The sequence below is a fragment of the Sparus aurata genome, chromosome 12 (assembly GCF_900880675.1).
Source record: "Sparus aurata chromosome 12, fSpaAur1.1, whole genome shotgun sequence".
Taxonomy (NCBI): domain Eukaryota; kingdom Metazoa; phylum Chordata; class Actinopteri; order Spariformes; family Sparidae; genus Sparus; species Sparus aurata.
Genome location: NC_044198.1, coordinates 16,281,192 through 16,403,087, shown reverse-complemented (window position 1 = coordinate 16,403,087; position 121,896 = coordinate 16,281,192). Strand labels below are relative to the sequence as shown.

The following is a 121,896-nucleotide window of genomic DNA, read 5'->3' as shown; positions in this document are numbered from 1 at the left end:
ATGAAGGAAAAACCCCACAAAATGAGCAATTACCATTTAGATCAAGAAAGGGAAATAATTCTGAAGTATGATCCCATTCATCAGAGTACAGTATCAACCGCCAGCAGTTTGGTGAAAATAATTCATGAGGTGAGAACACCTGCAAAATCTAAAATAAATCTTACAATGTGCATCTTTAATGGGCTCAGCAGGATTTTATTACACATCTTCTATTTAAAAAGCTATAATTAGTTGGCTTAATGTCAGAGAGCTGTGATTAACATCTCTGTAAATTAATTTGTGGGTGGGAGTGGAATGCTCTGCTTGACCACTTTAGATATTCATTCAATGCTGCAGACATTAGCATCACTCAGTATAATTGGTCTTTATGGCGTCATAAATTCTGTCATATACAGGACAAAAGAGAAAGGAAGCCTTTATTTTTTTTTCTGGAATCCAAATATTTAATACGTACATATCAAGTATTATTATGACATGTATAAAATTTCAGATCACAATATGAAGCAATGAAACTCCTCAGACTGGCGTTATTCTGCGAATGTTTGAGGTTGCCACATAAAAATGACTAATGATTAAAATAGAAGAGAAGCAACTAAAATGGTAGAAAGATGGCGTACTGACATAGATCATAGTAAGCATTCTAGGAAAAATTAAGAGCGACTTTTCAAACTTTTTTCTTCAAGAGTGCAATAAAAAAAAAACGAAAAGGAACAAACAAACAAAACACATCACTGAAGCTAAGCGTCCACAAGACGTCTAAAAACTGTTAGTACTGTAGGTTCACGGAGGGCAGGAGACAGCGGAGAGAGAGAGAGAGAGAGAGAGGAGAGGGCGCCAAAGTCACAGCAGAGAAAGAAATGAGAGTTATAATTAGCTTGCCAGTCAATGCAAGGAAGAAAATAATCTTTGAACAAGATTAAGCGACAGTGGAAGTAATGCACATCACAGTTAGCTTTAAAGACCATAGTAGCATTTGTACTTGCATGTTGTTGAAAAAAAATAATAAAATCCTGAATGATTGAACAGAAACAAGGACATCACCACAAACAAACAAACAGCCGGCCAATGAGAGGGGAGGAAGTGACAGTAACGGCCGCGGTGACGGGTCGGACAGACGCTTTTTTTTTTTTCACTTCTGACCTGAAACAGAGCAGTAAGAAACTAAGGTGTGGAGCAGCTCAGCTCTACACCTAACATGGCTGTGCGCAGAAGGCTGTCACAGGCGAACGTGATGCTGTCGGTGAACGAGGGGCTACATTTTTTCCAACGAAACCAAACTCGGATACGTGATCTGAAATTCAGCGCACTCCAGGTCCAGATTACAGATCAGTGCAGAGACTGTGCTGCTGCTCTCCATGACATGTTTTTTGTTTTGTAGGTCCTATCAGACCTGCCAACCCTGGACATTTTAAAGTACCATATCAGCACCGGATAAGAAGCAATTGTATGGAAGCCTACTTCTGCTAGATAAAGAAAAAAATAAAAGATAAATACTGAGCTTGATGAAAAAATATATTCCCACGGTAAGTCATTACTAGTTAAGGCATAATGAGATAAAAAGTTTACATTTATTTCATAAATTTATTTCTCTTTTTATCTCATTATTTCGACTTTTTGAATCTCGTAATTATGACTTACCATGGGGGGTTTTGTTTTAAATCGAGGCACAGTTTTCATAAATGTTTTTTAACTGGCAGAAATGGGCTTCCATACAACTACAAACCTGCTTTTTTTTTTTACTTTCAGAAAATACACTTGCCTGGACGTTACTGTATCTGTGACGGTATTTCAGGAACACATATATGGGTGCGGCATATGTTTTTATATTGTAACAATACTAAAAATCACATCAAGAAAGGTTAAAGATTGTCAAACTATTCAGGGGACTATATACAACAAAGATTCTGTAAAAAAAATGTAAAGAATAAATGACATGTAATCTTTTTCTGTAAGATTATAACAGTTATTGGTCTTCCTTCTTGTGGAGGTATTCTTACAAGGTACTAATTTATGTGAGGCTGAACCAACTGGATAGTAAAATATTAGAAAAGGTTTGCATACAAAAGTAAAAGTTACCTGTTGTAAGAGAATAAAGAAGTTGCTGCATCTAAGGAGATGTGTTACACAAATACATGTGTGTATTTTTGCATTGTGTTTAGATCTAACACACCGTTGAACAGGAGATATAATGATCTCAAAGAGTTCCTCATGCTTCTGTTTTGTTTTGAGGTTACACACTAAACCCACACAGACCTGCTGTCTCAAACTGACCGGTAAATGGTACGTGAAAACATTCACGTAACTGAATGCAACTAATGTACCCAGAAAACTTGTGAAAACCGTGAACAAAGCGTCACCATTCCAGACCTATGCTCACTGCATTACAAGATACTACTCTTGGAAGTCACACTTTGCTCCTGATCCATATAAACATGTACTATTATCCATCACATCCAAAACAAATTAACTAGTTTCCTCTCACGTCTTTTAAAACCTCCAGTCTGTGTCAAGAAATCTGTTTCTGTATTTACGTATTTAAGTTCTACAGACATCAGACCTGATCAGTAACTGTCATAACACTTCTGCTTGCTGTCTTTACCATTCCCGTCATTCATTTTTTATGACTCGCCTTTGTGTTTTTGTCTACTGTGGTGTCACCTCAGACTTCTCTCTCTCAAATACAAACATAAACTGTGCGTAAGGTTGAAAATCCTGGTGGGTCCTTTGCCTCATGTGTTCTAAGTGCTGCTGTTAAATGATTAACCTACATCTGTTTCACTCCTCTACTTTTGCAACTCACACTTCACCATGTACATGCAAACATTTTTCAAATGAATATTCAATGTCATGTTGTATGCCAAGTGTACTGAAACATGACCTATTGAAATATTCAATAGTCTTAAAATGACTCAACTCTCACATACGCACTCTCGAAAACCTACTAACACTGAACTAAACAACTTTGATTTTGAGGAATATCAGCTTATTTCTACAACAATTGTGTTAAGTGTCTTAACTGAAGCAGCCATTTGAGAAGTTTGCCTCAATTAAACGGTCTAAAACTAACATTTTAAATCAGTAAGTTTAAGGTAAAATTTCTTATTAAAGAGAACAAGATAACAATATCAGGAAGCTGACCAGGGCATCAAATGCCAACTTTCAGTACTTAACAGTTTTTATGTCCTACAAGGCACTCTTATCCATCTCCTGCTGGTCTGAACTAGTGAATACGTGACAATATCATACTAGTGACTCAGTGCATTTCAATCTAGCTTATGTACTGTATATTGAGAAACAATGCACATTTTGATGGTTATGTGGATTCGCACCACCAGAGGCTGAGGGACACTATAATGTTGATTAGAAAAGCTCTTTGTCAGAAAAGAGAAGACACCTGCCTACTTTTTTCCAGCTCACTGAGACAGATGCGTCTCAATTTTCTGGATTAATGTGACAACAAATAACTAGCACATTAAACTGCTTTTCTACAATGAAGGAAAACCAAATTACCCAGAGCTCTGCAGTGAAAATTTTATGTAAGTCTAACAAAAACCGACAGAACAATAGGTTGAATGAATATCTGCTGAGCACAATAAATGCTAACCATCTTTGTGTGAAGTCCTGCTTGATTGTGGTTGCTTAGTAACACCAGGGACAACCACAGCGTGCCCTTCTATGCCAGCAGCGCACCTCACGCTTTTTAAGCATGTCAGGGCGCTGCATGAAAATCCTTCATTTTTCCACTGCATCATGACAGTCTTTATCTGGGAGACAAATAAAAGGGAAAAATCAGAGTACTCTTCTAGAGTACAGTCTAGTTCATCTGATTAAAGAAACATGAATGAGCGATGGAACCTCAACTTATAGGAGAGATTAACAACTGGCAGCACACGTTTGTTTATCTTGGAATTTATTTTTAGGTGCTTGGATTGAAACAAAAAGTACCTTGCTAAAAGATGATATATTGGTGCAGTCCAGTTTTATACTTCTCAAGTATATAATGCATCTTATTTTTTAGGCGTGATTCCTCACAAGAAATTGCATTTTTTAAAGCAGATTTCTGATGTGTATTTGTCCTTAACCTGCTCTAAAGCCTCTTGTCTTTGGTATGTTTATAAAGTAAATGCCTTTTTTTCTTTTGATTCCACATAAAATCTAAGGAGAGAGTTGTGTTCACCAAAAGGCTGCTGCTCAGATGTCTCCTGACACTCCAGAAAAAACAAAAACAACAAACACAGCTGCCAAAATTTCTCTACAAGTGTACTTAAAGTTAACTCTCTTAGCTACTTGTCTTAGCTCAAGGCTAACAGGCATTATTCCAAGTGAGGTGAGCAGCTAGCAGGATGCTAGCACATGGTCCTGATTAACCTACAAAATAAGTCTGCCGCACATGTCATTGATAAAGTGCTTCAAGGGCATAAAGCGTTTTGTGTGTGCTTCATTTCCATTTATAAATACATGTTAATTCTTGACTTTTCTAATTTTACCTCGCTGCAACAAGCCAACTCTGTGGGTGCCTTAATGTTATGCAGGAGGTGTTATCTCATCTGTGTGTCTACAGTAACCTTGTGAAAATGCCAGTCCCGCTGTGCCTACATTGTATTAAACTAGCACCTTTATTTGCCAGCTGAGTAAAATACTAACTGCACATGTATGAAGCAGCTCGGCTCAGTGGTTTGGTGTAAAACTGAGAACATGGTACACAAAATGCGTACAGGTTGGCAGGAGTCTAACGGATGATTTTGTGATATTGCCGGTGAGGAATTTGCACTCAAATGATGTGCCGTGTGTCAATTTGTGGAACCAGTGGACAACACAGTGAAGGGGGGCAAACGAAAAAATGAGCTAATATCTTGAGGTGGCTCGTGGATATGAATTGGGGCTCCTTTTGTGCGTTTATCTTTGTGTGGCAGGAGTAGGGAGGTTAAAAAATGTCCTTGGTTTTGAATTTCAGGCTGGTGATGTTAATGGAGACAGTCCAAGTTCAGCAGATGAGGTCAGTCCCTACTGAGGTTGTTTGTGTATGAATGATTGTATACATAAATGGCTGTATATGCAATATACATTTGCCCGTGGGTAAGTACAGTATGTGTGCGCAATGCGTTTTTAAAGTGGAGCTCTAGGTACTTGACAGTATACGTGGGTGCACAGAATGGATGCTTATGTGCGTGTATGTACGTATTCTACTTATAAACGTGATTTCGACCTCCTCATCGGCCCTTGCTGTAGCCGGGAAAGAACTGGTCGAGCAGCATCTGAAGCGTCACGTTCTGGGTCATCATGTAGTCTTTGCCCAGGTCGTGGCGGCAGGCTGGGCAGGTGTACACCTGCGCTCGGAACGACCGCTGGAGACACGTCTGGGGAGAGAGGACGGTAGGAGAGATTCACACACAGATGCAAGGACAGGGGTTTTGAGTAGTGATGATTACAAACGAAGGTGCTCGGTACACACCTTGCAAACATTGTGTGAGCAGACGGTGGTGATGGGTTGGAAGGCCAGCTCCTGGCAGCACACACACATGAAGATCTGCTCCATCTTGCGCAGAAAATTCTTTTTATAGATGTAGACAGACACACAAGAAAAATGTGCACGTTAACTGTAGAAATAGTTGAAAAATGATCTGCTTTCAGACATTCTGATCTACCTTTTTTTTGTTTTTAACAATATAAAACTATTAACAATACATTTTAAAAAACATCATTATTCTAGACTGCAAAAAGGGATGACTAAATGTGATTTCAGTTGGACTCTAAGAGGCGCTGTGTGAGGGACTTTGTCGACACTGCATGTCAGCGTATATTTGGATTCATACCGGTCCCTCTTTAAGGTTTCCCATGGCTTCATCCCAGAGTTTCTTGTTGGCTGTGTCCTCTCGGATCAGCTGCTGCTGCTGCTCTGACAGCTGGAAGGTCTCCTCTATCTTCACCCGTTTGGAGGGAGGCTCTGCCACTGGTGAAGACTCTGGTAGAGACACACACATTAGACTGAAACAAAAAAAGCAGCAAACTGCTCTTGGATAATAAAAGACAGTGACAGCAGTGCATGCTTAAAGAAAATGTGACGCTGGTGGATATTAAACATTTACAAGCTATCTTGAAAAAGACTGGTGACACTGTTCTCACCTGTCTTCTTCTCACAACACCTTGTCTGACCTGCTTTGAGCTTCATCTGTAAAAGCACCCAACACTACCTCTGGTTGTCTTCTGCTCTCCATTACTCTGTGGCTCCTCTTCATCCACGCTGGCCATCAGATGCTCCTCCTCCTCGTCCTCCTCGTCATTCTCCTCCTTCACCTTGATCTTGCGTCTCCGTGGCCTCCCCCTCCCGGGATAGTGCTTACTCCGGCCGCCACGACCCGGTCTGGCGCAGGCCTCCTTCTTTGTTTTGTTAGCCATCGCTGCCAAGTAGCCTGGCGGGTACTGCTGACACAGCAGGAATGGAGAAGAGAGTGTCAAATGGACTGCTTTATTAAGAACAATCTGAGCTACAGCTACTTTCCTGGAGATCGTATGCAACATGCTGAAAGTCTAACCTGAACAGCAAGGCCCAGTTTTTTGATCCTCTCCACTCCTTCAGGTGTCCACGGTGCTGGTTCCATATCGTCCCTTCTCAACAGGTACCGCCACACAAGGTAACCACACTTTCCGATCTCTGGCCAGTACTTTACCACCTTAAATCACACGCAACCAGAATCACATTAAAGGCATCAAATTCAGAGCCATATCTAGATGTTATGGGTCAAGTCCAAGTCTATTAAAGATGTTTGCTAGCAAATTACTTAATTCATTATCAAAAAAAGGAGATCATGTTATGTATCTGCACTCCCCCACTGTCCAATTTAAAGGGATAATGTCGAACATTATGACGACAGATATTTGAAGCTTCATTCAAGAGAAGCTTTGAATGTGAAATGACATGAACAACATCCTTATATGTTACAATAACAATGTTACTGGGCTAATTTCTGTATTAGCGGCTTCGTATGTTAACCAGCTTCACTTCAAGTCAGCGTCAAGTCAACTAAATGGCGTTTGTACCTTGTAAATACCATCGTAGCGGTTTCCCTCCTCAGGAGCGTATTTGCTGATGCGTCGGCCTTTGGAGCTTCGCACCACTCTCACCGGCTTTCCTGCCCGCCAGTTCTTTGACTCTGCTCCGTCTTTGTCATTCAGAGGTGCGTCGCAGTTTAAGGCCAACGCCCTACAGGAATCGGGATCATAGGATTAAAGACAAGAAAGAGAGATGATTATCAAGTCTGAGTAAGGATTAGGGATGTAAATTAATAATCAGTTATTGATTGCTGCAAAGAAATCTATTGCTCTTGAATTTATTTAAAAAATATGTGATCTTTCCAAATGGTTCATATCTCTTTTTACTGCTCTGGGACATAATGGTTTAACTGACGAACAGATAAAAGATAAAAACACATGAAAAGTACAAGTAAACTAACAGAAGAAAATTCAGCCTGAACTGAGGCGGTTCAGAAGGAGCCATCTACTTTGACTTCAAACTTCTTATACTATGGTAGCACAGATGTCGTACCTGTTCATGTGTGTCAGGGTCTGGTCAAAAGAGTGCTCTCCGATCCGTTTGTTTCCTGAGAGGTCACGACCCCCGCTGCCTGTGTAGGTGAACTCATCCCCCCGGTCCTACAGCAAAGTCATAGCAACCATGACAAAGTGAGGAAAAAAGCCCTGCTTCATGCGATGCTTTAATACCTGCTTTATCTGCTCAAGTAAAATAATGTAAATACAAATTAATAAACATGTAGTTAAAAAAATACAAATAACCCACCACTTCATCCTCAAAGCCACCAGCCAACACCAGCGAATAGGAGCCGTCGTTACTGCGCCCGTGGATCCCACCGACATGCGGCCTGTGAACACCTGCCTCACTCACCTGTAGTATAGGTGATATTTAATTCATGAGAACAGACACATATGTGAGATGACTACAATAGAATAAGGAGGGAAGTTTATCAATGCACAGTATAAGACAGCTAACCTGAACTCTGAATTTCCAGGTGGTTCCAACAGGGACACCAGGTATGGGTCCATAGTGGTTTGAAGGAACAATCGTGCACTCCTTAGTACGCCCCACACAGGCCATACCCTGCAACCACATCAACAGACAACGCAATGACGAACTCTGAAGAAGCCTCATCAGACAAAGAACGTTTAAGGAGAACAGATATTCACGAAAAACGTTGATATAGCAACGGGAAATGGTCTGTGTTAAAGCACTTAGACTAGAAATGCAAGCATTAAGTTATCGGCTAATGAGAACATACATAACCCCCTGTTAAGCTCAGTAAGATGTCCCCTAACATCCCAGATTCTTGTGTGAAATGTTCAGATGAAAAGGGAAAGGCTGTCACATTGTATTTTGGGAATGCTTACAGATTCAATCATTTTTGGGAGAAAATAATCCGTCACAGATTGTCATTAAGAATCTCCTGCACAGTGCCAAACTTTGTAAACCTAAAATCCACCCAGAAGACTTTTTCAATAACAGGGAACGAAACACTTTTAATCGACTTTGGGACAGAAAACTAACTGTGCCATGCTGCCAGAATCCAACTCCTCCATCATTAAAACAGATGGATAAGAAAAGTTGCCTTGATCTGGAGAAACAGACATATATTACTCAAAAGGAAACAGAAAGACTTTACACATAGCTGGACCCCTTTCATGGATTTGTTGGAAAGAAAGAAAGTGAAAATACTATTTGAAGTGGTGGATGGTAATGAAGGAATGGATGTTATTCAAATTGTTGCACAGCGCAACTCTGCCTTTTTCTTATTTTATTTTAGCTTAGTAATTAATTTTTCTACTTTTAGTTTATCTTTCATTTCAAACAGTGAAAATAATAAATAGAGATTTATGGAGGAAAAAAGCAAAAAAAAAATTACTTTAAATCACATTTTTCTAATTACAAGTATCTACGGAGAATGATTGAGAACACTACACAGGTTTTCAAAAGTGAGAAGACAATGAAAAGTATTTTATTTTAATGGTTATAAAATCACAATTATGTGAAATCCAAGCATAAATGCTATGTGACTCACAGCACTTAAATCTGCCCAAACACACAGGGCCAGGCTGTTTTCAATTAGTCCTCAGAGAAAGGGAGCATTCTGGTAAAGAAATGAGTTATTTTCCGTTGGCAGTTCCAGGAAAGTGGCTAAGTCATGCTTAATGGCATTGTTCACATTACACCATGGAGCAGAGCGTCAGGGATACAGCCGGGCCAGGATGGAAACGAGCCACACAATATCTCAAAGTGTTGCCATGAGAAGACTCTGAGGAGATTTTGAGGAAAATATTCAACAGTATGCTTAAAACAGATGCTCCTTTAAAAAACTATTTAAAATACATGTCAGCTGTGTTCCTGTATCTCATTTTCTGCCTTAACAGCTACCGTGAGATAATCTCAGTTCAGTTACAAATTCTTAACGTAATTTTGCCATCACATGAAAAAGCAGGTAATGCAGTATTAAGTATTTGTGTTTTGATTGACAATCAATAACAAATATTTATACAAATGTTGGCATTTGCAAATAATTATTAAACCAACATTATGCATGGACCCAGGGAGCCTGATCTATCATTATGCAGATCTTAAGTATTACTGACTGAATCAAATAATGTCTGATCTGATCATCTGATGTGAGGGACAAAGCTGTGGTGTTCTCAGGAAATGTTTGACAGAGCTTCAAAGAGGTACACACAAACTCTCTGCATAAAACAACCCCTTTTTAGATCTGATCAAGCACAACACAAAACAGAGCAGACAATTACATACACAAAATATCAAACACAAAAGATAAACCAGTTTGCAGGGTCTAAATGGCTGCAATTTTGTGTGTTTTATTTCCATCAGGGCTGTTATTAGGTGACAAAATTCTACCTTTGTCAGATTTACTTACGGGGTCTGGGGTACGGATGTCTCATTTAAAGGTAAATTTAAACATAGAATAGTTGACTAGGCTACTAGTTGACAACAACTCAATTAATAAAAGCTAACAAATATAAATGTATTGAAAACAAAATTCAACTTAAAGGGGCTCTGTGTAACAATTTGTAGCAGTTTACATGTATTAATGACTTTTTTTATTTGCCATATGTGAGCAGATTGTAAGGTGACGCGAAAAATGAGACCTTCCCTGTCTCTCTCAGTCGCCTCTACAAGCCTGTGGATGATTTGTTTGAGTAGCTTAATGCTGCTGGACTGTGGAATTCTTTGTGACGGACTCAGGTCAGATTTTTCTGCGACATTCCGCATATTTTCCACAGTTAAGGTATTATTAACATTAACAACAAAGCAACATTTGACAAGGAAGACCTGACATTTCAGCGCAAATTACATCAATATGTAATTTAAATGTTAGCAGTAATGAACTAGTTAATCACAGACATCACTAGTCTGGAGGATCGGAAGAAACTTTTGCCTATAAATATAATAATTCAACTACAAAACGCAATGAATTTAAACATCAACTTTGACATGAACTGCTTTTTCCTATCAACTACATAGCCTTGCTCCTTCTAGAAACCAAAGAACTCCCCTCTGGCCTATTGTTAAAATGTACTTCAAACACATTCACACACAGCAGCTGTCAGTCCACCTGGTGTATGTGTGTGTAACTTGGTGCACTTGAGTCTCACCTTTCCCCAGTCCCTTTGACTCTCTGTTGTTGCCGAAGGCATCTTGGCTTTCTTCTTGCTGGCTTTGAGCTTCTCTCCTGCCTTAACAACCTCGCTGGTGTCGTTCTTGCAGGTGGGACAGTACCTGGCAGAATGAGAGGAAATTGTTTCTGTGGATGGAGGCAGCGGAAGTGTGTGTGTGTTTGTGTGTTTAACAACAAAAGCTCTACATAAAGAGATGAACTGACCATGTTCAAGCAAACACAAGTAACTAAATTAGGATAAATGCTTTCCCATATTAGCCAGCAAGCAAAGACACTGAGATTTATTCGAAGTACTCTAAAAAGAGATGTTGCACCAACTTAAACATTTAAAAGTAATATACACCAGAAAGTTGCAACAAACGTTGGTTGCGTGATGTTGTGAATCATTTTTAGGTTTAGCTTTTTGTTGTTTCAGCACCATCAACAGATACATGCAAAACACAGAAACTAATCACACCCTCATTACTGTTTGGCAGAGACATTTGAAAGCACAGCGTTAGATAAACTCACACCTGTGAGTGCATTATGTCCTCATTTTATATTGATTTTAACCTCAATCGCAGCCCTAATTACCACTTAAATGCACTTCAGCTCACACCAAACACTACTAATCAACTATCTCAAACTGACTGTGAAGCGCAGGATGTTGTGGCTAATTACTGAGCTACCCTCTCTCTCTCCCTCTCTTCTCTCTCTTACCAGTCTTCGTCATCCGGGATGGTGGCCAACGGCGGGTTGAGGCAGTAGATGTGGAACGCCATGTTACACTCGTCGCACAGCAGCTGCATGTGAGCGTCCTGCTTCCCCCCACACACGCAGCAAGAGCAGAAGCGACACTCGGTGTCGGGGTCAGCCTTGCAGTGCTTACACTCCGGCCCACTCTTCCCTGGATCCAAGAACGAGAAGGAAACAATTCATTCACACATAAACACTTGATCTATACGTATAAGTTTAGCCATGATTTTCGCTGTGGGTCGATGAGCTTTGGCATACGTTTAAATTGTCCATCTGCAGCTGAGAGTGCACGAGCTCCTGGCTTCTCCACCTGGTAGATTTCATCGAGAAACTGAACTTTACAATCTCCGATTATATCTCCAGGACCCCTGGAGGGAGGGTGAGAGATAAGAGAGAGAAAGGGGGGGAGAGAGATCAAGGAACAAGAACAGACAACCAGAGAGGAAGATGAAAAGATGTGTTATTGAAGGAGATATGAAGGAAGTCACACAGAGGACGGTTACACCTTTGTAAGAAACAAAAACAAAATTGTCAAAGCAGATATTCTAATGAAGACAACCAAACAGAAAATATCCCCCTATGCCCAATACATCACCTTCCACCTTTGGAAAGAAGATCCTTACCCCAGGAGAATCTTCACTCGGAGCTCCTTGTTGGTGCGGGAGGTTTGGTTGATGTTCTGAACCTCAGCATCAAACCAGAAGCCCCTCTCATCTGGCGTCTCCATGTTGTAGTTGACCAACACCTGCATGCCCACCTGGAGCTGGTCCCACCGCAGCAGGGTCCTGGCACGTGGCCGCACATCCACCGGCCGCATCTCCACCACACCATTCTCTGGGTAACTGGGGGCAGAAAGAAGAAGAGAGAGAAGGAAAGGGGTTAAGGGTGCACTATGCAGTTATCAGGACGCAATTTTAATCAGAAGAGAAAGCTCTTTTTCAATGTCTGAACAAACTAAATAAACAAACTCCCTTCATTTTCATGACTGAATAAACAGATTGACCTTGAAGAATAACACAATTATTCTTCAAGGTCAGATACCAGCTTGTTTCTTTGGTTATGGAAAGGTTTAATAGTACTGAGTTTGTTTTATTACCTCATTAATATTGTAAATATACAAAATTTGCGTTTGAAACTCGTCACCAAAACTACAAAGTGCCCCTTCAAGGTCTATGTAGTCTTTATGCCTGATTATCACACTGCTGTCTACTAAGATAATGATCGAGCTTAAACTGAGCACTTGACATAAATTGTATCCAAATGGTTGGAAGAGTAAAATCGTATTTAAAAATCCTCAGCAAAAAAGCAGCTATTTCAGAGCAGCGTCTTCTGTAAGAACTGATGGATGTGAGCCATTTCCCTGCACCATTGATGAGCAGTATAAGCCTCTCTGTGCGGGAACATGCAAGTCTGCACAAGTCTGCAGAAGCCCACACAAGCACAGAGGGGCAAAAACTGTAATACAAGTGGATTTTGCAAAGAAAGCTAAACACCGTTTATGAGAAACTGGCAGTGGGACACAGAATAACTTAAACAAGTTGAAATTCTGGTTGAGATGGTTCAACCTACTGCTCTCAGAATTCGGTCCAAAAGAAATATGGCTAACATCAGAGAATATCCTTTTTGTTTTCAACTGAATTTGCAACAAGGTTTAAGCACAGGCCCACTTAAAGAAAAGGCCAGAAGAAACATACAAAAAACATAAATGTGACTTGACTCCACTTTCTTCTAATAAGCACAATCCATTCTCAGTGACTTCATGGCCTCTACATGCCACGAGATATCTGCACTCAGCAACTTTCTGACTGGGTTAAGGGAGTGAAGGATTATGGTGGATTTTCACTATTTTGGCATCCCTCCACCTCCCCATTACACGACGCAGAAAACGAACGTAATAAGGCAACATTAACGTCATTGGCAAAACACTATTCATGCTAGTTAAAGCAATTCAAGTCTTTGAACTGCATTATGACTCTGACTCTACAGTCTTGTTTCTTTTAAAGCTTCTCTATTTTAGCCTACTTGTTTTGATGTTTGTCTCTTAATGTTGTTGTGTTCTTAAAATGCTATTTTTATTTATTTTTATTTTTATTATTATCATTTTTATTTTTATTTGTTTTAATGCAATTTTTAATGTCTTTTAAATGAAATGTTTATGTCTTTTAATGTAATTTGTGTGTGCCTGTAAAGCACTTTGAGTTGCCTTGTGTCTGAATTGTGCTATACAAATAAACTTGCCTTGCCTTGCCTAAAGATGCGCTATGTAGTTTTTGCAAAGAAATTTAAGCAAAGAGAAAAATCTAAATATATAATATAAAACAAACTGACCAGAAAGGACAACACAATTTCATGCTGATTCACTTTGCTTATATTTGACCTTGCCAGCTTTCTAGCTTCTAGATACCATAGTTTCCTGACTTATACAGTTATGGAAATAATACAAATATCTGAGGTTGTATTATGTTGTTACCTTACCAGTATTGTGGATATTACCTCTCTGAGTTTGTGAATTTCTTTCCCAAAACTACAAAGTGCCCCTTTAACTAAAACTTGGACCCATTTTTTCCGAGTTATCATGAATGTATGGACACAAACTAGTCCACATCATTCTCCACATATATTATTTCTCCAAAATAACAGATTGTCCTATGAGCTGCTGCTTACAGGACGGAGCACAGAACAGAACATGATCATCATTCTCAGCAGCAGCGTCTTTATATTCACTGTTTAGTGTTTGCACTCAATTAAACAAAGTCAAACGCTCCTAACTGAATTTCACAGAACTGCTGCTCCCTCTGCCCCACTCAGAGAGTGAGGAAAGATGAGGTGACTACAGATTAACAGCAAAGATAAACAAATATGTAGTGATGGCAGGATTAGGTTCAATAAAACATCCACATAGCTTTACTGGTGCAGTAGCTCCACCGCCACGAAAAATCAAAACAGTTGACTTGAACCTGTTACCTCAAACAAATTGATTGACAGGAATCTTTTCAACTTTTTGGCAGATCTGCTTGTTTGACTTCTAACAACAATGCTGGTTTTGTCATCTTGTCAGACAGTTACTGCTGTCCAGGAAATAGTCTGGCAGTTAACGCCCAGGTAAAACCACAACATGTTGTTTTTACACTTCAGTTTTTGGACAGATCAAACAAATAAATGAACTTTAACAATGTTAGCAGGCAGGTTTTGTTATATTTGGACAGAGCCAAGCTAGCTGTTTTCCCTCCGTTTCGAGTCTGCTATGCTATGCTGGGCTAAGCTTCACAACTGTAGCTTCTTATTCACTTTCCAGACATGAGAGTGGCAGCAATCTTCTCATCCAACTTTTGTCATGAAAGTGAAAAAGAATATTTCTGCTTTCTGCCGATTAAAACGTTTTTTTTTTTTAAAAATAGTGTTGAATGTCCAAATGCACATTCAGTTGAATGTAAAATGTTCCTCCTTTGTGCAAAGAAGACCCGAATCGAGTGTGAAACGTCTTCGTGTCTGACAAACTTGGAGGGAAGGTATCGAGGTTAGCTGTGCAGGTTTCCTGCCTGCCAATCATCATTAACTGTAAGGATCAGGCCAGACTCAGAGATGAATTGACAGCCTGCTCGCTTGCCAATAGTTGGAATTATGCTTACAGACAAACAATGTGTTAGCACTGAAGTTAAACTGCACAGCCAGCCTGCACACTCAGGACTGCTCACACAGTGGGAGGTGAAGGGGGAAGTGGAGAATTGTGTGCATGAGCGAGCAGTGTGTTTTTGAGGGAAAGCGGAGCCTAAACTGGGTACTTTCTCAGACAATCTGCACTGAAACAGAACCAATGGAGGCCTGTAGAGCCGAGGCTAAAAATGACTATAATACCCAACAGTTTAAGATTTTATCCTGTCAGAATATGAACTACTTATGCTTTACTTTCTTTCTAAGAAGACATTGGCACATATTTTAAGCCAGTGTAAAGTGACTGTAGAGCGTTTACAGAGGCAGACTGTAAGAGTTGTAGCACACGGCTAGCGCATACTCCCAGGAAGAGGAGGCCGGGGCTCAGTGGAGGGATTTCCTTTTTTAGGCCCAAGGGATTACTGAGGTTTTGGGTAGGCTGGAGTGGGGGGTGAATACAAGTAACACAAACACACGCAGACACACACCAACATGCACATGCATACACACACAGGAGAGGAATATCAAACTTGTGAGCACAATGGGACTCAGCATGAACAGAAGGGGAACACGAAGCCACACAAGGGGAGCAGAAGCACCCGAGTTTAAGACCACACAAGCTCACACTTGAGCCCTTGCACACCCTACAGAGGCACCAGAAAAAATGTGAAATAATATAAAACAATAATATATCAATCTAAACAGAATATCTTACGAAGCCTGATGTGATGTACAACAGACGATTAGATTTTGTTTTGCCAGTGTGGACTTTAAGTGACAGAAACTCTGACCTATAGGATTTCATTCCTCTCATACACATTAAAAAGGCAACAGAATCAAATAATGGATGCACAACAATCATCTTAATGGAGAAACGTGACTGTCTGCAGAGCCTGTAACCTCTGTTAAATTGATCGCAATGTGATACACGCATTAGGAAAGCGCTTGTTTGTTTTATCTCCGGTATTTTATCCAGCATTTGACAAAACATGTATGCATTTTGTAGTAATATACAATAAATATGATATTATTAGTGGGATACCTGAGATTTTATTTTTACCCATCCAAAGACAGACGTACAAACTGAATCCAATTCAGAACTCTTTTCAGAACAGATATATATATGATGACCAGAAGAACTGAAAACACTGGTCTGTATTGGCGCTGCCAACAGCTGCCAAATATGTTTGGCAGGGATTCAACAAGAGACATCAAGTTCATGCAACTGCCATTGGCTGATGGGTAGATGGAGGCTACTCTTGATGGATGCTGCTTTCAAGTTCATCCCAAATATGTACTGTGTGGTGGCCACTCCATTAATCTCATTTGACCTGGATGTCCCTTAGACCATTTCTGGACAGTCCTAAAATGCTACGTTGTAACCTTTGAATAAAGCAGTACCACATTACTCCTCTTGGAAATTAAAAGATGTATTCCTAAAAAATAAAATGCACTCTGGCACCTTCAAATACCCTCAGAGAGTTTGGATGTTTATACCCTCCTTGTTCTGGTGCGACCAGTAGCTGTTGTTTGATACATGTTGCCAGATAATGGACTTCACTAAATCTGTTTATCGACTATCTGCCTCCTCTGTACTTTGTACTCTGTACTCTGCACTGCATCAAATGACTTGTAGCAATCTTTCAAACCTGGACTACACTATTTAGGGTAAAATTCATATCATCTGCTCCTTCTTCAGGGCCTAGAGCTGAACACAAATGCTTTCTTTAGAAACACAATACAGTGTTTTCCTGAAACACTGCTTGAGTTATTCCACCTGCAGATATCACACTCCCTAAGCAGAACCTGAGCTGTAAGTCTGAAGGCATGAAATACAAGATTTGCAGCATCAGTATTAAATCTCCACACAGAGTTAACTTGAATACGCCTACGCTGTCACAGTGGCTAGACCCAAAGCCTGGTATTAAGTGTAAAATGTATCTTTCCCTTGAGTTGTGGGAGGGAGGAAGAAAGACTTTCAGACACGAAGGAGGTAAACAAGGAACCAAATTCGCGTCAACACTCTTATCAATGCATAGTGTACCAAAACAAAACAAAGGCACATATTTAATCAGTTGTGAAATTGAGACAACATGACTTATCGACAGAAAGGCTCTTACAGTCTCCTCTGTTGTGAAACCGTCATTAGCTCTTTGTGTGCTTAGCTGAAGTCCCTGTAAAGAGGGAGAAAGGCAACAGAGAAAATGAGAAATCCTCAATTTGCTGATAAGCAGCCGAGTCAGAACTTACTGACACTAAACAAGCTACATATAATTGCTTCACAGTAGCAAGGGAGAAAGACTGCAGTCTCTTTTAACCTTTGCTTTGTTAGTAATTGAGGCCAAAATGTGAAGCTGCAATTTTTTTATTAAACAGATGTATCAAAATTACTTTAATGTTGAAATGAGGAATTTTAAAGTTCAGTCATGTGACAGACCAATAAGAGAGCAACTTCAGGTATTAAAGGGCCAATTTGAAGATTTTCAACGTGAATCCTATGCAGTTCAATTGTGTGATTTCTTCAACTCCAATCTCAGTGTCTCCAAAATATAAGCTACTGAGCTATGGTTGTGGACATGTTCCTGGGCCATGCTACCGCTACCTAATGAGTGCGCAAAGAATTGCAACATGATCATGGTTTCGGGTTAAATGACTTGGTGTCATGTCGGAAAAGAACCCAAGTCTCCTGTTCCAAAGTCCCGTGTTTGACCTTTTCATCCAACCCATCCTCATTCCCTGAGAAGCCTTTGTCGCTCTTTATACTGTGTTGATCGTCAGCCTACAAACCATTATATTTCCCAAACCCTCACCAATAAGTTTTTTCGTCTAAACCTAACCAAAATGTGTTTTTTCCTAAACCCAAGTTAGAATTTTGGTGCCTTAACCTAATCAAACAACTGTATCACAACATTAACGAGACATGAAACAATGCAGGACGCAGGCACTAATCAACACATCCATTCCTAGCATATTCTCAGGTATTGTGTCTGACATACCTCAAGCTAACATAACTAGCAGGCATTACATTATCGTAGTTTATACTAACATTTAATGTGGGATAACATTTCATTAGAGCCTGAACAAATTGGATTTTTGAAGCTTATACAGTAGGCTTGGGCTAATAGTTGCCACCATATGTGCTATATTTCACAATATCGAATATCAAAAAGCTGTTTTGTCATCTCTTCTGGCTTTTTATTTGAAAAGAAAATGCGGAAATGTAGAACTGTCGTGGCAGTGTAGATCCATATTGTGTGGTTACTGAAGGTTAACAGACCTGTGCTTAAACATACAAACTTAGAGAATTTAGTTTTCTAAGGACACCAGCTCACGAATCTGGAAATATTCAGGTTTAAAGTGGGAGAAAATGGCAAGCCAAGGGATTTAAAATAGTTTAAAACACGTTGTCTTTGCTATAAGCAGGTGTTAACTGAACAGGACAACGCCAAAAATCTTTGGTCTCACCTCAGAAGTTTGACTTGCCAAGCGAGCAAGCACTGATAATATTGTCTATAGCAATATTTTGGTTGGGCAATATCTATTCTATTTTGGACATCGCCCAAGCCTATCATACAGACATAAATATTTGATGGCAAAAACAATATAACACTAAAGATTTATCTCTTCTGAAACAATTTCATCAAAACTATTTTATTTCTATTAATGAAACTTGTGTTTTAAATGTAATCATTCCTCAAATTTGGCTATTAAAGCAATTGTTGTGCGAAAATTTCTGTTTTTGTTGAACCCTAGTGGTAGATTCAAAACAACACACTGCTCTCAGACACTGACGTGCATCAACACAAAAGCAACACATAGACATCACTGATTTTAAACAAAATCCCACACAGGATAGGCAGATAAATGAACGGCTGACATGAGCATTATCTAAAAGATGCTGAGTGATCACACAGATATGTATGTACTTATCCAAGTGACCAATAGGCCTGTTTCACAGCATCGTGACTTATGAAAGGGGGAAAAACAAAGGTGTTACTAATAACATGATGATTGCTGAGCCAGCCACATGCACACCGTGAGCTACTAAATGGAATCCAGCCATCATTAATGTTATTAATTACACCTGTGTTTTTGAAACTATGACAGGTCAGAATGTCCTCAGAGGAAAAAGGCCTTTCAAGTACCATGTCAAAAGATTACTGACTCATTAAAGATGACCCTAAATTCAGAATACTACATCAAATATCATCAACTTATATAGTCAGACCAATATAATTTTTTTTAAAAACGAGCGTGATCCATCTTTTTTTGTATAACAATCAAACAATGACTGCTCTGTGAGGAAAAGGAGATAAGGGAGTGGGCGAGTGAGAGAGAGAACTCTCAACTGCAACTGAAATTAAACTTTATCTCATCCTCATTTCATTGTCACTTACTAAATTAGAAACTGCGGCAAATAAAACTCTAGGCGGCTCTCAGGTAGCAGCCGCGCTCAGATAATGGCAGGCCAACCACCACAGCTTTAGATACTGGTAAGATCTCTTCCATTGCATATGTTGATCCTTGCTAATTAGCAGACAGAGCCTATTTAAGAAGCGCTTAAGCCTCTCTTTTAAGCAAAACGTTCCCAAAACACCAATTTAAGTTTAAATTGCTTCATATCAAGCATGATTAAAAAAGAAAACTGGATTTCTCAGGGCTTTTTTTTTCACCACAGACATTCTGAATTGTAAGAAAAGCACAGGTGTAACTAATAACATTAACAATGGCTCCATTATATTCATGTGTCCCAGTAAGCCCTGACAGGGAGACAGTCAGCCAGGATGCACAACACCCAGACCTTGAAACTGAAGCAGCTGAATGAAATAAATTCAGCTTTTATCAATGATACTTTTTCTTTTTAATCTGTGCTTTTTTCTACATTGAAATGTAGACCTAGGAACCCTACTAACATGTCGAGTCTGAAAGTCTGAGTTTTTTCTGGGACACATTCTATTGTCTAGTGTTTGCACAAAGGGTCGAGTGATAGGCCAGGTTGCTGGCCTGTGGGCCAAGCGTTTAATTATTTGCATATTTAAAGTCTTGAATAGTAATGAGATACGATTATGATGATGTATATAATGGCAAAGACACAAAAGTACATTTTGTTGATTTAAATCAGCCCTACATTTAATCCGACATAAATTCAACTTATTGCCGAACCCTGCAAAAAAATTATTTTGCCTTAGCATGAATAAATTATTTCATTTTGAGCACATTATGTCAGTGGAAATACTTAAATCAGTATGTGCAAACAAATTTGCTTTGAGGTGCTTAAAATGACAACATAATGAGACGCCATTACAAACACGAGATGCCAAACCATTTGCATATTGCAACTATAGCAGTCTATTTGAAAGCTACATAAACATAAAGTATATTTGCCCATTTTATGTCTATATTTGTCACTCTCTCCACAGAGAATCTTAAACATATGCAAGGCTCAGCCAAGATTTAACCATGAAACCATATCTGAGAGTCACACATTACACACACACGCACAACATCATTTCCTGGGAGCAGCAGAGAGGAGATTCTCCCAACATATCCCTTTGATTTTGTGGCTCATTACATTCTGTACAGAACAGATTCGTGTAAAAGCGTGGCAGTTAATTTTGTAGTGGTTCTTTTTCAGACTATGCGGGCAGGTGTTTAAGGGTGTGTGTGTGTGTGTGTGTGTGTGTGTGTGTGTGTGTGTGTGTGTGCGTCCGTGCGTGCGTGCGTGTTTGCGCGTGTGTGTATGGCCGTGCGTGTGCATGGGAAGGCAGAGCAATCTTACCCTCCCTGCACAAATGATTGAAGAAACCTGGAATGGCGCTCGGGATAGAGACTACGCATTTGGTATCAGGAAAAACCTCACGATTTAGATCGTTTGAATTTGTAGCTGTGGATTCTCAGCGGCACACAAAACCGGGGTTGTATTCGTGACTCAATTGGTGAAGACGCAAATCACATATTACTGTGACGTCCTGGGTTTAAATCGGGGACGTTTGCTGCCATTTGCTCAGTCTCCCTTCAGCCCTGTTCCCTGCCTTTCTTGACTGTAGGCTATCAAATAAAGCAAATGAGGAACATGAGGCAAACACAAACAGATAAACAAATAAAAGCAGAATGCTGGGGATTTGGAAGATTGCGAAATGTGAAATGGGAATGATGTCTGCCTAAAAGAAAAATACACATTTACTGCTCAACAATCCTTGATGGAAGTTTCTCTGGTATAACATCCCATGACAGAAACACAGACACACACAAACGGGCAAGCAAACACTACGAAAGACGCAGCGAGGAGGCTATGTCTCACCGGTGTTATGTTCACAGCAATTACAGACAAAGCTGAAGGAGGCAAGCAAAGAAGTAATGCTCCTGAGAACTCGCGAGTTGCCATGGAAACGTGGGCTTCTGAATGAATTTGCTGGAAAAGGAGAGCGCGAGAGATAGAGTCCAAATTGTAGCATCAACTACACAAATCCCCCCGCCCCATCCCCCCCACCCCCCTCTCTCCCTCCATCCCCAGGACTGCCAGGAGGAAGCAGAGGCTGCAATTCCCAGCACGTCGAACCAATGCTACCAATGCTTGCAGCCACTGGTACCACAAACATACAGACCATGTATTTATGTGTGGACATTTTTAAGTTGGCGTGCCATGCATCAGTAGCATGAGAAAAAGCCATTTCTAACGTTGGCATAATTAGCGAGAATGATTCCCTATTTTCTGCTGTGCTGTAAAGCAGAAATTTCTAATCCATAACAGCATTTTACCATCACTGACGCTGTGCTGACGTCTGCTCAAATGCAAAATTCATCTCCCCTGTGCACTTCTATCAAAACCCCACGATGATGTGTTTGTTATCACTGCAACCAAGATCAATTCGGATGCAGCAGGAACATTTCCCCAGCAAAACGAGCCATTACTTACTCCTCATATTTAATGTGGTAAATTACGTCCTCTTCTCTCTCCTTGGTCTCTGTAGCTGCTGTAGAGTCTGTCTGAGAGGTGGAGGCTCCATTACTCTCGGAGTTTAACACAACGTTATTCCTGTTACTGTCCGTGGTTTGGCCCTGGCCGTAGGCCTGTCCCTGCTCGGCCTCCAGCTTTCCATTAGTCCTTTTTGGGGGCCGGCCCACCTTGCCCTTGGTGGGCGTAATCTGTCCTTTGGGAGCGCGTGTCACATTTTCAATGCAGGCCTCGAACCAGGCACCAATGCTGACGTCTCTGCAGTCTACCAGCTCGTTAATCTGAGGAGACACAAAGACAAAAATAACACCTGGTCGCTTTTGAGTGTCCGTCTGTCATTTAAAGACATACTCCATTTTTTTGACCATTAACTACACATCACATACTTTAAATGAAAAAAATGACATTAAGTATGAGATTTTTAAAAATGTCTGTCCTGCCCTGGGTAGAATAATTGTCAGGAAAGTCTTCGCAAATTCATTTGTTTGGCTACTCACATCAATTTGCAAGATTACCAACAGCATCCTGGAACTTAAGAAAAACTGAATAAAACAGAAAAGTAATATGGGTAATAAAAGTAATAGGCAATTTGTAGTAAATGGTTGAGACATACAAAAAACATGAATTTATACTTTCATTAGTTCTCTGCATGATCACTATTCAAAGGTCAAAAAGATTCTCATGTCTTTTTTCTTATAAAAAGCAGACCAGGTTTTTAGGAAGGGAGGTAAAATGAAGACTGGAAGTTCTGAAACAATGGAACGCATTAGAAAAATAATGGGTTTTCTGAGTGTTAAAGCATATTATCTAGGAGACACTCAAAATAAAATTATGAACCTAAAAATCAGCATGATATGGGACCTTTCACAGTCAGTGTCTCAGTGACTGTAAAAGGTTGTATGACGTTAATCTTCCAACTTTTTCAACGTGCAAATGTTCGAGATGCATCGTTGAAACAAATTTCATCCATGTTACTGTTTTGCCATATGCTCCTTTATGAAAAACACATCAAATGAGAGTCTGCAGTTAAATCATCCAGCCTGTAAAAGGCATGTGACCTTGAGGTTGCACAATTCATAACTCCTTTACTTAGTTACAGTATTGATCGTCCTGCATGGTGAATTGAACTTTTGGCATCAAAATGTGTCTAGTAGTCCCACACATATAACTCCCAGACATGAGGGTCAGCCAGCAGGCAAGACTCAGTAGAACACAGTAGAGTAGACTCACCAACATCATTTTGACTGTAGCCTATTCACAATCAGTAAAATGGTTAGTGACAGCCAGAATTATAAAGGCCCGTTTCTAATGTGTGCCTCTCTGGCAAGGTCAACCACAGGCTTGTGTACATCTCATTAGCCCTGATCAATTTAAGGCAATCAGGGTATAAGACATAAAGACAAAGCTCTTAAATAGTGAGAATAGACGGCACCAAGACATGCGTTCTCACACAAGGACACATAAATACAAGCAGACTGAGGTCATTTTGGCTAGAACTTTGCAGCCTGAGATGGTACAGCATAAGACAGTTGGGAAAGGAAGTGAAGGGAGGACCTGTTTTTGCAAAAAAGCACAATGTATATACAAATCTAAGGAAGGCATATTAAGGTAGAAAAAGCAAAAGCATGCACACTCCTTATTTCATGCAAGCTAAATCATGCCAAATTCTGTCAACATTTAAGGTAAAATTGCCATAGAATTTGTATTTACAAGGTGGTTTGGATTTTTCAAACATCAGTGGAGCATAAGATATATAAAGTTAATAAGATAATTTGACATCCAAACAAATAAGAGCGCCCTGTGCAAGAATCTTTGGCAGTAACTTGGCGCGTTCTTCTAAACGCTCTGTAATGAAGCTCTGAGTCAGACTAGCTAGTTTCACGCAAAATCTTGCAAACAGTTTCCAAGCTCCAGTCCTCACCTTGTACACACCAATTCCTGGGTCGGCTAGTGCATTTTTGCTGGATGTTGGGGGCTGGCTGTCCCGTGCTGGACTGGAGGACTTGAACCCATTTTTGGTGCTGGCTGAGTTACTGGTAGCGCTGGTGTCCGGCTTGGTTTCATTAACAGTGCTGGTAGTGACACCACTGCTGTCATTGTCCATATTGGTGGAGGTTTCCATAGCAGCAGGGGAGGGAGGAGCTGGGGAGTTGTGGCCATCTGAACTGGCGTCTGGGGGAGGAGCTGAACTACAGGCAACACCGGAGGAGTCCTTGGTGGTGGGGCTGTCTGGAGCATCGGTCTGAGAGCGAATAAGCAGCTGCACGATGTCATTGAGACCCACATTGTAGTCAAACAGTGTCTGGCCATCTTCCATCTAAAGAAATACAAATTGAACTATTAGAAAGCCCCTGTCATGTTTGAATATGCACAAATATACAGATGCAAAGACATACTTAGATAATTATTTATGTCTTCATAAAATTAATTTTTAATCAATTAGTTCACATAATAAATAACATTAAAATGTATTAAATTAAGATTGATATAAAAAGTCAATGAACACAACAAGTTTCTTTTGTTTGTTTTAGATTTAAACCTTAGGTTGTCACTAAAATATTTTATTATCATATTTGCTCAAAGAGAATCCATTTGAATAGTTGCACAAATGCCAATAAACCCTCCCTTTGTTAAAATTTGCCCCAAATTTCTTCCCTAATAGACAACCAAATCATATGAAATGAACAACGCTGTGCCATGGAGTGCTCTCAGACAAATACACTCGGCCGCTTGTCAAGGACAAACAAAGAACACACAAGACAGAAGACAACATTGAGCAGAGCGAGATATAACAAGTATGAATTGTTGCTCCTCTCAACAGCACACAGGTGACATTTTAAATACACACACAGCACCTCAATAAATCTACATGTCTTTAAATACACCAGCAGTGTTTACGGTTGTTGCTCAGGAGTCTGCAGCAACCACATCTGTTCACAAATGAGTCGCTGTTTAGCGAGTCATAAAACACTGTCTCAGAAACAGACATCAATGTAAACTGCTTATTCTTAAAAAAGGGGAAATACATTTGGTACAACTACAATATATGATGCCAATTGTGATTTGGCACATTTGTATTTGAAATGAAGCAGAAATGCAGCTCCACTCGCGTATATCCCAGATATTTCTACAGGAAATAAAAAATAAATAAATAAACAAAAGAAATCAACGCATGAATTAAAGTGATAGGAGATGGAGCTGGGGGAAAGAAATGACTGGGTTGCTATGACAACCAAAAGAGAGGACCCCCCCCCCCCCCAACACACCCACCCACCCCCATGAACCTGAATCATGTATACAATCTCCGTCGACACCAACCCACCACCACGATCACCAGCACCAGCTACAGCACAACCCTTACAGGCAGCACGGCTGATGGGCATCAGAAAATGGCTCCCTCAAAAAAAAAAACAACGATGAGGGCCCTAACACATATTTACACGTCTACCACAACCGATCTACTGTTAATTATACAGTACAGCTACTGCCCCAGGAATGGAGCTTATTGCAGACATGCAAACTCATTTCAGACATCAGCTATTCATTTCAGCCCTCAACCCCACAAGCCCCATTGTACTGGAGAGACGAGCATGGCCGCCACTCTCACTCGCGCTCCCCTTCTCTTCTTCGTTATTTGACAGCGAGAAGGAGAGCGGTTGGAGGCGTAGCAGGAGAGCGGTGGAGGGAGCGAGCGCAATTTCCCCATCCCTCCCTGTTCTTAATAGTCTCATGAAATTTAGATCAGAGGAGCAGTGGCGCAAACACAGCGATACAGTGGGTTGCAATGCTCACCTCACCTGTCTGTCTATCCTAGTATTTCTTTGTGTGTCTCCCTGCCTAAACTTGATCTCAGATTTTGGCTTCAGTAATTGTCTAACCCTTCTCTGTCTTGTGCTACCTGAAACTGCATTAAGAAACGAAAAGCAAACAATCACACTAACAGACGACATTGTACACTGGTGGTACTGATGAGAAATACTGGATAGATGGACGGAGAAATACGCAGACAGACCTTAGTATCATAACAACATAGAGTAGAATTTCATGCGCCGCACCAAACCTCATAAATAATATCTAAGCTGTACCCATTTTCCACTGCGACTTCATTGTGTGATCAGCCTCTCACTGCGAGGTGCTACAGCCCTGACATCAGTGACAACCAGCTGAAGAAACCTTAAAACAAAGAGCCACCATCTATACAGACAGCGTTAGGGAAAAATGCTTCATACATTCATGGAGGTCAAGATCTCTTTGACAGGAATATTGGCATCTCAATTTTCTCGAGCCTACAGGTCGAGTAACATCATCAAAGATGTGGCATTTTCTCCTTGCAGAATAATAATAATTGAAAAAAGAAAAAGAAAAACAACATTGCTTCTGGCGTGCTCATTATGTGACTCAGTGACATGTTGTTAAGGGTTGCAGAGGGAGAGTTCGGTGCTGAGCACACGTCACAACAAAGCTTTAGATGAACCGGAGACACTTGACTTGAAGATTTCTCAAAAGGTTGAATGAGTCAAAAATCCTTGGCATGGCAACGGTGTGTCTGTGTGTGCGCGCGTGTGTGAGTGTGTGTTTGTGCGCTTTTGTATCACATTGCTGAGTAGAATAAAATTAACACCTCTCCACAAGGCTAATTTCTTTGCTGCGTTTCGACAGGCCGTCTAATTATTTCTTATTGTAACTGGCACCAAAGAACAACGTCAGAAAGAACCTCAGACAAAGACGAGAGACAGACCTGTGGCTGCCGATATACTGTTGAAACATACTGAACGTGTAGACTGAGGTAAAGGTTTATACCTCAATCTGCCTTTTCTATTTCAGCAACCATCAGTGACGGAACATACCTGGTAATATTTTGATAAAGCTATAGCTAATTACCTATTATTGAGCAGAAACTGCAGGTGGGGAGAGATTTAGCTGTAATATCGTGTTGCGTTTAATTATTGTGCCAACATGCCGTCACAAACTGTAAGGCTTTAAAAGCTCTTTATGCAGAAATCATTCTGAAACTAAAGTGACTAAGCAACACCTACTTAGTATCCATGCCTGAATAACAATGACAGAATTTATTAAGCCATTAAATAAAGGGTGGAACCAAATTGAAAGACTAAGCATGGGCTGTTTAATATCGGCGCCTAGCTCCAAGAAGAGGTTTAAAGGTGTGAAACCCAAGCCGGACTCCCACTGCTGGTGAGAAAGAGATTCATAGCAGAGTGTAAATTAGCCTCTTTTACTCAGGCAGGCCGACCAAACCCCTTCCTCCGACACGGTTTCTTCTTCGCCCTTGTCTCCGCCCGCAGGCCGTCTTAGCAAAGAGCTGAGAAAAATAGGTCATATTTCCAAAAACAATGACACGGGGTGTGTCTGTGAGCCTGCCATGTGCAGCTTTCATCTTTGATCTTTTATCCCTTATTTTGCCCGCAGCCATACAAGCTTTCACCCAAGAAATCCACTATTAATTCGCGAAAATTACCTGGAAGAGTGACAAAGGTCGTCTTTTACTTCCATTTAGAACTCTAATAAAAAATGCCCTCTTTTTTAATCATTTTATGTTACTTCGTAGAGGCAGGGGGTACCGGGGTTAAGAGATGGCTAAATAACATTTCTGCTAGTTTGGGCAAAAATTTCCTAAACCACATCATGCGATGTTTTCCAAAAATACATCTAGTCTACGCATATTCTGTTCACAGTATGACTTGTGTAGTGATTTGTCATTAATCAGGAAGACGTACAACATACCAGTAAGTATAAATACCATTTACTGTAGGCATGACTTTGCATTCTTAAGGTATGAGTGATCATGATTCAATTAGTAGATCAATTGGACTTATGAGACAAGTCTTTTTAATCATATAATTTGGACTGAAATTTACAAACAAGACTAACATCTTTTAATTAAATCATAACTGATCAAAACTGAATGATCTTATGTAAACAACAACCCTTATTATATTACTAACATACTGTACTCTGTACAAACTGTAATAATGACAGCCTAACCTACGATAAAAGGCAATCCTGTGTTTTTCAGATTTTGAGCCAACCATTGTATTTATATTTAAGCCTGATTACATTTGTTTGATTTCTTTAGCAGCTGCACACATGATCTTAAAACCTATGAAACACAAGAGTAAGTTAGTAGTTTTGCAACCTGGACAGTCATCTGGTAATCAAACAAATAGTGGGGGAAATCCCTCTAAGTATAAGAGCTGGCAGTTAACAGGTAGTACATTTGATCTGATCAATAAGCAAACTAAAGCTACTAAACGCAGCATCTGAGAAGGAGTGGCACAACTATGAAAACATGTGGGAGTGTTAGAAAGCCTGGAGTTGTAGTCGGGGTTGAGTGCCCCTCTTTGTCTTTGCTCTTTGTCCAGCCTATCTGTCAAAGAAGGGTGTGACTGTTTACATGCATGGCTGCAGCCAACTCTGCTTCCACTGAAATTCGCTATGAAATTCTACAGCTTAGCAATACAAGACGAAAACCCATCAATTGAGGAGCCACAACATTATTGTATGACGATATCTAGGTCACAGCAACTGTCTGTGTGAAAGAGGGCAAGCCAATAAAGCTTTCCTACAGCCCAACAATAGGCAACAGCTAACAGTGGACGACAGCCCAACTATTTAAACGTGTTGCTGCCTCAGTAGAAAAAAAACACACCAGTGAATGACAGCCTGGTAGTGGAAGCACACAGACGCAATACAAGCTGAGCTTTAAACCACTTAACGGGCCAAATATTTTTTTAATTAGTCAATGAGAAGTCTGCTGCAAAAATGAACGTGGGCGTTGAGCAGAAAGCCTACATGGACACTGAAAGGTGTGTGTGTGTGTGTGTGTGTGTGTGTGTGTGTGTGTGTGTGTGTGTGTGTGAGACGTCGTTGTTCAAAGTGAAACAGAGACACAATGAGGAGAGTGCACAGGCAAATTGAAAAACCTATGTAAAAACAAAACAAGCAACAACACTGAGGCAAAGTTGTGCGGCTGCTGGCTGGCTTGAGACCCTTCCGACTGAAGGGCAAGCATGACTTTGAACTGGCGAGGCAGCGTGCGCAGTGAGCTGGAGGGAAAAACAAGACGCCATTTTGAAAAGGAATTAGACTGAGTTATTCTGCTACAAGTCCAAATCCTAACAGAGCGCAGGCACCACTCCAAGCATGTAAGGGCACTAGCTAGTGTATGCTCCGTGTCACTGGCTCATTCCTTGCATTACTTAGCACATGGAAATCCCCTAATCAACCCTCCCCACTTTTTTTCCAGTGAAATGGAGGAAGCGCAGGGTTTACTACAAGAGGCTCGGCCTAGTGTTTGCAAACCCCAGCTCCGACAGTTCAGGACAACTCCAGCACAAAAGCTAATTAATTGTTAATAAAGCTAATGTAATTCAACTAGATTGTAGCTACTACTGTTGAGGAAATCCCTGAATTGAAAGAAGAACGGCCTCTGCTTTGTCATTAAGTTGGATAAAGGTTTTAAGAAAATGAAATTAGCTCACAAAAGTACAGAAAATGCATCTAAAAAGGCACTGTGTGTAACATTGTATCTTTCTTCTCTTTTGTATCGTGGTTTGCCACTATTAGGTTGGCCAATTACACCATTGTTCCTGACAAAAAAAAAACACACATGCTGTAGCCAACAGAGGTATATATATATATATATAATTATTTGAGGCATTAAAATCCCTCCTTCACCATTACAAACATTTTTTCAAGTATTTTTTCTCCCTCTGTCCTGCAGTGTACACGGCACGCAAATGAAGAAGAAAATCAACCCATTGTAGCCCCTATGACTCAGAATTAAATGTTTGAGACTTCATTACCATTCAATTACACAACAGGAAGTAGGCTGGACAACTTGGAAATGCAGAGGCCCATTTATAAAGGAATTTTCTTGGCTTGTGATGCAGCCTGACACATACAAAAGTGTGACTAAATGTAAACAATGTGAGATCAGCACATCATGTAGGCCGAGTGCTTCCGCGGGCTTTTCTGCCCGACTGAGTCATACTGTGTTAATATCAGCTTTGTAATGTTATGCTAAAACACTAAATAAATCATGGCACAAGAGTCCTGCGAGCACTGAGCACCTCCCGCTTTCACTAACCTTTCACACATTATACATCTTAAGATACTGTAGGTCAGTCTTTTACAGTCTTTTATATGCTGATTCTCTTTTATAGTGAACAAACAGAGCATAAATAGCAAAAGATAAAGATTTCTGTGTAGACTGAACATATTACAGCACTTCATCTAGGGTTATAAATTTTCCCGATATTGTCGGCATCTACTACTTTAACAGTCTCAGTTACAAGCTCAGTGTCTGTGTGTGGTGGATCATAAAATATGCCTGTGTGTGTTCAAAAAGTAAACCACAGACTTTGAGGCTGCACGCTGCATGCACCCATCCGCCATGACACACACAAACTTACGCCTGTGTCAGGACAGAAGCTCCCAGTTTTTCATACCATTGTCTTCCCTAACGGCTGGCATTTAGTTATATCAAATTTGCTTTCATTACTACATGGGAGTAAAAAAAAAGGTACACATACATCTTCTTTTCTACTAATATGTGAATCATCATGTTTCTAACACAAAAAGGGGTTAACAGTGTGTCGGACTGCCATCCCAACCAGGACAGGGACTAAATATTCCAGACTGGTTGTAGCCTTAAAACCAAAGACATATTTTTAGTCTCCATTTGGGCTTACATAATTATTGTGGTTTTTGCACTAGTTTCCTCCCAAAGAAACTGACATCGTAGTACTGGTCAGAAAAATGTGTCCCATAGCACTGTTGGTTTTCTTGCAATATGAGTAGAGCCTTGATGATTAGCTGATCACAAGAAAATAAGTATCCAACTATTTTCATAATCAATCGTTTTTCAGAGAAAAAGTCTCAGAGTAAATGTGTAGATTAGCTGCTTTCATAGTCATGCAGGAGAGTAAATGAAGAGTCTTTGGGTTTCGGGACTGTTGGCTAGACAAAGAAGCAATTTGAAGACGTCACTTTGGACTCCTCTGGCCCCTCCTGCCTTGCATGCTTTAGATGTTTGCCGGCCCCCGACACACCTGACTATAATAAATGGGTCACTATCAGGCGTCAGCAGAGCTTGGTGACGAGCTGATTATTTTAATCAGGTATGGTAGGGCATGGAAGCATCTAAAACCCAGAGGAACAGGACTGACAAACACTCGACTAAACAAATAATTGTGGAAATAATCACCTTTGATTGATGACAGTAATAGTCAGTTGGAGTCCTAATTATGAATTACCTTGGTAAATATTGTAGGACATAAACTGACATAACTGTTGAAATTAAGTCTACAAATAATGATAATTTATGACTGAAAAGGTACATTTGACATAATATTGTACACGATTTACAACAATATCCAAAACCATATGCTAAAAAGGTTCAATTCAGGCTGATTTATTTATATTTCTTGTGTGCTTTGCTACAACAATGATCTCAAATACATACCCAGAACCTGGATTTGTTCATAAAGAAAATCTTAACTTATCACAAATAAATCACAAATAAAGGTTAAGACATTTCTCATGATAAGATTAAATGGATAGACAAAGGGCTTTGGGGCTTAGGTATAAACTCATGAGCCAAATCACTGGTGTCATCAGGAGAGCCTGATTGATGTCAGATGGCTGATATTACTGTTTCACTGATAGTAAATTTTGTGGTTTTACAGAACATAATGGAGAAAAGAAGTTGGGGTAATTATCATAAAATTCCCTGGGGAATTTACTGTTTCAGTGCACTCCTGTCATTTTAGACAATACAAGTTTATTGTTTCTCTGCAAAACATCCTGCCTCCATAAAATATCTTTGTCACAAGTGTTTGATTAACCACATTTGAGGGAAATGTTTGTATTTCTGCCAATATATCAATACTGGAATTCTTAATTTCCCGAATACTGGTATTGGCATCAACCCCCCCAGAAAAAATAGCTCTTCAGGTCTCGGTTCACGATTGTTGGATTTTTCAGGAATGCTACAAATCTAAATCATGTGGGACAGAAGGCTTCATGGTTGGTTAAAACACACTGATCCATCTGAATCTGTGTGTCTCAACTGTCAGACAATGAGAAGGACCTGCTCGCATCTTCACAGTAGACAGCCCTGTCTGTCCTCTCTGCACAGTGTGCACACTGTAGTGAAGCCAGGGTGTAAACACAACTACACTTGCTGCTTTTAGATGTCAGGGCACGTGGAACCACGAGTCCCCTCCTCCTTTCAAATTATCATTAACATCATCATAATAACACTCGCCTGATGTCTCTCTAGTGGGCTTCCTGAGCTACTGGTGTCACATGTTTGCCAACACGAAACGGATCATTTTGTGGTGTGCGGGTCGAGCTGCTGTTAATTCAGTTTAAACAGGTGTGTTGATCGGTGGGAGAGGCGGGCTGTTGTGCTCGCGCTGCACTACTTCGGTCTACATGTGGAACAAGAGGGCGATGTTCTTTTTTCTCTCTCGCGGCAATGTAAACAAACATGTCTACGGCGGTGAGACATTTGTTGCATGCGAGTCTCCCCAGCGCCGACCCAAACAATGTGACACGGCCATACACACTGACTTTACAATTATGTAATATCGCCGTTTTCTTCTCGGGGGGCTGGCACACCACGTACCCCGGGCTCTTGCGCAAGAACTATTGGCGAATTCCTATCAAAACAGGAAGCTCGCATGGGTCAGAAACGGCTACAACACCAGAGAGGACCACTCACTCTCCACCAGCACCTACCCCCTTGCCAAAATCCCCCGAAAACCGACTGTTGCGAGACGGGGGTGACACAAAAACGAGGCTTACCTGCTTCCCTCTGTAGAACAGCCGCTGCTGCTGTGGGGTTACATTGAAGATGTCCTGTATTTTCAACCGTAAAGACTCAATTTTGGTCAATCGAGAAAGATCCTCAACGGTTCGCGTCTCCTTCCCGTCTATCGTACGAACCTGGATCCACATCGTTGCACCGCCCTGTTACGCTTCAAATAAATAGCCGAGGCAGCCGAATTCGGACGCGAGTGCTGTTTTCCAGGGGGTTAAAGGAGATAGAAATGGGGTAAAAAATGTTCAGGGCTCCATTGCGTTTTCCTCTGCAGAGGTAACGTCGGACTGGCTCGCGCAGGAGGTGTCTCACATGAGGTCGCGGCGCCAAGCAAATCTCGCGAAATAACGTTTAAGCGAGCACAGTTTGCAGTTAAAGGCACAGCTCCCTCCTTAATGTAACAACAGCCGTGTCTGCAGGCCTCCACAGTACAGAGCTACAGGGCTATTGTAGTAACGTTAGTACCACTGAACATATAATATGTCTGGGGATAGCAGGGCACAGTTAGTTTTTTTATACACGGCGTGTTTTTTCATGTCAGTTACTTAAACATGTTTTTTGTAGCCCCAAAGTCAGCAGTGATCATTACAGTCTCTGGTACACTACTCAAAATGAGTTGGGGATATGGGTGCATATATGCATTTGTATGGATATGCAGTAAAAGTCAAATGAAATGTAGTATCAAGAGTATTCATTAAACCAAAAATCAGATATGTCCCAGAATAAACAATCAGGTGACACACTAAATTATACCAACCTAACTAATTTTAAGTAGAGTACTTATTGATATCAATTTTTGCTTTTTCATACCTGTACTACACTACATTAATGATGAAAATATTGTTTTATTTTACACCACTACATTTCTCTGACAGTTCACATAGAAAATAGGAGCACATACGTATCATTGCTGAAGCCAAAATCTCGAAGAGCCTTGCACTGATGTTATTCTGATAAGGCCATTTTCTTGACCTTTTACATCTTAACATAGATTTTGCTAATGATTTTGTATTTTTCCTAAGTTAACATTTAGAGTGCATTGCATGTACTTTTACTTATAAAGTAGGGGTGGACTGATTATTGGCCCTAGCCGATCATTGGGCCGATATTCAGCATTTTTCCAATTATCTCCATCAGTTATTTTTCCATCAGATTGGCAACAAAATAAGCACATTTAATTGTGCTACTTTGGCTCTGATGCAGCATCCTCTCACACAATGTCCCGCCCACAACACTATCTGATTGGTCACAATTAATAGTCTGTAAATCCTGAATAATCTAAATCTGCAAAGTAACTAGTCGCCCAGCTAAAGTTATCAAAAAGTGGAGAGGAAGTATAAAATAGTAGAAAATGGAAACACTCAAGTTAAGTACCTGAAAATCTTTCTAAAGAATTGCACCTGAGCAACAACATTTTACCTGTCAATTAATATCGGTCCCAAATCTCGGTTTTCAGTCTCCTTGATTTCTAATAAGTGGTATCAGCCACATCAGTCAACCACTAATTGAAAAGATCTCAATACTTATGTGTTATATATAACTTATATGGTTCAGATTAACCTGCTTCGAACCAAGGGCCAAAAATTGTCAACCAGGCCTCTACTAACCTCCTGTTTCTCCACCTTTCTTTGCATCCTGTACAGTGTTCCTATGCTGGAATATTACATCGTTTTACACAGGTTTACTGTGTGGCTACTCAGTGCTCAACTGAATAAACAATGTGACCTTGAAGGACAACACAATTTCATACTGTTTTACTTTGTTTATATTTGGCGGACCCTGCCATCTGTCTAGCTTCAAACAGTCTTCTGGGGATTTTATTTTCCCCTGAGAACAGCTTGTTTATTCATTCATGGACAAAAATCTCATTAATATTGTAGATATTTAAATTCTGAGTTCTAATTTCTTCTCCAACGACAACATAGTGCCGCTTACTGGTCTTAACACCAGATTTTGAGAAAGACTCTTTGAAGTCAGGGCCTCAAAATCAGCTAATGAAGCTGGACTCACCCTAAAGATACTATTAAGGCATCTGATATTGAGCTTTAGAAGTGCTTATTCCTATATTCTCAAACAAACTTACAATTATCACAGCACACAGTGAGCCTGGGGTCTTTTACTGGCCCCTGGGAGTCTATGTGCCTGGCCTGTTGGCTGATAATTCAGTTAATTCAGGTTAAATGTTGTGGTATGTTATAATATCAACCTACTAGAGATTAATCCTTTGTCTCCCCCCAAACAGACAATTATACAAGTGCAGCACATTCAAAATGCTGCCTTGGTAATAACAAGGAACAGTGAATCTGAGCCCATTGGCTTACAGTTAGTCATACAACTGATTTTTAAACTGCTGCTGCCTGTTCACAGATCAGTTATTGCCCTTGGGCAAAAATACAAGTTGGAAATGCCAGAAACATAAACTTAATAGGCCCTTCAGATCGTTATAGGATGCAGTCAGCTCGTAGTGCCTCCAGTCAGAACCAAAGTGGGTGAAGCTGCTTTAAGGTGCTGTTCTGCACACAGATTGAACCATATTCTTGTCTGTCTTTAATGTGCGCAAACTTGAATCACTTTCAAATTTAAATTTAAATCTCTCCTGTTCTCCAGTGCCTTTGATTAATTTCTTTACTGCACTAACTGCTGCACTGAAACTCTATTTATTGTCAATTATTGTTTGTCTGTTTGTACCTAATCTAATTTTCTTCTGTTTTGATTTATTTCAGTCTTTCTCCCAATTGTTTTATTGTATTCCACTGCCTTATGAAAAGCCCTTTGAAGTCTGTCCATGTTAATTCTGAATTTCTTTTTGTAACTGGGCAGAGCTCACAAAAATACTTCCTTTTATGTAGGAATATTGGTCTTTATTACTGAAATATATTGTCTCAGTTACGCATTGTTTAGCGTGAGAAAATCCATATCATATTGTTGCCATGGTGATATAATGTTGAATCATGACACACTAACACATGTTAAAGTCTCCCCTAGGGCCGATTATCATTGACCTGGCTTTGCCTCTGTCCCTCAAAGTATAGTGCACACCACTGCATTGCACATCAGGGAATTATCCACCGTTGTGTACCAAAAAAGGGGATCATCCCTATGTTCCCCGGGTCCTATGTTCCCCGCTGTTCACCCAAAGGGTTAGGGTTAGGGTTTATTAGTTTTAAAACATGAAAAGGGGAACATAGGACCCGGGGAACATAGGACCCGGGGAACATAGGACCCGGGGAACATAGGTACGCTCCCCCAAAAAAGATCTATGCTGGACTGAAATCCCATTGCCTGACAATAACTCCTAGCTGAGCTGAAGTCACTGTAAAGCACATGCCTCTAGTGGCATAATTGTTTAATTAACAATCGTCCCAGCTGGAGACCTCCTCGATGTGCCACTGGCAAGTCTATAACTGTCAGTGTAAAAGAATAACAGGCATACATCTGCCTCCCTGATGCTGCATGCTGATGCTCGTGAGACTTTTTATTTCTTTTTAAACTGGGCAGTTGTATTTAAACAAGGCCAGGTGCCAAATAAAGTCAGAAACACTGTTTCAGGGATCAATCTGGTGATAAACAACTCTCACCCTACAGAAACATTATGTGGCCATACATGCAGCAACCTCAACAACGTCCTGGGCTATCCTGCCCTGAGATTGGTCTGCCAGGTTGTTACTGCACAAAGTCTGTCTCCTAGGATTTAGACACTTGTCCTAAACATGAACACAGTTATATCCATAACAACCATGCGATGCAGGTTTGCATGTGGTACAACAACCTGATGTCAGGAGCTGCCTGAGAGGCTAAGCAGAGGGCATAAATACCCAGCGGTCACTACTCGAGACATCCGCTGCCTGTTGAACCTGAGTGACCGGCGACATCTAGCGGCTACGAGTGAGCGATGTACACGGCTCAAGTTTACAATGCACACGGAACAGAGCCCACTCTGTCTTCTGTAAATTATTAAATGACACTTCGGAGCTCATGTTGTGAATGAAAGTGTACAATCCGGTGCCGCTGACTCGCGTTGTGCACATAAAAGTGGTCGATAAGGTGCCTTTTGTTTCCCCGAACGACGGCTGTCTCAAGACGCTCCTCTTTCAGTGACAAAAAGCTGACACAGTGTGGTTCATAATACGGTGTAAATAGAGAGTGTGTCAGCATTAGCTTCCAAAACCAAAATAACAATTTCGGTGTGACACGCGACCTGCCAGCTACGTCAGGGCAGGATGCGCACATTTGCATCGGGCGCACGCAGGGTGGAAGTGAACGGCACTGTAGTCTTCAAGCTAGACAGCCGTCGGTTACTAGCTTTTTGTAAACCCCACAGGGTCCAGAAGAAATCTGACACATGGCGGATATTTGCCTCTAAAGTCAACCTGGCAATTCCGTGTGTCATAAAGTAGCTGTCAACTTGCAGACCTAGCGGGTTAGCTGGCTGGCTAGTGATAATGAACTGTTGTGCATTGTCGGACAATCAGCTAGTGTTACTCCGGCTAACGCTCCTTTAGCCATCTTGCTGTCACTGGCATGACTCCGTGCGCTGACGACAGGAGATGTCTGCATAACTTTTTATCCGCCGGACATTTAATTGCTACAACGTTTTCAGCATGGACAGCGAACGCAGCAACTGCAGGCCCCAGATTGGAGACAATAGCAAGCTAACCCAGCTAGCAAGCTGTCGTGGCTGCTAAGCTTGCTAAAAGCGGTCTCGCCTGGTGCGTGTCTGGACGTCGAGGTATGTTATTTAACCAGCCGAGCTCTGCGTCTGGTCACTTTGTTTTGGTCTTATTCTGCACGTGATGGGGAGACGGGATGGGTTGAGGGAATGCACAACAGGACTCTCCATGAGCAAGCAGTGCAAACTTTGTTTACTTATTGTTGTTTTAACTACTGTTAGCTCTCTCGCTAACAGCTAACTTCAAGCTAGTTAGCCAAAGATCCAGGGAAAAGAAAAGTTTGCAAAGATCAGGCACTTAGATAAACTAAGTTTAATTGCTCATAGTTTAGACACAATCACACGAGTTTACCTTTCTGTGTATCATTTGGTTGTAATAATGTGAACACCTGCCATGACAAGAAATTCTAATGTCAGCAAACTTAGCTTGGCGATCTTAGGTATGTAAGTTATGAGGATATATTCTCCCTGCTGTGATTTATTTTGGAACTCGCAATATAAATGCTCAGGAGGCACTGTTTAGTTGTCGTGATTGTTTATTTAGTTGCATTAAAAACTAAGTTGGAGTGTTGTTGCAACATAAAAGCTCAACACTGTGACACCTGTTACCTACTTCAGGTGCCTGGAGCATGGATCAGGAGGATCAAACCACAGCAGCTTGTAGCCAACCCTTGTTCCTCAACCAAGACTCGGCACCGCAGCAGCCCAGCTCAGGCATCATGTCCTCACAGTCCAAATGGGGGAACAGCAGCACTGAGGATACTGGCCTGGTCATGAATGAGGATGGGCTCAGCAATGGCAACTGTGAAGTTGAGACTATGGTAGCATTACATTGTCCTGGCGATGGTGAAGATGTTACTGCTGCACTTAGCAATGATGGAATGTCAGAGTTTTCTAACAGCGACCTCTCTCTCCCTGAAGTCTGCATTTCCACGAACAGCAATAGCTTTGAGGAGGACATGAACTATGAGGTCCAGCAAGCTTATAGAATATTCACTGGCTTTCTCTTAGACAAGCACAAAGGGATCACCAGCCCTTTCCTCTATCCCATCGGCCACCAGGAGGCCCTGCACGGTATTGGAGGTGTCCGGGGCTGGGGTCAGGCACAGCTGAGGCAGTCGATGTGCATGCAGAGGATGGAGGAGAAGTTTATCAATCAGGAGTATGAGACCATAACAGAGTTTGTTGCAGACTTCAGGCTGATGTTGGAGAACTGTTACCGCTACCACGGGGTGGACCACTGGATCTCCAAACAGGCTCAAAAGCTCGAAATCATGCTGGAGCAGAAGCTTACGCTGCTATCCAGGTAAACATAATGTAATTATTACACTGCTGAACAAATTGCTTAGCTTGCAAATGCACTGGCTATCATAGAAGGCCCAAAGGATGTTTTCTACGTCATGTGATAATGAGTTATTGTTGCTGGGCAACAAATGTTTTTCTCCCTAAATGTGGTATATTTATTATAAGAAGCAGAAGTAATAGCAGAATGGGATTCAGCAGCATGCTTTGATATCAAAATTATCCTATTATTGATAACACGTTTTAAATTCTATTTTTGTGCACTATGAACAATTGTTTGGCTTTTGGATAACATCACTAGTGTCGTTGCACTGTTTGTTTACTTTCCAAACAGCTGTCATCAAGCAAATTTAATGATATTTACACATGTTTTTTTCCTCTCCCTTTGTCAAACTAGGACGCTGCGAGAGAAGACAACCTTGGCAGTGACTTCTAAAGGACGTTTTGGTGCAGAGGAGGAACGGAGTTCAGGGGGAACATCAACAAGGAGGAGACTGGCGCCTCGCAGCCTGGCTACCATCACTGTTGGTGGGCATGAGTCAATTATGGTCCAGACTTTACGGCTGGAGGAGCAACAGAGGGCCAAGGATGAAAAGAGGTGAGTGAATATTTGAGAGAAAAGATTAAGAGGTGCGATGTGAGTTTTTTTTTTTTGTAATATTACAAGAAAAGTATTAAAACTTGGTTTGACTTTTTAGGCAACGTGAGCTGGAGAAGAAGGAGGCAGAGGAAATGTCAGCAAAAGAAGTCGAAGAGTGGGAGCAGACTTTGCTGTCACAAGCTTCCCCCCACACTGTGGACACACTTTGGGAACTCCCTGCTATAGGACACTTCCTCTGCCTGGCTCAGACTGCCCTTAACCTCCCAGAGATTGTATTTTTTGAGCTGGAGCGTTGTTTGCTGATGCCCCGCTGCAGCAGCCTCCTGTCCAAAATCATGTCTTCCCTACTGTCCCCACCCCAACGGCGGGCCACTCTGCACCGCCGGCCTGCCCTGCCTTACCGCCGCTGGGAGTCAGAGCTCAGGCAGCGGGTCATGGGCTGGTATCGAGCTGTTGGTGCCTCCCATGATCAGCCAGGTCGGGCAGAGCAGCTTGGACTCTGCCAGCAGTTTTTCAGCACCCTTGGGGAAGTGAGTCCTTTGGAGGAGAAGCCCTTTCACTTGCTGCCCTTTTACCAGCGAGTATGGCTTCTGAAGGGGCTGTGTGATCATGTGTATGAGACACAGAAAGACGTGCAGGATGCTTTGCTGTCCCAGCCCATCCATGAATGTAGGGAGTCTATTTTGGGCTATGACAGCAAGGAAAATGCATATATACATTTCCCACATTTCTGTGGGGCAGACCTGAGGATCTACTGCCAGAGTCCCAGCCCACCCCCAGCTTTTCCTTTCCCTTCTGTTTGGGTCAAAAGGGTTGAAATGGAGCCAGGGACAGAAGGTGAAGAGTCGGATGGAATAAAGGATGAGGCGCTTAAAAGTGACGGGGGCTGTTATGGAGGCTCCATGGACACAGGAGAGTCTGATGATTTGGGAAATGGGAGAGCAGAGACACTTGGGTTTTTCAAAGGGGAAAACTGGGATGGAGAGAAAGTCAAAAAAAGATTTAAATCGTGGTCACTGAAGAAGGAGGAGGGGTCTGAATCAGGGTCCTCTGATGGAGAGTCCTGTGATGACTCTAAATTGGACTTGAAAATATACACTAACTCCTTATCCCCTTCACACACTAGTCCTATTGGAGGACGAGTAGGGGAAATGAATTTGAAGGAGGAGACTCTAAAGTTGGAGCATCAATCCAAGCGGCTCATGATAAAACAGGAGCCGGGCTTCTCATTGGGCTCAATGCGCACCATTAAAGCAGAGACACAGGAGCCCTGTCTGAGCGTAGGGGAGCACAGCTACACAGGCCGGTCACCTGCTCGCTCAGTGAGCCAGGCCTCACCAAGCAAATCGGTTGGGCTCAAAATGGAGGTAGGAGGTCCCTGTCAGAAAAACCAAAGATCCTCCTGTTTGGATTGTTGTAAAGTAAAACTAGTAATATTACATCAGAGGAGCACGAGTGCTGTTGTGGCACTTCAGGGCCAACAACACAGTTGTCTTCTGAGAGTGCTCAAAACTCAAGTGAAGAGAGGGTGAATGACAAAATCTGGACAAAAAAAAAAAAGCGGAAGAAAAGGCGAGGGAGGGAACAGCTGCCGAGGGTGAAAGGAGAGCACAAGCAGCTGCAGCACGTGGACAGGATGAGGCTATCCCCAGCTGAAGCTGCCAAGTCTGCAGTGCAGAGAGTTGTTTCAACAATTAAAAGAAAAGACAAGAAGAAAAAACATAAAACAGGTGAGAAAAAGTCATTGTTGATGTTGATATTAAGCGTGCATTCATAGTTGTAATACGATATGGAATATGATCTATTATGAGATAATATCAAGTTCATTTTATCCAATAACAACTTGTTGGTTTAGTGACTTTATTTGTTATCTTGTTGACAGGAAAACAACTTGAATCATCAAAGAAAATTAAAGATGAACCTCCGGTTGAGCCATCATTTAAGGTAGTCGCACTCATGCTAAAACACGCACTCTCATTTCCTAATCAGTGTTTTTTTTATTGCTATTTTAATTGAATAATCGTTATCATTTTACTATAATTGTGTAATTTCCAAATATTTTGTAAGCCTGTACAGCAAGCGACATCCTCTGTCCTTAGACCGTCGATTCAAATGAGGAAAAACTGTTGAAACGTATATAAAGAAAACCACTCTAACAGGAGAAAAAGATGGAAGAAGCCTAAAGAAGAGCAACATGGGAGGGATCCATCTCCCGGGATGGACAGACATGCAATAGATTGCGCATGTACAAAACAGAACAACAAAATCACAGTTTACAAATTGCATTGACAGAATATCTGAAGTTTAAATTCTTAGAAACATTTTGGATTACACTGCAAGTTTTAGAGGCAACACAGAATACATTTTGTAAGAAGAAAGGGAGCGCTTGTATCTAACCAAGAAATTAGAATCCTACGACATAAAATAACTATTGAGACCGTTCACAGAAGTCTTATAGGAAATGAGCAGAAACAACTGATTTACATTTAAAATGAGGTAAAATGAAATGCTTGGAGAAATGTATCAGGTTCACCCCCTTTTCAGAGACATGCAGAAGCAATAGAGCTGCTGCAGCAGCATACCAAATTCAGTAACTTCACTAAATTCGCAAACATTATCACACTGGAACTATGTTTAATAATGTTATTTATCTGATTTACTAGAATGTGTCTTTTACCAACCTTTGAAGTCCAGGGCATGGGCTAATATTATTATTACTATTATAATGATTGGGATTTTCTTACTTAATATATTATTTGTCCTATCTAGTTGGTATGCACCAGTCTTGAGGAGTTGCGGGGGCTGATCAGTAAGACAGAAGATGAGCTTGATGACCTGGAGAGCACCAAAAAGAGATTGGTAGGTTATAATCATAGATTGTACTCCAGAGCCTTCTGAATTTGGTGGTGAAGTCAATGTGCTCACACATTTTTTCACATTTAAATATTGATGAATTGACCAAGGTTTCTTTATTTGTTTGAATGACAGGGTCGGTGGTATTATAGGAGAGAAGCAGTTAAAGACCTCCACAGCACTCTAATCAGACTACTGAATGAGCTCTCTCCCTGGGAACCTAAACTTGTCAAGGCCTTTCAAAGGAACAGGTAAAACCCATTTGACATTTGACTGATAACTAAATCTTTATAAAAGGTTTCTTTTTTGTCAAAGCTGATGGTGATTATTAGTTTTGAACAGTTTGACGTTAGTTGGCCAGTACAAGTATCGTATCATCATTGCTGGACTAGAAACAAATCCGTGCTCTGTCATTTCTATTCATCTACGTCAGGCTTCGTTTAAAGAAGGAATCTGATGATTTCAAAAAGCACCCAGAGTACAGTAACTTTGTGCGTGAGGAGTGTCTTTCTTCATCGTCCTCATCATCAGAGGATGAAGATGAAGAAAGGGATTCTGGAAAGGAGGCTTGTTCACACTCTGATCATTTTAGAAGATCAGAAGAGGAAGATATGGTTCCCAGAGGTCTTTGGAGTGGAGGTAAAGTAATTACACTAGAATTCAGGCTAATATTTAAATTTTTGTTATGCTATTGTAATGGTGGAGATTTAATTTGTGCATTTCTGGTCCTAATGGCTGCACACACACACACACACACAGTCCTGAGCTTATTTAACTGTCCTAGAGGAAATTAATGTTGCAACCTGTTTATTGTTAGATGTCTAATCAATCGCTGCATCCCTAATAATAGACATCTCCATTATATTCTCAGCAAGCTCCAAGGAGTTTGCTGTTGAGTCTTCTGGAGGGAGAACGTTGACCTACATACACCCTCTGGCCAGCACAGAGAAAGGCTTCAGTCTGAGTTCAAGAGTTCAGACTGGCAGCAGTAACATTACATCTACTGCTGACTCTGTGACACAGTCTAGATCGGAACTGATCCCATCAAATCAATCCAGGGATTCAAACTTGTCATGGGCAGCAAGTGTACCAGCTCAGACTTCACCGTCACCCAGACCACCTATTCTCCACCCCACCACTGGACTTCCTAAGGGCTATACGCCCATCCCCACCCTGCTGGCTAAGAGTGTGGGAAACAAAGTGACCTTAATGAAACGGCCTGCTGATTACCCAGGGGTCAACAACGTAGATAGATGGAGCAAAAGGTCTTTGGTTGCCCTGCCTACCTGTGCAGTGACTACCAAAAAACTCTCAAAAGCACAAAGCTCTCCACCCAGTTCCCAGCAGAATGTACATCAAATGCATGCACAAGGACAACAGCAGACTGAAGTTCTAAGACAGCCAGGAATGGCTACAGTGACGGCAGCTCTTCCTAAATCGCCACAGACCAAACCAACACAGAGTGAACCAAAAAATCCTGTCCAAGTGGTGTACAAGGTACCTGAGAGTCTTGGTCACCTTGTAAGAAAAGACGGAAGCAGCCCAGTCAAGATCTCTGTTCATCCTGTCATGGACCAGAACTCTGGGGAGAAGATTATGCAGCAAGTGGTGATCCTGCCTTCTAACCTTCTCATTCACAAAACTGAAGAAAAAGCCTCTTCTTTACATCAACAACAATCTAAGGGCATTCAGGTCCCAGTTTCTAAAGTGGCCAGTCCTTTATGTATGTCCACCAATGTGCCTGGGTTCACCATTCCTGAGAACAGAATCCCTGTTCAGCAAGTGGCTCCCCTAAAAGATGCCAGGACAGTGAGGACCCCTTCTCCATCTGTTTCCCCTCTTCTGCAGCAGGGAGCCATGAGCACAGCAGGGTTCAAGGGGGCACAAGTCTGCAGTACCCAAGCAAGCAAGACACGAGGTGTCATGCCAGTCTCCTCATCTATCACAACCCCTTCTAGTGCAGTTTCTACTGACCCTATAAAAGCCACAGACCCTAAACAGGAGCTCAAGACTGTTTGTATCCGTGACTCTCAGTCCATCCTGGTAACAACTAGAGGAGGCAACACAGGCATTGTCAAAGTTCAGACATCCTCAGATCAGAATGCGCTTGGTTCTTTGGGCGCCAGTCCAGTCATCACCATCTCACCTCAGTTTAAAGCCTTCCTCGTATCCAAGACGTCACCAACTATTTCTCCTTCTGTTCCCCCCCAGACTTCCCCTAGCACAATACCAGCAATAACAAGTATCTCAGTGGCTCAACCTCAGAAGCAGGTTTCCTCTGTATTAGGAACGACTCCCATGCTCTCTGCAGTCACTAGTAGCTTTCCCATTACAGGCCCTAGAAACCAGACTGTAAGCACTACTGTTGCTTTAAGTCAAGGCCCCAACACCTCAGCTAGTTCTGCAGTTGCAACAACGATTGGCCAGTTTTCACAGACTGCTGCACCTGGTTCTAATTTACAAGCTTCATTAGTAAGAAACACTGTTGTCCCATCACTGAGTAGTTCTGGGGTCCCCCAAGTTCTTACAAAAGCAGAGCTCATCAGCAAGACTGCCGTGAAACGGGCCAGTACAGATGAGAGATCCCAAGTTACTAAATTCATCCTGGTTACTCCCCCTTCTTCTGCTACCTCAAATGTAGCTTTATCAAAAGGTATACCCTCTTCCATAAAATCACTTCCTAGTTCAAGAGTCATGTTCATCAGCCAACCCACAGCGACATCATCCTCCACCTCTGTGGGAAGCATTCCAAAGCAGGCGATGGCAACTGGGGCTAGTGGACAGCTGCTTACCTCTTCATTATCAAGTCAGACTCCAAAAATGGGATTAAGCCCAGGCCAGTCTGTTGGTGGTATCAACACAGAAATGTCCATGGTCAAGAACATCACTCTGCCCTCAGGTGGGTTTGTTTAATGTGATGGTGAATTAAATTCTCATAATCTCTGCTGTATTTTATGCTTGATTTGTTCTTTAAATTGTGTTATGATTGGAAATGTGTACTTTAAGAGTTCATAATTATGTTTGTGGAATTGGATAGAAGCTTTTTAAATATTTAATAGGTTAAATGTTGCATTAAAGTGGTAATCAATCAAATGTTGTGCTCTCTGTGTTTCCAGGCGTTCAAATCCATTTGTCAGGGAAGACAACAACCATTGGACAGACCATTGGAGCTCTGTCACGTTCTCCTACCAAGTGCACACCAGTGTCTGTCTCAGATACAGGCTGTCCAACAGCTAGCACACCTATAATAGTCCCGGTTACCAGTTCAAATACCATCACAAGCTCTTCTCCCCAGCTTGCCTCACGCGCTTCTCTGACCACCAGCTCCCGGCTTCAGGGTATCCCTTCCTACTCTATGATCTCCCACCCAGGCTCTTCAACATCATCTACTGCTGCCACCCTGACTGCAGGAAACATGGTCAAGAGGGACCTTGGTATGCCTCCAAATATACTCTCCAGCAACTCTCCTGCTCAGGTAACCACTACCATGCAGAGTAGCCCTGCCCAGTCCTCCACACCTACTCATGTCTGTCAGCCTTCAAATATCCAAAGTGGCATTGGTGAAGAAACCACCTCCTTCCTATCTTCCGCTCAGCTTGCTATCAATAAAACTCAAACACCCATCTCCTCTGCAAAAACCACCAATTCCCAATTCACCACCTCTGCGACTGGCACAATCCAGCAGAGGATAGTTATCAACACTTCTACACCTCTTGCTGCTGGCACACAGATCCTGCTTAACAATGCACGTTTTGTAGTTCCTCCCCAGGGTTTGAGTCCAGGCAGCCACGTCCTCATCATCTCTAGCCCTGCACCACAACAAGTGCCTACAGCCAGTGCCAGCACTGGAGCATCAGTACCTCCCCAAGGGGCAAGCCATGTCACTGTTGCCCATCGAGCACCAGTTTTGCCCCAGTCCCCAGTGAGGTTGCCTGGTGTGCCAGCCGTAAGCTGTCCTTTTGTAGCATGCACACCTGCTGTTGGTCCATCAATGCTAGCAACCACTCCCAATGTCACCCCAGTCCATCTTACAGGAACACCTGGTCTGGGCTCAGCGTGGTTACACAGTAAAACTAGTGTAGTTTCTGCTCTGCCTAGGTTGCCAGCTGTGCAGGTTGGTCATTTTGCATCATCTCCTGTAGGTACACCCACTCTGGTCTCAACCCCACCAAAATTAAGCAGTGTACCAGTTGCCCCAGTGGCAACCAGTGCCCCTGCCCTCGGCTCAGTACTGGCCACAATCAGGTTGGCTGCTGGTACACCTGCACAACCTGAATGTCCATCCACCATTTCGCCTGCAGTTGCATCCCCCTTATCCAGATTGTCAGCACCTCTATCATCCTTGTCTGTTTTACCCAGCCAGTCAGTACTTGCACCCCTCTCCCCAGCTGCTGCTCCTGTGGTAGCAGGCACACAAGCTTTGCACTCTTCTCTTCCTGCCCAACAGGTTGTTTCAGTGACAACCCCGGGCCCAGTCATACAGCCCCAGCAGACAGCAATTGGAATTGCAACACCCTCAACGGCTCAATCGCAGGCATTATCACATACAGGACTAGACAACACATCGATCAAGAAAATGGGGCATGGAGTCACGCAGCCAGTGCTTGCTGGCACACGAACACAAGTAATACCCACAGTGGCTGTCCCACCAATTGTAAGTGCAGTGTCTAGGATGCAGACGCTGCCTGTTGCTACGGTTACACCAATCGGAAACACTGTCAGCACCTTTGAAACGGTGCCTGTGGTGACCGCACCTTCATCCAGCAGCACGGTAATAATCACCCAAGCTCAACCAATCGCATCACTGAAGACAAACAACGTCCACCCACCTGTGGTTCTGACCAATCAAGCACTTGGGAAGTACTCTCTGCAGACCTCATCCTTAGGTAGGCATAGTAATGTAGCATCCAAGCTACTCATTAGTCCTGATGGTGCTGTTTTGAACACAGTTCAGTGCCAGATCAATCCAGCAGAGCTGACTGCCTGCCCCAGATCACTGGATGCACTGGCAGCTTCCCCTAACAGTTCCACTGGAGCACTACACACACATGATTCCTCTTTACAGCCTTCGCAGGCAGACAGAAAGTGCACCAATTAACTGAGACTGTGCCAGCTCTGTGAGGACTCAGACTCCACTTTTCAGCTGCTTTGTTTTAGCAGGTCTCATTTCCATTGCTTGTAGTAATTTTTTGGGTTAGTTAAAGAACTGCTTTCCAGCTGTAGTTTGACTCGTAATTTACTTTTAAGATACAGTAAATTTAACCCTCTGGTTAAATTATCTTAGAGGTTAACTGTATGTTAAATCAGACATACATGAAATGTATACTGTGATGGGTTCCTCACGTGAAAAACTGTTGAGGCCGCTCTCAGATGAATGTTCTAGACTCTTAACTGTCCTTTTTTTTTTTTTTTTTTTTTTACTTCATGGCCAGTAATGACAACTGTTATAACAATTCAGTAGAATGGGAAAGTACATACAGTGAATAACAACTCAAGCTTTTGTAATACGTTTCAGTGCCATTAGATACTGCTTCAAGGAGTAATATTTGGGATACTATTCAGTGGCACAACTTGCTCTACTTTATCCATCAATTTGAACAATATAACTGTATCCAGATTCTGTCAGGCTGTCCTTTTCAACTAGTAACTGATGACTACATTTTACTTTTTAGAAATATAAATATACTAATAGATGAATTTGTACTACATGTTTGAGCCCATATAAAAAGTTTTGAAGTCACATTTATTTATTTTTACCATATAGATTTTTCAAAAAATATTTACTAGGTACATTTTCATTGAACAAATGTGGGCGTTACTGCATGGAAATAAACAATGCGACTGTCCCCAACAAGTGTGATTGACTTTCCTTACATACAGACTCTTGTGAAATAATTTTTTATTGTTTATTGAAACAACCGACTGTATATACATTGTCTTCATTGAATAATTTTTATAAAGTGAGTGATACATCAGTTCCACCTAATTGTATATTTGGCTACAAAGACATCGTAATGACAGTGACATCGAATTATATATCATCAGACAACAGATGAATTTTGGAGTCTATTCTCCAGTTATATCCGTTCTTCTTCAGATGTCTGTCCATCTTGTCCAAAAGTCCTTTTAGGGGGAATAGGGAGGAGGCAGCGGCCCTGTTGAAATCTTTTCATAGGCTGGAGGAGCATTAGGAATCTGGAGTGGAACAAATGCATCAAATGAAACATGTGAAACTTTAGATAAACATTACCACACTCTGACAGGATTATGTTTGACTTTATTATCGCTATAATCATTACATCAAAAGCTTGAGTTTGCACACATTTGAGGCCCTCTCTTTGGGTTTAAACAATTGCAGTCTTTGTATTAATGGACATGCTGGTCCGGCATGGTTAAGATGCTGTCTGCTGTCAATAGAAAATGATAAGAATTGTTAAAGGACATTGTGCTCTTTGTAACTCCAACTCATATGAGAGGGTGCTGATCCCCACACACGAACACACACATACCTCCCTTGGGAATGAAACATTTTTAATACCTACCCCTAGTCTGGTGACAGAATAATCTCTCCTTCAGCCATCCATTACATCACATTCACGTGTTCTACACTGTTCAGAGCCTGAGGCTTTGTAATAAACATCTACCCTCTGTTTTGGACTTCTGCTGGTGTTAAGTTAAATTAGGTCTGTACACCAGTTAACTGTTGATAGATGATGTAATTAAAACTATAGATATACTTTAAACAGGCCAAAAACGAATAATTTTACTACATTTTTCTCATGTCCAGCTTTTTTTTGGTGAAATCTTTTGTAGACAGTTGAAATGTTGGACTTGAGGATAGGGAGAAGTAGTGATACAACCAGTAAAGTCAGTCATGCGGTAATTGCCTGTCCCTTACCGCAGGTCGGAAGCTGCCAAAGTCAGTTAGAGCCATCTTGTTCTCTGCTGAAGGTCCTGCCTCTGAATACTGGCCCCCTGTGAAACCTGGTGACCCTGACCTGGGGCTCTGCAGGGCAAGAAAGATGAGGACAGAGTGATAAATTGGGGGTGGAAATGAAAAAAGCAGAGTCAAAAGACATACAAGAAGGAACAGACCATTGAAAGAGACTATAAATAAGACTAGATTCATGTGAATATGCTTCATTATATCAATTGATTGACCCATTAAAGGTATGAAAATTAGTTGGAAATTTTGACACATTACATACCTGATTTTATTGGTTAGAACAATACAGACTCACTTTTAGTATGAGATGTGAAAACAGATTCCTGATTGAGGGAAGTGTGATCGTCTCACCCTGATTAATTTATAGCCGCTTCTCTTCTTGAAATACCAGCAGCCCAGGATAAGGAGAGCTGCCAGGATGACCACCAGCAGAACTATTCCCACTGCCCTGCGATGCACAACAAAATCGATACAGAACATTTAGTTTGTGGCTTTATCCATTGCTTAATATCATATATCATAATTGATAATATCTACCAACATATAGCTGTATTCAATAGATGCATATAAGAAAGATCTGTTCGAGAGCTCTACAGTACATCCCATGTCAAAATAAACTGGATACACATACTCCTCAGCTCTGACGTATCCTCGTCTGCTGCTGGCAAAATAAATGTTGAAGTCTCCGCGAGGCATTCCGTCTGTTCGATTACACGGCATTCAGCTGAAAGTCCACAGAAAAATCGGTTTATGAACTGAGCAAGCACACCGATTAAACAGCGTCAAATCTGACTCCTTGAAGGCCAAATCAAGGCTTTTCAATGGCCTATAGAATATTGAAAAGTAGACAATCAACACTGATTCCCATACCAGGATGCAAATGCAGTAAAGCCTACATGGTTATCAGTAACCAAATGCAGCATGTAGTCAGTCATGACACATTTAACCACCATCAAGCTGTGAACTGTTAAATTGATTTGCTTTCCTAATAGAGATGAGATAGAGAGAGAGATATTATGAAAATGTGTCATAATCACTATTGAATCATAATCACTACTATTCATAATTTTTTTTTTATGTTAAATCCAAAGCTATTCTATTTGAAAAAAACAAAAAAAACAACAACAAAAAAACATCTGGCTCATCTCTGACTACTTTCTCCATCCACAGCTCAGACAACATCTTCCAAAAAGAAGTAAAAGTATTATTTTGGGGGAAACATTTTGTTCAGATAGTCAAATATTGATGCTGAGCTGTCCACTGACGTTGGTTATGAGGCTTTTTGGTGACACATGCAACAATTATTGTTAAATTTGACCCTGAGATAAAGCTCAGTTCTAAAATGATATTGACTACTTCATGGATTTGAGAGCCCTGTCCTGTTGCGCTTCATCCCCCCCCCCTCTCGCATTTGTTAATATGGTCTCTCTACCACCTTTGAGGCACCACCGAGTAGGCTAAGAACAATATATGTTTACTATAGGACTAATAAAAATGTGTAACATCTGGGCATCTTAGGTATAAATCAACAGGTCGTATCGATCCAATCGATTGTATCTACTTGATAACACACTCATCGTCATACAGCACTTGAAAGCATCCCCTGTTGTAGGCTGGTGGATGTAAAGCGTCTATTTTGTCCCATTGGATGAGGTAATAACAGGCTATTAAGAAAATTACGATTAAAAGCACTCTTTGCACAGTCCAAAAAGAATTCCACAGTAAACCAATAATAATAGAGCTCCCTCTGCTAAAAATAATAAATGAAACAAGCAAACAAACCACCATCTTACCAAATTGGATAATTAAATTGCAGGGAACAGTTCCTCTGGTCAGGGTGCCTTCTGAGAGAGACTGGGTCCTCCGAGCTCTGTGTTGTTTCACTGCTCCAAAATCTCGTCTCAGTGTAGCGGCCGTGGAGCGGAGAGGGGCAGAAAAACCCTCATGACCGTCACGGGTTAGAGGCTCATGGTTAAACCTATTGAAGCAGAGTAATTACCGTGAAACCCCGCGGTCCTGAACGCAACACTATTATCCACTCGTGAAACTACAGGCGTCAGCTGCTGGCTTTTCGTATGTGTGTGTGTGTGTGTGTGTGTGTGAATTGTTATACACAAATATCATAATCCAAAAGCTACAGTAGGCCTGGTAACGACTTCAACACAGTTAATAACTAAAGGAAGGGAGAGCAAATAAAGTTACCCTACACACTCAATTCAACACCATAACACGCTACAATTGCCTTGGGAATATTTTGATTGTATTATCTGATAATATATAAACATATATCGAAAGAAATACTACCTGAAGATTATATTTTTCATCATGTGCTACTAAATGAAAGAACACATACTAATATTTAAGTTATTCTCTTCTGAAAAACTAACAGGGAAGATGTAAAATTATGAATTACAGGACTTTACAAAAGACCATGCCATGACATGTGAGTGTTAATCTCATTGTGTGTCTGTGCACACAAAAGCAAAAACAGGAGTCAAATGATAACCATCCTCAAAACTTTATTGATATCGGCCCTTTAAGTGCCTGTGTAGACAAAGCTAAAAGTTGGAATCTCAGGAATTCAACAAAACAAAACACAAAACATGCGAGCCAAAGAGAAGCCCAGACTAAGAAGTCAAAACAAAAACGCAAAACACAAAATGCCAGTATGAATAAATACAAATAAAAAGAATGAAAGCAATGAAATGACAATAAAAAAAGACATCTCATGAGATGAATAAGATGCAGATAAATGGAATAAGAACAGTGAAAACAATAAATGGAAAAACTGAAGGGAATAAAAGAAGGATGACCTCACATTTAAAAGCAAGTCTATAAAAGTGTGGCTTAAAAGAAGTGACTAAATATACAAAAATGAATGCTTATCATAATCACTGTCATTGCCGAGCCATCAGTCTACTGGAATATTAGCAAGAGGGAGAGAAAAGTGCAGTTTTTGTTACTATGTGTAATAACCACAAGTTAATGATTCAACAATAACATTTCTGTCTCAAACAACCTGTGGGAATAAGGGGAAAAAAAACTCTCACAGACATTGTTGTTGCTTGTGGATGCTCCAAGCAACTTTTAAAACTTAGGAAATCCTCCACAAAAAAACAAACGAGTATATCAAGAGGCCTTTGCCTGTATGCTGTCACCATCAGTCAACAGACTACAGCATAACTTGCTCATTAAACTTGCTGTTGTATAAAAGATGTCCCGAAGGCATCATTTTTAGTCACATGTGATTCACATGGCCCCATACTGCCTCTGGCCCCATGTCACAGAGCCCATCCTCTGAGTCACGTTGAGCATATATATATATATATATATATATATATATATATATATATATATATATATAGATAGATAGATATATGTATATATATATAAATCTCCCAGTTGATCTTTGATGATAGTCCTCATCCAGAGTTAATGTTTAGTATTGTATTATGTTATTGTTTAGGAGTGCATTTTCTTACAGCAGCTCATTCTCAGTTCTATAAAATGGCCGCTTATTGATTTAGTTTGTTTTTTATCATTAAAGTGGTTGCCCACGGGCCTGAACTATTCTCCTCAGATGAAATAATCTAAATGGTATCAGAATCCGTATCAGAAATTATTCTATTAGTCCCACACACGGGGTAAGTTTGTGTGTCAGAGCAGCCAAAGGACAGTTCAGTGTCACAGTAAACAATTATACTAGTAAATATATTAAAAAGGTAAGAAGAAGAGCTAGAGCAGATATAGAAATAGAATTGTATATACATAATATGTACAAATATGAACAGTGTGGGCAGTGTATTGTTATTAATAAATAATAAATACGAGTATGGAAATTTCCCAGTTAGTGAAAACCAAAATTAGAAATTAGTCATGTATACAGTTTGTATTGTCCCCACATGAGGAGGGTCAGCTTGGGAGTCAGGAAAGCAGGTAAGAGACAGCAAAAAGAGTTTGCATTAGTCTGTAAAATAAATAAATAAAACACATTTATTTTTTCTCCACAAGAGGGAGACCAAAACCTGATTATGAAATCGAGTCAGTCTTGATTTGTCTCAGGCTGAGGCTCACTTCTTGATCTCAGTAGGTCTACTCCTGATCCAACTGAAATGTTGGCCCATTTCATGTTATTAATTAGTGATCTTCTTGTTCCGACTGGCCCCAGGGGTTTCCACACACTAGTTTGGAGCATGTGAGAAAACTTAAAACAGGGGGAGACTTTTTATTTTTTGTATTTATTTATTTCTTTTTGCAGATTTGGGGTTTAAGTTTGTTTAGGGGAGCAGCCAGCTGATTGGCCGGTTGTGCGATGTGTTGTATGGTGGTGATTACAAGCCTACATACATAATCCTCAGGTAAATACACGTATTTTTGTTTGTTTGTTTGTTTATGAGTGCATAACATCTGAACAGAAACAAATAAGTGAACTTTTTGTGATGGAATTGCAGCATAATGTTGGGAAGACATTATTCAGCGGGTCAAAGATGGAAAGAAAACGTAAACATTGCAAATCGATACCGTGCAACAACAAAAAAAGATAGACTCTAACATCAGAACTGGATTTAATTAGACTTTTTCAAAATAAAACCATAAGTGAAAAAAACTAAACAAAACATAATAAACAGACACAACTGTAATAGCAATAGAGGATCACGGGTTGTTTTCTCATCAGTGGACGGTGATATGGGACTCCTGCCTGTTACAAGGTAATTAACGTTAGTTTGCCTGGCTTCCAACCGGTTGAGGGAGTTATTCCTTTTATCGGTTCTTCCGGTCGGCATTTTGAAAGAGAGCGAGCTAGCGAGCGAGCGAGAGGGGTAGGGGGTAGACAGCGCTCCTAGATCCCCCTTTCTCTCCGTTGTCCGATTGTTTTTATATCCGGAAATTAACCGGTGCCCCGCACGCCTAGCCCCCCCAGCGCCTGACCCAAAACGTCGTCCGATAAGGCCGGTGCCTTCGAGGAGGATGCTCTCCCGCTCCCAGCAGCTATGCTCGCCGTGAGAAAGAAGAAAACCCCCCAGTCCTCCCGACGGGAATCACTGCCGCCGTGTTAGCTGTTACTCGGAAGAGCTGTTTGAACGGTGGGACGGAGAGGGAGCTAGAGACTCTTCTCCAGCTGCCATCCTACTCCTGCTCCTCCCCCTCCTCCTCCTCCACCACCACCACCACCACCTCCTCCTCCTCCTCCACCAGAACCACTTCTCTTTCTCATCACATCCAGAGGTAAATAAGCCGGATTCCACAATAACAACCTCTTCGCCGACAAATTGTTTACCTCCCCGAGTGTTTCCGTGTTGCCGGACCCGCCGGGCGGCCGTTGGGAGCCGTTAACGGGATCAGCCAAGGGGATAATTGTGATCTGTGATGGGGTCTTTGCTTTGTACCCCTGCCTCCCTGGCGTCGGGTCGGGGTTACGCTTCCTCAGGCAAGTCCGTGGTCTACTAGGGAGCTAGGGATGCGTCGATGAAGGCCATTGCGAGTGCGAGATGGAAATCTAAAAGCCGTACACGGTCCGTGTGGGGAAAAGAGCGTCACGGAGTCGGCAGCCCACGGCTAACTGGGTTCGATTCACTCCCGGTGATGCTAGCTTAGGCAACTTACAGATCTACCTTGCCAGCTTAGCTAGCATACGTTAGCTGCATCTCCAGTTGTTGCTAGCCGGCTAGCCCCGAGTTGATTTTAAGTCACTTTCGCAGGCGTCGTTGCGCTGCTCGTCCCCCGACCAAGTGTCTACATCGTCAAAATAGCCATAAGTGAGTAATAATACAGTCGTATCTGGTGTGAGGGTGAGCTAATTCGGCTGTTATGTTTTTGGGTAGCCCCGGAAACCTTTACTGACACTGTAACAAAAGAAAGAATTCAAGATGTGTGCTAATTACATGCCTCTTTGTATCAGCGTCGGGATTTATTTCGTGGGTTTCGGCTGCGAGAAATGTATATAACTGATAAACTCAGACATGCTGACGTTTGAGGTTAGTTGGAGACATAACGCTAGCTAGACACAAACACACACACAGAGAAAGAGAGAGAGAGAGAGAGAGTGAGAGAAAGAATGGTTGTAACTTTTGTATCATTAGCTAGCTAAAGATAGAATTGTGACCACCAGAATCTATGTCCATTGCACGACCCCTCCTGCATTCACACGAGAGCTGCAATGATTGATTGTGTGTGTCTGCAGCCATCTGCATACATGTTAGACCTGACACAGTTGAGGGAAGAAAAAAAAAAGATGCACACAGCGGAGGTGTGTGTTTATTAAGGGGGAAACGAACCAGGAAACAAGATGTCCTGGACACCAGGAGCTTATATGAATCAATAACTTATGAAAGACATGCCCAGGCTTGCTAAAGGGTATTAACTATCTACGTCAGAGGTGCAGCTATATTGGCAGTGTAATAATGCACACTCATGAGCTGACACTCTTTTCAATCCTCACCCCCCCAGAGGAAGTGCACTGTAGTTATAAGGGAACACACTTGACTACTCCTTAATGCTCGCGATCCTAATAAAAACACTGCTGCATGTAACGGCACCCATCCTTGTTGACAGTACATTCTGTGAGACTGTTCTGTTTTTTCTTTTTCTTTTTTGTCTGTCTCTGCAGCGTTTTGGAGATGTGAGGATTAGGAAGAGATTGGTGATATCGAGCAGCCTGTGCATTGACACGACCTCTTGACCTCATCTTCAGCATGAATGGTGATATGCCTCATGTTCCCATCACTACTCTTGCTGGAATTGCTAGCCTGACAGACTGTAAGTGAAACGCCGTCTCCCTAATGCTGCTCGCACTGACCTGAACACTAACATTCAAACAAAAGATGTGGAGGGGCTAAGGAATACTGCTTTACAACGGGTGGCTCTAGGACAGACGGAAGTGAAGGGGTTCATATTGCTAAAGATGGGAAGTTATAAACTCAGTAATCTATTATTCTGATTAGAAATGTTGCAAACACAAAAGTGAAATCGAGAGAATGTATTCTGATTTTGGATCCATTTATTTCATCAAAAGTAAAGGAAGATATTTCAAGCTCAGGTTAACATATTAACAGTAGGCTGCATGGAATGGGTAAAAAGCATTTTTCAGACTTTAAAGGAGACTTATTATGCTTTTTCTTTTGTCTCTTCCTTAGTTTTATATAGGTTCCTAAGTCTGCACCAACAGAAACTCCTTTCTCCCTCAGAAAACACTGTACTTGAAGTGTTAATACTGTGACTTTGTGACATCACACTGTCACCATGTCACACATTTGTGTTATTTAATGCTTAGCAGTTCGTTTGGAACCCAGTTAGTTCATTTAGCACAACTGCTCTGTTGTTAGCAGTGCTGACTCAGGCATGTGCAAGCTGACCAATCAGAGCAGACTGGCTATTCAGGAGAGGGAGGACCTTAAAGAGACAGGAGCTAAAACGCAGGTTGCATTACCGGACAGTGTGAGAACACTGATGTGTTTTTTGAGCACAAAAGCATGTAAACGTATACTAGTGGTAATCCAAAATAAAACGATTAACCTGAAAATGAGCATATATCTCCTCTAAATCCCTACATACTGACATTTTCACATACTAATCTTTTTCCAGAAAAGTATTATTTTATATCTTTTTTAAAGCTTTCTTTCATTTTCCTTCCAACCATACCTTTCTTTCCATCATCCTCCTAGTGTTGAACCAGCTGCCCCTGCCTTCTCCTCTCCCTGCCACCACCGCTAAGAGTCTGCTCTACAATGGAAGGATCTCCGAAGAGGTCGGCAGCCTACTGGTGTGTCGGGATGAGAATCTGGTGACTCAGCTGGCACAAAGCCTTAACCAGGTCTCCACTGAACACATGTAAGTACCACTCACCCATCCTTCACACCTCGCATTTAAGCCAGTGGGCAGCTGATGCCTGCAATATGACTGTCACTGACTATACTTTTGCTCGCTTTCCAGAGAGTTGAAGGACAACTTGGGGAACGATGAACCCGAGGGTGACATGCCAATGCTTCTCCAAACTCTGCTGTCCAGGAACCCCAAAATCTTCAGGGACAAAAGTAGGCCAACCCAGTACAAGGTTTGGGGTGGTAAGGAGGAGGCATTGAGCCGTTGCTGTTGACTTTGCAGTTGAGCTTATTGCATGCGCTCTCACTGGCTGTACTCTTGGTTTTCCACTAATTATTCACCTGAGCATTCCCTCGGTCAGATGCACTACCTGCGACTAGTTAAGCCGCATTTGTTGTGTCCAAACTGAGGACAGAGCCATTGCGGGATGAAAAACATGGAATGGAACTTAAGTTAATTGGGATATTTTGTAACATGTCAAAGGGGTTACTTTGGAGATATAGGGAGATATAGGAGATAATAAGTCAATAGTCAATCACAAATTATTTAAGTATGAATTAGAGACGATATGCTCTTGTTTTTTTTTTCTTTTTAAAATGATCTTTGGCTTTTTTATCCCGTTATTAGTAAACGCCAGAAAGGAGAGATAACAGGAAATGAGGGGAGAGAGATTCCACAAAGGTCCCCATCCGGACACAAACTTGGATATTGTGGTTCATGGTTGGCATCTGAATGAAATTCCATTCAACCCTATCACATTGAGGAGGCAAAACAAATTTGACGGACAGAAATCTGGCCAAATAAACTTTAAGTACCATGGCTAGATAGCATTTGAAATATATGTATAAAAAAAACTGAAAGTTGTGTCTTCACTTGACAGACAAAGATGAAATCTGTTGTTAATCTCTTTGTCTCCATGGGTGGGAATAAAGCTGCTTCAACAGTTCCACTTCGTTTAGCCGACACTTGTAAGATAACTTTTAATTGGAATTTGAAAGTAATACATTACTGGGTGTTGACAAGTGCTCTGAACTCCTCTTTATAGACCCTGTGATATTTAGCAACAGAAGTATATTCAAAAAGGTATTTTGAATCCTACACATGTTTCTTAAAAGCATCGCTGTGTTTGTTTTAGGTATCGTCAGTGATATCGCTAATTGCCATAAACAGCTAAAAATTTGTGTTTTAACCTTTGTTCAGGAAAGCCTTCTAGTTTTATGAGCAGCTTCACTACCCTGCAATTACTGGTAATTATAAGTGTATGGCATGCATACACACTTTCATAGAATCATTATTTGTGCCGAAGAGGGAAAAATAAGAGAAAAGCTCTGCACACTGCCGTGTACTGCAGGGCTGGAGGTGCTGCTTACTGTAAGATGAACATTAGTCAGAAAAAAATAAACCACAAGCATCTGTGGTTGTGACCACACACACACAGACCTCAAAAATATATATTTCATTAACACTGATGCATCGGCCTGTTGAGGCGCTGGGTGAAAACATGTTGCGGTTCATTGATTGTGCCATTTTAGCCAGTAGTGGGAACTTAGTGCTTCTGACCCTGTGAATAGATAAGTGTGTACTTAACACCTGACAGGATGCACATAACCTTGCACCTTGCTATCAAAACACCTTTTCCTGCAATTATAACCTCCTCCTTCATACTCTGAACTTTAAATGATGTTTTGTGTCGATACACTTTACTTTCAGAATGTGTAACAAGTCTATACAATCGAGCTTTTAATACAGAAACAGTAGTTTAGCCAACGTGATGGATCCAGATAATATGATATGATTATCATTTAATTGGTTCTATTGTCATACATTATACTACCATATTTCCAATTATATATGCATTACATTGCCGACTATATATATTTCTGAAATGTTGAGTACTTTTTACAAATATATAGAGTTATCTGACCATGAATGTTGGCCAATATAGGCGTAATATTGCGCTGAGGCATTCGCCACCATCATGCCTCCTTGCTCAGACCATGCCCGCCTTCAAACTCGGCCTTCATCTCATCTACACACCTAACATAACTAGAAACAATTTTGCAATGGGATCACATCAGCCTCGATGCCCTGACAAAGTGTTTAGAACTGCATTTATGTTAGTTCTTTGTGTTAAAGTTGTCTCTAGGACCACATTTTACCATGCTGATTGCCAGCCAATGCAGTCACGGCTGATAATAATGTAACCCAGTACAGTAGATCTGAAACAACGCCTCTCTGACAAACTGTTAATGAAAAAAAGGAAGGGAGGATTTATAAGATTGTAACTTTTAAGTAGTTTCCAGTATTGCTATTGAGAATATGTTTTTTGGTTTTGGTGGATAGCCTTGTTACACTGCAGCTACTATTACATTTCACTTTCACTTTTGAATATTGTGCTTTATCTTCTTTGTAAACCTGAATACCTGTATTACCAAGTTTCTATTCCTTATGTACATAAGAGAGTTTTGGTGCAGCAGAATTTAGTATGTTCAGCTCCTTGTTTGTTTGAACTTAATTGTAGATTTCTTTTATCTTTATCTCTTAGGTGTAATGCAGCAGCCATTAATGCAACAGTATAAGATTTCTCAGAATCAGGTGCATGGGAGTCCAGGATCAAACTATCAGCAAACCACAGTTCCTCAAAGCCCCTCTGGGTAAGGCAGTGCCAGCATGCTTATGATAATGAAAAAGCAGATGTATCTACTTCTACTAAGGCTTCTTCTTTCTCCTTCACAGATGCTTTACATCCCAGCAGACTGGATCAGGTACTCGGTTCGCACCCCAGCAGAACAGCCCTATACCTAGTCCCTATACCCCTCAGAGTCCTGCAGACTACATGCAGTATAATCCACCCAGTTATTCTCAACACCAACAGAATCAGCAAGGTGAGTTTACACTAAAACCAGGAAAAATTAGGTTGCTGTCTTTTATACACACTCATTGGGTGAGGAGTATGTTGATGAGCAGACACTCTCTTAATATAATGTGGTAAAACTGCAGCTGTAGCCCTGCAAGAAGTTATCTGTCTTTCTGTTAGATAGACATTGCAAATAATTCAGTGGGTAATTCATTTCGCTCTCTGTTTTAGTTGCTGGTGGTGTGAGAAATATCCATGACAACAAGGTCTCTGGACAGCTATCAAGCAATTCATCAAACCATAATGTGAGACTAGGCTCCAATGTAGACTACATCAACATGGCTCACAGACTAGGAAATGAGGTAATACAGCGAATAAAGATATCTTGAGCTTGACCTCAGCAGATGCTGCAGTTGAAAATGCTGACAAATGTCTTGCCTTCAAACAGGAGAATGACCCCTCCATGAGGGCTGCCGCTTTTCCAGTTAAATCACCAGAGTCTGTGTGTTCCCCTGCGGGGAGTGAAGAGACTGCAAAAAGTAAACTGCCTTAGCAACAAGTCAATGGATTGTACAATTCATTTTTTGCCAAATTCTCTTTTCTGGTGCTCACATTTCCTTGAATTTACTGTGTTTTAGGAGAGTCCAGGCCTCCTCTTATCATGCAGTCACATCCACCTGATGTGCCACCAGGTGCAGCACCTGACCATCTCATCACCTCTGCTGACCGCAAAAAGAAGCAGAAAGAAAGGTGTAGGGAAGAAAATGAAGAGATGGAAAAAAATGCTTTGTATGGCATTGTTAGTTCTCCATCAAAAGACTCTGCCAGGCTGACTTTAAAACTGTCACGCGTGAGAAGTTCAGACACGGATCAACCTGGAGAACTTACTCCTAAGGCACACGGGGACTCAAATCATGAAACTGATTTGGTCAATAACAAAAATCAGTTGTCAAGGACTGTACAGGATGTGTCGCTCAAGTTTGGTGCTGAGGAGCAGGCGAACTGTCAGCAGGCTCCTGCTCGGCCTAATACCAAGGACTCTGGAGTCATCAGTGGGGTTGTGTTCGATGATGCTGAGATAGATACAATTGCAGAGATCGAGAGAATAGAACGGGAGTCAGCCAGTGAGAGAGAACGGTGGTCTAAAGAAGTCCAGGATAAAGGTATAGTTTGCCCTGGGCCTTCTTGCATTTATGCATTTCTTGATTCTTGCATTTCATGACCTAGGTTGGTTTGAGTTATTGGAAGATCTAAGCTACATTTCTCTTTATTGCAGATAAGCCACTGAAGAAACGGAAGCAAGACTCGTATCCTCAGGAATCCGGAGCTGATTCAAGTGACGGGCCTATCTTACAAGGGGGAAACACTGACAGCAGGTTGACACCCAAGAAGACAAATGCTGCAAGTAACGGTGCCAGTCGGCCTGCTTTAATGGTCAGTATTGATCTGCAGCAAGCCGGCCGAATGATTGGACAACCTGTAGTGGTCTTGGAAGCACAGAAGTTGTGTGAGGAACACCTACAGCGCATAAAGTCAAAGACTGACGTAAAGGTAGATAAAGTTGTTGAAAACCGACCTGGGATCATCAAACAGCAAGCAGATATTCCCAGGAAGTCTGGCTCAGATGGGCAACCAGAGACCACTAAAGAGAAGCAGGAACGGCGGCGTGAAAAACACAGACATGATGGCAAATCTGAGAGCGTCAAGGGACATTCGGATGACAAACAGCCAGACACTCCCCGGCAGAAACATGACAAGAATTCAGACTCTCGCCACAAAGAGGAAAAGAACCACAACAGTCACCAGCCGGATGTCTGCCAACCCAAGACTCCAAAAACCATGAGCAAGGCGGAACGCATCTCGAGACATGGAGAGGAAAAAATTAGGGATCGAAATAAAGTTAAGGACAGAGACAAGGACAGAGTCAGAGACAGAGATAGAGACGTGGACAGAAATAAAGATAAAGACAAAGACATAGATAAGAGCAGAGACAAGGACGGAGATAGAGATACAGACAAAGATAGAGATGGGGACAGAGATAAAGACAAGGATGGAGAAGGAGAAAAAGACCAAGACAAAGACAAAGAAAGAGACAAGGTCAAAGACAAAGACAAAATTAGAGATAGAGACAAAATTAGAGAGAGAGTGAGGGACAGAGATAAAGACAAGAACGGAGACAGGGATAGAGACAGGGAGAGAGATAAAAACAAGGAAGGAGAAAAAGATAAAGATAGAAACAAGGACCGAGATAAAGACAAGGACGGAGTCAGAGAAAAGGATAAGGACAAGGACGGAGTCAGAGATAAAGATAAAGACAGGGACGGAGTCAGAGATAAAGATAAAGACAGGGACGGAGTCAGAGATAAAGATAAAGACAGGGACGGAGTCAGAGATAAAGTTAAAGACAGGGACGGAGTCAGAGATAAAGATAAAGACAGGGACGGAGTCAGAGATAAAGATAAAGACAGGGATGGAGTCAGAGATAGAGATAAAGACAGGGACAGAAAAAGAGATAGAGATAAAGAAAGGGAAAGAAAACACAAGATGTTGCGGGAAAACTGCAACAGACACTCACCTGACGGGAACACTCGACCTGACAGCCCAAAGGTAAAGCGAGATGGAAGCAGAAAATCAACTGACCTCAACGGTCGACAGAGGACCGAGAATTCCAACCATCAAAACGCACAAAACAAGGAAGAGAGGAGGAGTGGGGACGGCAGCCTTAACTGCCAAGCGAGAAGCAAACAGCAGTCTTTTGAGACAAAACCCAGCGAGTTCCCCTCGTACCTGCTTGGTGGCACCTCAGGCAGTCTGAAGAACTTTGTGATTCCTAAATTGAAAGGGGACGTGAAAGAGAAAGATCCTCCACCTCTGAACAAACTCAAAGACGCCTTGAACGAACCCATTGTAAGGCTGAAGCGAGTGTCATTGATAGAGAGCTTTAGCAAACGAGCTAAGCCTGTTGTTGTGCTTCGAAGACTCAGTATTGATGAAGTAAAGACCATCATTCGGGAAAGCAGAGATGCACAGATCTCCAGATCCAGGAAGTGGTCCTCCGTTGAAAAATCGGAGAGAGGTATGATTTGATTTGTCTTAGATATTTGCACAAAGCTGTTTCTGGATCATCTATTTACTTTGAACCACTGTCTCAAGAATAATGTTGTTGGAGTCATTAATTTGGAATACAGTTGTGGATTAAGTTCCTGAATTGATCTAAGTTCTTCTGTCCTGAAAACTCACTTGCCTCTTGTGCTTACAGGGATGTCGATTAAGAGAAAGCACAGTATGATCAGTAAGAAATCCAAGTACGCTGAGGTGGACTCAGACGAAGACAAAGACAATGAAGATGACTCTGACAATGAGTGTCAGTATTTAACCTACATTTTCTTTTTTACAATTATTGTCAGAATACTGTTTTACCATGCTGCAATGCAGTAATCCTTAAGATGTAAAAAGATACTTGCAAATGCTTTATATTACAATAATTATACATTTAATACATCCATAAATGATGCTTCATGTTCTGTTACTTAATTTTCTGACTTATCCCTTTTATGTTATTGTTATAGCTTCAAGGAAAAAGTACAAAAAAGGTCAAGACAAGAAATGGAAGGCCAATGCTCGCCGGGGGTCTGGTAGCCGTCATCGTGATCGGAGCCCTGATGGTTCAGATGGAGGCACTCCACCACCAAGCATGAAAGATGGTGAGGCTTTTTTCACATGGGCTTACCAGTGGGCATAGCCTACAGCTTTAAGCCCGTCAGATCTACACCGGGCAAATGGATACGTGTTTTACACAAATATAGAAATATCTTCATGTGTAACATTTGCTTAATTAACAAGAGGGCCCAAACAGTTAACAATGTGTTGTAGAGAGCATTTTACAAAGTTTATAAAGTCTCTTCTTATGCAACAACTCTCAAAATGGAGCGATTTTCAGAGGGAGCCCGGGACTTTCTCTATAAGTGTGTAAGAAGTTGCGTTTATTGGTCAATATATTTGTAAATTTGCAATGTTTACTGTTAATAAAATGTCAAGCGAATTTACAAGAAAGCACCAACGATTTAGAATTTGCCACAACAGTTTTGCAGTTTCCTCATGCAACAACTCTTTAAATCAGGGAATTTATAAGGGAGTCCGGGGATATAGTGGCTTTGCCAGCTGTTGAGGCTTCTTTTAGTTGTTTCGTGAAGGACATCATTTGAGAGAGGGGCCGTTCAGTGTGGCCCAACACGCATGTACATGCAAACAGCTAAAGAGTGGGGTCACATGCAGCCCATACCACCTCTGAAGGAGGTCCAAGTAATCGGATCTCTCATGTGTCCTCAGTGAGTCTTAGGGGTGTTCAAACCTGTATTTGGAGCTGTCCACTTGTGATCTGATCCCACAGGATGGATGTTGATACCAAGTGTAAACAAGGCCTTTATTTTGTTTATTATCTCTAAGATGGCAAAATGATGGTCTCTCAATTATAACTTAATACAACAGGCATAATTGTGCTTCTAATTCCTGATGGCTGTCACTCAAATTAGTTCAGTTTGAAACCAGTGATCAGCCGGGCCAATTCCCTGGATAGCTGTATTACTACACACAAGTCTTTTCTCTATTTAACATTCAGTACTGGATTTCACTAATGTTGTTATTGTTCTCTTTTTGTTGTTCAGTTGCCAGAAAATTTAAGAAAAAGGAGCAACATAAAAAGAGGAAGGCATACGAGTCCAGCCTGACACTAGAGGGTATCATTTTACCACTCTGTTAAAAAAATGATTTCATAATAATGATGAATTGTAATTGTTCCAAGCTACATATTTGTATTAATCAATTTGTTAACATTTGTTTAACAGAAAAGATGGACTCATCCTCGGTTAAGAGATTCACGGCCAGCTTGGACAACATTCTTGAGAGCCTTGAGGATGTGGACCTTGCTGCTGAAGGTAAACATCAAGTGCTGCATGGTCTCCAAAGTTCTTGGCTTGCTGAAGTGTCGAACTGAAAAACCTGACAGTATTATAACTTTGTGCCCACAAACAGATGATGATGAGATACCTGAAGAGCTCTTGCTTGGAAAACACCAGTTGAGTGAGCTAGGCAATGATTCATCTAAGATTAAAGATATGGGCATCTTTAACAAGGTAAGAGTAGGAACATAGTAACAATCAGGTTCACAGTTGATTTATAGCTATTGAAGACCGTCAGTTCACAGCTGTGTTGTGGTGAAACTAACAACTCTTTTGTTTTGTCCACAGCTTCCATCTAGTAAACTGGTGAAAATTTTGAATATCCTTGAGAAGAACATTCAGGACAGCGTCAAACTTTCCACTTTAATGAACCACGTAAGTTGATATTACTTTGAAGCCGTGGGAGTGATAATGTTTTTCTCACTCAGTTTTCAGCGAGTTTTGTCCTTTGTTTTATTTTTACATTTTTTATTAATTGCTTTTGACATCTGTAGGATGATGATTCCATGGAGGAGGAGCGGCTGTGGCGTGACCTTATCATGGAGAGGGTGACCAAGTCCGCTGATGCCTGTCTGACTGCACTCAACATCATGACATCTCCACACATGCCCAAGGCTGTTTATATAGAGGATGTGATCGAGAGGGTGTTGCAGTACACCAAGTTTCACCTGCAAAACACTTTGTACCCTCAGTATGACTCCGCCTTCAGAGTGGATTCCCATGGAGGTCAGCACAGTTTTCTTTTGTTCTTCTAAGTTGTGCTACAAAAAGATTGCAAAAAATGGATTTCCAGTAGCTACCTTTGTGTATGCAGGGTTAATATATTACAACCCCAATTTAAAACAGTTTGCTTTGTAAAACATTGATAAAAACAGATGACAGGGATTTGCAAATCTTTTTTGGCTTATCAACGATGCCTATAACACACAAAATGAGAAGAACAACAGCGTCCCCACTTTTTTAATGATCCATGTTGTTTTTTGGTTTTTAAGGTTGTGGCTAAAATTGTCTTTGTGCCTTTTATATAACAAAATAATAATCTAGTAATGTAAACTGGAAGCAGTTGCATTATTTTCAGGGATTTACTGTTAAAGAAAATGCAAATACTCAACCTTTAGACAACCCATCAACCCCAGACACCCCTTTGTATTTCCCCGTGGTGTTACTATTGGTGCAGCTGTCGCAAAGACGTTGTCAACCTGGCTACTGTCCAAAACAAGAAAACGAGCGAAACCCCGATGTCAGGGCTATGTAAAGTTAAAGTTATACACCTGGCGCTATGGAAAAAGTATGCCGGTTTTGTGTTAAATGATCTCATCAAAATAATGCCCGTGGTTAGCTGGTGGTGGCTGGTGGTAAAGGCAAACACATATCTATGGGGAACAGACTTTGACACAATTACAGAGTTCCCCATCGAGTGACTGCCTGCCACTCTTCTCAGTTTCTATCACTTTCCCTCTTTGCCTTCTTTGTGCAGACACGCTTCCTTTGTGCTGCAATTCAGTCTTGATTTTTCAGTGGAAAATCCAGCCCAGTAGCAGACCGAATACCATAGTTAAAGCGAGGGTTAAAGTGAATCAGTCTATATGCGGGTGGTGCCATGTTTCTTCAGCCATTACACTGTGCAATACGTATTAACTTCAAAATGATAAGTTAAAGCAAAAAAGTTGTCCATTGCAAGTTTAAATTCATGAAGTAAGTGCTTATCAGCTGAAGTTAAGGACGATTTAACCTTCTTTCTTTTTTTTTATAAAATCGATGGATAGAAAGATGAAAGAATATTCTTGTTGCTGTATTTCCTGATGTGAAACTCTGCAGTTGAATCGAAAAATGTCTCCCACGACTGACACATTCTAACACTATTTTATCAAAAAGAATACTTCAGTATTCTGCAGCCATGGTACTTTTCTGCTGCTGTTTGAAGTGGCTTACTTATCTTTTATTCCACTCTTTTTTCTCTTCATCTTCCTCACCTTAGGTGGCATACATACTTCAAAGTCCAAGAGAGCAAAGAGCTCTGCCCACAAACAGAAGGTGGTGGTCGTGCTCTACAGCAAAGTGTGTGATATCATCAGCGGCATCTCAGAGCTCCTGGAGATCCAGCTGCTAACTGACACCACTATTCTCCAGGTGAGACTCTTGATCTGGTGTCCACATAATTCAAATTCATGACCCCATTTCACCTTTGATTCTAAGGCTTTAACACACCTGATTGCTTTTGTGCCTTTATAATTTATTAGGTGTCCACCCTGGGTATTACACCGTTTTTTGTGGAGAACGTCAGTGATCTGCAGTTGTGTGCCATCACACTGGTGACAGCAGTAAGTCTGTGATAGCATGCAATTTTCATGTTATTCTAGCAGTTAATTTTGCCACAAATTGTTTTTTTCATGACATCTCTATTATGTTTTGATTTAGCGTTTTGCATTTCACTCTTCCCTCAGGTGTTCTCTCGTTACGAGAAGCACAGGCAGCTCATCCTCGAAGAGATCTTCACCGCTCTGGCAAGACTGCCTACCAGTAAACGCAGCCTCAGAAACTTTAGGTGATAACATCTTGTGTAGTGAATATTTGCTCAGCAAATTAAATGAATGAAGAAATTGTTCATTGACCTTCTCTGTGTTGCTCTGTATCCCTGTACTTCATGTCATGCTTCTCCAGGCTAAACAGCTGTGACACAAATGGAGAGCCTGTCTATATCCAGATGGTCACAGCGCTGGTTTTTCAGCTCATCCAGTGTGTGGTACACTTTCCATCAGAGAGGGACCCAGATGATGATCACAATAAGAAGGTAACTAGCAATGATTTAACTGAAACTTAACTGTACTTATCTGAAAGATTTTTTTTTGTTTCAGAAATTGTTTTACATATTAAAGTAATTATTTTTGTAGGTGGATAAGGACGTCTTCATCACAAACTCTTATGAGACTGCCATGAGGACAGCTCAGAACTTCCTGTCAGTGTTTCTAAAGAAGTAAGTCACTGGTCCCACATTCGCTGCACAGCACAATGTCTTTTCTTGATTCCCACCCGCACCTCTTTAACTACAAGCCACTGTCAGCTTTGTCTATGGATTTTTTGTACCACAGTGTACCTGCTGCTGCCATGGAACAAGCTGCAATATTAACTTGCTCTTTGTTCAAAAATCTAACTATAAAGCTTGTAATGTCTGTCTGTCTGTCTGTCTGTGGGCCAAATTTGGTGAAATTTGGACAAGTGACAATCAGTATTAAGAAGGTTTATATAAACAGGGAACTCCAACTCAAGACTGACTCACTGATTTATACGATATCAATTAAATCAATCAAAAAGGCGCATTTGAATGGGCACTGAACCCATACACTAAAAATGTGTATTTTGTATGTTTCAGGTGTGGCAGTAAGCAGGGAGAGGAGGACTACAGGCCTCTGTTTGAGAACTTTGTTCACGACCTGCTGTCTTCAGTCAACAAGCCTGAATGGCCGGCAGCTGAACTGCTGCTCAGTTTACTGGGCCGCCTGTTGGTGAGTAGCATTGTTCACTTCAAAGTCGACATCATTCAACACCTCCCCAGTGTTGCTGATGTTTGTTTTTATTGTGACATTTCTCCTCCACTTCTTGCACTCCAGGTGCATCAGTTCAGCAACAAGCAGACAGAAATGGCACTCAGGGTGGCATCGCTGGATTACCTCGGCACTGTGGCTTCTCGCCTGCGCAAAGACGCTGTCAACACCAAGATGGACCAAAAGGCTATTGACCGCATCCTCAGAGAGGTAGACTGGATAGTTACATAATCATTTTATCAGATGTAAATTAACAGTGTCATTGATGCTCCTTTTGCTTATTGATCTCCTTACAGACTCCAGGCAGCGATGAAGTTCAGCAGCTCCAGAAGGCCTTGCTACACTACCTAGATGAGAACATTGAGACAGAGCCATCTCTGGTGGTGAGTGTTTAATCTTCATACACTCAGCCGTGTACTTAGAGAAATCATTATGGTCACATTTACAATACCCTGAGGACTGGATGCTCAGTGTTGGCATGCAGTAATACCCTCTTGAAGCCCTGTACTCATTTTACTTAAAGCTCTCAAATGACTTGACATAAGGATATTGAGAGTTTTTAGATTTAACGTAAAAGAGGCATGGGTTAAACAGGGTTTCGTTGTGATAAACTGATAAACTCTTTAGCATTTTTCATCACATATGCATTTGTTTTCTTATAGTTTTCTAGGAAGTTTTATGTTGCCCAGTGGTACAGGGACACTGCAAGTGAGGCAGAGAAAGCGATAAAGTCCCAAAATGAGAGTGATGAGGACCTGAAAGGCGGACGTCTTTCCAAAGAATTTGACTCAACTGAGGAGATTATGCAGAGGGCCGAGACACGAAAGAAATTCCTCCGCAAGGTCATCAGGGCATCACATTCCAGTTCTTTGAGGTAAATATTACTTTACTTTGGATGATTGCACTAATTGGCTGTTTGCCTTGTCCACCTATCCTGGTGGTAAATGTTCTTTTGGATTTTTCTTCCAGGGAAAACTCTGACACAATAGATTATGAGGACTCCTGTCTGATTGTCAGATATCTGGCCTCTATGAGGCCGTTTGCACAGAGCTTTGATATTTATTTATCACAGGTAAGAGGATTTATTTTAGATAAATGTAAGAGCTTTTGTTGTGTTGGCTGTCACTAACCTTTTCCTCCTCTTACTATCCCCCTTGTATAGATTCTGAGAGTGCTGGGTGAGAGTGCCATCGCAGTCAGAACTAAAGCCATGAAGTGTCTGTCTGAAGTAGTAGCTGTGGATCCAAGTATTCTTGCACGGGTAAGTTCAAGGTTCTTGATTTTTTTGAACTTCACAAAGAAATGCAAATGCAGTCCCCTTATGATACATGAGAAAAAAATGTATGGGGTAGTATGTGGGATGAGTTTAGGAATCTAATAGAGAGATTAGGAAAGAAGCTGCTCTTTAGTCTGCTGGTCCAGTAGCGGACACTTCTGTATTCCTTGCCAGACAGCAGATGGGTGCACAGGCTGTCGCTGGGATAGCTCTTGTCTTTTAGTATCCTTTGGGCTCCGTGCAGGCACTGACTACACTAAAATCACTGATTGCTCGGTAGATGGGTACCAATGATGTTCTGAACGGTTTCAATCACCCACTGCAAAGCTTTCCAGTCCTGGGCCGTCCACGAACCATGCCAATTTTCTACTGTTTCTGGTCAGGATTCTTTCTATCGCTTATCATATGTAGTTAACATGAACCTGGCATGGGAATTTAAATTTCTTAAAGGACAGGTTCACCCAAAAGTGAAAATTCAGTCATTATCTACTTACCCCTTTGTGAATGGAAAGTCAGGCGAAGTTTGGTAGTCCACAAAACATTTCTGGAGCTTCACAGCAAAACAACTTGCAGAATTCAGCTGGGGACTTGATTTAAAAATGTGAACAAAACAAAAAAGAAAACGGTTCCATACAGCTGTTCTGGTGTAAGTCAAGTGTCCAGAAGCTTGGATATCAGATCAAAGATGCCAAAATGAATTTAAAGTAAGTTTTTTACACATGTTTGATCAAACTTGTGCACCCAATTCGAATGGGTTGGGTCAAGCTATTAGCTTAGCAGCTACAGTGAAGATTTCTGCATAAAAAAGGGTGTAAAAAACAAATCAGTTTAAGATTTTGGATCTCCCGGAACCTTGGATAACACAGGATGAAGTGTATGTTTTTTTTACATTTTAAAACAGGTCCCCATCCACTGCAGTTGTTATTGTTGTTTGGCTGTGAAGCTCCAGAAATGTTAGGTGGGCATAAGTTTCCCTAAACATATAGCTATTTCTGAGCTTTCTTAGCCAGGGTACCTTAGAATACTGGCCTAATTATTTTTTTTCCCCAGATAAAAGCCATCTTTATATTTTATTCATCTTTTTTTAGAATCAGTTCTAACAGGGGGATTCTGTTTAGAGCTTAGGGGTTTTGTTTTGGCATTAACAGGAAAATTATGCCAGTTTAACACAGTCAATCTAGCAGCTGTAACATTCAGTAATGTCTATTTATGCTTGACTAATCTCCCCTATTTGTTTCCAGTTGGATATGCAGCGTGGGGTTCATTGTCGCCTCATGGACAACTCCACCAGTGTGCGAGAGGCAGCTGTGGAGCTCCTCGGCCGTTTTGTGCTCAGTCGACCAGAGCTCATTGAGCAGTACTATGACATGCTCATTGAAAGGATCCTGGTAATTTCTTAAGCTTCTCTTTTCACCTCATTTAACAGCTGATTGTGAGGTTCTGTATTGCACACGAGTGTAACCATTTTTTTTTCTAGTGGTAAAGTTTAAATTCATTCGGCCACATCATATGCGTTTTAAAGGAATGGACCAAGTCAATCATGAGACAGGCTAAAGTGGAACTTTGCCCTTGAATATAGAAATTACTCTAAGCAAGAAGTTCATTTTAAGTGCAAAGGTTCAGCTAAGGTGAAATCATCTTTTTTTCCCTACACTGCCACCTACAGATCTAATAAAGAACTGCAACCATTTGACAGTGCAACCATTTGAGAATTTTCCTACTCCTACCTATTCATGTTTGTCCATCATGCATCTGTTTATTTTACATATTAAATGTTCACATTTTAACAGGATACTTTAAATTTTTCCAAGTCAATTACAAATATAATTTTCAAATGAATCAATGACAAAAAGGCACTGTACATTGAATCCATATTGAGCTGCCCTTGTACCCATTTTGTCTTTACACAGGACACAGGCATTAGTGTGCGGAAGAGGGTGATTAAGATCTTGAGGGATATTTGCCTGGAGCAGCCTGACTTCCACAAGATCACTGAGATGTGTGTCAAGATGATCCGAAGGGTCAACGATGAAGAGGGGATCAAGGTCTGTGTTTCATTTTATGCAAATTTCACTTTCAAGTGTTGAAAAGTTTCATATTTCAGTATACAGTTTTTATACATATGACATATTTTTCCATGCAGAAACTTGTGAATGAGACATTCCAGAAACTGTGGTTCACTCCCACACCCAGTCATGACAAAGATGCACTGACCCGGAAAATCTTGAACATCACAGATGTGGTACGTATGATCTGGGCTTGTGATAAAAATGCTGGTGCCATTATTTTTAAACATGTTTGTGTCTGACTCATGCTTTGTTGCAATTGTTTCATCCCAGGTGTTGGCATGTAAAGATTCTGGCTACGACTGGTTTGAGCAGCTTCTCCAAAATGTAAGTTGTTTAACTCCTGCAGCTGCTTTGATTTCTCAACAGCAGCTTGAATGTCTATATAAATAGCTGCTGCTTGCATATTTTGTCTAACATCTTATCTAATATCTGTATGCCAACTGTTTAGCTACTGAAGTCAGAGGAGCAAGCGTCATACAAACCTGCCAAGAAGGCCTGTGTTCAGCTGGTGGACAATCTGGTTGAACACATACTGAAATATGAAGAGTCTCTTGCAGGTAAAAAATGAAACGTAATAGTACGCCTGACTACAAAATTCTTGTGTTAAACAACAGGCTTCGATGTGCTGGGGTATCAATGTTTGCTGTGATTGTGTTTCAGACTGTGAGGACAAAGGGGTAAACTCAGGTCGTCTGGTCGCATGCATCACAACTCTCTACCTGTTCAGCAAGATCAGGGCACAGTTAATGGTCAAACATGCAATGACTATGCAGCCCTACCTGACCACCAAGTGCAATGTGAGTATATTCATTTTGTTCAGTCTTGCTTGAAAGTATGAGGGATAATTTGTTGAGACTGGTCCCCACTGTAAGCAAATGAACACATTTTATGAAGTATTACAGCTCCATCTAGTGGCAGCCAAATAAAAGCACAAGTGTTCAACACAGAGTCCATCCCAGTGCCTACATCACAAGTCAAGTGCCTACTCCTGTGCAGCGTCTCCAGTAATTGCCCATTAGGACCACAAACATGTTGAGGTTTGACAGAGTTACTGAAGCACACTTGTTTAATAAGGACATCACACTTATATACTTTATACCTTTCATATTAACCTGCAATGCTTGAATAAGAAAGAGATGATGTCCAAAAATCTGTTCTAAACTCAATTCAAAATTACCTTGAAATGGTCCCAAAAAGCATTCAGTTGAACTATCCAATACCTGTAGACACCCAGTAATATTCCTTGGTAACTGACTGTGAAGGTTCTGCAACAGCTTATTGAATATTATGAAAAATGACATGGAAGCCTATTCATGTCTGTGCAAAAAACAGCCTAAAGGTGCATTACTGACAACAACAAAAAGTTAATTTCCAGCTCATTTTTGGACTGTGCAGCTCATTCTTTATTGACGTTTCAGACTCAGAACGACTTCATGGTGATATGTAACGTGGCAAAGATCCTGGAGCTGGTCATCCCTCTGATGGACAGTCCGAGTGAGACCTTCCTCACTACCTTAGAAGAAGACCTGATGAAGCTCATCATCAAATATGGCATGACGGTCAGTGTCGTTTATAGCGTACAGCTTTCACAGTTAGCTCTCGAAGAGATTTAAGCATGACGTCATTTGTTGTGTCTGCTTCCCAGGTTGTCCAACACTGTGTAAGCTGTCTCGGTGCTGTTGTCAACAAGGTCACACACAACTACAAGTTTGTTTGGGCTTGTTTCAACCGCTACTATGGTAAGACTTATGTACTGTTACAAACATTTTCTCATACTAGAATTCTTGCATACTTTGAAATAAAAAAGGCCAGAAAAAGAATAAGAAGTACACAAATATTCTTCTAACATGTACACAGAGCTTGTAATTGTTAAACTGTTCATTAATCTTCAAATTCAAGTTTACATTTAAGCCCATACTCAGTCTTCCCTAAATTTTACAGGAGCTCTGGCCAAACTGAAGACGCAGCACCAGGAGGACCCCAACAGCTCCACCCTCGCTGCTAACAAACCGACTCTCCTGCGCTCACTGTTTACTGTGGGAGCTCTCTGTCGACACTTTGATTTTGACCAAGAGGAGTTCAAGGGTGCTAACAAGGTAAACACTCGCAATCTGCTTCAAAATATGTGTTAAAGCTGAATCTGTTATGATGACTGACTTGCTGAACCACCCCCTTCCCCCACCTTTGTCTCTTAGATTGTCATTAAAGACAAAGTGTTGGACCTCCTGTTGTACTTCACCACTCACGAAGATGAAGAGGTTCAAATCAAAGCCATCATAGGTCTAGGTATGTTGCAACTCATCTCTGATTGTATTAATACCTCTTTTAATCTTCTAAATGTCCTGTTGAATTGTTTTTGACTTTTGTTCCCTCAGTAATTGTGTCTGTATTTGAATTATTTGTTTGATCTCAAGGCTTCCAGTTCATCATGCACCCAGAGCTGATGTTTGTGCAGGATGTGAAGGTTCTGTATAACAGCACCCTGTCAGATGAAAGCAGTTTGGTCAGTCTGAAGATACAGGTGCTTAAAAACCTGCAGACGTACCTACAGGAGGAAGACAATCGGATGCAGGAGGCTGATCGCGAATGTGAGTTTGCTGCCATGCCGTAAACTATCAGTGTCACATAGATGATCCTTTGATTGATCAAGTTGACATTTTCTTTGTTTATTCAGGGAAGAACCAAGCTAAGCAGGAGGATCTGAAGGAAATGGGAGACATCTCATCGGGCATGAGCAGCTCCATAATGCAGATTTACCTGAAGCAGGTGCTGGAGTCTTTCTTCCACTCCCAGTCCACCGTTCGGCACTTTTCCCTGAGTGTCATCACACTGACTCTCAGCCAGGGCCTTGTCCATCCTGTACAGGTACGCTCACAGTCTCACTTACCCTAACCCTAACTCAAGACAAGACAGACATGGACACTATCTCTTACAAGCAAGATCTGTGTGAGATTGCCCTCTCTGCTGCTTTGAATGCATCATGAGTTGTTCACAGACTAGGAAAAATGTGTGTTGTTTTTTTTAGTGTGTGCCCTACTTGATCGCCATGGGAACAGACCCAGAGCCAACCATGAAGAACAAAGCCGATCAACAGCTGGCGGAGATTGACAAGAAATATTCAGGCTTCATCCATGTGAGCGGCTTTTCTGGTTTATGATCAGTGTGTGTAAATGATATTGTTTGATATAACTGTATATGCGGGGAGTTGTGTGTATGTTTTGTTATGGCTGGAGAACTTCAAACAGCTGAGGCTAGAGTGAACGCTCCAAATTTTCAACCAATGTTTATATATAAGTAGTAACTTATTGTCTAGACTTGACTTAAGTGATTCTCGTTAGATGAGGGGAAATCACAAGGCAAGTGTCTGAATTTCAACAATCATCATTTTATCTATGCACTTTCTGAGTTGTATCTCACTGTGAATTCACAGATGAAGGCTGTAGCAGGGCTGAAGATGTCTTACCAGGTACAACAGGCCATTAAGGGATCCAAAGGTGCCGTGATCCGAGGCCTCCGTCATGATGACTCGGACGCCGCTCTCTGCGCTCATCTCTACACTTTGGTCCGCGGGAACCGACAGCACAGACGCGCTTTCCTCATTTCCCTGCTCAACCTGTTCGATGACAGTTCCGTAAGTTTGCCTCTCTCCTTTAGACCGATTCTCTTCTCTGCTTACAGTTTTTCAGGTTTGCCCATCAAGTTCCTATAGTAATGTTTTGACACTCTGTCCTTTACAGAAAACGGAGGTGACCATGCTGTTGTTCGTAGCAGACAGCTTGGCGTGCTTCCCCTACCAGACCCAGGATGAGCCCCTTTTCATTATGCACCATATAGATATCACTCTGTCTGTCTCTGGCAGCAACCTGCTCCAGTCTTTCAAGGAGGTGAGAGCCTTTGTCTCATTTTGCTCATGACTTATTGATCTTTTATTTAGCATGAGCTTATTTATTTGGTCTTTTATTGAGTGACTTTCTTCTTTGCGCAGTCTTTGCGGAAAGAGCCCGTGCAGCGGGAAAAGATGACTAAGAAGCCAAAAAAGAAGAAGAAGAAGAAGAAGAAGAAGAAGAAGCAGTCTCGGAGGAGGAAGAACAGCTCTGATGAGGACGAGGACGACGAGGAGGATGATGAAGATGAAGACAGCAGTAGCACATCCAGTAGCAGCGATGAGGAGGAGGAGGAGGAGGTGGTGGTCCACAGGCGAAAGAAATCAGCTGGTTCCGACTCTGACTCTGAAGACGAGGATGCACTGATAGACCGTCTGCCTGAAAACCCTGACCCTCTGCTGGACTTTGCAAGCGCTTCGCAGGGTATTCTGCTGCTGCTGGTGCTGAAACAACACCTGAAGAACCTGTATGGCTTCTCAGACAGGTAGGCCGCATCAAAAATGCCAATCAGCAATTGTTTTATCAACTCTGCCTCAGCAGTGCAGCTGTTCACGTGACTGAACCGAACTTTTTGTTTGCAGCAAAATCCAGAAATACTCACCCACGGAATCAGCCAAAGTGTACGACAAGGCTGTGAACAGGAAGTCGAAGGTGCATTTCAACCCTCGTCAGACACTGAATTTCCTGAAGTATGACACGGCCAACATGGATCTGAGCTACGAGACCAAGAAGAATATTGTGAAACAGTATCTGGACGTAAGCATTCAGTGTTATGTTTTAAGTTTATTTAAGTCTCAGGAACATGTACCAGACAAAAGGTATGTCTGTGAGAAGGAGAGTGCAGAATATCAATTGTCTCTGAACATTAGGTAGATCAAATTAATTCAAGTCATGTTCAACAACTGACGGAAACCTTGGTGCATTAATTAATAAACTGTGTCCAAGGTTATTTTTCCGTATTGATCCACACTTATTGTTAGATAGAAATAATCACGTCAACTGAAGTGTCACCTGCTTTTATCTCTCAGTTCAAGGTACTGATGGAGCACTTGGATCGTGACGAAGAGGACCAGGAGGGTGAAGCGAGTGCCAATGCCAGAAACAAAGCAATTACTTCGCTGCTTAAGGGCTCAAAGCCCTCAAACCACAACCACAATAATCACACTGCTCCAGTGGAGACTGATGAAGAGGAGAGTGAGGATGAAGATCCCCCCGCGGTAAGAATTTTAAAGAGCAGAGATTACTCAGAGGATTTACATGTTAGATTTCCCATGTTTGAACTACTTCTGCATAGACTCTGGGCATTAATGAGGTTGTGTGGATATGATATTTGGAGATAACAAAAGTCGTGGATTTTTCAGTGTCTAATTGTTCCTGTGCTACTGTTGATACATTATGACATGTGGAAAACCGTGTGATGCTTCTGCTATAAAAAAAAACGAAGAGTAATAAACAACTGCATGTTCTTTCCACAGCGGAAACCAAGGAAAGGGGATTCCGCAGAGGATTCAGGTCACAAGAACGAGAGGGTGGAGGCCATGGACGTTGTCGCCATCCTCCGTCCCAAATACAAAGACAGACCACAGATTGCCAGGGTCGTTCAGAAGATCAAAAATGGCTACAGCATACACTGGATGACCGGCTCTTACTCCGGGCCCTGGGTTGTGGCAAAGAAACGGGACGGTCGCAAAAAGGTGCCTTGGGTCGACACGATCAAGGAGTCAGACATTATTTACAAGAAGATCTCCTTGACAAGCGGTCAAAAGCTGTCGAACAAAGTGGCACAGACGTTACGGGCGCTGTACGCTGCCAAGGAGGGGGGGAAGAGTTAATCAGCTGGCAAGACACCCCTCACAGCCCAAATCTACACAGATCCAATATGTTAAAGAGAGAAGAGGGACTCGGTGGAGGAACAAGCAGTGAGAACACTGGTCTGTTTGAAAACAGAGAGAAACACGAGAAGGAAATGTTTTGGAAAACATTGTGTGGGAGTTCCTTCGCTGTTGTGCAGCAGCTTCGTTGTATGATTTTTACTCCCACTGTACCATAGTTTAACTCAACACATGTTTATATCTGAACATAATTCTGTAAAAAAAAAAAAGAAACTGAATGTTGGAAATTAGTGTATTGATGATGTTCTTAATAAAGTGTTTTTGGAGTTTAAAACTAGCACCAGATGGATTTATTCACTTGACCAGAGCTCCAACAACTTTTAACTTTCTTCTTCTTTTCCTGTTTGTTTACCCACACTGTGTAACGGAGTATCTTTGATATAATTTATTTTACGTTAAAAGCAGTGCAGTATCTGTGCCTATATGCAGGGGAAGTTATATTGTTTTTAATATAGATTTTGATGTTAGAGAACACAGAGCAAGAAAAAAGTGATCCCCTGCTCCTCTGGTGGAACAAATACTGCAATAAATTTTTCTTACGTCTTTGTTACTTGTTTGTGTTTTTTTCCCCCACGTCAGAGTACGCATTGCATCGTTTTCAAAATCATGGGGCTCGTCTTTTTTTGCCTGACCTGTGCCTCTGAAGAAATGATACCACATCTCACTCACTTGCTACCTTTCAAAGATCATTTTGTTATGGTGGTTTTGACTGTGAGGATGTGCACATCAGCAGCTGACAGGTACCTTAATGACATCTATCAGACTTTGGCCCACAGAGTTGTTAAATTCTCTGTTTGTTGTTAAGATTACCTGCGTTTTGGTAGAAAATGTTAAACATAAAAATAGTCCTGTACTGACTGCTGCAGCAGCAATGCAGCTATACCTGTGTATGTTTTCTGTCTCATCTCTATGAAAGCTATAAAACCTTAGATTAGTGTTTTCTCGAGTTCGATCGATAGGTCAGTGGGCAGATATTGGGGTATCACAGACAAATCTGCATCAGCTTAAATGTTTCCCAATATGCACTAATATAAAAACTTCTTTTTTAGAGATTATATAATGCAGGGAAAGATGTTTTGGGTAATTTCTTCCTATTAAATTCCCAATAGGTTTGCTGGTGTTATATGAGACAATAAAGTTGATTACTAAATTGTGCCATCCTGCCTTCCTTACATACCGAATCGATATCTGAATTTTTTTTTTCCTTTTCTCAAAAAATAAAATAATTTTTTTCTTTTATATTTTATATCTCAAAACATGTTGAGCAAAGCATGTTTCAGCAAAACTGCTTGTTTTAAAATAACATAGGTCTTTAATAAACAACAATATAAACAGTAGACATAAACAAAAACTTGCACATAGACGAAAATATTGACGCTTGAGATGCCTAAATTGTCATTAATTATAATGATTACTAATTATTTATCAATGTAATTATTTATGATTAACTATAACAATTTAGTCGCCTCTTTATTTTTAATACCTTTTTATATGTATACATGTTAGCTCATCTCGTCTGTTTGTGGTGAGCACTGCATGTGAAATCACATTGACCGGTGGGTGGCAGCATAGTTTTCCACTTCTCCCAGTCTGCGGGAAATTAAGGCGACGAAGAAGAAGATGAGCCACCGGAAAAAAAAACCTTTCACCTCAGCCGCGGTGCATGAGGTTGGCGGGCTGATACTTGTATGTGTGTTGGGTGTATTTGTTTAAATTTTGCGGCTGAACTGGTGAACAGAACTTCTGAGCCAAACAACTCAGCACTGCGAGGAATCTTTTCAGTCAGGTAAATCCAGCGAGTTCACTTTGAAACACTTTGCTAGCTAACTAAGCTAGCTTTTTAGCTTACATGCTACATAATAAGGGTTGAATGCTAGCAGTCGGCTAACTAACCGGCGTTCTAACCTTACGGAGCATGCTAACATCAACTAGCACTGGACACATTGAAGTTGTTCTAAGTGTTGGCAGTTGCACTCATTATTGTTTGTGTCTAACTTTGCTCACCGTCTGATGTGTAGATAAGTTAGCGGTGGTAGCCCAGCCATGCCTTCCAGCGCTGGACCCAGTAGCCCCGCCGCTGCACTCGCTGAAGCGCTGGAAAACTCAGCCCGGGTGGTTGACAGACATCTGCAGGATGATCGCTGCTTTCCTGACCTGTCGGAGCTGCTCGGCGTCCCCTCTCACAGTAAGTAATGTGTAGCTACACCAAACAGCAGCGATCGAACTCAAATGCTTCTGTTTACATTCAGCCTGCCATGATGAGAGTTGTAAATAAGTGTTGACGGATGTTTTATGGCTTTTAAAGGTTGTTTACACTCAGAAATAAGCACCATCCAAGAAATATTAGAGATATGAGACACTGACCGTGAGAAAGCTTGTCGTTTGCTTGTCATTATACAAGAGAGTAGCTTCAGAGTTATATGCCACAAGTCAGGTCATAACAAGACACTGATATTATATCAATCCTTCAATCTGTAACTGTGCAAGTAGGACAGTCAAAGTCTAGCCAGATGTATTTACAGTAAATAGATATCTATTCTTGACACCTGTGTCATGCAGCGTCTCTTATGTCCGCCACAATCTGTTTCCTCTTGAACATAAGTTGCATTAAGCTCTCGCACACTGCCCAGCTTGCAAAAATACAAATACTTTGGATGATTCAGTGCTAGACTTTCATGAGGCAGATGGTTGATTTGTGTTTTTGTAAGTTGGACAGTGCACAGGAATTCATTTGCATTTGTTCTTGTCTACCCAGTTCTCTCCTATGCACCCGGTTCATGTAGATTAACAAAGTATTTTTTCTGTTCTCTTCTAGAACATACCAGTTTTAGCTAAAAGTTGCAAGGGTTTAAAAAATGTTGTTGACATGGAGCGAATACACACCGCCAGAAAGCCTTTCCTCCATATGACAGCCAAAATACATCATGATACAATGGTTCCTAAGTTTCATAAAGTGGTGCAAGTAGAGGGAGAATGAAAGAAAAGCTTTCTATGATAAGATATATAGAGGAAACATATTTCAAGTGGTGCCAAAATATGTCCCACTGACTTTTTAACTGATGGAATGTGTTTGTGTACAAGAGAAATGCATTATGATCAGGATTTCGAATGTGGTCAGGGGATGATGCATAATCATACTTGTTGTTGATTGTGTTGATAGATATGCCGTCTCTCTCTGGAGTGTCGGACATGGACTACCCCCTCCAGGGACCTGGTTTACTTAGTGTGCCAAACCTCCCGGAGCTCAGTGCAGTCCGCCGAGTCCCTCTGCCACCTGAGCTGGTGGAGCAGTTCAGCCGTATCCTTTTAGTCACACGGAAAATAAAGGACTCTGAGGTCCTTAATATATCAAAATTATTTAGCTGATTGCTTTTGGGATAGATATCAGTTTCAACTTAACCATTTTACAGATATGCAGTGTAACTGCATGATGGGAGTTTTTCCTGAGATCTCTCGAGCGTGGCTCACTATTGACAATGACATCTTCATGTGGAATTATGAAGATGGGTAAGTTCATTGAGCTTGTCTTTATTCCGATTATTTTTTATTGTGAATTTCCATTGGTGATAAACATGAAGTGATATGAAGAAAGTTATTTGTTTTGTTTTGCTGTATTCTTTGCAGAGGAGATGTGGCCTATTTTGATGGACTTATTGAAACCATTCTGGCAGTGGGCCTCGTAAAACCAAAACAAGGTATGTAAACTTAAACTTGTTTTATTAGTGATTATTTTATTTGATTAATCTTGATGAGTTGTGTGTTTTCTTCGCAGGGATTTTACAGCCACACATTCACTACCTCTTAGTTTTGGCCACTTCCGTTGATGTAGTGATTCTCGGGTTGAGCTTCCCCAAGAGCCAGGCTGGTGAGTCCTTCTTACAACTCTATCACAATGACATGGCATTAGTGGTTTCCCTGTAGCCTGTGATTAAGAGCTGCAACTAGTGATTATTTCCATTTCAATTAATCTGTTGTTTATTTTCTAAATTAATAGTTTAGTGTTTCTTAAAGCCTAAGATAACATCCTCAAATATCTTGTTTTGTAAAGAAACCAGAATCTGTTTTCCTCTTGAGCAGAAGTTGTATATGAAAATATTCATATTTAAGAAGCTGAAATCAGACAATTGTAACTTCTCTTTCTTTGAATCGATTATTCAAGTAGTTGCCCATAAATTCAATAATTGATATCAAATTGATGAAATGTTGCTGCTCTTTCCTCTTTTTTTTGATTATTTAGATGCCAGAGAAGGAAATTTGTTTCAAAAAATGTATTAAAGTTTTAGTGTTAAGAGATGAATTTCTTATCCTGAATCCTCTGTGGAGTCCTGTAGTAAGATAATCATAGTATTCTGCAGTACCGTCAAAGATTCCAGTCTGCTTTAAAGCCGCACGGGGGCATGCAAAGCATAGCTGCTCTCAGGCATAAGCTAAGTATGTTGCCACATATATAGTCAAATATGTACGAACAAGAGCCAGATATTCATAAGATGGGCAAATGTGCGAAGTTAGAAGAGCTAGTTTACCAAAACAATGGCATATTGTAACCCTAACCCTTGTATAGACAAGTGAGATATTGAGGTGTCATATCCCACATTCTTGCTTTGGCTTGTTTTTCAAAGTGCTATTATCAATGTCCTCATGTGTTTTAGGTTATCTGGGTCATCTTTGTGTTTCTCTGTCGTTGTTATAGGGTTGAACGACAGCATGTCTGGTGGGATGCAGCTGCTACCAGACCCCCTCTTCTCAATCCCCACGGACAACACCTACATCCTCTCCATCACCTCCACAGACCTGGGACGTATCTTTATGGCAGGAAAGGACGGCTGCCTCTATGAAATAGCTTACCAGGCTGAGGCCGGGTGGCTCAGCCAGCGCTGTAGAAAAATCAACCACTCCAAAAGCTCTCTGTCCTTCCTCGTACCCTCTGTGCTGCAGTTCTCGTTCTCTGAAGATGGTAAGGAGAGGGATACATTTCTGCATGTGAAAGACATCCACGATCTATTTAAATGCCTCTTTAACTCTTGGTTGCCCTTGTTCTCCACAGATCCCATCGTGCAGATTGCTATCGATAACTCCCGCAACACGCTGTTCACTCGCTCTGAGAAAGGTGTCCTGCAGGTAAGACGTTTAATCAATTTCATGTTCCTGATCAGGTGATGGCTATCAAATCTGTGGGCTAAAAAAAACGTACAATTTGTCTGTTTTTTAGGTGTATGACCTGGGCGCTGATGGGCAGGGAATGAGTCGTGTGGCAACTATGTCACAGAGCTCTATTGTTGCAGCTGCTGGAAACATAGCCAGGTATATCCGGGTTCGTTGAACCTAAACCTGTTTCACATCCTCTGTCAGTAATTTTCCTCAAAGCAACTAAGATGTTATTTCTGTCTCTTTGCAACTCTCCTCTCCTTTCAGGACAATTGATCGTTCTGTCTTCAAACCGATTGTCCAAATCTCTGTGATTGACAGAGCAGAGTCCTCAGACTGTCACCTGCTCGCTGTCACTCATGCGGGTAAAGATTTAAGGACAGTAGATAAGGGAAGTAATTGGGTACATGCATTATGTAATACAAAATGTTTATAGCGATATCTTCTCTTTTTGTAGGTGTTCGTCTCTACTTCAGCACCGCACCTTTTGCCCCTCTGCACCAGAAGCAGGTAGCAGTTCGGCCTAGCCTGCTAGCTTTGGTCCATGTCCGTTTGCCACCAGGGTTTTCTGCATCATCGACCCTGCAGAAGCCTGCAAAGGTCCATAAGGCGCTACACAGCAAAGGTAAAACTATTTTTCATGTTGTTCTTTGCACATTTCAGTAACCAGTGTTTAATGCGTAATGTTCAGCTCACTGGTGCATAGGCCCAGATCTGCCTGTTATACCACGTTTTCTTTTTTTTCTTAATTTAAATCTTGCAGGCGTTCTGTTAATGGCTGCTTCTGAGACGGAGGACAGCGATATTCTGTGGTGCATCAACCATGACTCCTTCCCCTTCAAGAAACCCTTGATGGAGACTCAGGTTGGTACATTAAGGAATAATGAATTCATAAATACCGTAGTTGTGTCATCATTAGTTGCTCCTCTGTACTACGGCTTGTTTATACACGACACACTGGTTTATAGAAACCCTACAATATGCCTGTTTTTCTTCTGTACTTTATTGCAGATGATGTCTAATGTAGATGGACACTCTTGGGCTTTATGTGCTCTTAATGAAGAGAGGCCAATCAAGATTTTTAGTCCTCTGAACAAGGAGCAGATCCCCATCACCGACTCGCCTGTGGTGGTCCAGCAGCACAATATTCCTCCGCAGAAGTTTGTCCTTCTCTCTGCAAAGGTAAAAACTGCTGTTAAGACTCGTCACATGCCTAGTGCTCAGTCTTTTATTACTGTGACAAAATTAAAAAGGTTGATGTTGCATACTAAGTTAACTCCTTTCTATCCTGTAGGGGAGTCATATCTTCCAAAAACTGCGGCCAGTAGACCAGCTCCGTCACCTGTTGGTGAGCTGCGCCGGAGGAGAAAGTGAAGACGTTGAACGCTTCTTCAAGCTGCACAGGGTACAAAGCTGGATATTCGCTGTCTTCATATTTTATAATCCCCATAAACCTATTTATGCCACATTAAAGCATATGTACACATATACAGTATATATTTGAGTTGTTCAATTGTTCTGTTCAGGAGGAGCAGGCTTGTGCCACAGCGCTCATCCTGGCTTGTTCTGGTGCTGCTTGTGACAGAGAGGTTTCACAATGGGCCACCAGAGCCTTCTTCAGGTAACGGATTGAATTGTTTATGCACACACAGAGACTTACACTTACTCACATTGTACACAAACTGAAAGCAGTTCCTCTTTGTTATGGGGCAGCTCTCGCTCAGGAGAGAGCACCACTAACTCTAAGGTTGTTGTCAATGTGTGTGTTGTGAATTGCTTTGTGGAGTCTGTAATTTACCACTTTCCATTCCTTGTCGTAATCAGATATGGGGGAGAAGCACAGATGAGATTTCCCGCAGCCCTGTCTTCTCCCAGCACTGTTGGACCTGTGATGAGCTCTCCAGCACCAGGTAAATAATTAACTATTAGAACTTCACCTTTGATAATAATGTCCTAAAATACATCTGTAAACCTTTTTTTAATTTGTGATCTCTCCCCTCAGGCATCGTGCCTCCAGCTTTAGCCACACCTTTTGCACCAATGCAAACTGGAACTGTCCCCATCACCCCCATGTCAGCTGGCCCAGAAGTGATTTTCTCAGGGAAACACAACGGCATCTGTGTCTACTTTGCTCGCATTCTTGGGTAAATAAATCACTTGTTGACACATATTGAATCAATTTTCTTGGTGAGAGCCTCAACATGCGTCTTTGGCCAGAGGTGTGGAAGCTAATGTGTAACGACGGTGTCCGTCCTGAACATGTCATTCTCTCCTGCTCCCTGCTGACTTCGCTCTAACAGAAACATTTGGGATGGCAGTCTCGCTGTTGAGAAAACCATGAGCAAAGGAAATCAAACTGTTAGTATTGTAAGTATCAAAATTCTAACAAGCATTTATTTAACTGTAAAAAAAAAAGTAATTCTAAGTTTTCAAAATGATGCTATACGGGCCTAGTTAACTTTCAAGTGTTATCTGTTGTCTCCACAGTTGGAAAGCAGTGTTGGTTTGTTTGATCTGGAGTCAGTAATTCTAGAGCTCAGCGGTTTGCGGGAGTTTCTCGACAAAAATTCTCAGTTCAGTCCATCCTCTCTAGGTGCTGCAAGGTAGGTTCTCCGTCTCAGCATTCTTAGTATTCAATCAAATGTATCTGGCTCTCACTGGCTACAAATTAAAGAATATAGATGCATATATTTTGTCATTTTATGTCAGTATTGCTTGCATGAAAGTGCAAAAACAGGCTTCAGATCTACGAAAAATCTTGTTCCCATCCCTCCTGAACAACATCTGTTCTGCTCCCCGTTAGTTTTACCTCCCCTGCCAACTTGCAGCAAAGGCTGCTGGGATTTATGCGTCCTGACGGTGCCAACTCTCAGCAGGTCCAGCAGGAGCTCCAGAGGAAATATCACAGTGAGTTATGAGTGCAGGTGTCCCAAGTTTTCCTGAATGTTGTCATGAGAATCAATATTTCAAATATCAGTGATGTTGTAAGTCTTATACAACATGAACAGAGTAGATGTGAAAAAAGAGATTAACTGTATGTTTCCTGGAAGTCTTTAATCCTTCAAACTCCTGTAACCCTGCTTTCTTTGTGTTTCCAGCCAAGGCTCAGGTCTATGAGAAGGTGTCCCTGCAGGGCATCCAGCAGTTAGTGCATCGCTCCTATCAGACTCTGGCCCTCTGGAAGCTTCTCTGTGATCATCAGTTCAGCCTCATTATGTCTGAGCTGCCAAAGGTACATGTGTGCGCAAACACTTCTCCTGTAGGACAGCTGCAGACGCCCATACATCATCACTGCAGCATTCACCCACACGCCTTACTGAATGTAGCACCTTTATGTTTTCAACGAAAGACCTGGTTTAGAATCTGAGCCCTCCCTTCTCGGTGTACTTGTTGGTCACTCTGCCACTTTTTCCTGTGTTTGTAGGAGTTTCAAGAGCAGATGAAAGGAGCAAGTTTTAAGGATGTAGTGATCCGGGGCAAGGAGCTGTCTGGAGCACTCATCACAGCACTCATTAATGTCTACATTAAAGATAATGCCTCCGTGGATGCCATCAGCAATCACTTGCGGGACATCTGTCCCCTGCTGTACAGCAGTGATGACAGTGTTTGCTCTAAGGTACGCGCACACAACATGGTGATGTGTTTGGGTTACTTTAAAGGTGCTAGATGTAGTTAAATGTCTCAGCCTTTATTGCGATGACATAATTCTGCAGCTTTTGTGTTACTGGTGTCTTGGATGCCTCCATTTCTTGCAATCATCAGGATAATTTTCGGGCTCATCAAGGCCCATAAAAGCTATCGATTCACCCACATTGATTCATGTGTCCTAATAATGAATTTGTTGCTTTTGTGTCCCACTTAGGCTAATGAATTGCTGCAGAGCTCCAAGCAGATTCAGAATAAAGCAGATAAAGAGAGAACACTGCGGGAGTCTCTACGGCTCTATCAGCAGATCAGCCAACACACCGACTTGCCATTGGTCTGCTCCCAGTACAGGCAAGGTAGGAACACACAAGAGTCTCCTCCTTTTTCTGTATTTCTCTAATTGTAGCAGGTTACATTCATGCTGTTATTTGTTTTTTGGCACTAATACCAATGCTGTTGACTTAGTGCGTTTCTACGAGGGAGTCCTTGAGTTGTGCCTCACAGCGGCAGACAAGAAGGATCCACAGAGACTGGGGCCACACTACTACAAGAATGGAGAGCCTGAAGATGACAGAGTGGGACAGCAGGCCTTCCAAGAGAGGTATCACAACAGACAAATAGCACATGAATAGCACATTTTTGGCTTTTTTAGCAGATTGTCACTTACATTCCCCCCCCCTCCTCTTTGTTCTCCAGACTTTCATCTTACAAGTGCATCACAGACACCATGCAGGAGCTGGTGAACCAAAGCAAAGCGGCCCCTCAGTCCCCCAGCGTCCCCAAGCAGCCTGGGCCTCCTGTCATGACTTCTGACCCCAACATGCTCAGCAATGAAGAAGCTACAGCTCATGTGAGTAAGAAGGGTTAATGCTCTTTTCTTGTCACAGCAGCGAACATGATCTGCATTATTGATGAAATGATACTGTTCTCTTGCAGTTTGAGCAGATACTGGGTCTGGCCCAGAGGTCTCAGGACGAGCTGTTTCACATCGCTCTGTACAACTGGCTGATTCAGGCCGATCTGACTGACAAGCTGCTAGAGGTAGTGTGTTTGTTTATCTGTTTCTTTCGCAGTTTGTACTTGAAACTTGCAACTTAATGCTGTTTTTGTTTGTGAGTACTGTATATCCAGGATCTAAGTTTCCTTTTTATTCCTGTTTAAATGAAAAACACCCTGAGGATGTCACTGTAGACTGATTGCCATCCAGATATGAATGATCAACCACACTTTGTTGTGTTTTCTGATGAAACTTGTATTGATTTTGTTATCCCTAATAGACATTTGTTGATCCAAAGTAAGCATGTGTGATTATATTCCATCAGTCTGATAGATATTCCTTTTTATTTGTCTTCTGTTGTCCAGGTGAATTCTCCCTACCTGGAAGAACATCTGATGCATATGATAAAGCAGGACCAGAGTAAAGTGCACAATATGGACCTGTTGTGGCGCTACTACGAGAAGAACCGCAACTTTGGCAAGGCAGCTCATGTACTGGCCCGTCTCGCTGACATGCACAGGTTTGGACACACAAAAACTAGATAATTAGTTTATTCTGGTAGATTATTATCACTTAACATGAAGAAAAGCTCTTCAGAGAAACCACATTGACTATGTAAACACTATAGTATCTCTTTCTAATTGTTAGTTTTTCTTATTGTTAACAATTTCGTGTTGTCGTCCTCTGATCATGCAGCACTGAGATCTCATTGAAGCAGCGTTTGGAGTACATTGCCCGCGCTATCCTGTCTGCTAAGAGTTCCTCCTGCATCTCAGCTCAGGCCTCTGATGGAGAGTTCCTTCATGAGCTGGAAGAGAAGATGGAGGTATGCATGTGGTGTCAATCACAGTGAAAGAAATTAATCAACCAATGAAATATGTTGTTGTAACCACTTTGTTTATGTGTTTTGGTTTTCATTCTAGCTGGTGCGCATCCAAGTACAAATTCAGGAGACCCTGATCAGACAGTACTCCCATCATCCCTCAGTGAAAAATGTCATCTCTCAGTTGGACTCAGAGCTCATGGACATCACCAAGGTAACACGAGCAGAATACTGATGATCAAGAGTTGGGGAGTATGGAGAATTTCCATTCCGAATAATGTTCTCTCTTGTAGCTCTATGGGGAGTTTGCTGACCATTTCAAATTGTCTGAGTGCAAGCTGGCCATCATTCACTGCGCGGGACACTCTGACCCGATCCTGGTGCACTCGCTGTGGCAAGAGATCATGGAGAAAGGCACGTGACATGTCAGCAACTCGCAAAAATATAGCCTTGGTCTAAGAAAGAAAAAGCCATGCCAATGTTGTATGTGATTAGTCAGTGATTGTTTTTGTCTTGTGCAGAGCTGGGAGACAGCGTGGCCATGAGTCCGGTGGACAGGATGCGGTCCCTCAGTTTGAAACTGGTGTCACTGGGGAAGATTTACGCTGGAACTCCAAGATATTTCCCTCTGGGTAAGCAATCCCACCCTCTGTCATTATGTTCAGGTTTCCTCTTGTTAGAAATTTCCAGCTTGCTGTTGACTGTTTTGTTAACAGTAATGTAATTAGTCTTCCCCTTTGCATCATTTATGTCAGCATGTCTCTGTGGTACAGGTCTGCAGGGTCACCCTGGTGCTCTAGGTGGTAGTTTAATTATCCTCTGATTGCAGCCAGCCTGTTCAAACTTGTCCTCTCTGTGGAGACAATGATTCGCTTTCTGTACATTGCATGCATGCACAGAATCAATTTAGTCTAACACACATTTGAATTGACAAATTGATAAATTTGCAGTCCTAACAAGTGGCATTGTGTCCTGTGGCTGTAGAGTTCCTTGTGAAGTTTCTAGAGCAGGAAGTGTGTCGACTGAACTGGGACGTGGGCTTCGTCACCTCCACCATGCAGGAGATTGGAGTACAGTTGCCACGTCTTCTGGAGGTCTATGACCAACTCTTCAAAACACGGGTACAGATAAAAGATCATGTCCAATTCATCACTTCAGTTTTGTTTAAATGAATGTACAGGAATAATATATATCAGCTGCAGCTTTTGCACATTGAAGATTAAATTGTCTCTTGCCTGTAGGATCCCTGTTGGCAGCGGCTGAGGAAACCTCTCCATTTGGTTGAATGTATCCACGTGCTGCTGTCAGGATATGTGGATGATCCCAGCAGAGTACCAACCTATGACAGGTAAGCGCTGTCTGAGGAGCTGTTCAGCTGCTGGCCTGTGGTGGGCGCTGTGGTGTTGATTGTGCTTGAGAGGGAGCATGATCATATCATAGACGACGAGACAAGAACCCATCTACTCTAAACTGTAGTTGTAACTATCCTCTGTCTGAACAGGAGGAGAAATGCTTTAAAACATTTTTATTTTGAAAACACAAAGGAATTTGAATAACCTTGTCTCCAATGAGTGCAGCAAAATTCAGCAAGAGGCATTTTTGCTGTTTCCAGGCAACACATCATTTCTGTCAGTCACTTTTGTGCTGCCAGCAGCAGATACACTCAGGCAGTCAAAGACACTGTAGACAGACGGATATAAAACACCAAAAGCCTGCTGGTGTTTGCCCAAGCTTGATGCTTATCATTTGTGACAATGTAATTTCTCTGATTTCTCTCTAAGGTCAGATAGATTTGCACCAAAAATACCTATTGCCAGGGGGTTTTGTTTAAGGGATATAACGTCACATTTATTCACGTTTGTGTTAAAACAGTTGACATCCACATTCTGTGTAAAAATAAAAATAAAAATACACATCTGACTATAAGGCTTCAGCAGTCTGAGCCAAATCCACTGTTATCGGTCTGATTGTGGGAAATGTATTTATTGTGGCTTTCAATGACTTAACAAGACCAGAGTCTTTAAACTTTGACTTTGACATTTAAAGAGAGACAACATGTTTGCATTTTGCATTACATCTGCTGCAAGGGTTCAGAGGAGAGGGAAAAGGTCTGCAAGTTTCAACACATTAAAACTTTACTGGAGCTTTGCTCAGTACATCCACGCGTACACGGCTATTTCTCAAAACAAATGCTTTTTCTATGGATTTTGGCCTGTCATACACACAAACAGCTTTTAGGTCACTGATAACTGGGTTTTTGGAAAGTTCCTGTCAGGCTGAAGATACTCAGAAACTCCATGTTCAGTTTTTATGTCTGGACGGGCATAAACTGAGACTTTTGAAAAGGATGACACAGACTCCAACATTTAGGCTATCCGTTTTTGTGTCATCATTGGCTAATGTGAACTTGAGTGTGTGTTATGATATTGGAGTATCTGATTTCTTATAGCAAAAAGATGTTATCTTAAATGTTATATAAAGAAATATACAAACATAATGATGGATAAAAGAGATACAAATAAGCACTTATAATTTATCGCTGACAAATTACCATGATGATTTTGTGAAGAGCTTTCATGTTCCCCGGCTGCATTCATACAGTATATTTTCTGTAGCTAAGCAGCACACAGGAGTGTACAGTCTGCTTCCTGTTTACAACATCACTTGCATGCCCAGTGCAGGATATGAGTAAAGTATTTTCAGGCGTGTCATTTGAATGGAAATTATAGCTAAAACGGCACTAAAATGCTCATCTGAGCAGATATTTGTTGAATTTATTTATTTATTTTTAAATAGCTGTGTTCATGTGGACTAGGCCTTAGTCAGTCTTACCCTCTGGTGTGCATAAACTACTGGTTATTGACTCTTGAATACAGAAAAGTGGAATGATCTGTATTCGCCGTGAAAAAGAGGAAATTATTTGGTTATTGCTTGAAAAAGATTAATTTTATGCATCCCTGGATATCTTTAAAATACAAATTTCCCCCTTTTGTGTTGCCCTCCATCGCAGCACAGCAAATAAACACTATCAAAGAGAGATTTTTGCAATTAGTAAATTCCCTCTTGATTTGATCCAACTGCTGCAGCCTCATTAGCTTTATTAAGGTTCCTAGTATGTTACTGAAACCGTCACAACCTGAAATAAACCAGCAGTAAACTGAGTTTAACAGCTTTGTTTTCCCTCCATTCCAGGCGCCGCTTCACTAATGTGTGTCTCGACAACATCTGCGGATACCTGGTGGAGCTGCAGTCTCTGAGCCCAAACGCGGCCCTTCAGCAAACCATCGGCAACTTCAAGTCGCTGCAGGCGAAGCTGGAGAAGCTCCACTGACGTTACTAATAACGCTCCTCGTAGGACAAAGGACAGGTGACCTCTGGATTGTACACTGCTGGCCTTAATGAACCAGCTGATTAAAAGTGAGATGACATGATCAGCACACCTCTTTCTCTTCAGTCTGATGTGTTTCAGCTTCTTGATGTTCTGATGAAGATGAGACGGAAGAGACAAGTTTTATAACTTATTTAATAGATTTTGTTATACGTCTGAACATTATCCTGAATACAACTTTAGAGAGCGAGACATTGTTGGTTGTTTGCATTGTGAGCAAATAACGGTGTCAGATATCTACGAAATGTTTTGAGTTACCTGTGTTTATAAAAACATGAAATCAGTCTGAATTTGCAGGTCGGTTTTCATATATTGAATTTGCACTTATTGACGATTGATTTTGGATATTTTTTTATGAATCCACTTGGTAAACCTACCTGACTAAAGCCTTTTGATCACATGGGAATCATTTCGATTGTTATAAATTTGCCTCCAAACATACAGTTCAGTGTCTGATATTGTAATTATGTACATAACTTGGCCCTTATGTTTTCCCTCTGCCAAAGGTCACACACACATCTAAACATTTTTTTTGGCTTGTGTATTATTTACAGTGAGCATTTTGTCTAGATGGCTCATAAATTTAACAATGCTGTTGTGTATGAGTTGAGTGCTTTTGTGTTTGTTTGGTATGTAGAACCTTTTTTTTTTTTTTACACGCTGCAGTTCACAGTGCTGAACTGAAAACTTCAGCCTGCTCTGAATGGGGAAAAAAAAAAAATCATAAAACATTTTTTATAAAGAAATAAAACTTGTCATCGCTTTTGTGTTTGAGCATGTTTTGAAAACACTATACAGACACTAGTTTTTACCTCTGAACCAACGAACGTGTTCTCTGGCACACGTGTTAAATTGGACAAAGCAGAAAGAAGGATTAAATTGCTGACACCGCAGGGGGGCGTTCAATAATGGACCTAACCTCGTCACTGTTTGTTCTTGTAATTATCTTTAATTGAAATTGGCACTCAGGGTTTTCTTAGAGTCATCACCAACAGGACAGTAATTGCTGAAGGTCTTTTTCACCAATTAGCTGTGCACTCCACCACACAATTATGTTTATTTGGAGCTGGATGGAAAATAAAGTAATTTTGACTTAATGCTGTGCTTATTTCACTCTTAATGATCCACAGGGTCAATACATTTACACATGCTTATACAGAGTATATTGTTCACAATGTTAACCCGGTTAGATGTCCATTAAATCAACCTAATGTTTGTATAGTCAAAAATGTAATTTTCAGACTTAAAATGTTATTGCCGCATATGTAGCTAGAGTAAAAGTAGATTTGGAATCTGCAGTGTGAGTGGCATTAATCTGGTGCCTATTCCACAAACTTTACATCTGTTTGGTTTAAACATTTTATAATCTTTGTTTTGCTTAGCTTTTCAAAATAAAGTTACAAGGTGCTTCATCATTTTCATGTGAAAGCCTAAGAAGGGGACAGTATACAATCAGGTGAAATGCAGCAAAAAATATATTTATATAATATATATGATGTACTTGGGTTCAATGTTATCCTGGATTCAACCCAATTTTTGGGAAAACAGACACCAGAAGAAACACGGTGAACAAGTTGAGAAGTTGCATAGGACTGCAACTAACAAACCATTATCTATCTGAAGATTACTCTCTCCATAAATCAGTTCATTGTCTCATCTATAAAATGGCATAAAGTAGTGAAAAATAAATGCTTCACTAAACCCTAAAGTGATGTCTTAATATGTCAGACCAGCCTAGAATATTGTTTTCTATCACCTAAGACGAAAAGCAGCAAATCCTCAGCAGAAAACTTGAACTTTACATGATTGTTGCATTATCAGGATGGTTGCAGATTTCTTGTCAGTGGATATCAAATAATCGATCAATTGTTTCAGCTCAGAAGTAGCAGTAAAATTACTACTAAATCCTGGAAATGGAATAATCGCTATGACAGTTTTGCAAGAGACGGATGCAATTATTTATCTAAGGGCCCCCTCTGGCAGAAAGGGACAAGAAACGCACATGTAGTTTAACATTAACAGCAATTCAATAGACAATGTGTTGCATGACTCAATAAAAAACCAAAGAAAGAAAAATGTCGTGTTCTAAGCCAGGTTTACATAACTGCATATCGAGTCCAAGCGAACTCTGGATGCGCTCGTCACGTCTCTACCTTTTGCAAGAGCAAGAAAGCTTCTTCACTCCGTGCAGGAATATGTAGGGGATGATGCAGGTGTAGGAGGCTGCGATATAGCTGGCCACCTCCACCACTATCGACGAGGTGTGGATGCTGTTGGTGATACGCAGGAGCAGATGAGTCAGCCAGCAGACCAGGAACACGCTGGCTACAGCAACAACACTCTTGGCTGCCCTCACCTGAGAGCCCGGGCCCGGGCCGGGCTTCGCTGGCCTCTGGCTGGGCTTTGAAAGATTTAGTGGCGCTCCAGCTCTGCTGTCTGTGTTTGCCTGCCCGCTGGGGGAAGAGCTATCGGAGTTCGGACAGGCAGAGGCAGACACGCCTGTATAAATGTCGGTTGAGGATGCAGAATCCTTGAGGTCTTTTGAAGGGCCCGTACTGGAACCAGCACCATCTTGTCTGTTTTCAGTACTCTTCTTTTCATCCTCACCCTTCTCCTTGGTGGCGCCAGAATTGTGACTCTCTATGCGTCGCTGGTTCTGGAGCAGAGTGATAACAATCTGGACACTGAAAAACACCATCCCAGCAACAGGGAGGGCGTTGGCCATGGTTAGATAAATGATCTCATAGGTTTGCTGTGCAACTGCGTTGGGAAAAACGTCTATGCAGTCTTCATGGCTGTCGTTCCCTCCCTCCACTGCGACAAAGAATAAGTGCGGGATGCTGAAGACCAAAGCCACCGTCCAGCTCGCGGCCAGCAGGCCCCCCACCAAGCATAGGCTGTCCAGCTGCACCGGTGCACCTCCCCGTTTCAGGGAGCCAACCAGCTTCTGGTACCAGAAGGCGCTGATGAAGAAGGTGGTGAAGATACTGCTGGTCTCAGAGAGGTCGGCACAGAAGCGAAACACGGCGCAGAAGGTTTCGCCCAGGAACCAGCGTCCGGCAAAGTCAGCCATGGTGTCTGGCAGGTCCACCAGATAGTTGGTGATGAGGTTGGACGCGGCCAGGTTGATGAAGAGGACCTCGTTGGTGCGGAGGCCGGATTTCTGAGCAGGCAGGGAGCGTACAGCCAGCCAGTTGTTCCCCAGGACCCCCGCCAGAAACATGAACGCTCTGATGATGGATTCGATCAGCTCTTCCGCGTCCATCACTTCACAGGTGGCAGCTCGTCTTTATCTCCACTGTGCAGCCGACTGCTCTCACAGTTTAAAAAGCTTGTCATGTGGGATGCTTTATAGAGGAGGCCAAGAAGCCAAACCCCGTCACACTGTGGAGTACAAACACCTTGCAGTTTTGTTTTCCTTTGAGGAGCTTGATCATGTAATCCCACTGAGATGGAGGTGTACTTTTCACATGATGGGCCCCCCCTGAGGAGCTTCCTCCTGACTGAAAGTGCAGTACAGTGTATTATCTGACTGACGTGGGAACAGACAGCAGAATCTGAATATCAACTGTGACAGTCCCCGATGAGCCGCCAGTTGAAGCTCTGAGTCTGTGATGAATTGCAAACAAAATGAGTCTCCCTAGTTGTTTCTATCTGCAGTTCATGCTTCATTGCTAAACTTGACAAAACAGAACGAGCGGCGGTGCAGAGTGTTTGTCAGATTCTTGTTTATATTCCTGCAAATGGGTTCAACTCTCCCAAAAATCAACTTGTCTTCGCCCCATTATTTCTGCACGGAGCGGCGCTTGATCTTACAAGGCGGTGGCAAGACAAATTGTAATGCGCTCACTGATTTTTTGTTATTATTGGGAAATGAGCAAACACTAACTGAGCTGGACCACATTGTCTGTATGCAATTTCTGAAAATTGTGCCAGCAAAACCTTTGGTACCAGCTTCTTCCTCCTTTATAAAAGATCACACAGTTAGTAACTGAGGGATAAAAAGGTGACTGGTTGATAAGTAATTTAACAATGCTTTATAAATGTTGGTAAGCATCACAAATGAAAGTATAATCAGTAAAATGTACCTCAACATTTCAATCATAGACCCCTTTTGGTGTGGATCCGTATGAAGGTACAGATCCTTGATTTCTTTTTCTCACTTTCTTTGTAAATTCTTCTACATTTTCATCAATTTTGTCAGGGAATAAGTCACGGATTGTGAAGAAAAAATGCTGGTTTATTTGGGCGGTATCTATGAGTGAGCACACTTTTTTTGCAGGTAAAGATGACTGTTGGGTCTTGGCAGAGGTATGCGCTCTACCAAACCAATCTAGTTTAACTATAGATTAATCTGCAGGTAATTTTCACAATGTTTTTGTCCAATCAGCAGTCCAAACCTCAAAGTGCAGTATTTCCAACTGATTTGCAGTGTAGGAGTAGATGTATAAAGTGGCACAGAAGAAAATACTCCAGCAAAGTATATGTAGGACTGCATTAGTGTACAAATTTGCACTTATTTACAGTACTTGAGTAAATGTGCTTAGTTAAATTCTACCGCCTGAACTGAACAAGGAACCGAGTCCGCAGTTGTAAATGTTAGTAAGTTGTTGATAAATTCATTTCGGTGCAAAGGCTTCGCAAACCTCAGAGGTGAGGCGGTCCATGGATCTTCCTGTTGAATTAAAAACTGTTTAAAATGTCATGTGACAAAAAGTCACGCTGGACGAGTGAGTTTCCACAACCTGGCAACCAAAATGTGGCCTTATTAATGATTCATTACATTAATATTAATCATTTATAAGGCCACTGACTTATACAGGAAGTCTGTGGCTTTCTTCAAACCCAACTGGACGACGACGTAATTTAATAAAACGGGTTGTCTGACAATCAAGCTTAGCGTGATATTAAAGGTGCACTGTGAAGACATTTTAATGAGAAGAGTAAGATTTTTTTATGCCTAAAGAAGCTAAATAAACAACGTTGTTTTCATGACTGAATGACCTGAATAGACTAACTGACTGAAAAAAGGACAACACAATTCCATACTTTGTTTATATGTGGTGGACCCTGCCACCTTTCTAGCTTCTAACAGCGTTTTCTTCTGAGAACAGTTTGTTTATTCAGCTATAAAAACTACGGAGCTACGGAGCCCTGGAGGTGACATGGATAGGATTTTTTTTTATCTCGCGAGTGCGACTTACTATCTCGCAAGCGCCAGTTACTATCTCGCACGTGCGTCTTCCTGTATCTCGTGCACCCGTCTTACTGTATCTCGCGCGCACCTGCATCCATTAATCGTTTGTCCTGATTGCCAGTTGTGACTGCTGCAACGTTATTTCATAAATTAATTATAACCAAACTACTATTACCTTTACAACTCCTCCATCATGGCTAGCATAATAGCCATTAAAATAGCTATTAAAACACCTGGACATTCATCGTGGATCATCAAAATACCTGTTACATGTACCTCTTACCATTACACAATAACAATAAGACACTTTATTAACTTTATTAATTAATCAATTAAAATTCTGAGATGGTCTTGATCCATGATAATAAGCCTGCATTTAACCTACGGCACTGTTTAATTACGTCAAAATGCGCTTGAATTAATATCTCGCACTCACGAGATAAAAAAAAAAAACGTCCATGTCACCTCCAGGGCTCCGTAAGAAACAATAAATAGTTCTCAGTTTGTATTTTTACGAAAACTAAAAAGTTTGAATTGCTTTTCTCCAAAACTACATATTGGTCCTTTAATAACTTTAAGGACAATAAGTTGATAAACACTGACATTTCTAACGTGGTGGCAGGATGTAACAGTACATTTTGATCCTATCCTACAAGAAAAAAGGAAAAAAAAATAAGCTGTTGATCAGCTCGCAGCGTGGGGTCTATAGTGATTCACGTGATTCGTGAGTAAAAAGCTCCACCTTTGGGATAAACCCGGAGGCGGCATCTGTGCGCTGCTGCCTGCTGCCTGCTGCCGGGACACACAGGACGGGCTGCAGGAGTGAGCAGACCCGCTGCTGCTGCTGCTGCTGCTGGTGCCGCCGGCTTTTGTCTTCGTCTCTCCTTTTTGTTTTGTTTTTTGGACTATGATTTTCATCCTCCAGCGCCCAGAGGTGAATGCGGGGCTTCTTCCGGACAGACACACCAACGAACAGGCACTTTGCGCGGCGCGTTCGCCGTCGCTGTCCTCCGTGATGAGACTCGGGTGAGGTTGGAGAGGACAGGATGCCCGCCAGCGGCGCAGACTCCCTGAAGCCCAGCGCCTTCATCCCGGTGTGCACGGCCGCCTGCCTCCTGGTCGGCTCGACCTCCCTCTTCTTCGTCTTCACGTAAGTGCGAGCCTGCAAATGAAAAAAAAGAGAGAGAAAGTTGGTGACATGCACTGTTGCTCCACAGACTATTCATCCATCCGTCCGTCCAAACATCCTTCATCCATCCATCAGGTATTATTTTCATCATTGTGTCTTTTTTTTTTCACGAGGAATTTAATTTTGAGACTGTAAAATGTTAAAATCTTGGCTTTTATTTTCATCTGTTTGATGTCATTAAGATGAATAATCACAATTTGTATTTTTTATTTCATTTTGAATATCTAAAAAGTCGCTGAAATCTATTTAAATTTAAAAGCACACCATGTCTTTCTCCTCTTCTTCATCTTCTTCTTCTTCTTCTCCTCCACTTTCTGGCTAACATCTGACCTGGTTGGCTCACAGTGTGGGCTGGTCTGGGTGCCTGCCCAGTGCACCCTGAGGACTCAGAGTAAGCACACTTTGGGAGATAAGCCACCCACTGTCAAACGTGTATGAGCGAGTCATTATGACCCACATGTGTCATAAATTTAGCAGCAGGAAGTCAAATGCACACCCCGCAGAAGCTGTTTTTTTTTTGTTTTTTTTCCCTGAACCTCACGCTGTGGTTTGTATCAAGATCAGACAACCTGATTGAAAGTTTTAAAGCAAAAAAAAAATTGATGAAAGTGTTGAAAAGATAGTTAATTTTAGCCTCGTGCTTTTGACCTACTTGTGAGGGAAGGCAGAAGTAGTGGGAGGTTGTGGAAAGACTCAATTCAAGCCAATGCTGGCACGCAGGAAAGAAAATGAAATATTATATCACATAATACCCGGGAATCCAACTTAAACAATGGTTATACGTTAAGCAGGTTTATCTATATGCATCAAAGCCTTTTTTGTTTTTTTTGGCATTAAGAACCAGAAAGGAAACAAAACAAGCGGACCGATGTCTGATGATAAAGAAACTGAAGGCTGCCACCTCATCAGCTCTGTGCCAGTCGGCTGACCCTTGACCTCCGTAGCCATATCTGTCCTAGTTTTCCCCTCCATGTTCCACCGTTTTCCACTGGAGTCTGACACCAGATTGGGAGTATGGGATTAGGATCCTGTCATGTGATCCCCCCATCTGGGAAAAATGTGGAGTGTGGGGATCTTTGAGATTTTCCGATCAGCAGATATTTTATTGGAACACATGTTTATTTGGTAAATTTACGATGTGGTAAATCTTTCTTTCACACACCACTCCATTACGTTTTCCTTATTTCCTTTACCTCTCAATATGGATTGATTGTTCCCAAATGCTGAATGCAGTTAGCTCTCCTTTTAGCTTATAGCTAACAGGAGAAAGTAATTTTTTTTCTTGGATATCCCTAAATAAGTGTTTTAAAGGTTTCATATTATGCTCATTTTCAGGTTGATCATTTTATTTTGGGTTACTACTAGAATAGGTTTACATGCTTTAGTATATTGTCCAGAGCTGCAGCACTGTATTCCCCCTCTGTCCGAAATGCTCTGTTTTGGCTCCCTTCTCTTTAAGGCCCTCCCCCTCATGAATACCTGACTGCTCTGATTGGTCAGCTCACACATGCCTGAGCTAGCACGGCTGAAAACAACAGAGCCAGTCTAGCTGCTGGGGAAAGTTTTGACTCCGCGACATAGTGTGATGTCACAAAGTCACGGAATTAAAGGCGAGACTTCTGTAGAGGCGTTTCAGGAGCAGTGTTTTCTGTGGGAGAGAGGAGTTTCTCGTAGTGTGGACTTTGAACTTGTTAATTTTCAACACCTTTTACATGAACAGGAAAGAAAAAAAAAAAAAAGCATAATATGTCTCCTTTAAATGAAATTGTCTTGTATTAATGATTATACAATGACTTGCGAGAGGTAGTGCCAAAACTTTTAATGAGATTCAGATCAAACCTTTTCCAGTGGCACTTCTGTTTGTGCTGAGTCAAACCGAGCCCTACCTAATGGTTTGCCTGCACAGATGTGGATGTGTTGGACATTATATCATATTTTTTGATGCAAACTTCTTAAATGGGTTTGAAATTTGGCGCCATTTCAAACTATTTGGACCACTCTCGACGCTTTAATATGAAAATATGTCTCACTCAACCTCACACATCATCTTTGACAGCTGTCTAATTGCCGAAGTCAAGAGACATTTTGGACGTAGGGACAGACTGGAAACCCTGATGAACTCCATCTACACTCTGTGAGAGGAAAAGAAAAAAAAATCAATGTCTTGCTGACGTGATAGATTGAAAAGAGACTGCTTAATTGGGACTGCATTGCTAAACCAGCAAAAACCAGGACACTGCGAATGACTGAACAAAGAAGTGATGAATCTGCTTCTTATGGGACGAGGGTTGCGTTGGAGCTGGAGTGACCTTAAAACCTAAAAAATTTTTTTGATTAACAGAGCCGGGCGGAATAGAGCTTAAAAATGTTCCGACCTCGTGACTGCTGTGTGTCAGCCTTTAAAGACGGCACTCGACATACTCACTGTGTGGCCAAAAAGCTGCATTTGTGTCTTGAATACACTTTTAAGCTTTTTGTTTTGCCCTTGTAATCTTAAAGACCGTCCCTTTTTCAGCATTCAGAAAGAAGATGGAAACATTCTGTTTCAGCGTCTTGTCGATTGCCAATTAAATAAAAAAAAAAAAGAATCAGTTTTCCGATATGAGCAATAGCTTCCTGTGAATCTGCCAAGCCAGACTCTGCAGCTGGAGCGACTCCCTTCCTCCAAAAGCAGAGATAGACAGGTGCTGCGCTCTGTTCGGTCCAGCCTTGGTAACATTGAGTCAGAGGGACATCACTTGTCATCTGCCATAACATCACCCTGACCTTTACCCTGGCTGCTGTGCATCATGGGAACATATGTGGATGCCTTTTGTCACTTATTGTACCGCCAAACTCTTTTAACCCCAATTCTAATTCTAAACCCTGCAGTCATGTTATATATAAAGTCTCAAACCCTTTCATGTGCTAATGCGCATGCAATTATCAGTGTGTGTGCATTAGCATGCTCCCATTTCTGTTTCCACTGTAGGTTTGGTGGAGCTGGAAAAAAAAAGACCTTTAAGACTGGGGAGGCTCTTTTGTCTTCCTTCGCCAGAGAAAAATTAATCAGTTGCTGGTTTCCTGCTTTTGTTCGTCTGACCGTGAACTTTTGTTTGGGTTAGCGCTTATGGTTTTGTGCATTGTTACAGTCGGCCAGGTCGCCTACGCCCAAACAAAGGCCACAGACATCAGAAAGACCAGGAGGAATGTCCCCTGTTAATTGAGTTATGTTTCACTCAGACTGGACTCAAAAAACCTTGTTTATCTTCTGAGCATGTTTTGAATACTGAAAAGGTCCCAGTCCAGTATGTAGGATTTATCAGGGTGTATTGGCAGAATGGGATAAAGATGATAATAGATAGGATTTTATTACCGTATAAACTAAGAAGAACTAAGAATCATTGTGCTTTCAGTATCTTTGAGAGAGCTTTTTATATATACAGAGGGAGCAGGTTGCGTTGTTTTGTTTTTTTAAGCTGTAAAAAAGCCTATTTTAACCCAAAACATGACTTTTTCTTCAACCTAAACAATCAGTTTTGTTACCCATGTTGACTCTTAAGAGTTCCCAGTTGAATTTTTGCGCTTAATCCATTCATCCAGCACAATCTCTTCTCTTAACCTGGCCTATTGTTAATGCTAGCTCTTAACTAGCGTAGGTCAACAAGGACTTGCAAGTCATAACTAGGTGGAACTAGTCCACTATGTTGCACAGCCATCTTTCTACAGCACCCCAGATTGGACTGACTCTAGGGAGGGCTATTTAGTCAGCCACGATCTTCAACCTAACAGCTAGATGCCACTAAATTATTCTAGCTAGACCTTTAAAGCAAGACTATGTAGGTTTTGCTGAAAGGCAGCCAATAAATGGTAATTACAAAGCTAAATTCTCATATGTACGCAGTGTATGCACAGGTTGGAGAAGACTCATTAAAGTCAGCAAACTGACTCAGTAATGCTTATCAGTCCAAAGTAACATTAGCTTGCATTAACGTCCATTAGCTACTGGTCATACCAGGCTAAGTAAGGCTAGTTACACTGCATTACTGTAGCTGTCCAACATTGGCTAACATTAGCTCACATTAACCTCCATTAGCTACTGGTCATACCAGGCTAAGTAAGGCTACTTACCCTGCTGTATCTTCTAAATTTGGCTAGCATTAGCAAACATAAACCTCCATTAGCCAGACTATACTGGTCATACCAGGCTAAGTGAGGCTATTAACACTGCATTACTGTATCTCCTAAGGTTAGCTAACATTAACTAACATTAACCTCCATCAGCTACTGGTCATACCAGGCTAAGCATGATTTGAGCAATGATGCATATTAGTTTTTCAATTCAACTTATATGTAAAAAAAAAAAAAAAAAAAGGATGTCTTTATTTTTTAAATATACATATACTGTTTATTCCTGATTACACATATGTACACAACCACAATCCTCAGTCAGTTTCACCTTTATTGGATGGTGCACTGGGAGAACTGGAATGATGAAATGTGGACAACACGAGTCACAGACAACATGGAAGCCATGACAGTGTGAGTCCAGACTGTATGGAGATTTATTGTCCGGTCTGCAGGAATCGCTCCCAGGGGTTTTTCTACACTGACGCTGGTGTCCGGAACACTCTGACAGATGACATGACAGTGAAGTCATCCACGTCGCCTTGACAGTATATCACAGAAGGAGCCCTGGCTGCCAGCACCAGTGAACTTGCCGCTTGACCAACTGTGCGGCGTCTGCTGTGCCACTGACCCACTGCGGGGATGAGGGCAGTGTGCAGATTGGAGAGCAGCTTACTGTTTCTGTGTGATTTAATACAGCTCTGCCCGGGCTGTTTCATTAGGTGGGGCTTGTCTTTGCCACGCTGCGGTGTAATGAACTGTCTCTCCCTGCGGTCCAGATGGTCTCAGAGCGATGATGGGAGGCTTGGCCGTCCATGCAGAGGCGTCCACGCTGTAATCTCGTCCGCGAGAAATCAGCCAGATGAACCCGCCTCACCTTCATCTGCAGCGCCGTAACTGATGTGGAACAGGCTGTGATGGTCATATTAAGACAATTTGATGAACGGAATCAAATAATCTATCAATCTATCAGTCAATCTATCAGTCAATCTATCAGTCAATCTATCTATCTATCTATTTATCTATCTATCTGTCTGTCTGTCTGTCTGAAGAGAAAAAAGAGGCATGACATTTTTATTTCATACACTTAGTTTTCCTTAAACTGCGACCTATAATGAATAATGAAAAAAAAATCAATCACATCCTAGCCGTCACATTGTTGTAACTAACAAGCTCGAGTTACACAGCTTAATGTGACTGATCAGCGATGACGGTTTAAGCACATGTCGAACATGACTGTATTTACCGAGGAGAACTTGGATGCACATCCTGAACAGCAGCTCTGGAGGGTGGTGGTGGTGGTGGTGTGTGTGTGGGGGGGTCACATTATGCTCTTTAATCTTTTTGGTCACATATTCACTGCTTCTCATCATTTCATTCGGCTTAACGTGTTGAAATCCACAAAGAAACTCTTGTGCTGTTCCCATTTTTCCTCTGTTGTGAGAGGGAGTCTCCTGCAGGCGCCGACACCCACCCCCCACAAACACACACAGTTTTGGAGTTATTGCATGGTATATATGGTGAACAGTGTGATATATGGTGAGCTGTGACGGCATGCTCTGTTTTTTTTTTTTTTAATCTTATGTGATGAATACACAATGCACTGGACTGGCAGAAATGGTCTGTAATCCAGAGTTCATAATCCAGGGATTACTGTGTTTGCAGCTGGCATGGCATCAGCAGGCAGCTCCTCTCGGGGGTTGGGGAGACCCCTCCCCCATAGCCTAACACCAGCCGAGGGGAGGCTGGGGGGGGGAGAGTTTGGAGATTGGAGATGCGCTGGGATGAAAAGCATAATTGAGACGGATGACTCCTAATTTTTTTTTTTGTCAGTGTTTTCACTTTCACAAGTGCTGTTTGTGCGAAACCACTCGCGTGTGTTCACAGTTTTCTTGTAACCAGCTTGATACTTTTATCTGCTCCCGGCACTGGTTATACTGGTGACACACTTTCCGTCAGACGGTCCTACGTGGTATGGATTATTGTTTTTCTCTACGTGCACCGATGCCGTGCAAAACTGTCAACTGTTCAAAAAGAAAAATTCCCATGCGGCGTATTTTATATGTAGGTTAAACGTGACGTTCAATCAAACACTGTTAATATAATCCAGTGAATCTTTTCCTCTCTGTCTACCACTGTAACCTGATTACACTGCCCCTCCCTCTAATCTCACACAGTAGACATATAATCATACTCCCATTCTGTATAACTCTGCACGTACACACACACACACACACACACTTAATGGTTCTCTAAGATTTTAGCACACGTACACACAGAGTGAAGTTATACTGGTTAAAATGTATAGGACAGGACTTTCAGCTCGGGTTAGCTGAGATAGAAATATGAGTTTGACATTAATTTAACAGTGTAGATGCACTTGCAATACTTGCTTTTTACAGTAATCGTTGTGCACCATGAACACTATATGCTGCAGCAGAAATTTATTTTCATTTTCGATTCATCAGCTTAGACAATGGTGACATCTTATGATATAATTTGTCTGGCCAACAGTCGAAAACCATAAAGATGTTTTTTTTTTCTTTTCCGAACACCGCAGTAATGTGACAGCCCGACACGTTAAGGTGGGATCCCTAGCCTGTAATCTTAAACCACCAGGTTTCAGCAGACTCTTTTTGAATTTTTGACAGAACTGAGGGTTTCTTCAAAGATTTTCTTTGAGCGGAATATGAAGTTGAAAACCAGTCATCCACGTTTTCAGTCGCTGAATAATTCCTTCATTCATGCATCAAGTAAAAACTCTGTATATTTGCTGCGTCAAGCTTCCAAAATATAAGGATTTACTTGTTTTGCAAGTTTCATATTCAGCGCAGCTTTTTTAAAAACGAGCAATTTGACATAACATCGGGATCAATGCACTTGTGAAGAGCCTCCTCCGCTCTTTTAAAAACTGAACGGCTAATTGAAAAGATATGAATCTGTGATGGAAACGATCCTTAGTCGCAGCATGTAACACAGATGCAGTAAGTGTCTTGCCTTCGCTGCAGGGTACCCCGTCATTTTAATCCCTTGTTGTGAGCACTGGTGAACAAACACTAATACATGCTTATCTTTTACTGTAAACAATTACTTTTTGGGATCCACTGCTCCCATCAGAATAAATGGGATGAGGATTATCCTTTAAAATCTTTGTTGTAGCCCTGATTTGTGTTATCCTTAACCTATGAGGGATGGATACTTGCCGGGGCTCCGAAACATGAATTCAACTACAACTTTTTTTTTCCTTCTCCTGTGTTTGTATATTCAGATGCCCGTGGCTGGCTGTGACTGTCTGCCCTGCTGTGCCACCATGTTGCGCCGTCCTCTTCCTTTTTGTGCTGGCCAACTTCACCATGGCAACCTTTATGGATGCTGGAGTGCTGCCCATTGGTTGGTAATCAAAGTGATGTTATAATGCTTTACACTAGGGAACTGGAAAATATGCATACATCTCAACAGTTTCGCGTATCGTTTTCCAGCAAACGAGGACGAGGACAAGGATGATGAGTTCCGTGCTCCGCTGTACAAGAACGTGGACGTGAAGGGCGTCCAAGTGCGGATGAAGTGGTGCGCGTCGTGTCACTTCTACAGACCTCCGCGCTGCTCGCACTGCAGCGTCTGCGATCACTGCGTGGAGGTTAGTGCGCGGGCAGATTTGAAGGCGGGATAAGGGACGGTGTCGGCATCGATGCCGTGGAGTAAACTAATGGGGTTGGAGCATTTCAATCTGGAAACTAAGTGGTAAGGGTTAGAAGATAGAAGGCATCGATGGACAGATCAGGGGGAGAGAAGTGAGTAGCGCTTATGAGCGAGTGTGGGGGGAGTCATTAAAGAGGGATTTCTGCAGAGTGAATGATGGACGGGGTGTGATGGAGGGAGGAAGAGATCTCATTAATCAGGTTAATCCTTTTCTCAGATCCCTTGTAGTCTCAGTAGAGATGCAATTTGAAAAAGGGTTCAGACCTCCTGTGTTAAACAAAGTGTGCTCAGAAACCACAGTGGATGTTCCACAGGTTTTTCTGTGAATGCTCGGTTTTCACAGCTGCAGATTATTCAATATACACTGTTTTTTTTCTGTTCATTTGATTTTTCTCCCCCCCAACGCTCTCCTCTCAGGACTTTGACCACCACTGCCCCTGGGTGAACAACTGCATCGGGCGGCGGAACTACCGCTACTTCTTCCTGTTCCTGTTGTCGCTGACATTCCACATGATCGGCGTCTTCACCTTTGGCCTCATATACGTCCTGCACCACATGGACGAACTGTGGAAGCTGCACTGCACCATCACGTATCTTTACGCAAACTCAGTGGGTGTCGATGCTGTCTGCTTATTGATCGGTGTAGATGGACAAACCTGATTCCAAAAAAGTTCAACTGAATGTGGCAGTTCACTTATTCTTTTGACGTATGCTCAACTGAAAACAGTACAAAAGGAACATATATATCATGATGCTTTCATCAACTTCAAGTATTCGGAATTTGATGCCAGAGGTCCATGGGTAAACAGGTTCAATAGTAGCAGGTGATAGTATTATCATTGGGTATGACAGAGGTATTTTCAAAAGGTTTGGTCATCAATAAACAAAGATGGGGCGATGTTTGCTGCTGTGAGACGCGGGATTGAATAAAGGATAAGACTACAGGGGCATCCCAACTTTTTTAGAGTTGAGGTTGTATATAAAATGTATAATTGAGACAAATATGAAACAGTATTCCTTAACAAATACATGCAGTTTGGTAGTGATCAGTATATCAGGGCTGTTTCTCATCCCGGTCCTGGGCCTCACAGGATTCCACCTGTACCTGGTGTCCAGAGGGCGCACCACCAATGAACAAGTCAGTTTATCTATCAGGAAAATGTCTCTATAACATGATTGATTTACATCTGAAATTAAAAAAAAATATATATACACATCTTCTACTCTCTCTTTGTGATCCCACAGGTAACCGGGAAGTTTCAAGGAGGTGTAAATCCTTTCACGCGTGGTTGTTGCAACAACCTGGAGTATCTGGTCTGCAGCCCCATCTCACCAGGGTAAGAGTCATTTTAATCTTTAGTTTTTCACTGACAGTATGAATTTTGGAACGAAGCTTCTGGGCCTGAAAATTGAACGTAATGAGGAAATGCTTTAAACCTGCATTCTTTCTAATGGCCAGCAAGGGGCTACTCCACTAAAGCCTGGTTGTATGTAAGCCTATGAGAAAATTACCCTAATTCTCACTTGATTTATTACCTCAGTAAACCTGCGTTACTGATGAGTTTGTGGTCTAAATTGGTCGTTTCAAGTCTTCTTCAGTGCAGCGTGAAGTTATTTAGTAAATTATGGTCACATTTAGAGTTAAATAGACGATAAAGCAGGGTACGCTGTAGGGCATGGCCACCTTGCTATGAAGACGATGGTTGACATCGTGGTGTTTCTCTTTCGCTGTTTATTTTCACGACGCATGCTGATAATTCACTGGCTGTCACCTTGTTTGTCATGCGGCACCAGGTACACAGCGAGGCCCTGCAAGAAATCAGTCATCCATATTCAGCCTCCGTTCCTGAGACCGGAGATTGACAGGCAGATGCCAGCGAAAGTCAGGGACAACGGGATACAGAGTCACGATCTCCAGAACAGAGTATGGGCGAACAGATCACACGCCAAAGTCAAACCACGCACGGTCAAATATTTTCCCGCATATCATCTAAGGATTGTTACCTCATTTGTCAGGGGAGCAGATCTCTCATGTTTTACTGTTTTCTTTTTCTCCTGCCAGCGAACCTCAGCCGGAGCTGTCGAGCTGTCGGACATCAAACAGGGGAAAACTCCTCCACCGCTGCCACCAAAACCAGACCACGGCCTGCTGAAAAGTCACGTCTCCGCCCTGGACGGTACCGTAGACTGACACATTTATACTTTCATTACCAGATACAGATACAAACTCATAAAGTCATAAAGTATTGAAAGGCAAATTAACTCAGTGTTGGTTTTTATAAAATCGTCAGCTTTATCCTTTCACTAACAAAGACCACACCAAAAGCTGTATGGAATGAAAACAGGAATTTATTACACGTAATGACACATGTTAGATGCTGGGAAGGAAAGGGTCGAGGGATGGAGGGATGAAGGGATGATGGGGTAGGGGTCGAGGGATGGGGGAAGGGGTCGAGGGTCGAGGGATGAGGGGGTTTAGGAAGGACGGGTGAGGGTTGACAGGAAGGGAAAGAAGCTGGTGGGATGAGAGGATGGAGGGGGAGGTTTGGCGAGAGGAACAGGAGGAACGGAGTGGGTGTGGAGACGCTGAGTGGGGGAGCCGCCTCCGATCTCTTCGTTAGCCCCCTGGTTCCTGTATGTGGATGAGAGAGAGAAAACACGAGGAAAGAAGGGGATTGGGAGGGAGGGATGTAGAGAATCAGTCAAAGAGGGAGTGAACGGATGGGGTGTGCTTAAATATATTTCAGGCGGAAATGAAATGAGTTCGAGGCGTGGTCTTTGTTCCCGAACCTAGTTATAAAACTTCATTTAAAGGGGCTCTGTGTCACAATTAGCAGTAATCAACACGTATAAATCAGTTTTTTTTTTGCCATACGTGACCGGATTGTAATGTGCCTTGAAAAATTAGGCCTTCCCCGTGTCTCTCGGTTGCCTCTACAAGCCAGTGGATTGATTTGTTGAAGTTATTTAACGCTGCTGGACTGTGGACTTCTTTGTGAAGGACTCTGGTCGGATTTTCAGAGACAGTCCAGAGGATGTGACTTTATGCACGTTCTCCAGTGTCTCGTCTCGGTACCTCTCTCCGCTCTGCTGGCAGAGAGCAACAGTGGCTTACGATGGTTTATAAAGCTAGTCGCTAACATATACAAACGGCTGAAGTTCCACAGAGTCCCTTTAAAACTTGCCACTGCTGAGCCCTGTCTGTGGATTTTTTCAGTGGGATTTCAGTACACTGTAATTAATCACGAAGCGTTTTATCATTCCAGAGATGGGACACCACACCAAATCCATCATCCCTGTATCCATTCCCACTGTGCCGCAGCTACGGCCGGTCCTGGAAGCCATATCCAGAGGATCGTCACCCATTCCTCCAGAGCAGGTGCTTCTCAGTCGGATGTTACTTTGCTGTTTTGTAGGTATCCTCAACGTCCAAGTCCTCGTCTGACACACTGCTTTTTTGCTCTGTCGTTTAGTTGCTGAGGACATCGGAGCAGCAAGGGAACAACAGAAGTCCTGACCGCCGCTCTGAGCCGAGAGGAAGCCCTGCGAGAGGCAGCCAACAGGCCGGCCTGCCTGTCCAGACCAACAGCACGTCCAGCTCGCTGCATCTCAACTCCCTGACGCTCAACTCCCGCTCTCTCACTCTCAAACACGGCAATCGCCACGGCAGCAAATACCACCTGCCTGCCATGCATGGTGACAGTTTGGGATCCAATCCTCCGCCGAGCATCATCAACTCTTCCAGCCTGCTGGCCAACCACGGCAGCAGCAGCAACCTCTCCTATGATAACCTCATTAACCCTGCAGATCCTCAGTACCTGGCTCAGAGAGGGGCTCCTCCAGTCGGCTACCACCCTCACTATATGTCTCTGGGCGCAGATGCGACTGTGCTGCAGCGGTCCTCTCCTCACGCCTACAGTCCCGTGTTTATGGGGGTTGCCAGACAGTCTCCTCAGCCTCGAGACTCCTCGCCGTTGCAGGGCCTCACCTCAAGGGATCCCTCACCTTCCCTCCAAGGTTTCATCCAAAGAGACCCTTCTCCGTCTTTTCAAGGGCTGATGGCAAGAGACCTCGCATCCCAAAGTGTGACATCACGAGACCTCACCCCTCCGGGCCTGGTGATGCGAGACATGACGTCTCAAAGTCTCCGAGACAGTCTCCGTGATCTGGGCCCGCAGGGCATGACACCTCCGAAGTCTGCCGCCGCGCGCTACGATAACTTCTCAAAAACCATCATGGCGTCTATCCACGAGAGACGGGAGATGGAGGAGAGGGAGAGGATGCTGCGCCTCCAGGCCAGATCCCAGGCGCTCTACGGCCCGGATGTGGGGATCTATGACATCCCCTGCAGGAGGAGCCTACCGCCAGAAAGCATCCGACAGCCGGGCTCCCGCGGACCGACTCCTCCGGCCTACGGCTCCAGGGAGTTTCTCATGAGCACAGGCATCCTCGGTTATGGCATGAGGACCTCGCCTCTCTCCAGCTCCTCCACGTCGTCGCTGACCCGAGGCCCGAAAACGTCCAGCTCCCCTCTGCAGAGCAGCAGCAGCAGCAGCCTCCAAAGCAAGGGCAGGTCTTCCTCTCCGGCTTACTGCACTACTGACAGACAGACTCAGCCCCTCCCTTCCTCTACATCCACTCTGCCCCGTTTAACGTCCTCCTCCACCTCCTCTGCCCCTTCGTACACCTCCTATGCCACGGCGAAACGATCCTCGCTGACATACTCCTCCGAGGGGAAGGACTCAGTCACCCTGGGAGCCCTGAAATGAAAAAAATGAAATAAAATTACTCTGTGTTTCTGATGGTGTGAATGAATCATCTATGCAGTGTTAGTCTCAGTCTTCACAGCTCTGAAAATACTTTGTAAATAAGAGGCCATTTGGGACTCTCCTGTGTGGGAGGGTGTGTGAGAAACAAACACACACTGAGAGATAAACTTAGAAAATATTTTTGCGAAGTAACGTAAGTTTTGACCAAAATGAAAAAAAAAGAAAAGGTGAATCTCAGGACAGCTGTGCCTCCTCTCATGAAACAGAGCGAGCTCTTCAAACTCAGTCAAAGCAGAAGGGCTTTGTGAAGAACACAGATTAACTTATTATCTGTTTGTATGTGTTTTGATATTGCTTTTGTGAAACAATGTAACACCACCTCATCTAATTTGTCTCCCGGTGCAGAACACCCGATTTAATAGAATTTTGTAGTTGTTTATATGAATAAAGTTATTTTGTAATTTTCATTTTCTGTTTTATTCTCTTTCAGGAACGGCTTTGTGTAGACCATATTCCCACAGCGCCCATATTCCTCTTACATCATACTCAGGGTGGGAAGCTCAGATTTGGATTTCCAGGTTTCAAGATATATAAACGTGGGAAGTCTGACAAATTGTAATTTCACCACTTTCTGATCGATCAGCAACTGAAATCACTACGTGTAGCGTAAATCCAGATAAGCACGGAGCCGTATTTCAAGGTAAAACCACATATTTGTTATCAAAAATTTGGTTTTACCTTGAATTACAGCCAGATGTCCCTGCAGATTTTCACTACCCATCATCATCTTTAATTTCTGGTCAACTGGCAAGTGCTAAATTGATAACAGTGTGTCCGAATCCCCTACCTGTATGCGACATGACACCTGGAACACAGCTGCTTGACATTATCCCAGGGAAAGGACCTGCCGTGTGGATATGGTCCGCGAGGGCACGTGCACAGGGCTACAGACATATAAAATGAAGTGATGTGAATGAGGCTTCACATATTTAAATCACCTGCGGTATCTAAGCAACAAGAGGAAAATTGCATTTCACTGTCTAAAGATATTATACTTGTGCTACATCCTTTTTTACCAAATCGCAAGACAATTCCAGCTTGTGTCTCACAACAGAGAACGTTATATGGAGATAGATGCATTTTTTCCCCATTAAAACTGCTTAGTTAATAAAGTTGTGTGGCAATCGTGATAGGACTGCTGGGAAAAATGAAATGATGGCACGCAATAATGAAAATATAACACTGTGGTGGGAAGAGTTACTGCCAGTTTCTCCACTTAGTTTGTGTATTGCACCCTCTAGTGAACGGTTTCAGGAGGTGATGTCAGTAGTCAGTCAGCTCCAGCAGATGATGCTGTTGTGTGTAAAAGAAATGGCAGACAGCAGCACGCTGTCGATGTAGAGCGTTACAAGTAATAGGAACGACCCAAGGAGGCTCTGTAGTGTTCACTTTATTCCAAAAGATCAATTTTACACAGCGGTTTGTTATCGCTACCGATTGTTCATCAAAGATAATAAAGAAAATCAAGAATAATTGAAAACCTCACAAGGCCGAAATCTTGTTTTGGCTATTTTCATTTAATCTTCAGAGATAAAGAGCGTTGTGTGAGGACGTTATTGAGATTCAGAGGTCAGATGAGAAATTCATCGACAAGCGCTGCCTCTTCTAACAGGACCAAAAAAAGTTCTTCTTGATGTCCTTGAGTCTCAAGACAGGCACGTAAGTCTTTCGGAGTCTTTGTGACAAGAATATTCCTAATAACATGGACTTTTATCACCCTGAGCCGTGATCGGCAATCCCGCCTTTTTTTTTGTTTTGTTTGGGCAATAAATGATGAGACTTGACACTTTGAGGTTGGCGCTTTTCATGTGAGTTACTGTTGCACTTGACCTCGCAGCGGGTGGATGTGCAGATATGACAACAAAGAGGCTTGAAAGCCTCGACTGATTTAAAACTGCCGGCGTGGATTTACAACGCAGCTGAATAACTGGCAGATCTCTCATGAGACAGCGGCAACAAAACACCTCGCTCTCATAGGCGAAGTTAAAGACCTGGCTACAAAAAAAAAGATGTGGGGTATAAAACAAAGAAGCCTCTCAGTAGGTGTGCCAGCAATAAGTCAAGTGTAAACAACTTTGTTTGGTAGTCATATTTCTTGCCAAAATTACGTACATGATCGCAAATTGGATTTCAGTCTTTTCGTGCGTGGTGGAAACGACAGGAAGGAGCTCAAAGTGGAAAGATGAGGACAATGTCAGGGCCTTGAAAGCTTCTCGAGAACCCGAGAGGGACGTGAACGAGCTGCAGTTTCTCAGTCATTGCTATCCTCTCATCGAGTATCAGCAACACAGAGCTAAACAAACTTTTTTTTAATATTATTCTATTATTTTTCAGATCTCTGTCCGCACTAAAAACAATGTCTTTCTTCTTCCTTTTTCCGGTTTACCAAAACCGTCTTCATAGCTGATAAATCCTCAAACACCGCCTTGGTGTACAAGGCTGTCCGTATCAAGCTACTTGAATTTAAGTTTGAGTATCCGTCTGTTTCAGCCCTCTGTCCACACTAAAACAGTGAATTCAGCTTTTCCAAAGTGGTTTCAAAAGTGGATAAAATCTTGGTGTTGTAACTGTGCTTTTTTCAAAATGATGACCTCAGCCAGCCCACTGATGTGTGGCTGTAAAGCATCTGTAAAGAGCTTTTCCGTCACCTCAAACCTTTTCCGTAATCGATCATTTTAAAAGTCGCTCTAGCCACAGACTCACTGCTGTTGTATTTATGGTAATTTGGGCTGCGTCTGTCCCACTTCTTACCAGATGTTAGCTGTGATGGACAGTTTTGTTGTTCTCAAACTGAAAAGAAGATGAGGAAGAAGAGATTTAGCTGTTTATTTATTGTGATCAGGACATTTTTTTATGGGCAGAGAGCTTTACAAAAAGGATCTGGATACACTCATGTAAGCACTTTAAAAAGTCGATGTCAGGGGCTTATACGATTTCAACCATAGGTGAAAAACATGCAAAGATAAGTAAGAAAGACAATTTTGAATGTCTGTGCCACTGAAATAGAAATGCCCTTAGTAGAGTGCATACCTCCGCCAAGGCCCAACAGTCCCTCTTAATTCAATAAAGCCTTATCCAATATCAAATAAAACATATTTTAATTTATTTGATTTATTTTAAACACCATCAAATCGTACGAACTCGAAGATATCATTTTTTCATCAGGATGCATGCATTATTCACGGAGAAGTCCCAGAGAAGACGTGAAATCTGCACCAAAAGTTAATGGGGTGTATTCTAGGCCGAGACCCGTCGTCCATCCAAGTTCTATGGAAATCTGTTGTGCAGATTTTGCATAATCCTGCTCACAAACCAACCAAACAACCAGCGGACAGAGGTGAAAACACAACCTCTGTGGCAGAGGTAACAAAAATCAATTACACAAAAGGGCATCACTGTAGCCTACTACAACGTTGGAAAGAACGCATCATGCTCCCCTTCGCATTTAAATGTTTTGCTACGTGCACCTTTCAGGTCCTCAAATCTTTATAATTCTCCTGCGATGGTAAAGTAGTTTCTTGTTTGTCTCAGGGAGGTAATGGTTCAGAAATGTTCATACGGTATGGTCTTCACTTTGAAATGACTCTCCTATTTGATGTAGAGCACAATCAAACCCGTTACGATTCAGTGTTCACGTCCATATTTCTGACTGCTGCTTGACAAATATTGTAGAGAAACGACTGTATGTCAAGAAATACGTCTGTATGCTCTGCTCTTTCTCTCCCTCGCTCTCTTCTCTGTTATTTTCCTGCTGTTTTGCTCCCCCCCCCTCCCTCTCACCAATCCCACTCTCTGTAGCCGGGGGTTAAATGGTAATGACGGTAATGACAAGGCTGCTGTGCAAAAAGAGGGATTGCAAGTCATTGACTTAGCGGAGCAGATCACAAGTGTTTTGTGCAGACTGTGGTGTCTGAGAAGCCCTCCGTCTTACATCATGCTATTTTCACAATGTGTCCCCGTGACAAATATGTCTTAAAAGAAACTCGTACTTCTGTCTCAAATAAGTCTCAAGCTGGAAGTACGAAACTGTAACGGCCCAATGAAATCAGATAACTCAAACCAAGTTTTTTTATTGAATGTATCGTTTGAAAAGTCTTCGGGGAAATAGCAGAAATGTTCCTTTATCGTCTCAGCCGGCTGGAGGGCGTGTTGGTATCTGTGCTTGATTGACAGCAGCCTGTAAGCAACAAGAAACGCAATAAACAGGCTTGGCTCCAGCTTACAAGCCATGGGCAGACTGTTCAGTGAGAAGTAGAACTAAAGATTAGCCAACGCTGGCATGTAAATATAGAGGCAAGTATATAGGCTCTTTAAGTTATCTGGCTGACTGCAAACTAACATTAACCATGCACTTTTTTCTGGGTGTGTGTCCGATGGTTCCCTGAACAGGCTAAGGTGTGTGTAAAAACTGACGACTTGAGACCCGGGCAGGGAAGCTGATGTGATTGTTCAGCGTTAGCAGATCTTGTGGAGCAGGTGCCAGGTTATTGCCTTACTCAGGCGAAAATCTAATATCCACTTTGGAGGGACAACTACATGAAATTTTCTCCGAGCAACTCCTACAGGGGACGCCAAGAGCAGTGCTTTATCTCTGCTCCCGAACACTCTGTTACCCTGTCAGCTGAGGAGAAAACTACACTGCCGCTGGTTAATGTTACTGTGGCTCGCAGGCAGAGTTTAGCCAACAGAGAGAGTGAGCTGTAATTCAGTGAAAAGAAAATGGAGATTATAAATTGCTATTGTATTCAAAGTTACAAGGTAACAAGGTTACAAGGTTGATTATTTATCCTTTCACAGCACCAGGAATGCAAAAAGAAATTGAGTTTGAGAACTTTTTGGCTACTTCACAGAAAAAGAAACAAACAAACAAAAAAAAAATGACACAGAACTACTACTACTTCTGTATCAGATGACAGGGTGAACAGACCGTGGCTGGGGTGGGTGTTGTCTTTATGTATCCTTTGCTCTGTATGGGTGGGAGAAAGCTCATGCTGAGGACACAAGTGGTTTTACTGAGTGCTATTTATATTGTTGAAAATACACAGTTGTGTTTACAGTGATACACTGGGTCAGATTAATCACATTTCTTTCCACGATTGGTTTATGCAAGATTTAATTAACAGTATTGAAAAAAGGTCTCATCTACATAGATGGTGACCAGCATCCCATTGAATTAAAGCAAAAGCAGTGGGTGCCATCATCAAAACCAGAAAATGTAATATAAAATAGATTTTTCTAAATGATTCCAGGGCAGAGCAGTATGCTGTATCGGGACAAAAAGAAAAATCCTTCCAGTTGTACTTTAAATGTGTGAAGTACAAAAAAGGTCATTCGGTGCAGAAAATGCATTATAGCCCAAGCTTATACAAGATTTTTATCATTCTGAGTTTGACAAAGTGCAAAATTTCTCTCTTAGAATTTCCAGGAAGACTGTTTCCTTGCTGTGATGGAGAGTTAAAGTAAGTTGAAGAAATGTGAACTTACTCTTTAAGATAATTCCAAGACAGACGTCCCAGAACACCAGCCAATAACTCTATTAGCACGTTTAGATACCACTGTGGTAAATTAAGTTCAATTTGGGTGAACTGACCCTTTAAATCCACCTCGGACAATACACGATATAAAGTGAAAAACTTAACCTTTGCCTTTATTGCCACCTAAAACTAATTTGTGTATATTCATTCACAAGTACTTAAAGATTACACCGTTCTGATCACATAAATCCTCAGACAAGATCATTAAAAGGGCGGTGACCTCCGAAAAAACGAATCAGACAATGATAATAACAACGATGTAGTAACCAGTGATTGCTGTTCAACAGTTTAATCACATTCAGTTTTTTTTTTCTGCCTCTGGATCACATACTGCTCTGCGTTGCCATGGTTCTTTGTGCCTCTAGATGCATGAAATTGTGACAAACAGAGCAATAAAAAAAAGAGAGAGAGCAAATAATGGCGAGGCATTCATTTGAGGAATATGGACTTATGATAACCTCTTGACACAAGTTCATTTCATTCTCATATCAATCCCCGAGTCACCTAAATCTTTGATGATACTTCTAGAGATGCTGCAGACTGACCTACATTTGTGCGGCTGACTCTCTCTCTCTCTCTCTCTCTCTCTCTCTCTCTCTCTCTCTCTGTAGCAGCGGGTGTATCTCTCTCTCTCTCTCTCTCTCTCTCTCTCTCTCAGTCTCTCTCAGTCTCTTTCTCTCAGCTCATTGATATGCCTGATCATCAGAGGCATCGCTGAACTGGCTGATTGTCATTTTCAGCTGCAGTGGCACTGATGCATTTCATTTCCTCTCCAGGCTCTCTCCTGGTGTGATTAAGCACTTGCTGCAGTGACACTTGACAAAGAGGCGTTGGATTGATAGCACCCCGGCTTGCTTTCTCCCTCGGAGGGGGGCATATTTTATAATATTTACATTATTTATCAAATCACTGGGAAGGGTATGCATTGTAGTGCTGCTTCAGGGGACGTTGTTTTCTATATATGTGATCCCTGACTGGCAGCTATTGCTGTTCCCACAGCTCGCCAAGGGGCTGCAGCAGTAAGTCGATGTGAGAGTCAGGATGTCAGGTGTTGCTTTGGCATTCATAGTCTGACGGCAAACTCTCAGTCTGACTGGATTATTTCCAGAAGCAGCAGAAATCTGCACGGATTCCATGTCCGCCCTCTGCAAATAGGGCAGTTTGTCTGTGCTTAACTTAAATGTTTAGATCCTCAGTGGATATTTGAATATGAAAATCAAAGGTGACCTTTCTCCCCTGAAGCCAAATTGCTGACCTTTTCTGGTATTTCCAGCGTTATTATGCGCTCTGTGCTACGACGCCATCTGAAGCGGCATTAGCAATAGCTGCTGGCACGTATTTGCTATCTTCTTTTTTTTTGCAAAGTCCTCACAGACGTTTGGACTCTGCGTTAAATTGAATTAGCCTCAGCTGCACATGCCAGCCCGAACAGAGCAGAGGTGGGCAGTGCGGGGGTTTAATTAGGACAAAAATCTGCACTGACTGTGCCTCTGTGTGGCACAGTCCACAGGAAAAGGATGTGAAATGCCCCGCTAAGCAACAAAGACTGTGTGGGCATTTCGTCGCAATTAGTACACTACTACACACACCATAATGTAATATGCATTTTCTCTATGTGGGTTCTTGTTGTCAGATCCTGTGTTTTACACTGCGCCGTTCCTCCGCTGTTTTTTTTCCAGTGTCTATGGATAATAGGCAGCAATAATTACATTCATCTCTGTCCCACGGTAGAAGCAATTTACAATCGAGTTACTGTGGTGATGACAAAGAGCTTCATCATCCGTACGACAAAACAACATTTACACATAAAACTGTGGTGGTGTGGTTGCCGAAATGTGTGCCTGTTTTGCACTTTTTTCGCCGATACACACAGCAGAACAGGGTGTATTGTTGCTGTTTCCTTTGTGTGTGTGTGTGTGTGTGTGCGTGCATAGTATCAGGTCAGACAACAGAAGCAGAGAATAAATCACAGAATGTCGAAGATTGACTAAATGAAAACATTTTGTGGTACAATAGAGGTCCTCAAGTTGAAAAAAAGCACTTCTGGGGGGTGAAACATTTTAATCCCCGAGCAGAAAGTCCTCTGTGGCGTCCACAGAGCATGAAGGTATTCGCTGCTGTGGATCCCTTTAATGCATTTTTTTCCAAGGTGATAATGTTCAAAGTAGTCGCCAGCCCAGGATGTTGCAACCATATGAATACCTAATGCACAAAATGCGCATTAGACTACAGAGCTGCAGATTTTACAAAGAAAACTTGCAAATTATCTGTTTGTGTAGAATTAAGTAGACGAATATCTCTTCTTCTGTTTTTTGCGAATTCACAGCACTGGTTTGTCTTCATGCCCTGATTGGAGAAAGACAAATCTTTTACATTTGAAACCTTTCAGGCATCACAATAAAGCGATACTGTTAGTTGTCTGATTATAAAGCAGTTCTCAGTTCTATATGAATGCTGTGTAAGTATCAAAAACGCTGAATCCACAGAGAAATGCACACAGCCTGTGTTCAGAAACTGTGCCTTTAAAACGAGCCATCGGGACTTCCTGTCAGGTTGTGATGTCACCAATTCACAACTTCAGTCACCGCCCTCAGCTACGCCCTCAGCACCGTCATCTCTCTATAAAAGCAAGGAATCTCTGTCTGTCTGTCTGTGTGTGTGTGTATGTGTTCCTCAAATATCTCTGCGGATCAGGATCAGACTGACCTGAGACTTACAACATGGCTGCTGCATGTTTCAAGGGTGTGCGACTTCGCATTTGTTTGGACTGCAATGATACCGTTAATAAATTATTTTATAAATGCTTTACAAATTCGCGAGCATTGTCCACCGGAGCCACCACAGTCCCGCGCGCACCAGAGCCAATCACTGCAGAGCCCTCCGCCATCCCCCACCTTAAGAAACAAGCGGATTTATACCTGCAGCGGCGCGAGCTGGACCGGGATTTTGCTGGCGGTTCGGTCCCGTTCTGTTCTGTGCATCTAAACTGACTGTTGTGGTTTAATGAGACTAAAAGAGTCTGCACCGAGTCTGTTTGGGTCTGAGGAGATCCGGAGACGCGCGGACAACAAAGTGGAATCGGAATCTGTGGATGTTCGTGTGTAGCTAGCCGCTAGCTACACATGCACCGGCACGTCCCAAACTGGACTTAGGGTAAATAATGTCCGCCACGCTTTTTCGCGAACATTGCCATCACGTTTGCTTTGTGTCTGGTGCAGGAAGAAACGGTAAAAACGGGCTTTTGTCAGGAAAGTGTCCAAGCAGCAAGTTTGGTTGTTGAGGAACAGGAAGTTGTGGGAGGGAAGTAGGCGGATGGTTGACAGGCAACGACGGTCGGTGTATGGACAGCGATATTGAGAGTTAAGAGATTTGTGACATTTAGCGTGTTTGGAGTGTATAGTTAGTGTGTTATGTAGTGTATTTAGTGTGTAGTCGAGTCGGTTTTTTGTTTAATGAGTCAGAACAATGAGGAGAAGCTGAATGTGGAGCAGGCAGTGCAGCTCTTCATTCAGCTGGAAGGAGGCAGACCTGAGCATTGCCTGCATTTAAATGTAAATAGTTACATATAACTTTGTAAATGTTTAAAATGTATGCACAAATTTAGCAAACAACAATTTATATTTGCATTATGATTTAAAAAAAATGGTTTGTTAAACATACTTGTGGTTTTCACAGTAAAAAAATCTAACCTTTTCTACTTGGTTTTTATAGTGGTTTTTTGTGATTTTAGGTCCACTGTGTTAGTACAGTATGTCAAAATAAAAAAATAACTGTACAGTCACACATGTGAGGTTGTGCTGAAAATAATGACACCAAGTAGATAGTTTTTAAGGTGAAATATAATGGCAAAATCAAAAATAGTCAAAAACGGCCAATTATACCCTGGAATATCGGATTACACAACAAACCTAAATATCCCTGACGCCCCACCTTGAAACGCAGCCTCATTTGGCCATCCATGAAAAAGCTACTTAACCTCCCACTTTTTTATAGGAATACACTTTTCTTACGGGCACTGCACTAGTGGTTACAAAAACACCAGAACACATGCATAGATTTATAAAGAAGACGTGGATACCAGATGGAAATAAACAAATGAAATGGTTTCTGGCTTCCATGTTTACTTCCTGGTTATGTGGCCCATTGAATAAGTGCTGTAGAGTTTCCCATCCTGGTCCCTGTCCTTGAGTTCCTGCTTGGCCCATAGACTTAACATTGTACTGATGTCACATCGCTTTTATCAGCTTGGTAAATTTTTTACAAATCTGGACCTGGATCAAAAATGCGGTCTTTGGTTAAAATTCTTTTTGGGCGGTGGAAACCTGGGGGGTGGTGCCTGCGCAGGCCTGTGAGAGATGACCAATCAGAGCAGACTGGGCTTTTCGAGAGGGAGGCTTTAAAGAGACAGTGTTGTTGTAGTGTGAGCTGCTTAGTTTAGGGGGAAAATGTCTGAGTCGTACCTTGTGCCGTCAGCAAGTAAACAAAAGTACATTTAATTTGTGACAAATGTTAAGCGTGATTCAAAACGTCCATTTCCTGCGTCCTATTTTTCTTAGGGACTTTTCTTTGTCATTAGGCGCATGGAGTTCAATTTCTTTGAGAATTTCTGTTTAGCTGTGTTTGAACAGCACCTTGCACTAGGTAAGAAGAAGGAGAGATGAATGGGAAGAGGAGGAAGAGAGAGCAAGGACGGGGAACAATACACGGCCTCCGACTACAACTTTTGATTAAGTTTACCAGAACTATTAAGACTGTGTGAACATCCACTACGTTCAACGTCTTCTTCATGTGTTAAATACACATCAGGCATGCACGCAAAAATGCGTGGTGCAAAGGAAATCTGAAAAGTTGTTCTCACTTAACCTCTCACTTCACCTCTCACTCCTTCGTAGTTAACGTCACTGCTTGACGCTACATGTTACACGATACATGATACGTTAAGGACTAAATTGACTCTAAAAATAAGAACACACATCTTGTACACATGTGCAAATGTTTATAGGATATGGTTGAATGCTAACAGTAGCTAAGGGGATTTATCAGCTACATAGTTTTACATGGATATACAGCCCGATGTCCCTCTAACAGTTCACTATCCATCAACTTTTCAGCTGCTGATCGATCGGGACGTTTGTAGGTACGTTCATAAGACTTGCAATCTGGAACACAGCGGTTCGACATTTAAGCACCCTGAGCGTGATGTCAGAGAAAAATGTCCACAGTACAACTATGGTGAGAGTTAAATAATCTCAGTGTACATAAAGCCTATGATGAGTCCTTTCCTTGCTCTGGTACATTTTGTCCGACTAGACATCTGATGAGAATGGGATTCTTGTGGCTGCGACTCCATTCAGCAGATGTCTGCATAGGTGAACAAATATGTATGATTCTGGTGTGACAGGTACAATGTCACTGAATGTTGAACTAATTGAATTTAAGCCCCGAAGTTACCACAGGATCCATGCAAACAAACATATATTAGTCTGAATCTTTTTCCCCCGGCTCCGCTAATACCTACAAGTTACGAGCGATTCAATGAAAACGAGTAGGCAGGCAACCTGCAGGGAACACGCGCCGACACACAGGAAGATGTGTGTGCATCAGGTGTATACAGACTGTTCGTGTCACAGCAGCTCCCGCGCTTGTTCCAACAATGAAGCCATTTCTCTTATTCACCCTGCGGAGATGATGCAGAAGGAAGTCCTTGAAGCAAAAAGTAGTGGTTTTGGTCTTGTGCAATGTGTCTGTGTACATAATCTGTTGCGAGTGAAGTTGAGCAGGTCAAGGGGAGGAAAGAG

The 121,896-nt window shown here is 41.9% G+C and overlaps 7 protein-coding genes and 1 long non-coding RNA gene across 13 annotated transcripts; 4 read left to right on the top strand and 4 right to left on the bottom strand.

Moving 5' to 3' along the window:
* Positions 1–399: 399 nt before the first annotated feature.
* On the bottom strand, positions 400–33,218 carry uhrf2 (ubiquitin like with PHD and ring finger domains 2). 2 transcript variants are annotated; one of them, XM_030435237.1, is made up of 16 exons: positions 32,863–33,218; positions 23,954–24,349; positions 21,994–22,313; positions 12,050–12,268; positions 11,685–11,794; positions 11,391–11,577; positions 10,669–10,792; positions 8,006–8,113; positions 7,796–7,900; positions 7,544–7,650; positions 7,039–7,201; positions 6,534–6,671; positions 6,192–6,423; positions 5,814–5,962; positions 5,453–5,551; positions 400–5,357 (listed from the first exon to the last, which is right to left on the bottom strand). In XM_030435237.1, the coding sequence occupies exons 1-16, from the start codon at positions 33,013–33,015 to the stop codon at positions 5,211–5,213; spliced, it is 2,757 nt and encodes a 918-aa protein (XP_030291097.1). In that variant the 5' UTR covers positions 33,016–33,218; the 3' UTR covers positions 400–5,210. The 2 variants fall into 2 exon arrangements, with proteins under 2 accessions (XP_030291097.1, XP_030291098.1); XM_030435238.1 differs by having other exon boundaries at positions 6,192–6,420; positions 32,863–33,217.
* A 3,783-nt stretch (positions 33,219–37,001) lies between these two features.
* Positions 37,002–47,694, top strand: brd10 (bromodomain containing 10). Its single transcript, XM_030436114.1, is given in 11 exon segments — positions 37,002–37,607; positions 38,166–38,853; positions 39,247–39,447; positions 39,548–40,869; positions 40,872–41,180; positions 41,333–41,394; positions 42,220–42,309; positions 42,439–42,554; positions 42,737–42,942; positions 43,175–45,202; positions 45,420–47,694. Coding segments are annotated over 10 exon segments (6,993 nt in total). The 5' UTR covers positions 37,002–37,607; positions 38,166–38,176; the 3' UTR covers positions 47,402–47,694.
* Positions 47,695–48,185: 491 nt separating this feature from the next.
* Positions 48,186–51,167, bottom strand: mlana (melan-A). Its single transcript, XM_030436116.1, has 5 exons — positions 51,043–51,167; positions 49,881–49,973; positions 49,601–49,697; positions 49,202–49,309; positions 48,186–48,498 (listed from the first exon to the last, which is right to left on the bottom strand). Exons 2-5 carry the CDS (start codon positions 49,967–49,969, stop codon positions 48,430–48,432), a joined length of 363 nt encoding a protein of 120 aa, XP_030291976.1. The 5' UTR covers positions 49,970–49,973; positions 51,043–51,167; the 3' UTR covers positions 48,186–48,429.
* A 2,772-nt stretch (positions 51,168–53,939) lies between these two features.
* LOC115592601 (nipped-B-like protein B) lies at positions 53,940–78,095 on the top strand. 5 transcript variants are annotated; one of them, XM_030435562.1, is made up of 47 exons: positions 53,940–53,958; positions 55,857–56,005; positions 56,911–57,076; positions 57,179–57,309; positions 59,613–59,721; positions 59,804–59,952; positions 60,156–60,286; positions 60,373–60,463; positions 60,563–61,087; positions 61,201–63,000; positions 63,184–63,288; positions 63,494–63,628; positions 64,589–64,660; positions 64,769–64,858; positions 64,956–65,056; positions 65,171–65,257; positions 65,377–65,608; positions 66,861–67,012; positions 67,123–67,203; positions 67,327–67,427; positions 67,544–67,673; positions 67,774–67,856; positions 68,253–68,385; positions 68,491–68,634; positions 68,721–68,807; positions 69,087–69,298; positions 69,394–69,496; positions 69,587–69,685; positions 70,942–71,088; positions 71,611–71,745; positions 71,844–71,942; positions 72,040–72,093; positions 72,218–72,326; positions 72,430–72,566; positions 73,188–73,328; positions 73,415–73,508; positions 73,711–73,865; positions 73,965–74,055; positions 74,184–74,357; positions 74,444–74,634; positions 74,795–74,902; positions 75,200–75,400; positions 75,507–75,653; positions 75,755–76,137; positions 76,235–76,409; positions 76,682–76,870; positions 77,129–77,485. In XM_030435562.1, exons 2-47 carry the CDS (start codon positions 55,942–55,944, stop codon positions 77,483–77,485), a joined length of 8,400 nt encoding a protein of 2,799 aa, XP_030291422.1. In that variant the 5' UTR covers positions 53,940–53,958; positions 55,857–55,941. The 5 variants fall into 5 exon arrangements, with proteins under 5 accessions (XP_030291422.1, XP_030291419.1, XP_030291423.1 ...); XM_030435559.1 differs by lacking the exon at positions 53,940–53,958 and adding an exon at positions 54,037–54,475 and having other exon boundaries at positions 77,129–78,095; XM_030435563.1 differs by lacking the exon at positions 53,940–53,958 and adding an exon at positions 54,037–54,475 and having other exon boundaries at positions 57,179–57,279.
* A 1,064-nt stretch (positions 78,096–79,159) lies between these two features.
* nup155 (nucleoporin 155) lies at positions 79,160–92,308 on the top strand. Its single transcript, XM_030436551.1, has 34 exons — positions 79,160–79,331; positions 79,564–79,730; positions 80,706–80,843; positions 80,956–81,052; positions 81,170–81,240; positions 81,318–81,410; positions 82,236–82,499; positions 82,590–82,663; positions 82,755–82,846; positions 82,958–83,055; positions 83,148–83,315; positions 83,454–83,554; positions 83,702–83,872; positions 83,985–84,095; positions 84,217–84,311; positions 84,515–84,600; positions 84,693–84,834; positions 84,991–85,057; positions 85,178–85,293; positions 85,494–85,597; positions 85,789–85,922; positions 86,115–86,306; positions 86,553–86,691; positions 86,801–86,936; positions 87,032–87,185; positions 87,272–87,376; positions 87,698–87,852; positions 88,029–88,158; positions 88,256–88,369; positions 88,449–88,569; positions 88,677–88,787; positions 89,140–89,276; positions 89,397–89,503; positions 91,348–92,308. Exons 2-34 carry the CDS (start codon positions 79,589–79,591, stop codon positions 91,484–91,486), a joined length of 4,104 nt encoding a protein of 1,367 aa, XP_030292411.1. The 5' UTR covers positions 79,160–79,331; positions 79,564–79,588; the 3' UTR covers positions 91,487–92,308.
* A 1,318-nt stretch (positions 92,309–93,626) lies between these two features.
* Positions 93,627–94,955, bottom strand: ora5 (olfactory receptor class A related 5). The gene has a single exon (XM_030436488.1). It carries the CDS (start codon positions 94,806–94,808, stop codon positions 93,693–93,695), a length of 1,116 nt encoding a protein of 371 aa, XP_030292348.1. The 5' UTR covers positions 94,809–94,955; the 3' UTR covers positions 93,627–93,692.
* Positions 94,956–97,530: 2,575 nt separating this feature from the next.
* zdhhc8a (zDHHC palmitoyltransferase 8a) lies at positions 97,531–110,971 on the top strand. The gene is made up of 10 exons (XM_030434785.1): positions 97,531–97,890; positions 105,305–105,426; positions 105,516–105,673; positions 106,153–106,325; positions 106,771–106,873; positions 106,981–107,072; positions 107,530–107,659; positions 107,798–107,912; positions 109,002–109,114; positions 109,209–110,971. Exons 1-10 carry the CDS (start codon positions 97,787–97,789, stop codon positions 110,502–110,504), a joined length of 2,406 nt encoding a protein of 801 aa, XP_030290645.1. The 5' UTR covers positions 97,531–97,786; the 3' UTR covers positions 110,505–110,971.
* On the bottom strand, positions 97,637–98,307 carry LOC115592231 (uncharacterized). The gene is made up of 2 exons (XR_003986088.1): positions 98,194–98,307; positions 97,637–97,902 (listed from the first exon to the last, which is right to left on the bottom strand). It is a non-coding gene; the product is annotated as an uncharacterized LOC115592231 (long non-coding RNA).
* Positions 110,972–121,896: the final 10,925 nt, after the last annotated feature.

Excerpts from the sequence above, each read along its gene's own strand:
- uhrf2 (XM_030435237.1), bottom strand. The coding sequence starts at position 33,015 with ATGTGGATCCAGGTTCGTACGATAGACGGGAAGGAGACGCGAACCGTT. Across the intron at positions 12,269-21,993 it reads TACCACATTAAATATGAGGA|TTACCCAGAGAATGGTGTGG; the intron begins GTAAGTAATGGC and ends TTCTGCCCCCAG. Across the intron at positions 6,672-7,038 it reads GCTACGATGGTATTTACAAG|GTGGTAAAGTACTGGCCAGA; the intron begins GTACAAACGCCA and ends GTGTGATTTAAG.
- mlana (XM_030436116.1), bottom strand. The coding sequence starts at position 49,969 with ATGCCGTGTAATCGAACAGACGGAATGCCTCGCGGAGACTTCAACATT. Across the intron at positions 49,698-49,880 it reads GGATACGTCAGAGCTGAGGA|GGCAGTGGGAATAGTTCTGC; the intron begins GTATGTGTATCC and ends TGTGCATCGCAG. Across the intron at positions 48,499-49,201 it reads TTGGCAGCTTCCGACCTGCG|ATTCCTAATGCTCCTCCAGC; the intron begins GTAAGGGACAGG and ends GTTCCACTCCAG.
- LOC115592601 (XM_030435559.1), top strand. The coding sequence starts at position 55,942 with ATGAATGGTGATATGCCTCATGTTCCCATCACTACTCTTGCTGGAATT. Across the intron at positions 59,722-59,803 it reads GTTCCTCAAAGCCCCTCTGG|ATGCTTTACATCCCAGCAGA; the intron begins GTAAGGCAGTGC and ends TCTCCTTCACAG. Across the intron at positions 71,943-72,039 it reads TCTTGAACATCACAGATGTG|GTGTTGGCATGTAAAGATTC; the intron begins GTACGTATGATC and ends GTTTCATCCCAG.
- nup155 (XM_030436551.1), top strand. The coding sequence starts at position 79,589 with ATGCCTTCCAGCGCTGGACCCAGTAGCCCCGCCGCTGCACTCGCTGAA. Across the intron at positions 84,312-84,514 it reads GCCACCAGAGCCTTCTTCAG|ATATGGGGGAGAAGCACAGA; the intron begins GTAACGGATTGA and ends TGTCGTAATCAG. Across the intron at positions 88,788-89,139 it reads TCCAAGATATTTCCCTCTGG|AGTTCCTTGTGAAGTTTCTA; the intron begins GTAAGCAATCCC and ends CTGTGGCTGTAG.
- ora5 (XM_030436488.1), bottom strand. The coding sequence starts at position 94,808 with ATGGACGCGGAAGAGCTGATCGAATCCATCATCAGAGCGTTCATGTTT.
- zdhhc8a (XM_030434785.1), top strand. The coding sequence starts at position 97,787 with ATGCCCGCCAGCGGCGCAGACTCCCTGAAGCCCAGCGCCTTCATCCCG. Across the intron at positions 97,891-105,304 it reads TCCCTCTTCTTCGTCTTCAC|ATGCCCGTGGCTGGCTGTGA; the intron begins GTAAGTGCGAGC and ends TTGTATATTCAG. Across the intron at positions 105,427-105,515 it reads TGCTGGAGTGCTGCCCATTG|CAAACGAGGACGAGGACAAG; the intron begins GTTGGTAATCAA and ends ATCGTTTTCCAG.